The sequence below is a fragment of the Rhinopithecus roxellana genome, chromosome 15, assembly GCF_007565055.1.
Source record: "Rhinopithecus roxellana isolate Shanxi Qingling chromosome 15, ASM756505v1, whole genome shotgun sequence".
Classification (NCBI taxonomy): Eukaryota; Metazoa; Chordata; class Mammalia; order Primates; family Cercopithecidae; genus Rhinopithecus; species Rhinopithecus roxellana.
Window position 1 is genome coordinate 90,240,345 of NC_044563.1, and position 115,425 is coordinate 90,355,769.

Here is a 115,425-nt window from a genome sequence, read left to right on the forward strand (position 1 = left end):
TTTACCACAGATTTAAACTTAAGAGCTAAAACTATAATACTCTTAGAAGAAATGGCCTTGGATTATGCAATGATTTCTTACATGTGATACCAAAAGCACAAGCAACAAAAGAAAAAATAGACTTCATCAAAATTAAAGGACACCATTTGAAACACCATAGTGTTTCAAAGAACACTATAAAGAAAGTGAAAAGACAACTCAGAACATGAGAAAATATTTGCAAGTCATGTATATCTGATAAACATCTAGTATCCAGAACATATAAAGAACTATATAACTCAATAATAAAAAGAAATAACCTAATTTTTAAAGGCACAAAGGATTTGGCAGATGTTTTTTCCAAATAAGATATACAAATAGACAAGAACCACATGAAAAGATGCTCAAAATCATTAGTCATTAGCGAAATGCAAATTAAACCTAAAATGAGATACCACTTCCTGCTCACTAGCATGACTGTAATTAAATAGAGACAATGACAAGCGCTGGTGAGGATGTGGAGAAACTGGAACCCTTATACACTGCTGGTGGGAAGTCATATGGTGTTGTCAGTTTGGAAAACAGTTTGAAAGTTCCTCAAAATGTTAAACACAGAATTTCTATATGACCCATCAATTCCACTCTTAGGTATCTAACGAAGAGCAATAAAACACACACATCCCCATAAAAATCTGTATATAATTTTTCATGGCACAATTATTTATAATAGCTCAAAAGTAGAAACAATCCACGTGTCCATCCACAGATGAACAGATAAAAAAATAATATATCTATACAATGGAATATGATTCATTCATATAAAGAAATAAAGTACTAATCCTCATTATAACATGGCTGAACCTTGAAAACATTAACTGAAAGAAATTGGACACAAAAGGCTGTGTATTATATTATCTCATTTATCTGAAATGTCTAGGATGTGCAAATCCATATCCAGATCTACAGATAGTAGATTAATGGTTTCTAGGAGACAGGAGAAGTGGTAAACAGAGAGTGACTGTTAATGGTTCCAAGGTTTCTTTTGGGGCTGGTGATAATATTCTGAAATTAGATAGTGGTGATGGTTGCACAACTTTGTGAATATAGTAAATACCACTGAGTTGTACACTTCAAAAACAGTGAATATCATGGTATGTGAATTATGTGTAAATTTTTAAAAATTAAAAAAAGAGTTGCCTGTTTTGCCAGTAGAAATTAACTAAAATAGAGAAAATCCAGAATATTGAGGCCTGTAGAATTGAAAAAGTTAACTGTTTCTAGTTTCCGGATAGTAAGAGATGGAAATTTAAAAGGCTTTGCATAATAAGGCCCAAGAAAATGCCTCAGTTGATTAAAATCCCAGCTCATGCCTATAATCCCAGAACTTTGGGAGGCTGAAGTGGGAGGATTGTTTGAGTCCAGGAGTTCAAGACCAGCCTGGGCAATATAGTGAAACCCCGTCTCTACAAAAAAATTAAAAAACTAGCTGGGCAAGGTGGTGCACACCTGTAGTCTCAGCTACTTGGGAGGTGTAGGTGGGAGGATTGTTTGAGCCCGGGAAGTTGAAGTTGCAGTGAGCCATGATCATGCCACTGCACTCCACCCTGGATGACAGAGCGAGATCCTGTCTCAGAAAGAAAAGGAAAAATAAAAAAGAAAATATCTGATTAAAGGTGCATTCCTTTGTTCTAGGCTAGCTTCTAGACTCTATCACATTGAAAGAGAGAGTGAGCAGGGGGACAAGAAGGTGAAAGATAAAGCAAGTTGGAAAACTGTATCTTACAAAAGCAACCTTGAATGTGGATATTGGCAAATAGATCAGATACTTACCAAATTTTTGAGGAAACAGTATTGTCAAAGAAACCACAAGGCTGTATAAAAAGCACCAGTCCGTTAGCTAAGCCTTAAAGCAACCTCTGGTAGGAAGTTGCACATCCCCTAAAGAGAGTATTCTCCCTAACTCCCTCTTTACATGTGGTCAAGCAGAATCAGGGTCCAGGAGGAAGCCCCTTAGAGTGTGGTGCCAAGGATCACAAAGAATAGTGGAGGAGCGAGTTCCTGCTCTAGGGTAAGCAGTCTTTATAACATCTGCCCGTTGGTATTTCAGCACTGTCACAGGCAGTGACTACTGTGGGTCTCACAGTCTTCCCCTTTCTGAATGGGAGTTATCCTGTTCCTGTTATTGTAGTTATCCTATTCTTGTTCTATTATCGCATATTTGTATGCTGGCATGGTGTGTTAGTCTGTTCTCATGCTGCTAATAAAGACATACCAGAGACTGGGTAATTTATAAGAAAAGAGGCTTAATGGACTCACAGTTCCACATGGCTGGGGAGGCCTTACAATCATGGTGGAAGACAGAGGAAGAGCAAAGGGACATCTTACATGTCAGCAGGCAAGAGAGCTTGTGCAGGGGAATTCCTCTTTATAAAACCATCAGATCTTGTGAGATGTATTCACTATTATGAGAACAGCCTGAGAAAAGACCCAACCCCATGATTCAATTAGCTCTCACCAAGCCCCTCCCATGACATGTGGGAATTATGGGAGCTATAATTCAAGGTGAGATTTGGGTGGAGACACAGCCAAACCATGTCACATGGATATGAGGCAGACATCTTTCCTTTTCAGTTCACAGATGTAAGAGAAGCCATGTCTTTTCCTGATAGAGAGGACTAAGAAATGCAATGCTATAATAGATTGGACTTTGGATTGTCTTCCGTGAGGAGTGGTGGAAGATGCTCTACCTTCAGGAAGAAGGGAACAAAGGGATATTTCATGGCCAGAAGAGTGAACCGCAGTGGAGACTGTTGTTGCTCACCAAGTTGACTCACCATGTGCTTCTCTAAATTTCCCAGCCTAAGATGTTGTCCAGTAATTTTCCTTTCTTGTAATATCTTTCTGAGCTTTTGGTATCAGTGTTTTGTGGGCCTTATAAAATGAGTTTGAATGTTTCCCTTTTTCTATTTTCTGGACACACCTCTGCATGCCAGTATTAATTATCCCCTAAATTTTTGTGAAGCCATCTGGGCATATAGTTTATTTTTTGGAAACAGTGTTAATTTCAGATTTGATTTCTTTGGTAGATATACGGCTATTGGTATTTTAAAATTTCTTCTTGTGGCAATTTTGGCAAATTGTATTTTAAGAAACATATGTTTCACTTAGATTTTCTAATTTACTGGCATAAATATTGGTATATAGAATGCCTAGATCTATTGGCATAAAGTTTTTTCTAACATCCTCTCATTATCTTTTTAACGTCTGTAAGGCTGGTAGTGATACTTTCTTTTTCAAGTCTGGTTTTTGTATTTATGTTTTTTTCTTTCTCTTGCTCTCTGTTTTCTTGAATGGTCTTGCTAGGAGTTTATGAAGTGTACTAATCTATTCAAAGAATAAACTTTTGACTTTGTTGATTTTCTCTATTAAATGTCTGTTTTCTATTTCATTGATCCTGCTCTGTATTCCTCTCTTCTACTTTTTGAGGGGGTTAATTTTTTTTTTTAAGCACTTTTCCTATTATTTTAAAATATATATTTAGGAAAGATTTTTCTTACATAGAGACAGGGTCTCATTATGTTGCCCAGACTTGTCTCAAACTCCTGGGCTTAAGCAATCCTCCAGCTTTGGCTTCCCAAAGTGCTGGGATTGCAAGTGTGAGCCACCATGCCTGGCAACTTTTCTAGCTTTTTGAGTTGAGAACTTAGATGATTGGTTGTTTTTTGTTTGTTTGCTTGGTTGTTTGTTTTGAGATGGAGTTTTGCTCTGTTGCCCAGGCTGGAGTGCAGTGGCACGATCTCGGCTCACTGCAGCCTCCACTTCCTGGGTTCAAGCAGTTCTCCTGCCTCAGCCTCTCGAGTACCTGTGATTACAGGCACCCACTACCATGCCCGGCTACTTTTTGTAGTTTTGGTAGAGATGGGATTTCAACATTTTGGCCAGGCTGGTCTCAAACTCCCTACTGCAGATGATCTGCCGGCCTCGGCCTCCCAAAGTGCTGGGATTACAGGTGTGAGCCACCACGCCCGGCCTGATCATTGGTTTTTAACCTTTCTTATTTTTTAATATATGGACTTAGTGGTATATATTTCCTTCTAGACACTGCTTTAGTAGTGTTACTGACCACATTACTTCTCTTTTCCACTCATATCCAGTAGTGAAAGACTCCTGGATATGATGGAAATGCAGAATGAATCTGCATGAATCTCTGAGTCACTGTCTGGAGGAGAGCCGTGCAGGAGAGTTGCCTCACATGCACTGGCTTGTAATATGTGCAAGAAACATAACTTTGATGTGTTGAACTGCTTTGTTTCTTTCTTAAGAGGCTTGCTAGGATAGGATAGGCCAAGAGGGCTTGTTTTACATCAGCTCTTTTATCTGTCCGTATTGCAGTTTGCCAAGACTGCCCATTGATTCCCCAAACATCAATATTAGGAGATTGCTGTTGTAAGTGTTTTTCCTGAAGATGTGGGGTTAACAGAGGGGTATTACAGCATTGCATACGAGACAAAACAATTTTAATTTAATATACATTCCCCTCCTTCTCCCAGGGAATTTTTCATTGCCTGTCTTTCAGGTTTGGCCCTGATCTATTGTCAAGTTTTAAGGTCCCCTTCTCTATTTAAATTCTTTCCTCACATTCCATATTCTCGCTTCTTCCCATCTGTCCTATTCCAAAGCAACCTGAAGCTCTCCATCTTTGCTGTTATAGCTTTTCTTTACCTTGGATCAAATCAGATTCTTACTCAAGGTCTCTTTTCTGCTGACCAATGCATACTCAGATGTCTGTGAGGCAGAAATGGAGCAGTGGGAAGACTGTTGGAGAAACAGGGCAGGCCCTCCTGAGCCGAGAGGGTTTTCCCCCAGAATCTAGAGTGGTGTTTTTCTTTATTGTACTGCTACTTACTTCTATGCTCAGGTTTTTAATGATTTTATTTCATTTGCTTTATTTTTTACATAGTTGAAATCATGTTCTTGTGGCCTGCTTTTCTAACTTAATGTTCTATCATAAGCATTTACCATATTACTGGCTAATATTGGGAAACATCTGTTTTATATTCACATTTTTTCCTATTTAAAAATACAATTTTCAGTCCTAAAGGATATGAGAAGAACATGCAACTCCCCAAAATCCTACCCCCGGGCAGAAAACACTTAACAAATTGGGCTGCATGATTTCAGCTGCTGACAGCTAGACAGAAAGAATATTTCTAAATATGTCTGTGGAGAGACTGCTTGGACAGAGCTGTCCCTTGCAAGACTATACCAGAGGCATGGTCTTAGTGGGACAGCCTAGTGTTCTGAGCACCAGGGCTGTCGGATTCACGTGCGTTTGGATGGTCCTGAGCAATTGTGGTGGCGGAAATCTGTTTGCAGAAGGATCTGGAAACCTCTTGGTAAAGAGTCTAGCTTGCGAATGTTGTTCACTCTGGCCCAGCCTCAGAGGGAGGGGCCGTAGTAGAAAATGAATAAAAACAGGGCAGTTCACTGAAATTGCTGTGAGAGTACAGGGTCACCGTGTTTTGTGTTCTCAGTAATAGTGATTCACAGGGGACAGGGAGGTGATAGTGGGAGGGATCTCTCCCCTTCATGGTGAAAATCCTGGGACACAACTGCTGAACCTTAAGGCCATAAGCCATACGGCCTGACTGAGTGCAAGTCACCAGCTACAAAAAAGGCAAGGAAGGTCAGGGGGCAAAGGTGGTGACCCTTAGCACTGTTTACAGATCCTCACTGAGGAGGAAAGAAAAGCTAGAGGGACAGGTGGGCTTGGCCAGGTCCTTGTAGCCATCAGGTTCACAGGAGGCCTTGAGGTCAGGTCAGAGGCAGGAAGATCTTGTGCTGAAGAGTAAAACTTGGAGAGGGGCCTTGTGAGATCTTGCAAGGGATCTGAAGATACAGGATAGGGTAGTGATTAAAAAGGCCTATCAGGACCACAGGAGTTACCCAGGGAACACGATGCAAATAAATAACTTGGAATCTGGCTTCATTGGAAGCTTGCTGCATAATCACTATAGCTGCTCTCTCACCTTGGCCCTTTAGGCCCAGAAACTCTCATTGTTTCCCTACACACTTGCCACACCTTTGAAAATAGTCCTTCTATGAAATGACCTGTTAAATCAATTAGCTTAATATGAATGCACCATCTGCCTGCTGCTGGGACTCTACTGATGCAGAAGCCATTCTGTTGATGGCTCCAGAGGGACCCTCTGGAACTCTGGCTCTCAGTAACCAGCTCTGGAGATAAAAGACGGGGACTGGAGTTTAAATGGTGGACCCCTTATATCACATAAAACTAAGGATATAGATTGTGACTTCATTGACATAATTCAGAGATCCCTGGTAGAAATTTGGTAATACATGGCAGCCTAACTCATCAGGATGAGTAGATATTAAAGAGATCTGATTTGAGGCAGGAATGGGGTGGTGGCATTACGGGACAGGAAAGCTACAGTCAGACCTCAGCCCAGGGCCATGATCATCACTCTTGCTCTATGGAGAGGAGCTGAACAGAAGGCCAGACCCTGGAAGAGAGGAATTAAAGTTGAAGTGTCCCCTGAAGAAGGGGTAGGGTGGAATGAGTGGGACCTGGCACTAGAGTGTCTGCACAGGGAGTGGCATGAGTGGGCACCTCTGCAACTTTGATGGAAGGAAGCAAGGTGCTTACAGAGTAGCTGTGGGGAGATGGACTTTCTTCCCCTCTGATGTTCAGAATATACTCACGTGGAAGGAATGCATTAGACACACAGCTGGAAATGTTGAGAAAACACAAGGGCTTTGGCCTGAGGAATCTTAAAATAGGTTTGTTATATATTTAATAAATGCTGGAAAAGTGACAGGATTTGGAAAAGTTAACAGAAAAACAGCACCACCCTGGAGCACTGAATCTGGTTTTATTTACCCAGGCCATCTGGTACTTCCCTTTGGTAAAGTAAGGAATTTATACACATTGAAAACCAAGCTTTAATGTGTAAACTTAACAGAATGTCCAATCACAAGCATGTGATAGAAGTAAAGTAGGGGAATAAATGACTCAGGTATTACTCCCCTCAATTCTCCCAGGGCCTTTGTACATGCCATTCCCAATGTCTCCTTCCTCATATCCTGAAGAAGTTGGAGTTTTCTTGTTATGCTCTGGTACGGTTCTTGTATTTTTTCTTCACAGTTCTATCATAGTTGGAAGTCATTTGATTAATGTCCCATGTGACCCATTAGCTGATGACCTCCATGAAGACAAGAATGGTGCTCTGCTCACCATTGTTGCTCTAGGACCCAGTGGCTGACACCTAGATGCCCAATAGATCTTTCATAAATGACTGCATGAAGGACTTTTAAAGCATGTCAAGTTGAGACTAGCCTCCCAAATTAGAGAAGGTGACACATAATATATTAATATAATCCTGGTAACCTCAGGCCTATGTTGCCTCCATTTCTCTGGGTAAAGACCTTTTTCTGACACATTACCAGGAGTGAGTCCTGCTGATGTCAGGAATTCATGAGGAAGGGGGGTGAAATTTTAATCAGATAAAATCTTACCTTTACAGCAGGAGAGGCGTACTTCTCTTTGATCTCCCTGAAACTGCCAAAAGGTGTTTGCTGAACTCATAGGTCTTTGGACCTTTCAGTGGCTGCTACAACTATGCAAATATCGTGGTGCACCAAGACCAAGCTGGAGATTCTGAGGTTATGAGGATATCTACACTGTGCTGTGTTGATATTTTTATCTGCTCTCTTTGATGCAAGCTTCTAGGCCTGGTATACTCAAGTTAACCACAAAAACCAATGGCGGTTATATTTGGAAAGGAAGACTATGCCCTGGTGAAATTATATGTGAGACACAAAAAATACTGATGTCACTGGTCAGTGATGTTAGAGAGCAGCTTAGTAAGGCCAGTGGGAGGTGTGATATGATGGCTTAATTAAAAGGCCTCTGGCCTGTGCCCTCTGCCTGTTATTCTTCATCACTTCCTCCTTTCTGTTCCATGAAACATGGGTGTAATGGCTGAAGCTCTAGCCTCCGCCTCTTCATAACAAAGGAAGAGCTAATTCCCCACCCCCCGGCCCCCCATCACAAAGCATGAGGGTCACACTCGAGGGATGGTAGAGTGATGGCTGGAAGAAGTGTGGGGATTTTGTGGAACAGCCTGTAATGTCCAACTATGGACTATTAAGGGAAAGGAAATGAGAAAGAAACTTTCCTCTTGTTTATTGTGGGTCTCTGTGACTATCAGCTGAACTTAATTCCCGTGAATATATTTGTGAATACTAAATTCCTGGTGCATCATAAGCTTTCACCATGTTCATTTAGATAGGGATCTGAACTTTGCCATAGGTGACTGGTAGTGATCTGTCTTCAGTGGGGATTGTCTGGAATGTGATCGAGGCATGAAATGTGCAGATGGGCCAGTGACGGGGGCTTACCTTTTGGGAGCAGTTGACAGGTGATAGATATTGATGATTTCTAGCTGATTTATTCCTCTTTCTTAAAGATTCATCCTTTGGATGAATTGTGAGCTATGGAAGCGATTGCTCACCCTGAGCTGTTTGGGGCTTGTGTTCTTCTTAAGATTTCTGAGGACCTGGCTGGAGCTTCTGTGTTGGAGTCCTCATTCTGACTATGGAGCCTCAGTCCTTGTTTGGTGTTTATATTCTTTCTCTGGCTGCTGCCCTCCTTTCCTCTTCTGAGCCTTGCGAGTGTGGAACATGACTCTTTCTTCTGTGTTCCCCTAGAACACAGCTAAACCGCTTTGCCTGAAGGCTTGGGAATACTGGATGGTGGATAGAGACCCACATGCCTTGCCCTGTTCATACTTAATGTTCCAAAGAAATAGTAGAGTTCTGAAATAATGTTGTTTCTAAAAAAAATTCAATTTTTAATTTTGTTGTTCTTTTGATAATTTTTTATTGTAGTCAAAATATATATAAATATAAAAGTTACCATTTTAACCATTTTCAATTCAGCAGCATTAATTGCATTCAAAATGTCATACAATCATCACAATTTTTTGATTTCTCAAATTAAATTCTTTAAAAAATGTTTAAACATTTTTTAAAAATTTGTGTTATTTTAGTTTATTTTAGATTCAGGGGGTACATGTGCAGGTGTGTTACATCGGCACATTGTGTAATGCTGAGGTTTAGGCTTCTACCAAATTAAATTCTTAAGTAGAGTCCTCTTTCCTGACCCAGAGATGTAATAGCCCCAGTGAGGTCATAGTTAGGCTCCTTTTTAAATAACAGGAATTCAGGAACGTGAAAAATCCCCATGCTTTTCTCTGGTATAATTTAAGCCACCCCTTCCTCCAGATGTCCGTGGTAGAATGCACAGAGTTGTGGATGTATTGAGTGTTGATGGTACTGTGGAAGGCTGATGGTGGCCAGCCCTTGGAGTCTGACATTCAACTGGGAAGAAAACACCGTGGGACAGGAAGTCTACAGACCCTCACTTCAGATTCAGCTTTTGACCCTATTGCCCATTGAATTGTTGGGTGAGCAGTTCTGAACAGGGCACCGGGAGGAAGGTAGCTTGAGACTAGGAAAACTAGAAGCTACAGTCAGGGAACACTCTTGGGAAAGAGTATGGCCTAAGGGGAAAGTGTGTGTGGTGGGCAGGTGGGCGGCAATGGGGAAGACTGCATCTCTGGGAGACAGACGTCATAGCCTCACCTGAGTTCCACTCTACTCACCTCCCTCTCCCTGCTTCCAAAAATTTTAGACAGCTATGGTCAGGCTAGAATTTGAAGTCTGAATTTCAGATGATAAGGCAAAAGAGTTGAAGCAGATTGAGGGCAGAGAATTTGGGAATTTCTGTTTGAAGCTGTGACTCTCACCTATGGATGTTCAGCTGCAGAGTCTCACCAGAATAATGTAATGTTGAGGCTGCTGGTGGCATTTTGGAGACTTTGAAAGATACACAAACATGGAAACAAGATAGTGGTGACCTATTTCTATCCTAGTGTCAGGCCATATGCCATGATTTCTGTCCACTCAATTAGCAGAAGGCCCCAGGGCACTTTGGTTTGAAAACTGGCTATATCTGATGAGGTTTTGCTAAAGCACTCTCAGAAGCAGAGTCCTTCTCTTGTTGCCTCTTGAGGGGAGATTTGGACCTCTGTAGCAGAGAACACTGTAAAGGTGATAGAGAAACTGGGTTTTCGGAGGCTGCCATGCCCATCTTGTATATATGTGTGCATTGTGCAACCATTATTCAGAAGGGAGCATAAGTCAGGGCATGGGAACAGAGACCCCAAACGGATACTGGCTTCCAAAAATGCATCCCCCAGTGTATTAGAAGTCAGAGTATTGTTGGAGGTAACCTGAAGCTCTGGTCCAAGTGCTTTCCTAGGTGTTCAAAGGTCTGAATAAGTGGAGCATCAAGCCAATTGGAGGAGAGGAGCCGATGGCACAGAATGTCTGTTCCTGGTGTGAAGCTGGAGGAGAGACTGGTGGTACTCCTTGGGGTGGGATGAGGATGACAGTGGGAGTGAGAGCTGGAGGGGGTGAGGGGTCGGGGAGGTGGTTGCATTGGCAGACTGGTTAGGTCGTATTCATGTTGAACTGAGGCAATGGAAGGGTTACAGTAAATCAGTGGTCTTCACAGGAGGTGTAAAATGATCCATTAAAATTTAAAAGAAAAATTAAAACTTTTATTTTTACTCATTTTTTAGTCTAAAAATAAAAAATTAACCTTCACCAATGTTTACTACTATATATTTTACCCTCACTCAACTCATGCATCGGGTGTCCATGTCATGCATCATATCAGAGGCAAGTCAGGGAAGAGAGGAGGTTCTACAACATGGGGGATGGAGAAGGGGACCATGGCACCCTCCCCGGCCCAGCTGCCCTCAAAATGTATTGCTAGTTCTTAAGAACTATTTGTGTCCTGGGCAGTGGATAGACATATTATCTGGTTTTCACTAAACTCTTCTCACAAAAGAAACAAGTGGTTTGAAGACATTCCTCAAAGGAACCCATAGACTGAAAATAATATGAATAATGCAAGCAAAAGCAAACTCAGAAAATGGCAAAGCTGACAATTTCGTACTACTAATGTGATATCCATTGTGATGATTAGTCAGCTCAGTAGTAGTCAGCTCTGACAACTAAGAAGTTCACCTTTATAAAAAAGACTACTTGAAATATGGATTTACACCACCATATATTGGCCCTTGAGGTATTAGCTAATAATAATAATATAAACATGACATCATGATCAGCAAGACATGTAAATGCTCTAAACGCAGGGCAAGAAGACAAACCTCTACAATTTTTTTTCAGGGATATTCCAAGTCATGCAATACTTAGTTGTGTACTTTTTAAAAATTATTTTTTGGCAAGGTGTGGTGGCTCATGCCTATAATCCCAGCACTTTGGGAGGCCGAGGTGGGCAGATCACGTGAGGTCAGGAGTTGGAGACCAGCCTGGCCAACATGGTGAAACTCTGTCCCTACTAAAAATACAAAAAAATTAGCCGGGCATAGTGGCACATGCCTGTAATCTCAGCTACTTGGGAGGCTGAGGCAGGAGAATCACTCGAACCCAGGAAGCGGAGATTGCAGTGAGCTGAGATCACGCCACTGCACTCCAGCCTGGGTGACAGAGCGAGACTCTGTCTCAAAAAAAATTATTTTAAATATGTCATTTGCCCAGGCTGGACTTGAACTCCTAGGTTCTGCCTCAGCCTCCCAAATAGCTGGGAGTGCAGTCACACTTCACTGCGCCTGGATACTTAGTTGCATGCTCTTGTGAACTATTACTGAGTGCATAAAAATGCTCAGAAATCTCTTTTGAGGCTCCTTACTTAATAGTAAAAGACAAAATATCAGTCAATATCACTGGAAAAAACAGCTGTTGCATTTGCTATGGTTAAAGTGACTGAGTTAATACAGAGAGAAGATGGCAATACATAAAAATGTATTCTGTTGGAAGACACACAGACTTTAAATTTGAAGAATAGGTTTTAGAACACATGGTGTGTTGTGGAGGTTGGCTATATGATTGGATGCAAGTTGCTAACATGTTTCACCTTGAGTCTTTGCTATGCTTTTTGATAATGACATGCATAAAGAAATATTTTTTGTGACCTACTAAAGGAAAGATAGATATGTTCACAATAGTGAACAACTTAGTAAAACATGCCATGGTTTTATGGGTAAAAGTAAACCACTGAGGGAGTGGCTGCCCTCTCTGGAATACAAAGTGAGGGGTGGTTCATGTTTTGTATGACCAGCAAGACATATAAATGCTATAAACTCAGCAAGACATGTAAATGTTTTGTACTACCACTTGTCTCTTTTGTGAGAAGAGTTTAGTGAAAACCAGATAACATAATCTGTCTATCTACTGCCCAGGATACAAATAGTTCATAAGGCCTAGTAATACACTTTGAAGGCAAGGGTGTCATGGTACCATTCTCTGTCCCCCATGTTGCACAATCTCCTCTCGTCCCTGACTATGCCTCTGATATGACACATGGCATGGTCACCTGATGCATGAGTTGAGTAAGAGTTCCATGTAGTTAACATTGGTGAATGTTAATTGTTTTTTTTCTATTTTTAGACTAAAAATAAGTAGAAATAAAAGTTTTAATTTTTCTTTTACATTTCAGTGGATCATTCTACACATTCTGCTTTGAAGACTACTGATTTAATGTAACCCTTCCATTGCCTCAGTTCAACATGAACTAGTCTTCTGCCAGTACAACCACCTCCCCTACCCCTCACCCCCTCCACCTCTCACTGCCGCTGTCACCCTCATCCAAAAAAAAAGCACCACCAATCTCTCCTCCAAAACTGGGGGGTGGTTCGTGTTCTGGTCCATGGGGACTACATGTGAAATCCAGCAATTACATTATTCATTTACAAAGTACAACAAGAAGTTGAAGCAAGAAGAGCACAAAATACTATAGGATGTCAATAATATGGTTAATTAAAAGTTAAAATATAGCAGAATCTTTATAGCACCTTGTATTGAGATGTGGAATGAGACTAAAAATCTTTCTTATGATTCAAAGGTTTACTGATTATCTCAAGGCAAACAACTTGAATGTTGTGAACTTAAAGATGAGTTTCTTTAACAAAGAACAAGTGCTCCAAATTTGCTGACCTCCGATGTGCTGGCCTGCGATTGTCACAAGTGTGATATATAGCAGAAAGAAACACACACACACATATATACACACACATACACACAGTGCCCTTTTGGGTAAACGTGATATTTCAGCAATGAACTGACATAACAAATGTGCTTTAGAAGAATTGTGTTACAGGGAAGGCACTTTGAAAATTGACATTTGGAACTGTTTCTGTTATCATGTGATTTTAATGCCAAAATGAAACGTGCCCCAGTGTCACCTATACTCTCACAGTCACAATCTGCAAAATGTAGTATACTTCTAAATCCATTTTACAATATTCCAAATGCAGAATTTCAAGTGTTTTAAAAGTCCCATTTGTTAAAACGATTTGCAATAACAGCTGAGGAAAACACATTGAGAATGTTGTTTTCATGGACAAAGAAGAGTTTTCACATTTGCAAAATTGATAGATCAAATTTAAACAGTAAGACTTTTGATTTAATAAGTGCAAAGATACAGTTCTCCTATTCAGGCCTATTTAATCTTATTTAATCTTTGTGAGATACCTTTTTTTTTTTTTAATTTAAAGAATAGGCCGGGCGCGTTGGCTCATGCCTGTAATCCCAGCACTTTGGGAGGCCGAGACGGGCGGATCACGAGGTCAGGAGATCGAGACCGTCCTGGCTAACCCGGTGAAACCCCGTCTCTACTAAAAAAAATACAAAAAACTAGCCGGGCGAGGTGGCGGGCACCTGTAGTCCCAGCTACTCGGGAGGCTGAGGCAGGAGAATGGCGTAAACCCGGGAGGCGGAGCTTGCAGTGAGCTGAGATCCGGCCACTGCACTCCAGCCCGGGCAACAGAGCAAGACTGTCTCAAAAAAAAAAAAAAAAAAAAAAAAAAAAAAAAAAAAAAAAAAAAAAGAATAACCATTAGGACCAAGTACTACCATTAACTGAACTTACAAGTACACTTTCTGGTCTCATAAAGTATTAAACTAAGATTTATTTAAATCATTTTTAATCATGTTACTCTCACTAAACAGATTATTGCTAATAACTTCAAAGTGAAAGGAAAAAGGTATATTGTACCATTCATACAAATGAAGTAATTTAAAATTGTTTCATCTTTGCCACATCCTTTAATTTTTTTAAAGTTCTTTATAATATGTAACTCATTAATGCAGTCTTATGCGCAAAACGTTTATGAATACATGAATTGTGAATACCAGACTAATCAGACTATGGGGTAGAAAGAATAAAATTTGGTGCTTACATGAGACAACTCTGTGAAAGTGGTTGACACAGTGAGGACCCACAGTGGGGGCTCACTAATGAAGTTTCCTCTCCGAGCTTGGTGACTTACTTCCTGAGAGAGGAAAGGGAGACTGAGTCAAGAATGGCTCCCAACTGTGGCCCCATGGTGGTGCCGACTGGAAACACAGAAGTCGATTGGACTAAGACTGGAAACACAGAAGCAGGCTCTGGCGTTTTCCTGGGAAGCAATTAGGAGTTTGGGTCTGGACAGCTTCCTTGGGGCTAGGAAGCTCTAGAGATGTTCCCTAGACAGTTAGATTCAACATCTTCAGCAGCTCGGGGGCATTCTGGACTAGAGATGAAGTTCAAGAGTCATCATCAGGCAGGAGGTTGTTAAAACCATGGGAGTGGCTGAGATGCCCAGAGTGGGCCTCGGAGTGGGAGAGGGGGCTGGCACAGTGGGACCCTGGGGTGGGACCACAAAGAAAAGCCAGGCCGCGGAGGTGGAGAAGCTGTAGGTACCCAGGTATGTGAAAAATTCGGAGGTGGGGGCCGCGAGTGCCAACTTTGGAAACTGCACTCCAAGAGTTTCAGGAAGGAAGACGTGGTCAGCAGGCTCAGATGCCAGGAAGAGGTGAGCGAGGGAGGCTGCACGGCACCCAGTGGCTTTGGCAACTAGGGGGTCATTCAGACTTTGAAGGGCGGGTGAAGGCAGAGCGCGGAGGGTTGGAGAGGGAGCATGTGCATGTGTGTGCATGCGTGTGTGTGTGTGTGTGTGTGTGTGTGTATCTAAGTGACCAGAAGAACGCCTGGAAGAAACCGATGCTTGCGGGTTTCTGCAGCTACAGGGAGTAAGTCACCTGTGTGGGGCCAAGACCCCCAGAGTCTCGCCCCGGGAAAAGTTGTGTGGGGAGGGGAGGACGTCGGGCAAGCCCGGGCGGCACGGGGAGCTGTGTGGGAGCCCAGCGCAGTTGAGGTCTGGGAGCCGGCTGGCGTCTGCCCCGGGCTGCGGCGCGGGCCGGCGGAGCCCAGGAGACGGCGGGTGCTTCCGGCCAAGGGCCCTGGAGGCCGCCGCGCTCCTGCTGCTCTCAAGTTTCCCGTTGGCCGCGCGGCCCGGGCGCTTCAGGTAGCCCCTCGGCTCTCTCTGCTCCGCTCCGCGCCCAGGTAGGGCACTGACGGGGGCTACACGCGGCTGGCTGGCTTCCTCCCTGCGGAGGCGGCCTTCCCTGCTCTCGCGGGGCCCGCCCGGCCGGTGATCCGCAGGGCTGCACCCTCTGAACGCCCGGCCCCCGCGCCTGCTGTGGGGCGCGGCCTGGTCCGGCCCCGGCCCCAGCTGGCCTCAGTGCCCGGCAGCCCCGCTCCGCCCTGCCCAGCGCATCCCCTTTGCTCCAGCCCTGCGGCCGTCCCCTTCGGCCGCAGCATGGCCCTGTCCTCAGAACCGGGTGAGTGCGCGCGAGGCTGCGCTGCTGACCTTGGGCCAGCCCCGCGGACCCTGCGGCCCAGGCGGGAATCGGCAGCGCCCTGGGGTCTGAACCGCGGCTTCCGCCTTCCCTGCTCGCAGAGGCGGTGGCACCGACCCGGTCTCGTCCCTTGCCCTGTCCCCTATTCCTGTCCCTGTCCCTGCCTCTGCCTCTGCGGTGGCCCGACCCCAGCAGCCTCAGGTGAGCCGGCAGCATCCCGATTCCCTGGCGGCCTAGAATGGAATCGCAAGGTTTAGAGAAATTAAGGGACTGGGACTTGCCTGCCCTTAAGCGCCTGGACATGTTTCTAGGTGCTTGAGGGATGGCTGGATGTGGACAGCTGAGGTGGACTTCTACCTGGAGGCGGGGGATAGACTGGATGATAGGGTGATGAGGTCATTTGAGGCCTTCATCCTTACCTTTGGCTATCTCCCAGCAAGGGAGGTGTACAGCCTTGGGCTCTGGCAGTCTGCTTTCTGCCCTTGATCTTCTGGTAGCTGCTTTGCCAGCAGAGCTGCTAATGGCTGGTCTAGGCTGGCAGAGGTCGTTGGGGAGAGTTTTGAGAGGCCTTGGAGTAGGAGAGGCTTGCTAACTAGAGTATCATTTCCCCAAACTGTATGTGGCTGAAAGCTTGATGTCGACACATCAAAAAAGGAGCGGGGCAGAACAAGGAGGGATTTTAGCATGGTCTTGAGCCCTTGCTGGCTTTCCTCTGGATGTGGTGACCAACATTTGGCCATCGTCGTGGAAAAGCTACCTGCAGCCGGAACCTGCAGAGGAGAAATTCTTTCCTTGGCTGTGCAGCATTAAGGCCGAGTGTTAGTGGAGCCATTGAGCCAGGCAGATGGAGCCTCTGTCACTTCGCACCTCTGGGACTGTTGACAGCAGGTCTGCGGGTAGTTGACCTGGCTTGGCTGCAGCTCCATGGGGCCTGGCTTGCTCTGAAGATGATGGTATGGGACTGCCCTCTCTAGGAATGATGACTCTTGCATAGGTGGTGGCTGGGAGACTCTTTGACCTCTCAGCCCCATCCTTAGCTCAGCCTCAGTCTTCTAAGGTTCTCCTAGCTCTCAGCTAGGTCAAGAAGCCCTTTGAGAGATAAGGCTTTTTTTTTTTTATCTTTTATTTTTTATTTTTTTGCCTCTACACTGACTGGATCACTGTTCAAATGACCTCAAAATCTGTCTCAGGTGTTGAAAATGTCATGGGCAGATAATATGTAGCCTTCAGGTTAACAGGGAGATACCCTTTCTCCCCTAAAGCTGCCCATTGGCCTCCATGATTCTTCCACCAGGTACAATAATCTCTTAGTTCTTCTGTATGCTGGTTGCATATCTAGGACAGCAGACAATTGCTTTGGGCTTTTGATTTGTAAGGAACTGACTGGGGCATGGGAAGATGAGCTCGTGCTGGAGTCCTGGCTGTGTACAGTCACTGAGAAGTACCATTCATAGGGAAGAAGGATGTTCCTTCTGCTGATCTGGCTTCACATTTAAATATGTTTTCCTTCTTCCTGCACCCAGGTAATAGAAATGGAGAGTGCCAGGCACATGGTGGTGCTCAATAAATAAGGTTGAATAAAAGGATTCAGTGTCTAGATAAAATTTCATGTTCATTTTCCTAGTTATACGCTCTCGTATCTGATATAATGATAATGACAATGATGTTGGCAGATAATGCTTATAAAACACATACTGTATGCCAGGTACCAGTCTAAACACTTTACGTATGCTTATTGTCATGGCAACCTATGAGATTGGCTTGTTATTATCCCCACTTTATAGGGAATAAAACTGAGCCACAGAAAAGTTATTTAACTTGCCCAAGGTCATGCAACTAAGTGGTGGAACAGGATTGAAATGCAGGGAGTCTGGCTGGAGTTTATTTTTTTGTTTATTTGTTTGAGATGGAGTCTCACTCTGTCACCCAGGCTGGAGTGCAGTGGCACAATCTCAGCTCACTGCAACTCCCACCGCCTGGGTTCAAGCGATTCTCCTGCCTCAACTTCCCAAGTAGCTGGGATTATAGGCGCTCACTGCCACGCCGGGCTAATTTTTGTGTTTTTAGTAGAGATGGGGTTTCCCCTTGTTGGCCAGGATGGTCTCAATCTCTTGACCTCGTGATCCCCTTGCCTCGGCCTCCCAAAGTGCTGGGATTACAGTCATGAGCCACCATGCCCAGCCGTTATCTTTCTTGATGAGGCACATTTTGATTCCATCCTCTTCTGTCTTTTAGAGTTTGTAAGGGGTGCTTAAGTGATAAAAGGGGATGCAATCTAGTCTCTCGGGCAGGAGAAGCAGGCCCTGTGTCTGGTTATCATAAATTGTCTTGATGTTTGTTCGAAATGGAAATAAGGCTTCAGCTTGGGATCAGTGGTCTTCAGTCCACAGAGACATCTTGGCTGGAGGAGCAGCAACAAGTTAGGCTCAAGGTGGAATTGCGAGGTCCTGAGAAGAGCTTGCTCTTCTGGGACAGAACTGTATTTTTCTTCTAAACTGCTCATGTTCTGGAGAGTCTTCCCTCCTTTTGGCTTCAGCAGGACCCTTGGCCATTGTTACAACCTGTGTCATCTTAGTGGAGCTGCTGCTGGTTTCTGTCTGAACCTGATGCAATGGGTCTCATACCTGTAAACTGGGCTCCAGGAAGGTAGCTTTCTCTAAGTTGGAAAATGAAGACTCAAGGTGGAGAGTGTTTCCCAAAGCCCATGCCACAAGATATTAATAGGTGTTTTTTTCCTATGATAGCAGTTCTAGGATGGTCAAATAAGTGGGTCGAGTTAAACAAAGTTAAGCAGCTTTCTTTACTGCAGGAATTCTCAAGTGTTGAATCTGCTAGTAGAAATTGTGCATGAAAACCCATAAGGGACTATGGGATGCAGTATTTTCCAAGTCTTCTGACCTTTCAAGTTCTGCAGACTGCACTTTGAAAAATGCTTGTTTAGACTAAGGCTAGTTGGGATCTGGTTAAAGGTGCAGAATAAAATTCCCTGAATGTGTTGGACTTAAATCCTTGGGCTGGAATCCTTCCATTGCAGTCCCCACTCTACCTCCCCCTTCCCCAAAACACTAGCAGAAAAAAATCATCGGCCCCTCCTCCTTCTGGCAGAATAGTACTAAGGGCTTGAATTTTTTTCTCATACTGTAAGTTCATTTAATTGTTTAATGAATAAATATTACCTTCCCTCTAGGTTGCTTATAGCCTGCTGATTGCACTGTTTATGAAACAGCTGTGAGGACAGGTGGGTCATAATCTCTGGGTAGCTAAAGCCTAGCAGCAGCCCGAGGATCATGTGTCAACCCTGTAATACTGCTCTGTGCACCAAGGAATTATGATGTGAGCTCTGTAAGACACAACCTCACGATTGGACATGCAGAGGTGACTCAGGCCTAAGTCAGGGTTACAGCTAGCCTCCCGGTAAACAACTGACCCATTCTTCCTGGACTCTTCTCCCCAGGATTTCAACAGCACCACAGAAATAGCCATTTTGCTCATGGTTATTTCCCAGACCCACGCGATTTGCCTAAGTCACTGGGAGGCTGTGTGTCTGTTCTGAGCCTTCTCACTCTTCTAAAGGGCAGATGAAGATCAGAGCTTTGCACCCTGTGATGCCATTTTAATTAACCCTGCTTGGTTTTAGAGGACTACTCCTGTGGGTCACTTGAGGCAGGCTCCACCTTCTCTAGGAGTGGCAGAGTCCAGCCAGCACTCCAAGCTGGAGGCCCATGTGGGAGCCGTGAGCAGCTGTAAGCAGGGGAGGGTTTGGGGTGGGCTCCGGTGGGTCAGTTGGGGTGTACTCCTTTTCTGTGTGTGTGGATGGGGGTGGGGGTTCTGGTAAAGCTTGTCAGGCTTCGCAGTCACCTGTGATGTAGGCTTCTTTCTGGGAAGAAACGAAGGAGTGGGATGGGGCTGTCAGCTTTTCATCCTAGCCTGCCCCTGTCCGCTGTCTGCCTCTCTGCTGAGGCAGTTCCCGCTCTCTGAGTCTCCCTGCAGTGCTTTCCTGGGAAAGGTGGAAGCAGTTCATGGTCTTTCCCTTCCAGAGGAGGAGGAGGGGATGGAGAAAATTGTATTAGCAACTGGGATTGAAAGCTCCCCCTGCCAGTTCTGGGGTGCCCTCGGGAGGGTTGCTTTTGGGGGGGTTTCTGAGAAGAGGCAAGGCGGGCTGTACCTGAGACAAATCCCCTTGATAAAATGGACCCAGTTGTCTGGCCAGGCCTGAAGCACGTTCAGAACGGAAGCAGCAAAGGTGATTATATCGCTCGTTGCTACTCAGCTTTCAGGAGGAGGCCGGGCCTTAGAGGGAGGCTGTGGCTTATCTCCTGCAGCTGGGCAGGATGGCTGAGTTTACTGTTGTAATGAGGAAGCCGCGGCTTTAGTTTCTTCTTATGAGGGCTGTGAAGAGGGCCAGAACACTACATTCGGGATACCACAGCCATTTTGCCTTAGATCACTGGCATTACCTGGGGACTTCAGGGATCTTGGAAATTTTCCACTTGTATTTCATTTTCACGAAAGAATTTCCAGCCCAGGCTTTTCCTGCTCTGGCTCACTGCTGCTCACAGATATGCAAAACAGAGACCTCCCACTCCAGCCGGCAGACAGGACCTAGCCAGCTGCACGCAGGCACGCACTGACTCAGCTGAGCCTCCTGGGCGGCAGGCAGCACCTGGCCCGAGTGCATCGCTTGAGTGGCATCTTCAGGACCAGTCATGGAGCCAGGCTCAGGTCTGTGTCGGGGCTTCTGCGAGGGGAGTCTGGCAAGAGTAGCAACCAGCTTCCTTTGTATAAGGAGGGAATTTCAGTGGCACTGGGTTTCCTTTCTGGAGGGATTGTGGCACCATGAAAAGTTACTGTTTGTTGAAACTGGCAGTGTTTTAGAACTTTCTAACTTTGTGACTCTTCTTCAAGTTCATCGGAACGTGTTGCATGTAACAGTGAGATAAGCTGTATCACTGGCTGACTGATGCTGGTGAATTCACAGCTGAGCCTCCCAAGCCTGCTAGCTTCAGCTGACAAATGGTTGGAAGCCAGGCGCGAACAGGCAGCTGGAGCTGAAGCTCAGCTTGGCATCTGCAGAGTGGGCTTTCCTTGTCATGCCTGGCCTGGCAGGTGTCTGAAGGGTCTGAGAGGAGAGACACTCTGGAGGGACAGGTTGGCAGGTGGGACCTGTCTGCCAAGGACATCCAGAAGGCAGCAGATATGCAAGCAGCTGCTAAGGCCTGCAGCACCCCAAGGGGATTACTTGGTCCATGCTAAGATATGGAATTAATTCTTCTGTTGTTGTTGCTGTTGTTTCTTGCTTTGTTTTGCTTTTTTGAGAAAAGGTCTTGCTCTGTCACCCAGGCTGGAGTACAGCAGTGCCATCATTGGCTCACTGCAGCCTCCACCTCCAGGGCTCGAGCAATCCTCCCAACTCAGCCTTCCAAATAGCTGAGACTACAGGTGCGTACCACCACACCTGGCTATTTTTTTTTTCTACTTTTTGTAGAGACGAGGTTCCAACATGTTGCCCAGGCTGATCTCGAACTCCTGGCCTCAAGCGATCCTCTTTGGCCTCCCAAATTGCTTGGATTATAGGCATGAGCCACTGCGCCCGGCCTTGGAATGAATTATCTACCAACTATTTAAGACACTGGTAGTAGTTCTGCAGAAGATTTTTACGGGTTCTGTGAAACAAAAAGGGCTCCGTAAAACAAAAAGCGTTCTGTATGGTAACACTACTCTCTGATCCTTGATTTTTAATGAGCCTTGTGAATGTGAGTTGAGGGGCTGTGGAATGCAGCATCTCCCAATAACTGACCACAGGACCTGTTTTACCAGCAACAGGTATCAATTTCTTATGGCATCCAGTTTGGGAAAGGTTGATTTAAGCTAAAGAGAAAGGAAGATCTTTTATAGAAAGCTGTGTCCTGAAAAGTATGTTTAGTTGATTGGAGCAAGCTAGAAATGCTTTGTGCGCCGATGTGATGGCTCACACCTATAATCCTAGACCTTTGGGAGGCCAAGGCGGGTGGATCACTTGAGACCAGAAGTTCAAGACCAGTCTGGCCAACATGGTAAAACCCCATCTCTACTAAAAATACAAAAATTAGCCGGGCAGGGTGGTGTGTGCCTGTGGTCCCAGCTACTCAGGAGGCTGAGGTAGGAGAATCACCTGAGCCCTGTCGAGGCTGCAGTAAGCTGTGATTGTGCCACTGAACTCCAGCCTGGGCAACAGAGACCCTGTCTCTAAATAAATAAATAATAGATAAATGCTTCGTGAACAAACATGGCAAGATCTGGCAGAAGAGCCCTCAGACATCAAGGACTTCCTTCCCCCCGCAAATACTCATTGCCAAGGGAGCCTGATTGGGGGTGTCTGAGTCAGGCCTATGTGCATCTGAGGGCATGGAGGAGGTAGGAAGCTGCTGGTGGTGGTGGACGGCTTCTGTCCAGGGTAGGAGCTAATGCAGAGATAGGTCTCAATGGTGAAACTCCCTTTGGCCTGGTCTCTCAATAGTGTGGGTTAGGCTGATCTCGAACTCCTGGCCTCAGGTGATCCTTCCTCCTTGGCCTCCCAAATTGCCTGGACAACATGACAAAACCTCATCTCTAAAAAAAAAGAAAAAATTAGCCAGGTATGGTGATGCTCCCTCCCTCCCTTTGGCAATTAAGGAGGGAGCCCTAATTGCCAAAACCTGCCAGAAAAAGCAGTTTGATTTGCTTTCTTATTTTTCTCTCATTTCATAGAGTCTTAAGTCTACTCGTTTTCTTTCTATTCTCTTTGTGTGTTTGTTAAAAATGGCATTATAATAGCATTCATCGTGAAAATAAAATATCCTCTCACACACAGGCAGCCCTGCCACCTGGTCATTTTGAGTGCGTGAATCTCTTGCAGGTCTTGCCCATAAAGGGATGCATTTTCTTATCACTATAAATAAAGCATGGGTACAGTTCTATGTATTAATTTTTTCATTTACTGTATTTTTATTTTTTTATGTGATTGCACCATCCTCATAATTATAATTCTCATTACTTAACATCTTTTTCAAGTGAGTATGCTCTAATTTGGGCATTTTAAAGCTATTTATGTAAAGAATGCAGGTAAATATCCTTGTGCTTTTCATTCCTAGGATTCTTTTTTTAAAAGAAATTTCTAGAAGTGGAGTTGCTTAGTCAAATGGTGTGGTGCTGTATGGCATTTGCAGCCTTTTGCCTGGGCCTGTTGGATGTCTTCTTCTGAGATGCAATGTGAGGTTTTGGGACAATGCTCTTGACTTGTGGCCTTGGAATAAGAGGGGGAGGTGAGGATCCAGCTTCGTTTCAGCCTGATGGAGCCTCCTGGGTCTGGTTCTTTGTGCTGTTCCGGACTTTCTCTCCCCTGTCACCTCCTTTGATGGCCTCCAGCTTCCCCACTCTCTGCTATCAAGATATGAAAATCTCCACAGTCAGCTCTGTTCCTCTTCCTCTTTGCAGAGGCCAGGCCTCACTGTCTTGGTGTCTGCTCCCTAGACAGTTGTGTGCTGAGAGGTTCTTCCCCACCGGCTCCCTCCCACTCCCCTCATCAGGGAGTGGCAGGTCCTTGGGCCTCAGAGTTAAGGGAGCCACAGACCTCGCTCTGATTGCCTGTTACTAGCCTGCTTTCCTCCTTCCTGTCTGTGTCATAACTTAGTCCCATAAGCCACTCAGACTCAGAGCAGCAAGCCCTCCTCAGGCACCGGAAATCACTCTGGTACCTAGAATTATGCCACTTAGAGCTGAGAGGGCCTTAGAGACCACTTAGCTCAATCCCTTTATCTCACAGATGAGAACATTGTGAGGCCAGAGAATGTCCCAAGATGGCCTAGTATGTTCATCTCCCCTGTAGTTGCACTTCTCCTTGCCAGACGGCAGCGGAGATCTGTCTCACCTTCATCCTTGTCTGTCTGGTCCACAAAACCACTTCTCTCTTTAAATCAACCTTAAAGAAACTGTCGTCATAGGTAGATGGGAAACTCCTCTTCCAGAGCTGCTTCCAGCGAGGGTGGCTTGTCGAAAAGTGTGCAGTATTAATCCATTCCAGGAGTGTTATGCTGGGGACTGTGAGGAGCCCCTGCCCAGACACGTACATGGACAAAGAGAAGCAGCACAGCATGGTAGGTGAGGGCACAGAGGTGGGAACCAGGTGCCTGGGTTCAGATCCCTGAGCTGAGGATCAGAGAGGAAACAGATGAGGAAGAAAGGCTGAGAACAGCACAAATCTCTGCTAACTTATTAAAAGTGTGACTCTGGGTATGTTAGCTCTCTATGCCTTCATTTTCTCATCTGTCAAGTGGGAATAATAAGATTAACTGAGTTATTAAGTATGAAGTTCTTTGCAGAGTATACACACACACACACACATATATATATATATATATATATATATTATTTTTAAAATTGAGATGAAGTCTCACCCTGTCTCCCAGGCTGGAGTGCAGTAGTACGATCATAACTCACTGCAGCCTCAACCTCCCTGGCTCAAGAGATCCTCCTGCCTCAACCTCCCTAGCAGCTGGGATTACAGGCATCACCATACTTGGCTAATTTTTAAAATCTTTTTTAGAGATGAGGTTTTGCCATGTTTTCCAGGCTGGTCTCAAACTTCTAGGCTCAAGAAGTCCTCTCGCCTTGACCTCCCAAAGTGCTGGGATTACAGGCGTGAGCCACCACACCCGGCCCCAGAGTGTACTTTTTTTTTGTCTTTTTGAGACAGAGACCCACTCTGTTACCCAGGCTAGAGTGAAGTGGCTCAATCTTGGCTCATTGCAACCACCACCTCCCAGGTTCAAGCGATTCTCTTGCCTCAACCTCCCAAACAGCTGGGATTACAGGTGCCCACCATCACGCCCAGCAAATTTTTTTGTATTTTTAGTAGAGACAGGGTTTTGCCATATTGGCCAGGATGGTCTCAAACTCCTGACCTCAGGTAATCCGCCTGCCTCGGTCTCCCAAAATGCTGGGATTACAGGCGTGAGCCACTGCGCCTGGCCAGAGGGTACATATTAAGTGCTATATAAGTAATTGCAAAAAAGGAAAGAAATAAGGAAATGAAGAAAGCAAGCAAGCAAGAATGAAACCCAACCAACCAAGCAGGTGCTTGAGGCCAGTGACTGTTAGTAAGGAATCAGTATGTGAGGAGGTAGATAGAGAAAGCTTCTTTGAGAGAGTGAGTTTTCAGCTGGGTAAAGAGTGTTCCTGTCCTAAAACCTTTATTTTATTTGCTGTGTCTCGTTAGGGGGTTCCAGGGGGTTTGGAACTGCAACAGCAGATTCTTTCTCTTCAGCAAAAGGCCTTGTTTTATGTAATGAAGAATGCAGCTTTGGATTTCCCAGGGCTCTGCTGTAATCTTGTAGGACCTTAGCTATTAAAGCCTTTGGACTTCCCCTCTGTGAAGCTGGGGAGGGAGGTTTGATTATTGTTGCAGCTATAACAGTATCCTCATAGTCTGGAGGAGGGAGAGCTGAACACTCTCTTGTCCCTTCTCAAACATGGGAACAAAGTCAGGAGGGCAGGGCTGCCAGGCGCTGCAGGTTCCCTGAGTTTGGGAAAATGGAAGCCCACCTAGTTGAACAGTTCATTCTTTGAATTTTGAACACTTGCTGTCTCCTGACACGTAAGTGGCCCTACATGCTTCACATCCAGTTACTTGTTGAGCTAATTTTGAAACTGGCATGCTGGGTTTGGTCTGCGGAATTCCTAAGTAGACAGCTGACCCCAAGTACCAGGTGGGCCTGGCCCTAACTTCAGTGACTTCTCCTCCCCGGTGCTGTTGACTCAGGGCATCCCGCTATTCATTAAGTTAATGCTTGTTCTTTCTTTGCTAGCCGAGATGCCGCGGCAGTTTCCCAAGCTGAACATCTCTGAAGTGGATGAGCAAGTCCGGCTCCTGGCGGAGAAGGTGTTTGCTAAAGTGCTCCGAGAAGAGGACAGCAAAGATGCACTGTCCCTGTTCACTGTCCCAGAGGACTGCCCCATCGGGCAAAAGGAAGCCAAGGAGAGGGAGCTGCAGAAGGAGCTGGCGGAGCAGAAGTCTGTGGAGACCGCAAAAAGGTTTGCTCCCAAGGCTTGGTTTTCGTGTACATAGAGTCATGCAGACCCAGGCAGGCTGTGGGTGTGTGTCCTGATATGAGGCACCTCATGGAGACTGGTATGTCCCCGAAGCTGTGTTGGTTTCTTAACCAAGACCACTTAACTCACCTCTTATTTATTGAGGAATGTCTCGGTGCCTCTCTTACACTGAAAATATCAAAACCCACTTTGCTGCTGATGTGTAAAAGTACACACCATTTCCAAATGGCGTTTCTCTTTCCTTTTTGGAAATTTGAGGATTTCTTAGGAGACAGCAATTGTACTTCTTCTCATCACTTGAAAAGCATTTTGCATTACTAATGAACGCAGCTTACTATTTGCCGGGTGCTGTGCTGGGACTGGAAATGTTATAATGAACAAGATAGATTAAGTCCCTGGGTCTAGACAATAATTAAGTAACTGGACAAATTAACTTAAAAATTACAAGTTATGATAAGTGCTGTTATCAGTCAGGGTCCAATCAGAAGATCAGAAACCAATGAAGTATTAGAATTTTAATGCAGGGAATTGGTTACACAGGTGATAGAGAGCTGAGAAACCAAATAGGGGAGAGAGAGGCAGTTCAGAGATTAGACACAGTAAGGAGCAGCTACTACCCAGGACAGGAGTGACAAGGAAAGCAGTAGTGTTGCTGGAGGCAAGGTGGGATCACACTGGGGAAGGTAGAACTGTGGTGGCCTTTCCAGTGGAAACTGGAGCCAAGGGGAAGAGGTGGCAGCTGCAGAGATGCCTCTCAAGGCAGAGATGGAGGCAGGCAATACCTAGCCTGACCCTTCCTGCACATTCGAGGTTCTCCCAGTGGCTACCATGGGCCAAACCTAGCCAGAATCCTGCTGGTACCCTTGGGAAACACAGGAGAGGATAAGGAATGGATCTGAGGGCATACAGGCCCAGGAGCAGTGCAAGTGCTATGAAAGGGATGAATAAGGAGGAAAAGGGGTTGGGGGAGAGAGAGGTGGGGAAAGAGAGAGAGAAAATCCTTTTTTAGACTGGAAAGTCAGGGGAGGTCTCTCCAAGGAGGTGACATCTTAGCAGATGCTTCAGGGTATAAAGGAGCTAGCTATGTGGCCTTCCAGGTAGAAGAGTCAGCTAGGGCAAAGGCCCCCCAGTTTCTTCGAGGAGGCTCATGTGGTTAGAGGTCTGTTAAAGGAAGAAGTGCTGTGGCCAGGGCTGGAGGACTTGTGGGGCCCAGATCAGACTGGCCTTGTGCTCCCTGATAAGAAGTTTGGATTGGAGTCTAAGTGTAATGAGAAGACGTCATCCTTTCACAGTTTATCTCACCCCAGGCTGTATCTAAGTTTCCGCCTGGTCTTCCACCCTGCAAACATCAATAGTTGACATGGTAGACCTTTGAACCTTCTCGGACCTAGTCCGTGATCACAGTAGATACTGCCTCAGTTTTAAAGGCAAGTCTTTTCCTGTCTTGGTTATGTAGAAGCTCAGCATTTCCTTAACTCATTTGGAAAGAAGTAAAAAGCTGACTACTGGTGTAAAGGCAAGAACAGAGCTTCACCACTCATAAGACCAGTGCTTTCCTTCCTTGAAAGGACGGTGAGCCCATAAAGGCAGGAGTCATTGGTGCCACTGGTCAACCTCTGAGTGCCAGCCTTGTGTTGGATAGGGTGGGGTGGCCCTAGCCCCAGCAGTGTGCTCATCCTTGGAGGGTCAAGAAGAGTATGACTGTGGAGACTCTCATTCACACTCCATGGGTGGAACAGAAGGGCTGACTTCATCAACCGAATGGTCTGCAGGGCCCTCTGTGTGTTACAAATTGAGCATTTCAGACCCTTAACAATGAGAGGAAAAGGAATCCTGGCATTTTTTATTTCCAGGAACAACAAGTTTCTAGGACCAGTTTCCACTACAGAGTGACACTGGGCCTGACATCTGCTGAAGAGACTGTGCTCTTTTCAATGCCCAGACTCAGGGTGAAATGAAAGCTTTCTTACTCTAAGTCTGAATGGTGCTCTGTGGTTTCCAGAAATTCCCCTGCAAACTTCTCTCCAAAAACTTTGTTCTGTCCTTGCCTAGGCTATGCTGTCTTAGTTTGTATCTGTCTGCCCTATTTGACTAGAAGCTCCTTGAGGACTGGATCCAGTGTGGAACTTAGCTGTTGGTGGGCAGTGGATATCTGGCAGAGGAAGACATCCTGCCTCCTCATTGCCACCACAGACACTACATCAGAGTGGCTGCAATTTCTTGGACCTCTGTGTTCTGCCACTCACTGGCATGCCCTGTGATCTTGGGCAAATTTGGAAACCTCTCTGGGCCTCAGCCTCATCCTCATCTATAAAGTGGAGATGCTAACAGCTCTCCACTTTATGGGGTGTTGTGAGGAATGAGGGAATCCACAGGTAAAAGGCTTAGGACAGTGTGTGGTTACAGTCCATCCCAAGTAAATGTAAGCGATTTCTCTGAGTTCCTGTTGCTAAGACAGGGAGCAATAGCAACTCCTGCCATTGAATACTTAACTGTGGACTAAGTACTGGCCTGTGTAGGTTGGATTCATTCCTTAATTCTCACATCAAGCTTATCAAGTGGATATTCTTAGTATTCTGATTTTGCAGATTAGGAAATGAAGGCTCAGAGAAGTTGAATGTACTTTCACAAAGACACATAGTGAGTAAATGACAGAGCAAGAACTAGAGCCCACATCTTTTGAATCTAGACCCCACACTTCAACCACAAGGCTATCCCCTCTTCAGGCAGGGGTGGAGTCTTTGGTTCCCTGGTCTGTAGACCCTGGAATGACACTAGGTGCTGCTCCCTAGAATGTAGTTGTTGCTTCTAAATGAAATGAAGGGAAACTGGCCAAAGCTCATGCTCTGTCCATTAGCTTCTTTCCTGAAAGAAAGCCTGGTGCCTGGACTGTCAGACACCCCAGCATCCTCTTCTGGGGTCCATGCACACCCAATTTTGTCTTTTAGTTTCTCTTCTCACTAGAGGTGCCTTTATATGTAAACGTTCAAAAGTTAACATTTTCATGGAGGACACCCTCTCCCCAGCTCCCTCTCCGTCCGTGGCACCTCCCATCCCATCTCCTATTTATTCTTACTTTACACAGAGTTCTATAATCTGGCTATCTTGTTTCTTATCCTGTGACAGATTTAAAGAAGCAAATTAGAAGTAGGGAGAGAGACTCCTATAGGCAGGGTCACAGAGATGATGTGTGGTGATCATAAGCCTGGGCTTTGGGGTCAGACCTATTGGGTTCAAGTGGCAGCCCTGTCACTTACTACGAATGGCCTTGGTCAAAGCTCTTGACTGCCTGAGCTGGTTTCCTAAACTACAAAATTGGAATAATAAAAGGACGTACCTTGCGAGAATTAAATGAGCTAATACACAAAAAATCCTTAGCACAGTGCTTGGAGCACCATTAATGTTCCTGTTTTGTTATTGTTGTTACTTGACAGTCAACAGTGAGAGAGGAAACAATTACAAAAAGCAGACACAAGAATTTGAAGCACAGTAGTTTAGGGATAACACACCTCTGAGATCATAACTGGATAATACAGTGATGATCCTGAGTCATTGAGAAAACTTTAAATTATGTTCAGCATGCTTTGAGGACGAATGCAGGAATTATGTATTTTTTTAAGAAGCCAGACCAAAATTGATTTTTAAAAAATTAGGATATAGTTAAGGCTGGCAAGATGGCCAGAAAGGAACAGCTCTGGTCTGCAGCTCCCAGTGATATCAATGCAGAAGGTGATGATTTCTGCATTTCCAACTGAGGTACTGGTTCATCTCACTGGGACTAGTTGGACAGTGGGTGCAGCCCACGGAGGGTGAGTCAAAGCAAGGTGAGGCATTGCCTCACCTGGGAAGCACAAGGGATGGGGGAATTTTATTCCTTACCCGAGGGAAGTCATGAGGGACTGAGCCTGAGGAACTGTGCACTCTGGCCCAGATACTGTGCTTTTCCCACGATCCTCGCAACCTGCAGACCAGGAGATTCCCTCCGGTGCCTACACCACCAGGGCCCTGGGTTTCAAGCACACAACAGGGTGGCTGTTTGGGCAGACACCGAACTAGCTGCAGGAGTTGTTTTTTTTTTTTTTTTTTCTGTACCCCAGTGGCACCTGGAACATTAGTGAGATAGAATCATTCACTCCCCTGGAAAGGGGGCTGAAGCCAGGGAGCCAAGTGGTCTGGCTCAGCAGGTCCCACCCCCATGGAGCCCAGCAAACTAAGATCCACTGGTGGCCAGATGTGGTGGCTCATGCCTGTAATCCCAGCACTTAGGGAGGCCGAGGCAAGTGGATCACCTGATGTCAAGAGTTTGAGATCAGCCTGGCCAACATGGTGAAACCCTGTCTCTACTAAAAATACAAAAATTAGCTGGGTGTGGTGACAGGTGCCTGTAATCCCAGTTACTCCGGAGGCTGAGGCAGGAGAATCGCTTGAACCCAGGAGAAGGAGGTTGCAGTGAGCTGAGATTGCACCATTGCACTGAGCCTGGGTAACAAGAGCAAAACAAGTCTCAAAAAAAAGATCCACTGGCTTGAAATTCTCACTGCCAGCACAGCAGCAGTCTGAGATCAACCTGGGACACTCGAGCTTGGTGTGGGGAGGGGCGTTGGCCATTGCTGAGGCTTGAGTAGGAGGTTTTACCTTCACAGTGTAAACAAAGCCACCCGGAAGTTCGAACTGGGTGGAGCTCACCGCAGCTCAGCAAGGCCGCTGTGGCCAGACTGCCTCTCTAGATTTCTTCTCTCTGGGCAGGGCATCGCTGAAAAAAAGGCAGCAGCCCCAATCAGGGACTTATAGATTAAACCCCCATCTCCCTGGGACAGAGCACCCGGGGGAAGGGGCAGCTGTGGGCACAGTTTCAGCAGACTTAAACATCCCTGCCTGACGGTTCTGAAGAGACCAGCAGTCCTCCCAGCACAGCGTTCAAGCTCTGCTAAGTGTCAGACTGCTTCCTCAAGTGGGTCCCTAACCCCCGTGTATTCCTGACTGAGAGACACCTCCCAGTAGGGGCTGACAGGCACCTCATACAGGAGAGCTCTGGCTGTCATCAGGCAAGTGCCCCTCTGGGATGAAGCTTCCAGAGGAAAGAACAGGCGGCAGTCTTTGCTGTTCTGCAGCCTCTGCTAGTGATACCCAGCCAAACAGGGTCTGGAGTGGACCTCCAGCAAACGCTGGCATAGGGGCCTGACTGTTAGAAGGAAATCTCACAAGCAGAAAGGAATAGCAGTCCAATCAGAGACCACATCTGAAGGTCACCAGCATCAGAGACCAAAGATAGATAAATCCACGAAGATGGGGAGGTAAACCAGTGCAAAAAGGCTGAAAATTCCAAAAACCAGAATGCCTCTTCTCCTCCGAATGATATAACTCCTTGCAAGCAAGGAAACAAAACTGGACAGAGAATGAGTTTGACCAATTGACAGAAGTAGACTTCAGAAGGTATGCAATAACAAACTCCTCTGAGCTAAAGAAACATGTTCTAGCCCAATGCAAGGAAGATAAGAACCTTGAAAAAAGGATAGATGAATTGCTAACTAGAAAAACCAGTTTAGAGAAGAACATAAATGACTTGATGGAGCTGAAAAACACAGCATGAGAACTTTGTGAAGCATACACAAGTATGAATAGCTGAATCGATCAAATGGAAGAAAGGATATCAGAGATTGAAGATCAACTTAATGAAGTAAAACGAGAAGACAAGATTAGAGGAAAAAGAATGAAAAGGAATGAACAAAGCCTCCAAGAAATATGGGACTATGTGCAAAGACCAAACCTACGTTTGATTGGTGTACCTGAAAGTGACAGGGAGAATGGAACCAAGCTGGAAAACACTCTTCAGGATATTATCCAGGAAAACTTCTCCAACCTAGCAAGATAAGCCAACATTCAAATTCAGGAAATACAGAGAACACCACAAAGATATTCCTTGAGAAGAGCAACCCCAAGACACATAATCGTCAGATTTACCAAGGTTGAAATGATGGAAAAAATGTTAAGGGCAGCCAGAGAGAAAGGTCGGGTTACCCACAAAGAGAAGCCCATCAGACTAACAGTGGATCTCTCTGCAGAAACCCTACAAGCCAGAAGAGAGAGGGGGCAATATTCAGCATTCTTAAAGAAAATAATTTTCAACCCAGAATTTCATATCCAGCCAAACTAAAATTCATAAGTGAAGGAGAAATAAAATTCTTTACAGACAAGCAAATGCTGAGAGATTTTGTCACCACCAGGCCTGCCTTACAAGAGCTCCTGAAGGAAGCCCTAAACATGGAAAGGAACAACTGGTACCAGCCACTGCAAAAACATACCAAATTGTAAAGACTATCAACACTATGAGAAACTGCATCAATAAGTAGGAAACTGCATTTTGCATAATGGGCAAAATAACCAGCTAGCATCATAATGACAGGATCAGATTCACACATAACCATATTAGCCTTAAATGTAAATGGGCTAAATGCCCCAATTAAAGCACACAGGCTGGCAAATTGGATGAAGAGTCAAGATCCATCAGTGTGCTGTATTCAGGAGACTCATCTCACGTGCAAAGACACACATAGGCTCAAAATAAAGGGATGGAGGAATATCCACCAAGCAAATGGAAAGAAAAAAAAAAGCAGAAGTTACAATTTTAACCTCTGATAAAACAGACTTTAAACCAACAAAGATCAAAAGAGACCAGGAAGGACATTACATAATGGTAAAGGGATCAATGCAACAATAAGAGCTAACTGTCCTAAATATACATATGCACCCAATACAGGAGCACCCAGTTTAATAAAGCAAGTCTTAGAGACCTACAAAGAGACTTAGGCTCCCACACAATAATAGTGGGAGACTTTAACACCCCATTGTCAATATTAGACAGATCAACGAGACAGAAAATTAACAAGGATATTCAGGACTTGAACTCAGCTCTGGACCAAGCTCCAACCCAAATCAACAGAATATACATTCTTCTCAGCACCTCATTGCACTTACTCTAAAATTAACCACATAATTGGAAGTAAAACACTCCTCAGCAAATGCAAAAGAATGGAAATCATAACAAACAGTCTCTCAGACCACAGTGCAATCAAATTAGAACTCAGGATTAAGAAACTCCCTCAAAACCACACATCTACCTGGAAACTGAACACTCTGCTCCTGAATGACTAATGGGTAAATAATGAAATGAAGGCGGAAATAAAGATGTTCTTTGAAACCAGTAAGAACAAAGACACAAAATACCATAATCTCTGGGACACATTTAAAGCAGTGTGTAGAGGGAAATTTATAGCACTAAATGCCCACAAGAGAAAGCAGGAAAGATCTAAAATTGACACCCTAACATCACAATTAAAAGAGCTAGAGAAGCAGAATCAAACAAATTCAAAAGCTAGCAGAAGACAGGGAATAACTAAGATCAGAGCAGAACTGAAGGAGATAGATACACGAAAAACTCTTCAAAAAAATCAGTGAATCCAGGAGCTGGGTTTTTTTTTTTTTTTGAAAAGATCAACAAAATAAATAGACTGCTAGCAAGACTAATAAAGAGAGACAAAGAGAGGAGAATCAAATAAACACAATCAAAAATAATAAACGGGGTATCACCGCTGATCCCACAGAAATACAGACTACCATCAGAGAATACTATAAACACCTCTATGCAAATAAACTAGAAAATCTAGAAGAAATGGATAAATTCCTGGACACATGCACTCTCCCGAGTCTAAACCAGGAAGAAGTTGAATCCCTGAATAGACCAATAACAAGTTCTGAAATTGAGGAAGTAACGAATAGCCTACTAACCAAAAAAAGTCAAGGACCAGAAGGATTCACAGCCGAATTCTACCAGAGGTACAAAGAAGAGCTGGTACCATTCCTTCTAAAATTATTCCAAACAATAGAAGAAGAGGGACTCCTCCCTAACTCATTTTATGAGGCCAGCATCATCCTGATACCAAAACATGGCAGAGACACAACAGAAAAAGAAAATTTCAGACCAATATCCCTGATGAACATTGATGTAAAAATCCTCGGTAAAATACTGGCAAACCAAATCCAGCAGCACATCAAAAAGCTTATCCACTACGATCAAGTCAGCTTCATACCTGAGATGCAAGGCTGGTTCAACATATGCAAATCAATCAACATGATCTATCACAGAACCAATGACAAAAACCACATGATTATCTCAATAGATGCAGAGAAGGCCTTCGATAAAATTCAACACCCCATCATGCTAAAAACTCTCAATAAACTAGGTATTGATGGAAAGTATCTCAAAATAAAAAGAGCTATTTATGACAAACCCACAGGTAATATCATACTGAATGGGCAAAAACTGGAAGCATTCCCCTTGAAAACCAGCACAAGACAAGGATGCCCTCTCTCACCACTCCTATTCAACATAGTGTTGGAAGTTCAGGCTAGGGCAATCAGGCAAGATAAAGAAATAAAGTCTATTCAAACAGGAAAAGAGGAAGGCAAATTGTCCCTGTTTGCAGATGACATGATTGTATATTTAGAAAACCCCACCATCTCAGCCCCAAATCTCCTTATGCTAATAAGCAACTTCAGCAGAGTCTCAGGAGACAAAATCAATGTGCAAAAATCACAAGCATTCCTGTATACCAATAACAGACAAACAGAGAGCCAAATCATGAGTGAACTCCCATTCACAACTGCTACTAAGAGAATAAAATAGCTAGGAATCCAACTTACAAGGGATGTGAAGGACCTTTTCAAGGAGAACTACAAACCACTGCTCAAGGAAATAAGAGAGGACAAAAGCAAATGGAAAAACATTCCATGCTCATGGATAGTAAGAATCAATATCATGAAAACAGCTATACAGCCCAAAGTAATTTATAGGTTCAATGCTATCCCCATCAAGCTACCATTGACTTTCCTCACAGAATTCGAAAAAAAACTACTTTAAATTTCATATGGAAGCAAAAAAGAGCTCGTATAGCCAAGACAATTCTAAGCAAAAAGAACAAAGCTGGAGGCATCAAGCTACCTGACTTCAAAGTATACTACAAGGCTACAGTAACCAAAAAAGCATGGTACTGGTATCAAAACAGATATATAGACCAATGGAACAGAACAGAGGCCTCAGAAATAACACCACACATCTACGATCATCTGATCTTTGACAAACCTGGCACAAACAAGCAATGGGGAAAGGATTCCCTATTTAATAAATGGTGTTGGGAAAACTGGCTAGCCATATGCAAAAAACTGAAACTGGACTCCTTCCTTACAGCTTATACAAAAATTAACTCAAGATGGATTAAAGACTTAAACATAAGACCTAAAACCATAAAAACCCTAGAAGAAAACCTAGGACATTCAGGACATAGGCATGGGCAAAGAACTTCATGTATAAAACATCAAAAGCCATGGCAACAAAAGCCAAAATTGAGAAATGGGATCTAATTAAACTAAAGAGCTTCTACACAGCAAAATAAACTGTCATCAGAGTGAATAGGCAACCAACAGAATGGGAGAAAATTTTTGCAATCTATCCATCTGACAAAGGGCTAATGTCCAGAATCTACAAAGAATTTAAACAAATTTACAAGAAAAAACAACCCCATCAAAAAAAAGGATATGAACAGACACTTCTTGAAAGAAAACATTTATGCAGCCAACAAACATGTGAAAAAAAGCTCATCATCACTGGTCATTAGAGAAATGCAAATCAAAACCACAATGAGATACCATCTCACGCCAGTTAGAATGGCAATTATTAAAAAGTCAGGAAACAACAGATGCTGGAGAGGATGTGGAGAAATAGGAACGCTTTTACACTGTTGGTGGGAGTGTAAATTAGTTCAACCATTGTGGAAGACAGTGTGGCGATTCCTCAAGGATCTAGAACTAGAAATACCATTTGACCCAGCAATCCCATTACTGGGTATATACCCAAAGGATTATAAATCATTCTATAAAGACACATGCACACGTGTGTTTATTGCAGCACTATCCGCAATAGCAAAGACTTGGAACCCACCCGAATGTCCATCAATGATAGACTGGATAAAGAAAATGTGGCACATACACACCATGGAATACTATGCAGCCATAAAAAAGGATGTGTTCATGTCCTTTGCAGGGACATGGATGAAGCTGGAAACCATCATTCTCAGCAAACTAACACAAGAAGAGAAAACCAAACACTGCATGTTCTCACTCATAAGTGGGAGTTGAACAATGAGAACACATAGACACAGGGAGGGGAACATCACACACTGGGGCCTGTTTGGGGGTGGAGGGCTAGGGGAGGAATAGCATTAGGAGAAATACCTATGTAGGTGATGGGTTGATGGGAGGCAGCACCATGGCATGTGTAACAAACCTGCACGTTCTTTACGTGTACCCCAGAACTTAAAGTATAATTTTAAAAAAAGAAAAAAATTAGGATATAGAGGGAACAAACATCATTGAAAAATTTGGCTATCTAGGACAGCCACTTCCCTAGAATGTTTTGAGTGAAATTGAGAAACATATGTGCATTATGAACTGAGCATAGCACAGCTAAAGCTTTGCTAAGTCACTTCATTTTATGAAACTTGTGAAAATAAGAATGGGGAACTTTTTAAAAATTCAGGGTCATTGACAAAGGAGCTTCAGTTGAAATAGTCAGTTTATCCCCTTTTAAAGTTAGGGAGAGATTGGGCTAGGCGCAGTGGCTCACGCCTATAATCCCAGCACCTTGGGAGGCCGAGGCGGGTGGATCACCTGACGTCAGGAGTTGGAGACCAGCCTGGCTAACATGGAGAAACCCTGTCTCTACTAAAAATACAAAAGTTAGCTGGGTGTGGTGGCACACGTCTGTAATTCCAGTAACTCGGGAGGCTGAGGCAGGAGAATCGCTTGAACCTGAGAGGCAAAGGTTTCAGTGAGCCAAGATCACCCCACTGCACTCCAGCCTGGCTGAGGGAGGGAGACTCTGTCTCAAAAAAACAAAAACAACAAAAACAAAAAAACAGTTAGGGAGATTGGGAAGCCAAGGTGGGTGGATCACTTGAGGCCAGGAGTTTGAGACCAGCCTGGCCAACATGGCAAAACCGCCTGTACAAAAAATACAAAAATTAGCTGGGCGTGGTGATGTGCGCCTATGGTCCAGCTTTTTGGTAGGCTGAGGCACAAGAATTGCTTGAACCCAGGAGATGGAGGTTGCAGTGAGCTGAGATCATACCACTGCATTCCAGGTTGGGTGACAGAGCAAGACCCTGTTTCAAAAAAAAAGTAAAAATAAAAATAAAGTTGGGGAGAGAGATTGTAACACTTAAGTTAACAGATAGCACAGATTGTACTTCATTTTGATCTCCATGTCTTTAGGGAAGAAGGGCAGCTGGGAAGGAATGAGGAAGGGAGAAGCAAAGGTGAGTGGCAGAAGATGAGTGGAGATTACAGTAGGCCAGGAGGGGTTGGGGGGAAGGGAGGATGGAGAAGGACGGGGTAGGTTTCCAGAGGGGAGCTCAGGGAGAGAGACAGGGTGGGGCTGTGAGTTTCCACACCTGACTGGCTGCAAAGTGTTAAAATCAAAGTTACATCCATCTGGCCAGGATGCTGGTCATCTGGCTGCACATGCAGAGTGAGGGGTCTCTGTGGACCCCTCTTATAGTACCCGTCGTGCAGCATATTCTCCAGATAGGCTGGGACCTCTGGTCTCAAGTACAGAGGAGGTGCTACCTCCTCTTAGTTCCCTCCTTAGATGGGGGTCCCAATTCCAAGTGAGCCCATGCAGGGACAGCAGTAGCAGTGTGAGCCTGTGGAAGTGGAGGATGCCTGTCCCACCTAATGGCATTCAGATTCCCAGTGTTCGCAAAACCCTGTGCTGGTTTGTGACTCCTGATTCCAACCTTTAGCGTAACAATTCTCATGTGGAGGGGCTGCCAGAATGAGCTGAGTGTGTGTGTGGGAGGAGTTCAAACCAGCCTCCATGTTCTGAAATGTCCCCCCTCTGACCCTGTTGCTCCACTGCTCCCACCCCCAGTCTGGATTAAGTGCCTCCTCTGGGGTGCCAAAATATCCAGGCCATCTCATTACCTCAACCACATTGTATGATAATCTGTGGAACTCTGGGTTCATCTCGGCCATCAGTCAGCCCCTGGAGGCAGGAGTTATATTTTATCTACTCCTCTACCCCCAGGGCCTGGCACACAGTAGTTTATTGAATGAAGTGGGGTCCATGTGTGGCCCCCGGCTCATAGTGCACATATGAGAACCTGGTGAAAGGTTGGCTTCAGTGCCCCTCCCTACCTGTTAGTCGTCTGGACAGACCACACAGGGCAATGGTCTTCAGATGGCCCCTGGGAAGATGCTGGATATTCTCTAGGAGAGCAAGGAGGGCCAGAAGGGCTCCTCACTTTAGCATATGAGTGCTATATAGGGAAGACCCTGGGAGCCTGATTACCCAGTGTAGAGGAGGGCTGGGGAGTGCTGCAGAGTAAGGGAGGGGCCTAAGTGACTGTCAGGGGCAACCAAGGGCCATAGAGCAGGTGGAGCACCAGACAGGTGCTGGGAGGTGAGATGCTGTAACAACAGCCCAGGTGACCTGATCAACTCTTTGTCTTGTGGGCCTGGTTAGCAAGAATGTGCTTGTGCGTCAGGAGGACCATCTATTTCAGGGATGACAAAACTGCTTCTGGCCCTTTGAGCCCTCAGGCTTGGCCTGGAGCTGGTGTCCTCACAGCCCCACACTCTGCTGGCTCCTTGGCAGGAGTGTGCTTCTGCCAGGTGCAAGTGTGGGTGGGGGAAGGAGGGGGTGTGCCAGCTGTGGCCTAGCAAATGCTGGTGCCCCAGGGGCTAGTGTAAGGTGCAGCAGGTGAGACAGTGGACAGACAGACCTTGGCCCATCAGAAGGAAGTGCTTTCTAACAGGGGCACCAGATCAGTTTTGTTCACACACACACTCATAGACACACTCATTCACTGTATTAGTTTGCACTTCTATAAAAATACCTGAGACTGGTAATTTATAAAGAAATGAGGTATAATTGGCTCATAGTTCTGCAGGCCGTACAGGAAGCATGGCAGCATCTGCTTCTGAGAAAGCCTCAGGGAACTTTGACTCATGGTGAAGGCAAAGTAGAAGCAGCCGTCTTACATGGTGGGAGCAGGAGGAAGAGGCAGCGAGGGTGGGTAGGGGAAGGTGCTGCACACTTTTAAATGCCCAGATCTCATGAAAACTCTATCACTAGAACAGCACCAAGGAGATGGTGCTAAACCATTCATGAAGGATCTACCCCCATGATCCAATCACCTCCCACCAGGCCCCACCTCCAACACTGGGGATTACAATTGCACATGAGATTTGGGCAGAGACATGGATGAAAACCATGTCACGCACCCTCTGACACTTACACCCACACACCCAGTCACTCAGCTCCAACCCTCTGCCTTTACTGGCTGGGCCTTGGTTGTATAGAATGGATGCTAGATTTAGGCCTAGGGGAGGTAGAATTTCTAAAACGGCCCTCGCAGATGTCCCTCCTTAATCTCCAGATGCGGTGAATAAGATGAGTGAATATTATCACTCCTGTGATGATGTTATGGAATATGGCACAACTGACCTTAAGATGGGGGTTTATTGGTAGGTCTGATTTAATCCCATGAGCCCTTAAAAATAGAGAGCTTTCGGCCAGGCGCGGTGGCTCACTTCTGAGAGTAGGAGGAGAGGGCAGAGAGAGTCAAAGCAACAGCACAATGACCACTCTTGGCTTTGGAGATGAAGGGGGCTATGTGCAGGGATTGGCGTGAGGTCAGTAGGAGTTGAGAGTGACCCCTGGTCAAAGCCAGCAAGCAGCCTGGGACTTCAGCCTTTTGGCCACTAGACCTGAATTCTGCCAACAACTGGAATGAACTTGGAAGTGAATTCTTTCCCAGAACCTCCAGACAAGAGCACAGTGTGGCTAACATCTTGATTTTGGCCTTTTGATACCCTGAGCATAGAGCCCAGCCAAGCCCACCCAGACTTCTCACCTATAGAACTGTGAGCTAATAAATGGCTGTTGTTTTAAGCCATCAAGTTTGTGGCAATTTGTTCTGCAGCAATAGAAAACAAATCCAGGGTCATCCTTGGGCTCCACACAGCTTTTCCAATTTCCTGAGATACAAGCTGTGGTTAACTTCCAGTTCTTCCAAGTCCAAGGGGAGTGAGCCCTGAGGAGTTAGCCCGTCTGTGGCTAAACCTATCCCTCGTGCCTGCAAAGTCTGAGCTCCCGGCCTGCAGATTCTCATATGTGACAATCTGGAGCTCATCTGAAGACCAAGGTTGTCACCATAATGGATATCCCCAGGAAGGAGAATTCTTTGGGCACCAGTTTGTGGGGACTAACTTCCTCACTGGGGCAGAAGAACATTCCCAGGATAAGCCTGGTAGGCCGTTGGCTTAGGCAGCCTCCCAGCATTTGGGTTGTAGTGTTTGTGTGTGTGTGTTTTAACCTTTCTTAGCTGTTGCTCACCTTAGATGTCACCTGTTGCTTCTTGTTGGTAGGGCCAGACCTCAGGCAGCCTTGGCTGAGGCAATTGGGGGTGAGGTTGCATGGAAATAAAAACAGTGACCTGGCAGGCATTTGAGTGACACAGAAATCAGAATCTCATGCGTCTCAGCTGAGGTCAGAATGTGTTGGGGAGCCCGAAGTAATGGCTCTTCCTCTGGGTGTGAACATCCAAAAGATGCCAAAGGGAGAACCTCATCCTCAAGGTGAATCTGCCTGTGAGGAGTGACTGACAAGGTGGCATCCCTGGGGCAGGATGCTTGACTGAGCTCCATTTGATGGAGGACAGACCAGGGAAAGCTGAGGCTGGGGGCTCCCAGGGCTCAGGTTGAGTTTCCCAAAGCAGCCCAGTGTGTCTCTTAGCAAGACCAGAGGCAAGGGGAAGGGGAATTCCTGAAAAGGAGCCACCTCTGTCTTTCAGGTTAAAATAACCTTGTCCCAAAGATGTGATAACACGATGTAGGCAGGTGAGAACCAGAGGACCATGGCAAGCACTGGGTGTGTAAACACAGGAGGAAAACTGTGGTTCTTGAAAACTCGGCAGTGAGGAGACCTGGCCACAGGCCAAGAGGAGGAGAGCTGCTTCCAGGTGAGCCCTGAAACCTATTTGGGGATCAACCGATTTCTCCAGGCCTGTAGGTATCACACTAGTACCTGGAGAGAAAAAGGGCTCTGGTGGGTCACAGTTGTTACTGAGTCCTTGCTGGTGGCTGTGGTTGTGGTAGAATAAGCACTTAGGAAGCTACTGGGCCTGTGGCACAAGGTAGGGCAGGTAGTCAACTGGTTTCTGGCATTGGGCACTGTGGGCTGGCACTGTGGGGAGGCCGGGTTCCACTGGAGGCAGGAAGAAACATGAGGTGGGAGAAGAGTACTGATGGCCTCATCTTAATGCTGGGTAATTCTCTTCCTGCAGAAGAGACTTGCAGTGACATCATCTGATGTCTATTTCATGAATGAGGAAGGTGGAGTCATCACAAATCAGCCTTGCAAATAAGCATGGGCTTGTGGCAATTTAAACCAACCTTGGGCCCAAGAGCCAGTGTACTCATCTTTTGGTGCCAAGGCAACAGGTCCAGAGGGACCTGCATTTGGTACTGATCAATCCCTCTCCCCAAACAGAGGTACATATCTGTGCTTGCTCCAGCAGCGGCAGCCAGGATGGCACACGGCAGGCTAGAGGAAGGAGCAGCAGGGGTGGAGGCTGGATGGAGCAGCCACTGTGCCGTGTGACTTTGTGCCAGCCCTTTCCCATCTCTGGGAAAGTGTCTGTGAGAAGCAGGCTGATCTTATAGATGTCCTTGGCACCCAGTAGGTCTGCTGCCAGCCATGGGGCCTATGATGCCTGTAAGCTTGGATGGCGGTCGCTAGTCCACAGGGGTCCTGAGCACTCTCTCTACTCCTTCTTTGTAAAACAAGGAGATTGGACTGATTAAGCATCCTGTCTCTTCTGGCTCCAATGCCCCAAATGTCTGTGTGAAATGCAGTGTGCTTGTCTCTCTGTGACCCTATTCCTGGTCCTTTCTGAGACTGTTCATATGTTGGGACTGAGAGTTTGTGTTATCTGAAGCTAGCATGCTGTCCACACTGTGGGGAAAGCCCACATGATTTGCTATTGTCCTCCCCTCTAGTGCCTGTGGTTTTAGAGCCCATGCAGTGTGGTCTGCCATTTGTCTGTCTGTCTCCTGGGACATTTGCCTGCTTTAATCTTCTGTGGGCTGTGCAAACAGCCCTGAGTGGTGCATGGTGACCACAGGTAGGGGTGTCTGGAGGGCTGTGTTCCATCTCATGCAGACATGTGTAAGAGGAAGGCATGAATAATTAGAAACTTCTTAATGGTAGGGCCAGCACCAGTGATTAATCATAGCAAAATTCTCCTGCCACACACACAGCAGAGTCTTTATCACTCGCCCCAATTAGCTGCTGATGTCTCCCACTTTTCCTTGTCCTTGGCTCTTAGAAAGAAAAGTTTCAAGATGATTCGGTCCCAGTCCCTGTCTCTGCAAATGCCGACACAGCAAGATTGGAAGGGCCCCCCGGCAGCCAGTCCGGCCATGTCTCCCACAACCCCTGTGGTCACTGGAGCCACTTCCCAGCCCACGCCAGCACCCTATGCCATGCCTGAGTTCCAGCGGGTCACCATCAGCGGAGATTACTGTGCCGGGGTAAGGCGTCGGTGGGAGTGTTGAATGTGCCTTGCATACAGAGGCCGGGGCCCCATGGGCCACAGGGTCGTGCCCACCTCTGGAGCCTGGTCCTGTCCACGGGTGTCTGGGAGAAGGCAAAGAGGAGGCACAGGAGGCAAGGAGGGTACTAGCAGAGGTTGTGGGGTGTGGGTGTGGTGTCTCAGTGGCTGCCTGTTCCCTGTGAGGAGGGCCTTGGGGTGCAGGCTGGCACACTGTGTCTGTGGCTTGTAACTTCCACATGTTCTCTAAGTCTAGAAAGCTGGAATTGGTCCCTGTAGCCCGATGAGAAAGGTGCCAGCTTGGGCCTTTCAGTGTTGCCAAATGTTTAGTAGATTCAAAGTAATGATACTGAACGGTTTGTGTGAAATTAGTTGTTGCTAAATCATCTCTTCTTACATATAGGTTCAGTACCCTTAAATATAGGCTAGATCCCCCCAGCTGGGAAGAGAGAATCTTGTTTAGAAATTGAGCAAATTGGTTTACACTAAGTGAGTTAATGCAGTCACTGAAAATGTGCTAATTTTACCTGATTGGATGATGCATTTTTTATGCATGCCTACTTCTGGGAGAGAAATATCACTGAGTTAGTGCCCTGGCCCCAACTCACTACTTAACGCCTCAGTTGGCTTCGTTAGTCTCTCTTTTTAACAGTAGCTGAGAAAATATGGTGAATCCGAGACAGCAATGCAACTTATTGCTCTTCCTATAAAATATACCCTAGCTTTCAAAAATTTTTTGGTTATATGTAATGGAGAACACTTGCATATGGTACAAAATTTAAAAGATACAAAAATGGTATCAATTCAGCCACCCATTCTCCTCCTCAGAGGCAACCATTGGTTTTGGTTTCTTATGTATTCTCACATATATGATCTATGTACCTACAATTATTTATGCATACATAGTTTATTTACTTATTTTTATAAAAATCGTAGTTTACAATCTACATTATACTGCATCTTGCATTTTCCACTTAACAATACATCTTAAAGATAATGCCATATCAATATATACATAACTTCTTTGTCCTTTTAAAAAATATGTACATAGTATTCCTTTGTGAGGGTGTGTCATAGTTTATTTTAATTAAGTTCCCATGGTTGGGAGTTTAGATTGGATTGAGAAAAATGCAGGCCTTGTCTGGAGATTAGCATCTTGACCATGAGTCTTTGGTGTTCACCCAGCCTCAGGCAGGTGGGCAGAGCATTGGAAAGCAAGAGTCGAGGTGGGCCGACCACCAGCTGAACAGGAGGACATCAGCCCGTAGCATGTACTAACATGTACTAGCTTCTTTCTCCTAGTCTCCTGGCTGGCACAGAGTAGTACATGGAGCACCTGAACTGGGCAATTGGTCCTCAGAAAGCTAAGTGTCCATGAGAGGCAGGCTGATCTTGCAGATCTCCTTGGCACGCAGTAGGTCTGCTGCCAGCCATGGGTCCTGTGATGCCTATAAATTTGGCTAGTGGCTACTAGTCCACAGGGGTCCTGAGCATCCTCTCTGATGTCCTTAGCCATGGCCTGAGCCCCTGTCATGCTGAGTCCATTGGTTGCCCAGGGAAAGTGTTTGGCTTTGTTGTTGGCAGGGACGTATTTTTGTCTAAGATGTCTGTGTCTGCTCACCTATTCCTGCTGCTCTCAGAAGCCATCCACTGGAAGGTATAAAAGGAATTCACATACCCTATGGGGACATTTGGAGGCAGGAAAGGAGAATCTACCACTGTAACAAAAAGCAAGAAGTAGTATTGAGTAAAAGTATAAAAACATGCATAGGAAAAATATATTCAGACTTCTTCCCTCTGAGGATGGGGTAGGGAGGAGGGTAGAGTTTTAGCTGTATCTGTGATGATTTATTTCTTTAAACTTGTGAGAAATTTGAAAGAATTATGCTAAATATTAATATTGTCAGCTCTAGAAGGTAGATTATATTATCTTTGGTGCCTGTGTGTATGTTTAAAATATTGCAAAATTAAAAATGATGATTTTATTAAAGCAGAGGGGAACACTTTCAGGCCCCAGCCCTCCCTCCTCTGGGCTATACCAGCATGTGGTGCTTCCCTCTGCTGCACCCCTTACCCCGCATTGTGTCTGTTTGGCCACTTGTCTCCCCAAGCATTTTTCTGTGATTCTCATCCTTCCCAAACAGACTAAGATTAATGAGCCTGTTGGAAGGTGGGAATTTATCTCATTCATCTTTGAATATGAGGCTGCTCTGGTAAAGCAGAACATCCTTAGACTTTGGGGCTCAATCAGGTTAGAGTCTGAAATTTGACTTTGTAGCTTCCTGGCAAGTGATTTATCCTCCCTGGGCCTCAGTTTTCCCATTTGCAAAATGGGTTGCAGTAAGGAGCAAAATGAAATCTATGGAAAGGTCTGGCACATAACACATGACAATGGGTCTTGTTGCCTGGATGAGTTGGGTGATTAACAGATTTAATCAGAAGTGTGGGGTTGGCAAAGAAGCAGGCTGAGCATGCAGAATTTGCTTTTGCTTTTTGATTTGTTTCAACATATGAAGGACACATGAATTTTATCAACTGAAAATGATGGCGCTCATCACCTTCAGGGGTAGGACTCAGGCTTTGTCCCTTCATGGGCCTGGTGCAAAAACAGACTTTTGGCTTAATTAGCTGAATGTGAAACCAGCTTCTGGGTGTGCTGGCTGGAGCGCTCATCTCTCTTCCAACGCCCCTCACTCCTCCTGTGTCTCCTGTGTTGGGGTTCTCCAAGACCATTCCCAGGTTGGATGATTCACCAGGAGGACTCATAGGACTCTGCATATAGCTGTACTTACAGCTTTCATTTATTACAGTGAAAGGATACAGAGCAAATCAGCAAAGGGAGAGATACATGGAAGATACGAGGTGCAAGCTTCCAAGGTCCTCTCCCAGCGGAGTCATCAGAACTTACCGAATACCTTCAGCATCACATTGTGACAGCACACGTGGGAAGTGTTGTTTACCAGGGAAGCGCATGAGAGATTCCGTGCCCAGGGTTTTCACTGAGGCTGGTCACACATCTGCATAGCAGATCTCAAATTCCAGGCTCCCAGAAGGAAAGCAGGTGTCCAACATGAACCATATTGTTTGCACAAGTAGTTTAGGTGCAATGAACCACTCTTACTAGTCAGGGAGTGGTGAGAACCCTCCTGAAATCCAGGTTCCCAGATACCAGGCAAGGGCCAGTCTTACAAGCACATCTTTCCAAGGATGGCAGTCTCAGGCCTGCTGTGTGAACCCTTTCCTGCCTGCCTCCCTTCTGCAGATCACTTTGGAGGACTACGAGCAGGCAGCCAAGAGCCTGGCCAAGGCCCTAATGATCCGGGAGAAATATGCAAGGCTCGCCTACCACCGCTTCCCGCGGATCACATCCCAGTACCTGGGTCATCCGCAGGCAGATACTACACCTCCGAAAGAGGGCCTTCCAGGTACGGCGCTCTGGCTGGAGGTTGGGTCCCAACTGGGGGGGACCGAGAGCTACTCGGGCTTTTTGCTGGCTTGATCTATTTCCCCTGATGGTATTTTAAGAGGACAGTGTTCTTGCATTGACTTCTCCCACACTGATGTTTGATGGTTCCCCCAAGGATTGATTGTATGTGTACTGTATGCCTCACCTGTGAAGAGCTGAACTGTTGAAGTTAAGAGAGAGAAGTGAAAGACAGTCCTTGTTCTTAGGAGTCCATCAGGGAGACAGGCAGTCTCATGTGGGATTTTTTTTTTTTTTTTTTTTGAGATAGGGTCTTGCTCTGTTGCTCAGGCTGGCATGCAGTGGTGCAATCACTGCTCACTGCAGCCTTAATTTCCTGGGATCAAGCAATCCTACCACCTCAGCTTCTCGAGTAGCTGGTATCCAAAGGCACACACCACCACACCCAGCTAATTAAAAAAATATTATTATGTTTTGTAGAGATAGGGGTCTTACCATGTTGCCCAGGCTGGTCTCAAACTCCTGGACTCAAGTGATCCTCCTGCCCTGGCCTCCCAAAGTGCTGGGATTATAGACGTGAGCCACTGCGCCTGGCCTCATGTGGCATATTTAAAAGAATACAGACAGTAAATACCAAATTGGTGGTAGGGTGGATTGGGGAGGGAGCAGGAACAGAGGGCATGTTCCCTGGGAAGATGATGTAGGCTCTGGTGTCAAACACAGCTGCATTTGTATCTGGCCTCCATCAATTTCTTGGGATTTGGGGAAAGATATTTCTCTAAGCCTCACTTTGTAAAATGTAATCTATAAAATGGAAATGCAAATAATATCTATCTCCAAGAGCTGTCGTGAGGATTAAACAGGAGAATACATTTCAAGTACTCAGTTCAGTTCTGGCATCTAGTGAGTATTCAGTAAGTGGTAGCTGCATTTATGCTGCCGAGTTCAGGGAAGGGGAGATCCGAGAGGTCTGGGTGGTTTCCTCATGAAGCCTCACCGTGAAGGACCTAACAGCAGCAGGGGCGGTAATGAGGACAATAGGAAACCCCACTCCTGAAAGTTGGTGGTAGGGGGACACATAAGGGCCCTGGTGGTCTCCATCAGTGCCTGGGACCCTGGCTGCCTCTGGGGGTAGCTGGTGGTGCCAAGTTGCCCCAGTCTCTGGCTCCCTTGAATTTCAAGTCCTGTACTTTGAACATCTGGGGCCCTAGGTAAATTTCAGCCCTTTGAGTCCATTTCCCTATCTGAGGGAAGTGGATCCTACCATCTCAGTTTTGGCAAAGACAGACAGAAATGACTGTCAAATGTGTACTTTACGTGGACAGAGGACCCCCGTGTTCTGGGCATGAATATGGGGAAGAGGAGCAACTTCCGAGTGTGCAGGCTGTAGCTTTACCTGGAGCTTGAACTGCCTGCATCTCACAGACTGCTGCATGCATTAGGGCCTCCTGAGCTGGCCTGTGACCATACCTGATGGGGCACGTCCCTCTCCACCTCTGCCTGCATCAGCCCCTTTGTGGCTCCTTACATGTACTCTAGGGATGGTCTGTTCCTTCCAAGCACGGATGGAGGAGGCCCAGGCAGGTCACTCTGCCTTGGCAACTTCCTTTGATGCAGATCTTGAGGTTTGCTCCTGCCTATGCCGGCAGCTGAGCAGCTGATCCTGGATGGTGCCGACTGAGCTGCATGGAGTTGAAGCCTCCAGCTCTACTAATATTTAGCATCAATACATTCCTTAGGGACAGAGTTTATCAAGAGTCAGGAAAACTAATTATGAGAATAATAAGAATAATATCCTATAATTCATTATTTGTAGTGCATTACTCTTTATGAAGAATTTTCCTATACACACTATTGCAACCCTCACAGCAGCCAGTTAAGGCAGGGGGTGTTATCTTCAGATGAGGAGATAGGCTCAGAGAGGTAAAGGAGTTTGCTGAAAGTCTCACAGCAGGGAAATTGCATAGAGGAGTTTTCTGCCTCCTGTTGGCTAATTCTAACCTTAACCTATAGTGGTGGGGAGCAGATGGCTTTATCACTGGCATTCCCCGCTCTGAGAGAGACAAGTTCCCTATCCTTTGCTCCTTTGGGGAGGGAGTAGCTTCTTTAGCCCCTCAGCTGGCCTGGCCCAGGACACTTATTCCCACTGGGCAGTCCAGGTGCAATCTGTTCTCTTCCTGGGAGAAGATACCGCTGCCCTTCTTAATATTCCTGGGATCTCTGAAGTGCTGAGGAAAATGAAGCCCATTTCAGTTAAATTTTAAAAAATTGTTGAAGTGCTAGCCATGTGCCAGGGACTGTTCTAGACACGTAGCAGTAAACAGCACAAATTAAAGTCTCTGCCTGCATGGAGTTTCTATTGGAGTGGAGAAGACGTCATATCTGAAATAAAGAAGTGACATGGTTTGACATGGTGGTAAGTGCTGGGAAGGAAGCAGGGAAGAGCACATCAGATGCAGGGCCGGTGTGGGGTTGGATTTTGGGCAGGAAGACCAGGGCAGGCCTCCATGTCTTTTGAGCCCATAGAGGGGCACTTTGCCATCCCTCAATCCTGTTTTGCAGACTTCCACCCTCCTCCACTGCCCCAGGAAGACCCCTACTGCCTGGACGATGCACCCCCCAACCTGGATTACTTGGTCCACATGCAGGGGGGCATTCTCTTCGTGTATGATAACAAGAAGATGCTGGAGCGCCAGGAACCGCACAGCCTGCCCTACCCTGACCTGGAGACGTACACGGTGGACATGAGCCACATTCTGGCTCTCATCACTGATGGCCCCACGTAAGCCAGCTTCTCCGCAGCTGCCTCTCTTTGCACAGGTGCTGTTCTGTAGGAAGGAGATAAGAAAGGCCTTACCCCTCTGCCCTGGGGTCCTCTGTACTTAAAGCATCCCAGAAAGAGTGTGGTTTCTCCTTTCCTCAGTGCTTTGTGGGTTTCTGCAACAGTTTTCCTTCATAGACTGGCATAGCCTTAGACTTGGTAGTCCCTGTCCCCACCTCCTTTTCTTTTTGAGACAGCATCTTGCTCTGTTGCCCAGGCTGGGGTGCAGTGGTATGATCTTGGCTCACTGCAGCCTCTGCCTCCTGGGTTGAAATGATTCTCTTGCCTCAGCCTCCCAAGTAGCTGGGACTACAGGCAAGTGTCACCATGGCTAATTTTTATATTTTTAGTAGAGACAGGAGTTTCACCATGTTGCCTAGGCTGGTCTCAAACTCCAGAGCTCAGGTAATACACCCAACTCAGCCTTCCAAAGTGCTGGGATTATGGGTGTAAGCCACCATGCCCGGCCTCCTTGTCCCTTCTGCATGCATAGTGTGGAGCCTCTGCTTGCTGGTGGCCACCCAGGTGCCTCTGAATGTCTGTCATCCGTCTCCCCAGGCAGGACAGCAGCCTTGCAGAGAGTTACCAGCCCAGAGCATATCTGTGAGGAGTGATGAAGACATTGCTTCAGGCCTTGGATTTTCTGGGTTTCTGGAGAGGAGCATGCAGCGAGCCTGGGGAACTTTGCTCATGGGCATGATGCCCCATGATGCTTGTGGGCTTGGCTCCAGCTAACCTGGTGGGCAGCCATCTTTCTGAATTTGGCCCCCTCACTTCTTGGTGGGCACTTAGGCTGATCAGTAATGCCCGGACCCAGTAAGCCTCAGAGTGGCTGTGCTGGGAGTGGGAGTCTGGGTGAGGGGAGGTGCTGGTCACTCCTGAGGACCTTCTCTCTGGTTTTCTGGGAATCCTGTGATGCCAGTCTCCAAAGTGGCATAGTGAGCCCAAGGTTGATGGGCAGCATGACTCTTAGTCCTCCCTGATCTGAGGGCAGGACTAAGGCATGGGAAGGGCAGGGCGGTTCCTCGGAGGCTGTCCTCAGCCAGGTGTGCAGGCAGTGGCTGTCCCATCTAGGGGGTTGTGAGGATGCTGCCTGGGGAGAGAGATTGAGTGAGGCGGCGTTTAAACTCCCTTCTGACTCTGAGGCTGTCCTGTGCTCCATCCACTCTGGGGCTTGTCTGGGCAGATGGCTGACTGTGCCGTTGCAGCACTGACAGATGCTCTTATGGAAGTCTACGTGATTAGATGCCAAGGAAGCTGCTGTTTGTTCTGGGGGCACAAGGAAGCAGGGTAGCATGAATTGTGGTTGAAGGTTCTGTGTGGCTGTGGATGCAGGTGTGTGGCTAGGCACCTGGGCTGGGTGTGGGCTGGTGGTTGGCCACAGCAGTGAGCATCCCCATCCCCAGTGGCCTTTACTGGCTGAGAAATCATAAAAACCCCTTCTCTGAGTTGGTGGGAATCTGGGGGCATCAGTCCTTACAGAGATTTCTGTCTTGGTAACAAATATCCCTACAGTCCCAACCCGCCCATGATGCAAAACATCCTCTTGTCGTGAAGCCTCAGAGTTGAGAGGTCCTTGGGCCATGGCCATTAGGTCAGGGGGCTGGTTCCTCTGCAACCCAAGGCGGGCAGGTCATGCCTTGGAGTTTGACTGTGTTATCAGTCCTCCGGGCAACAAATTCCTTCTTCAAGGAATGACAAGTGGCTGAGGATAGAAAAGAGGAAGGAAAGGAGGGGATGAAGGAGGGAGACCTCCACTGAGCATCCACTGTGCTTGGAGCCAGGCCCTTTCTCAGGCGTAAACCAGTTTAACCCTTACTTCAGCCTTGGGTGTTACCACCTGATATTTACTCATGGGAAATGGAGGCTTGCGGTTAATTCCCTAAACACATAAACTAGAAGTCAAAACACCTGTATGAGGTCCCAGAGCTGGCCTGCTATTGCCCCATCTCCTGACTCTCCACTGACTTTATAGAGTCTGTGGTGTGACTCAGCAGTTCAGCAGGGTCTGCAGAAAACCGGAACCTCCTCATTCCACCCTGCTTCATCCTGACCCTTCCAGCCAGGGTTGGCCCCTGCAGATGCTGGGGGCCTCCAAACTGGAGAGCTCGATGTGACTTCTGCTCAACTGTGGTCTCTCCCCATCTCCAACTTTCAGGAAAACCTATTGTCACCGACGACTGAACTTTCTGGAATCCAAGTTCAGCCTTCATGAGATGTTAAACGAAATGTCTGAGTTCAAAGAGCTGAAGAGTAACCCCCACCGGGACTTCTATAACGTGAGAAAGGTGCGTTAGGGGCCAGTGTTCACAGCTGCCCTTCCCGGTCCCCCTCCCAGACCATGGGATGCCCTGAGCCAGTCTGAGGTTTGTCCCCTGTGAGAACGTCAGGGCTCCTGGCTAAGGGCGGCCTTCGTGGCCAGAGGGGTATGAAGTATACATGCAGAAGGAAGATGGGTGAGTTACGTTTGTGTCAGGCTGGGTCTCAGACAGCACTTGAATCACTCTAGGTGGAAACCATTGTACTCATTGTATATCTGTTGGGATGTGCCCTCTTCCTTGGAAAATAGGGCACAGCCTATTAATTGGTCATAAAAGTTGAGCACAGCCTACTTTTAAGGTAGGGTATGTATTAGAGTCATCAAGGAAAGACACAGCTGTAAAGATCTCTTTGGTCCCCTCCTTGTGTCCACGTGTTCTCATTGTTCAGCTCCCTTATGAGTGAGAACATGCAGTGTTTGGTTTCTCTGTTCCTGTGTTAGTTTGCTGAGGATGATGGCTTCCAGCTGGGCTTAATACCTAGGTGATAGGTTGATAGGTGCAGCAAACTACCATGGCACACATTTACCTATGTAACAAACCGGCACGTTCTGCACATGTATCCTGGAACTTAAAGTAAAATAAATAAGCTAATAAAATAAAATTTAAATTCCCTGAAAAAAAAAAATCTCTCTGGAGTTGGGAGTTTGTGGTTTTGCATCCTTCAGGATCATGTGGATTTAAAGAAAAGTCTCTGATATGCTCAGATCTCTGCCTCTCTTCTCCCACCGAGGGGATGGCAGCCTTGCCTGGGGCTCCTGGCAGTCTTCGCCTGCAGGGGCTGCAGCTGTGGTAGGAGTGAAGGTTAAATGATCGTGGCCCCAGCCTTTCTATTCTCTTCTGCTGAAGCGCTGTGCAATGAGGCACAGGGTCAGTGCTAGGCAGGGGGCGTTTGATGGTGAGCAAGAGTCACTTCCTGTCAACCAGGTGGTTTGAGGGAGAGGCCAGAACTGAGCTGACTTAGAGTGAGTAGGAGCTTGCCAGGCAGAGGGTGTGGTAGGGGAATAGAAGTGGTGGCATTCCAGGTAGAGGCACGTGATGTGCAAATGTCAGGAGGGAGGGATGATCTGAGAGAGTCAGAACAGTGCGTTGACGTAACTGCAAGCAGTGCAGTGTGGCTGGAGCTCAGTCATCGGGAGCAGGGAGCAGTGGGTTGTGGGGAGAGTAAGGCTGCAGATATGTGGGGAGGTCCTGGATCATGCAGGGGCTATAGGTTTCCCACAGAAGGCAGGGAGGTGGGCTGGGGTGTGGTGGTGAGCTGGGAGAGAAGCTCCTTGGGGAAGAGTGGGCATCAGGCTTTTCTTGGAGGAGGGATGGCCGAAGCTGAATGGAGTCACAGTGGGGTTGTCATCTCCACAGGAGCTCTGTCTCAGCTGGGACCTCCTGGGGACTTCCTCTTTTTGGGGTCAGCTTTGATAAGGGAGGATAGGCCAGGGGAGGATGTGGCTCCTCTGGGAAAGCCCAGCTCTAGGCTCCCTGACCTCCTGACTGGGAGCACTCAGCAATGCAGATGGAAGACCATATCTGGAGGCCCTAAGCCCACTTCTGTTACCCGTCAGGGGGTCCAACACAGACTCCCACTTGGATGGGATCAAGAGCTTTAAGAAGGGTTTGGCTTCAGCTCATGCACCCTGAGAGGCTTACGGAAGTGTCTTGGCGATTTCCAGGCAGAAGTGAAAGGTGTTTTAGACACCACTTACGTGGGCACCCTGGCATTTTTACCTTCGAGCACCATTTGTTCCTTCTCTGTGAGCCTTAGGTGTTCAGACAGGTGGATGTCTCTATCACTATGTGAACGCCTCTCAGCCCTGCCCAAAGAACTTCACATGCCTAGCACATGCCCAGGCCCATGTCCAAAGAAACGCCTCTCCCAGCCCGTTGCAGTCCTGTCCCGCGCATACGTGAATGCCCTGGGCTTACCTGCTTCCTGCCGCCTGGGGCCAAGGTGTTCTTACTGACTGTGCTGGCACTGACACTGTTTGCTTCTAAGGTGGGGCCCCCGTGGGTGTTCCTGGGTCTACCAACCACTCTGTGGTCACAACATGAGAAAGAGTCCTGGTGTGGGGCTAGGGTAACAAATCAGAGCCTATCCCCAGGGTTCTCCTGCAGTCTTAGGGTTAATGTTTTCTCTGGACAGAGACGACCTTGATACCTATGACACAGTGGCCTGTTCTTAGGCACCATAGTCAGTCCATAAACATGGGTGCAGGTCTGCTATGAGCCAGGCCTGTGCCTGCCCCTGGGTGCTGCCTACTTGATAGCACTCTCTTTTTTTGTTTTTTGTTTTTTTGAGATGAAGTTTTGCTCTTGTCGCTGGAGTGCAGTGGTGCAATCTCGGCTCACTGCAACCTCCACCTCCTGGGTTCAAGCGATTCTCCTGCTTCAGCCTCCCTAGTAGCTGGGATTATAGGTGACTGGCACCACACCTGGCTAATTTTTGTATTTTTAGTAGAAATGGGGTTTTGCCATATTGCCCAGGCTGGTCCTGAACTCCTAGCCTCAGGTGATCTGCCTGCCTTGGCCTCCCAAAGTGCTGAGATTACAGGCATGAGCCACCACACTTGGCCTTGACAGCACTCTCATAGCCTGTACTACGGGGAGGAGAGCTGCTTTCTAAAATCCAGAACGGGCTGGATGGTGGCCTCCATCTGTCTAAAGCGGCTGTTGGTGTCCCGGGGCAGACCAGGGCTGTGGTCTGAGGCAGGAGCTGTGACGTGGCCGTGGATCTGTGTGGCTGGTGTCTGTGAAGGCACCCGTCACATTGCAGCAGGTGAAGGGCTGAGATACCCTGAGGCCCAGCCAGCAGGACTATGTGACCGAGACACTTGTTTTCTATGCAGAAGCAAGGTAGAAGGGCTGAGTGTGTTTGCTGCTTGGGAATTGGGTAGAAATAGGTGATGTCTACTGTGGTTTAAGTGTCATATTAAGAATAGCAAATAGGTTTTATCTTCTATACTAAACCTGACCAATTAGGGGTAGTTACCAGAGGCCACTCCTAAAGCTTAGTGAAAAGAGTGCTGTCCTCGATGATCGATGCCTGCCATGGTTATGGAAATGGTCAGTGTTGGCTTAGGTCCCAAGTTTGGAAACTCTGCTCTTTGTTTACATCTGAATCTTAGGTGAACATGGGGAATGCACTTAGATCCTCTGGTGAATTGAAAACACTGACCTCCAATGACCTTCAATTATTTTGTTCCTAAAATAATCACCCTTGAGATTCTGAAGTTTGGATGGGGTGCTTCCTGGATTGTCCAGTTGTTTTCCTCATTTATCTTGTGACTCACGGGGGTAAGGATAGGCTGACCCCCCTGTGGTGTGTCATTGGTAAGCTAGAGAACAGGACCAGAAAGCCCAGAATCCGCTGAGTCATGCCGAGTTCGTTGCACCAAGCTGTGTCCAGCTGAGCTGAGCTAGGCTGACCTTCTCTTGTGCATCCCACGTGAGCCCAGCCTCATCTCTGAGGAGCCTGGATTTTGGGGATGTTTCAGTTTTCTGCTTTGTTTTGTTTCCCCAATGTCCAGTGGTCTGTCTTTCTGGTAAAAATGGCAAGATTAATGGCAGGAAGGACCCTGATGAGTGAGGGCTGTGGCTAATGACATGGACTGGCTGGCATATTGCTCACAGAGGTCCAGTGGATCAAATATCTGGTTTGGCATGACTTGGAGATGCTCAGCCAGCCGTGGACAGCATTCCCTGCCCTGAGGTCAGCCACCTCCTCACCCCAGCCCAGGCTGAGCGCCCAGTCGGCCGCAACAGTAGCTCCAGAGTGTGGTCTAATGGCTGTCAGCAGCCTGGCCTGTGAGGCTGCTGTCGTCCTCCCCGGGAGCTCCCGTAGGTCCCTTGGGCTCAGGGAGGGGGAGCCAGTTTGCCCACAGTGACTTCAGGCCATCCCTCAGCTTAGCTGGGGCTTCATTTCTTAGGGCTTATGGCTGTCCTGTGAGTGAAGCACAGTGAAAAGGGTGAGTGGGGATGAGGGATGGGGACATGGGTAGGATCCAGGTAATATTAGCAGAGCCCTCATCCTAAGATTAATGAAGAGGGTTCAGTAACAGAATCAAATTACATTTTAAAAATCCCTTCTAGCTTCTGTGTATGGAGAATGAATTGAACCAGAGCACAAGAAAAAGGAACAAGACCAGTTAGGAGGTCACTGTGAATTCAGGCCTGAGAATATGCAGGCTTGAACTCCCGTGGTGGCAGTGGGGTTGGAGAATATTGTATGGATTTGACATCCATTGGAAGGCAGAATTGATGAGACTCACTGAGGGAAGGGAGTAGTAGGAAGGCCAAGGATGACTCCCAGTTTTTCAACGTGACCAACTGGATTCAGGACACTCCATTTCCTGGGATTCCAGAATCTGGGAGACAATCATCAGGCTTGAGCTGGGGTCAGAGATGAAGAGTCCACTTTTGGATATATTAAGTTTGAACTGCCTTTGGGTTATCCAGATAGAGATGTCAAGCAGGCAGTAGTATATACAGTTCTGGAGCTTTTGGCTGGTGACATAAATTTGGGAATTGGTATAAGTAAAATAATTAAATACACAGAAATGGAACAGATCACCTTTGGAGAGAGTTTATAGTGAGAGGACAAGAGAGCCCAGGACCAGGCATCAAGAAATTCCATTATTAAGAGGTCTGGTAGTGAGGATGAGCTGACTAAGGAGGCTGAAAAGGAGAGGACAGAGATGCAAGGGGTCAGTCTGGTATCACAGGACTTAGCACGATATAGAGGATGTATTTCGAGATCTTGCTGGGCTCCTTCTGCAAAGGCGCCTTCTGCAAAAAACTGCCTTTCCCTGCAATGTGGGGAGAAGTCTAAGCTGACTGTTCATTTCCACTTTTTAGGATTTGCTCTAAGATCTTTGGCCTTGGGCCCCACGGCTTGAGTCCATATGTTGGCTTAGGGTCACTAGAGTGGCTTCCAGTAGAGTGGCTTCTTCTTGGGAGTTGGACACCCTGGAGTTTGGGTGAGGTGTAACTAGTCAAGGAAGGGTATGTTTGGGGGTTGGCCTCTAGTGTCTGTTCTCATTCATTCCCACTTGGAGGTTTGCTTTGGGAATGCTCTGAGGGTTCTGAGAGGGATCAATGGGAAGAGTGGGATTTGATGGGCCCTCAGAGTTATCACTGAAACCATGAGAACCTGTCGCACCTCTTAATTTGTTCATTCATTCATCCATTGGTTCGATTTTGTACTAGGCTCTGGGGTAGGTGCTGAAGACTTAGAGGCATCAAACATGGCCTTTGTCCTTGAGGAGCTCCCAGTCTAGTGAAAGAGTAGACACACAGACATTAGAGTGATCAGGAGGGTCTGCACAGCAATGGGATGCCTGTGCCAGGTTTTGAGGTTGGGCGAGTGAAAGAATATTCAGTTGTGCTTGGAGGAACAAGGTTGGCTCCCAAATGGAGGAGGTTGTGGGAAATTTCTAGGTGGATGAGATGGTGGAGAGAAAGTAGGGCATTCCAGACTGAAGAAACACATAGGCAAAGTGATACAGTGTACTGTACCTCGGTGTCTTGTGTACCCGTAAGTGGTTTGTCATGGCTGTAGCACAGAATGGGGCAGTGGCAAGGCGAGAGTTAAGGCTTGAAATAAGCCTTGAATCCCAGGCCAAGGCACTTGGGCTATATCTTGAGGCTGATGGGCCCACAGGTCATTTGTTGACTGGGGAATGGCCTGATCCAATCTGCATTTTAAAAAGATTTCCTGGTGCCGTAAGGAGGTGGAATGGGCAGCAAGGCTGAAAGGGAGGGATGCCGGTTTCGAAGTCTGAGGAGAAACGCGGAGTGGGATCCAGGCATTGGTGGGGCCGCCCCGATGGCCCACGAGGTGCTGGGGTTCTGTGCACATTAAGGGTTGGATGTCTTAACTCTTGTTGCTAGGGGAGGTGGCCTGACTCGGCCTGGTGGGTGCTGTGTTCCAGGTGGACACGCACATCCATGCGGCTGCCTGCATGAACCAAAAGCATCTGCTGCGCTTCATCAAGCACACGTACCAGACGGAGCCTGACAGGACTGTGGCGGAGAAGCGGGGCCAGAAGATCACCCTGCGGCAGGTGTTTGACAGCCTGCACATGGACCCCTATGACCTCACTGTGGACTCGCTGGATGTCCACGCGGTGAGTGAGCTTCCGCTCCAGTGCTGCCAGCAGACAGCAGCCCTGGCTGGGGACTCAGCCCCCTGGAAAGCCACCGTGATTGTGCTTGCGGGGAGGCGCTATGGAAGCAACTCTTTCTCTTCTGACTAAGAGATCATGTGGCCTCAGAGAATAACAGGTCTGGGGCAGCCATAGGACAGGGAAAGAGGGTGTGTGGCTTGGGGCCCGACAGGTCTAAGCACTAATCCCACTCCTGCCACTTAGGAGTTTTGTGCCCTTAGGCAACTCATAGAAGCTTTTATTTCCTTGCCTATAAAATGGTGACAGCCATGTGCCTTCTTAACTTTAAAAAAAATATTGAAACACTAAATGATGATGTAACTGCTATGGAAAACAGTATGGTAGTTCCTAAGAAAGTTAAGTATAGAATTACCTATGCCTCAGCAATTCTCTTCTAGGTATATACCCAAAAGAACTGAAAGCAGGAACTTGAACAGATACTCACATACCAATGTTCATAGCAGTATTATTCATAGCAGCCAACAGATAGAAACAGCCCGTGTTCATCAACAGATGAATGGGTAAACAAAATGTGGTATATCCATACCATGGAATATCATTCAGCCATAAGAAGGAGTAAAGTACTGATACATGCAACAACCATCAATGAACTTTTCAAAAGATTACACTAAATCGAAGCCAGACTCCAAAGGACAAATATCATGTGATTCCACTGATATAAGGTACCTAGAATAGGCAAATTCATAGAAATAGAAAGGAGAATAGAAGTTACGAGGGGCAGGCGAGAGGAAGGCATGGGGAGTTAGTTTAGTGGGTACAGACTTTGTTTGGGATGATAAAAAAGTTCTGGAAATGGTTAGTGGTGATGGTTGCACACCAGTGTCAATGTACTTAAAGCCACTGGAACTGTACAGTTAAAAATGGTTGAAATGGTAAATGTTGTGTTGTGCATGCTTTATTAGAACAAAAAAAACCTTTGTTAAACAGAACATTGAATGATATAATATGGAGAAAGTGCTTTACAAAATGTGAGCAGTGATAGGGAATGCTCTGTTATTCAATGGTCCAGCCTCTCTGCTCACTAAGCCAGCTGTGTCCCGAGCTGAGCTGTGGTGACTTGCAGATGGGGCCCCTGCTGTTCCTTCACAGGGGGCCTTACCAAAGGATCCCAGGCTGACCAAGTGAGGATACATGGTCCTGGTTCCCAGGAGTTTCTAAGGTTTCATGCAAGAATTGACATAGAAGATGTCTTTCGGTGTGGCCATACAGAAGGCCATCTCGTAAAGTTCTAGAGAGGGGAATGTGCGTGGTGGCTGCAGAATGATGCATCGATTGGTGTGGTCTCCTCCCGCAGGGCCGGCAGACATTCCACCGCTTTGACAAGTTCAACTCCAAATACAACCCTGTGGGGGCCAGTGAGCTGCGTGACCTGTATTTGAAAACTGAAAACTATCTGGGAGGAGAGTACTTTGCTCGGATGGTCAAGGTGAGTGAACCCTCAGTCTCTCTAAGGCCTCTCAGGTGCCTGCCAACATCTGCCTTCAGAGAGTGGGGGCCCTGTGTGCCCCTGGCTCCTTTCCCTCCCTTTGTCCACCATCAACTCAGGGAAGGGTGAGGTGCCCAGGTGCCCAGTGCTGTGGCCTTCAGACGGTGGGGGCCTTGTGTGTCCCTGGCCCCTTCCCCTCCCTCTGTCCACCATCAACTCAGGCAAGGGTGAGGTGCCCAGGTGCCCAGTGCTGTGGCCTGGCTGCCTGTTCCAGGCAGTGCTGCATGTGCCAACTGCAGGGAAGAGGAGGGAAGGGTATCCACCTTGGATGAGCTCACAGTACCTGGCCTGTCTTTCCTGTCTCTGCAGCATGAACCTGGCTGGGTGCAGATGAGCTCCATGTGGAGATGCTTCTGCTGTGGCCTGGTTCTGCAGACCCAAGGCCTTCCTCCCCAGAGGGAGCCTCTGCTAAAGTGGAACAAGAGTTTACAGGAGCAGGCAGCCCTGGGGATTTAGATCAGTGCTTCCAGACTGGGAACAAGGTGGCTGGGGGAGCCACAGGACCCTGCTGGTGACGGAGAGTGAGGGTCTCCTATGTAGCTGGATGCACTGGGGCTGACCCAAGCTCTTCTTGTGCCAGGAGGTTGCCCGGGAGCTGGAGGAGAGCAAGTACCAGTACTCAGAGCCACGGCTCTCCATCTACGGCCGCAGTCCCGAGGAGTGGCCCAACCTGGCCCGCTGGTTCATCCAGCACAAGGTCTACTCTCCCAACATGCGCTGGATCATCCAGGTGCCCCGGATCTAGTAAGTCAGGTGGCCCCGCTGTCTGCCCTGTGCCCTACGGAGGTGACAGTCTGTCCCTCGTGGGCTGCTGAATCTGCACTCCTGAGGGGTAGGGCCTGTTCTGGTGCCAGCTTAGGCTTGTCCTTTCCAGGGATTTTTCCATAGAAGGAGTGATGAGCAAAGATGTCTGCATGATACTATAACTCTTTTCTTTTTTTTTGAAACAGAGTCTTACTCTGTCACCCAGGCTCTGAGTGTAGTGGTGTGATCTCGGCTCACTGCAACCTCCACCTCCTTGGTTCAAGCAATTTTTTGCCTCAGCCTGCCCGAGTAGCGGGGATTACAGACACCCACCACCGCGTCTGGCTAATTTTTGTATTTTTAGTAGAGATGGGGTTTCACCATCTTGGCCAGGCTGGTCTTGAACTCCTGATCTCGTGATCCACCTGCCTCAGCCTCCCAAAATGCTGGGATTACAGGTGTGAGCCACTGCATCCGGCCGACACTAGAACTCTTGATCTTTGAAAAATATAGAAGTGCAAAAGCCCTGGGGGAACTACCACCCTCGCCTTCTTCTCATTGTGGGTTGAGGATGGATTGTCCTTTTGGTGAGACCCGGAGTATGGGGAGAGCTGGTAGTGGTCTACATTGCTGGCCCTCTCCCTGGATATCACTCAGATGACTGCTGTCCTCTCCAGGTGGCTGGGCAGGGTGGAGCCCATGGCTCCAGGATGGACTGGGGTATGTGGTTTAGGGAAACAGAGCTGAGTAACAGAATGTTTGGGTCACTGGGAGTTTGAGGACTCATATCTCAGCCTCTTGGTCAGCCAGAATGCCACCATCCCACTCCCAGTGGCTTCTGACTTGAGAAAGTGCTCTGATGGGCGTGGGTAGGTGTGGAGCTTGCAAACCAAGGCAGGGTATTGCAGACATTGCTGGGAGAGGAGGAGAGAGGAGGGATCTGTGTTCAGGCCACATCTGACTTGACTCTGGGTGTTTGATGGGGACACAGGGTGCCTGAGGAAGTGACTGGGGCTGGTCTCTGACAGGGCAGCGGGCTGTTGGATCCACCTGATAAGCGAGTCTTTGCTGTCCCCTAGTGACATATTTAGGTCAAAGAAGCTGCTGCCAAACTTTGGGAAGATGCTGGAGAACATCTTCCTGCCCCTTTTCGAGGCTACAATCAACCCCCAAGATCATCGAGAGCTTCACCTCTTCCTTAAATACGTAAGTGTGGGTGGTACCCCAGGCAGGGCTCGTAGTGGCAGAGGCAGGAATGGATTCGCTGTGAGCTGGGTCAGGTTTGCTCCCGCCCTTCACCGAGGTATCTCAGGTCCTGCCACCTGTGATCCAGGCATGGGGTCACCAGCCCCAAGAAGCTGGATTTCTAAAAAGTCCCCTTCCCCTCAGGGGCAGCTCTGGGAGTCGTGGGTGGCGGGGTGGGGGGGTCTCAGGGCAGGCCTTTCCAGAGAGGAAGGCAACAGTGGACGAAGACTGGGAACTCAGTTCCTGCCAGGTAGGGCTGGAAAGGCTGGATCTAGCCCCCGACAGCACCAAGCAGCAGCCTCAGGGTTTTTTTTTTTTTTTTTTTTTTTTTTTTTAGAAATGCAAACACTTTAATTCACCTGCTTTACCAGCAACAAAGGTCCTCACACCATGTGTGATTAAGTACAAACCCCCAAAACGTATTTCCTTTCCAGATTCAGTTAGTTGTAGGAGAAGGAGAGGAGCAGTCTGGGAGAGACTTAACCAGGGAGAGAGGGAGAGGGGGCGGGAGCCAGTCCCTCCCTCTGATGCCTGGCATCCAGGGGTTATCAGATGGTGATACAGGCCAGTGCCCGGTGATGGATGACTTACTTTCTACAGGGAGAGGCGCAGTGGGGAGCCCGAGGGCTGGGGCACGGGGGAAGGATTGAGTCTGTGTGCCCAGAAAGTGATTGGACAAGCTGAGGGACATCATCGAATTTATGTTTTAGACAAACATATTCTGGCTGTTGTGTGGAGATGGCCCAGAAGAGAAGGTAGCTGGAGGTGGGGGCAAGGGTGAGAGTCAGGGGCCTGCCTGGGGACAGGAGGGGAGCTTGACCCAGTGGAAACAGCTCACACTCGTGTGTGCTTCTGCCTGGCCTGGTCAGACGCCACGATGTGATCTCACCTAAGCCTCACAATTACCCCATTACTATCACCATTTTGTTGTTAACAATAAGCAGAATTATTATGTGCTTGGTGTGTGTTGGACACGGTGTTAAGTGCTCTCCCTGGATTATCTCATTTAATCCTCGCCAAAGCCCTGTGAAGCTGCTAGCTCCAATTGACACACAAGGAAATTAAAACAGATCATAAAGCTAAAAGTGGCAGAGCTGGAATGCGTGTCCAGGCAGGCTGACTCCAGTGATGGGCCCTGAACCCCTATTCTATGTTGCCTCCCAAGTGAGAACAGTGAGGTGCACAGCAGCTACCAGCTTGTGTCTCTGAGGTGTGGCAGTGCAGGGACTCTGCACAGAGTGTGGGGTTTGGTGAGAAGGGGTGGGTGTAGACCTGGCAGGACCTGGACAGAGACTGAAGGAGGCATTGGGGGGAGTCTAGGATGCCTCCCAGGTGCCTGGCTTTGCAGGAACATGGATGGCGCACTGTTTGAAGGTTGCTGCCAGCAGTGGAAGAAGAGCAGGTGTGGGGAGGAGGAGGAGCAGGTGGAGGAGACAACGTATTTTGCGCCCGAGGCTGTGGGAGATGCAGTGGTGAGGCCCTGCTTCAGCTGGATAGAGCTCAGAAGAGAGGCTAAAGTTATCCCCATGCCAGGCCCCAGAAAGTTTGGGTGAAGTATGGGGCTAGTAAGCACAAAGCAGAGCTCACGGTCCTCCCTGGCCCCCCAAACCCGTCTAGGGCGTGCTTAGGGTCATAGCAGGGACCCTGTCATTTCCTTTGACACACAGGGCTCTGTGACATGGAAGATTCTGGCCATGACCCTCATGCTGCCTTGCTCCTCTGGGCCCTTGCTGCCCCCAGTAGGAACAGGAGAAGCCGGCAGACCTGGCTGGGGCCTGGGGCCTGGGCTGGGAGCCCCCCAGTTTGGGCCAGTTGTGGATTAAGGGGGACAGTCTCTTTCTCCCATCTGCTATTCAGAGGCCCCTTTCCAAAGCACTGCCGTGGCCTGGTAGCAAGCCTCCCCTCTGCGCTGAGAGCCCGCACCCTCCATGCATGTGGTCTTGGTTGGGGATGACCTCTGGGATCAGCCAGAAGGCTCCAGTGACTCGGGAGGGGCCCTCAGGGGTCTCAGCCAAGGTAGAACTGCAGTGGAAGGGTGCGGGTTTCCTGAGGCTACTCAGACCCATCTCAGAGGGCAGCTCCCAGTGGAGATCGGAGAGCAGAGCTGCCTCCCAGGAGCCACGGCTTAGCCCAGCAAGGACCCTCTTGTCTGTCTGTGAGGCAGCTGGGTGGTTTCTCCTGGGTTCACCTGGACATGCCCTAGGGTATCCTCCAACTACAGCCCCAAAGAGTGCAGACCCAAAGCCCAGAACCATTTTTTTTTTTTTTTTTCAGACGGAGTCTTGCTCCCAGTCTGGATTGCACCCAGTCTGGAATGCAGTGGTGCAATCTCGGCTCACTGCAACCTCCACCTCTTGGGTTCAAGCAATTCTTCTGCCTCAGCCTCTTAGTAGCTGGGATTACAGATGTGTGCCACCATGCCTGGCTAATTTTTGTGGGTTTTTTTTTTAGTAGAGACTTGGTTTCACCATGTTGGGCAGGCTGGCCTTGAACTCCTGACCTCGTGATCTGCCCGCCTCGGCCTCCCAAAGTGCTGGGATTACAGGTGTGAGCCACCGTGCCTGGCCGAACCTGGTTTCTTGAGCGATTTTCTTAGTTCCCTTGGCCCTGGTTTACTCAACTGTAAAATGGGGCTGGCAGCCAAGCCCTCCCTCCTGGGTTGCTCTGAGTATGAATGAACTGATGCGAGTGAAGTGCTTCGAGCAGGGCCTGATGCGTGATGTGTACTAGGACCCTTACCCCTCACAGCTTGTCGCTGCTGCTGATGGCAGTTACTGCTGCTCCCTGCAGGCTGACCTTGGCACGGCAGAGGGGCAGGTGGTGGGCATGGCTGTCTCACCCTTCACCTGGCTTGGCAGTTTCCCCCACTGTCACCACCACCACACAGGGGCTTGGCACTCTCCTGTCTCACCTCCAGAGTACCTATGGATGCTCCGAAGGGGCAGAACTTGGTGTTGCACCCACTTTTCATCCCTGGGAGGAATGTGGCCTCAGCTAGGCTAAGGGTCCCCAGCTGAGGTGTGAACCTGAGGGGTCCAGACCCCCAGGCCTCTGGCAGCTATGAGCCCCGGGAGGCTGAGCCGAGACTGAGTCCTGGTCCTGCCTTGGCCTGGTGCTCAGGACCTCTCCTCCTGCCCAGGTGACCGGGTTCGACAGCGTGGATGATGAGTCCAAGCACAGCGACCACATGTTTTCTGACAAGAGTCCGAGCCCAGACGTCTGGACCAGTGAGCAGAACCCACCCTACAGCTACTACCTGTACTACATGTATGCCAACATCATGGTGCTCAACAACCTCCGCAGGTGCGTGAGGCCTGCCCTTGCACACGCTTGGGTTCATGTGTTAGCATGTGCACACATGCACACACTCATGCATGTGATCCTTATGTCCGTGTGCACCTGAACCAACATGCATGTCCATGTGCCCACATACCTCAAAACACACAGCACTTTCCAGCCTGCTATATGAGGCATGTCTCTACATGATCACACACATGCAAACATGCCTGCCATAACACACATACCAGTACAGACATATGTCATGTACAGTATGCAATGCAGCCACAGTCCACACGTGTCTACATGTTTATATGTACACACACCAGTGCATACTCCGTGTGTACCTGTACATCCCTGAGATAACAGAAGCATAGGACATGCTATCACACATGCACGTTCACTTACTGCCACACCAACAATGTCCACATGTGCATATTTTCGTTCAGCAAATCACTGGCATGCGATAGGCACTACCCTGGGCACTGGACAAATAACAGGGAAAAAAACAGACTAAATCCATGCATGCCCTTACAGGCAGAGGTCTAACAGGCAGAGGCTCCCACCAATATGCACACAGATGAGGCACATGTGGCCAGGAGTTAGCTACCCAGGGCAGCAGGACACCGAGCCATTCCCTTCCCTACAAGTCTTGCATCCCTCTTTCCCCTGCTGGGCCCTGGGTCCTCTCTAGCTCAGCCTAAACTGGTGCTAGTTGGTGGGTGTGGAGGTTTTGAATGGGGTCCTGAGTGAAAGAAATGGCCTGGCAGGGTGGAGGCAGTCCTGGGCTGAGCTTTTGGAGATGGGGGCTCTGGTTCTGGCTTTCCCACTGACCTGTTCAGTGGCATGGAGCATAGACTTCACTCTCCGGGCCTTGGTTTGCTCATTTCCCTAACACAGAGGTCAGACTCCATGGTTTCTCATGGCCTTCCCTGCCCTGGAGTTCTACGAATGCAGGACACAAGGCCAGAAGAGGAAGACAGGAGAGTGGCTGGAGGGCACAGCAGGGTCTCTTTCTACCGTGAGGCCCACTCTCTGCCCGTAGAGGTGATGCTTCTTGGTTCTAAGGGGTCCCGGGGCCTGGGCCTCTGCATTTTAGGAGAGGTAGTTTCCAGGGTGCACTGGGTCAGCACAGCTGACCATAGGTGGTCATTCCTCCTGGAGCTGACCCTGAGCTGAGGCTGTAGGCCACAGGCAGTGCCAACTGGGGGGGCCTTCCTGATTCGGGGCCCCTTCTCTTACAGGGAGCGCGGCCTGAGCACGTTCCTGTTCCGGCCGCACTGTGGGGAGGCCGGCTCCATCACCCACCTGGTGTCTGCCTTCCTCACTGCTGACAACATTTCCCATGGGCTGCTCCTTAAGAAGGTAAACAGGCCACTCGGGAGCCTGCCCTGAGTGACTGCCCTGCCTTGGGCTCCTGGGAGGCTCGGCCAGTGAGGCCAGAAGGCTGGGCCCTCTTCTGGGCTGGGATATCTGTCCTTATCTTGGTTTTATTTTTAATTATGAAAGTAATGTAATCAAACTCATCACAATTTCGATTTTCCAAAAACTGGAGAAATGAAAAAAAGCCAGCCCTTATTGCTATTACTTTAATAGAAATAGCCATTATTAGCTTTTTAGTATATCTAATTTCCATCTTTTATCCACAGCATATTTGTAATGTGTTTATTATCATAATGAACACAGAATTTGGTTCCTGCCTTGTCCTTCACTGTTGTATGACAAGCATTTTTTGATGCTGCAACATAATGTCTATGCTTTTCCTTCCAAAGGCTGTTGTTGGATGAAGGGTCTGCCACTTTGTCTGTAACTGACTCAACTAGTCCACACTAGTTGGACATAGAGTCCATCCACCTTTTCACTGGTGTACCCTTGAGCTCTGTGCATGCAGTCTTCTCCATATTTTGGATCACTTTCCACTGGCACGATGTTTGATCAAAATGCTCCCTTTCCCTGATCCCGGTGAGGTGTAACCATGGGTCACATTTTTGGGTAGGGTGGGTGCTACAGTAGAAAACCACTCTATCCTGGGCAGGTCCGCCCTTCCCATCCCTCCAGGGATCATCTCCCGGGAGCTGGAGTGTTTATAGTCTCAACCTGGCTGTTTGCAGTCAAAGCAACGAAACAACTAAAGTAGGGCATCTTCTAGACTGGGTCCATGCCTAGGGGCAAGGAGCTGAAGGTATAGGCTGGAGTGGGCTGCCCTTCCTGCCCTGAGCTTTGCCTCCAGTTTGGAGCAAGAGTGAGCACTTCCAAAAGTAGGTAGAGGCACCAGGGAGGGCTGGCATGCAATGTAGGAACGAGATGAACAGTGGGGAAGGGGGAGAGTGGGTCTGGGTGTCCTTGCTTCCAGGAACTCGGGTTGAGGACTTGGGCAGACACTGTTCAGACCCCTGGTTTCCACTGGAGAATGCTTTTTCCCTCCCTTCTCCCTTCCCTTTTCCCTTCTCCCCTCTGGCACTTGTCACATGAGTTTGGTGGTTCTTTTGCAGAGTCCGGTATTGCAGTATCTCTACTACCTTGCTCAGATCCCCATTGCTATGTCTCCTCTTAGCAATAACAGTTTGTTCCTCGAATATTCCAAGAACCCTCTGAGGGAATTCCTGCACAAGGGGCTGCACGTTTCTCTTTCCACCGATGACCCTATGCAGTTCCACTACACAAAGGTGAGGACTTTGGGGTGAGGACAGTAGTGCCTCAGTAGGCACCAGTCCTAGCCTGTCTTCCCATTTTAGGGACCTGAGCCCTTGGCTCAGTTCTGCTTTTGGGGTGGGATTGGTGGCCCAGTGAAGGCAAAAAGGAAGCCACTGTTGGGGGAAAATTGTGCCTTCCAGGAGCCCTCTCTTTGGGGTTCTTGAACCCTCAAAGGCACAATTAGTATCTTTGCCTTCCTCTATTTTTCCTTTCTTTGACATTTGTGAGCTCTGTGACCTTGGTAAAGTTATTAGACCTCTGGATCAAGTTTCTCTTCATCTGTAAAATGGAGATAAAATTGTCTCTATCCCTACCCTGTGAGGATTCATGAAGATAATGAATCAAAGGATTTAATATAGTGTTTGCATATATTCAAAATAGTTGCTACCTTTTAAATCAATGCTATTATAATTTCTACACTTTGGGTCTCTGGGAAAAGAAAAGAGGAAGGTAAAAGTGGTGTCATGCATGGGGACCAGCCGCAAGTGCACCCAGCATATTTTGATGGTGTTGACAAGACCAGCCATTGCTTAACAAAAACAGAAGCACCAGAGTCTTTTAGGACAGAGGTTCTCCAACCTCTTGGTCTCTAGACCCCTTTATATTCTTAAGAATTGAAGCTTTCAAAGACCTGTTTATGTGGGTTATATCTACTGATATTTACCATGTTAGAAATGAATAAGAAATTTAAAAATATTTATTATCTCATTTAAAAACCACATCAATAAACCAATGAAATGTTACATAATAACAATTTTTTTTTCCTGAAAAGTAAGTTTCTCCTGCCTTTGTTTTGCATTTTTAAGCCTCTTTAATGTGTTAATGGAAGTCAGCAGGACTCTTCTAGCCACTTCTGCATTCAATTTGTTTTTAATCAAAATATGTAAAAATAGAAATCTTGCCTCATGAAAATACATAATTGGAAAAGAGAAGACCTTTCAAAAAGTCTTAGGACCCTCAGGGATCCTTGACCTGTACTTTGAGAACCATTGCTGTAGGCTAGAGTGGCAGTGGGGTGGGGAAGAGGTCACCGAGGGTTTGTGATGAATAGACACTTCACATCCCAGAAGGGAAGCAAAACCACAGCTCACACCCAGATCCTTCTGGGATTACACCATTTTACCGCTTATCCTATGATAACTTCTCTCTTTTTTTTTTTTTTGATGTTCCATCTCTGCTTTTAGTACTTTACTCATCTATCTATCTATCTATCTATCTATCTATCTATCTATCTATCTATCTATCTATCTATCTATCTATCGCAAACTTAAGAAAATAGTGTATTAGAAAGAAAAGCTAGAGGGCAAGTGCTAAAAGTGGTATGACTAGAGGCTTGTCACAGGACAGCAGAGACTGCCATCCCTGATGACTGGCACAGGGCTTCAACATGAGCTCTCAGTGCTGGTCAATGAACAAATGTGGAGGCATGAGTTCAGATTTCTCTTTGATAACCCGTGATTTCACAGAAGAAAAGATCTTAGGTGTTGAAGGTGTGATGTTTGATGATCCAGGTGTCATTCAGTGAGGAAAAGTTAAACCTGCAGTGTCTGATGTTGTTAGCTTTGGACATGTGTGAACGACTGACATGGATATCCTCCTGTCTAATCCACATGCTTTGTTGGGGGGTCTAGGAAGCACTTATGGAAGAATATGCCATTGCAGCTCAAGTGTGGAAGCTGAGCACCTGCGACCTGTGTGAGATTGCCAGGAACAGCGTGCTGCAGAGCGGCCTCTCGCATCAGGTATGGAGTGTGACGGTGCTGCCTGTGTCCCTCCTGGGAAGGCTGCCTGCTATGTGCCAGGAGCCTTCCAGGCACTGGGGATCTGTGATGAACACAGCAGGTAAGGCCTCTGAGACACTCAGGCACGGGGAGAGAAAACGCGGCAGCCTCCTGCGTTTTTATAGTTGCTTCCTCACCCTTCTTAGACCTCTACGCCTCCTTGGAGAGGCCTTCCCTGATTGCCCGTTCTAAAGTAGTCACACACTTACTATTATTCTCTATCCCCTTTATCTGTTTTTCTCCATACCATTTATTCCTGCAGATATTTGGTTATGTGTTTTTCTGTCTTTCCCTCTAGAATGTAAGCTCTGTGAGGGCAGAGACTTGTTCAGAATTATATCCCTGAGCCCTAGATAGTCCCTGGCACATAGCAGGCATTCAATATTTCTTGAATAGATGAACAGTATCTAGACTGAATAAAAATCTAGACTATGGGACCTAGACATCGTCATTTTTAAAAAAGCCCCGTAAGTAATTCTGATGTGGAGCTAGCACTGAGACCCATGTTCTGATGTATCTTAGGTCCCCCGACACCTCCCTGGGTGATGTCACTGGTGAGGGAGAGGTTGCGTTAGGGCCTGTGCTTGTCAGATGATGATGCAGCAGAGTTAAAGGCTTAAGATTCTTTTCATGTGCAGTGTAGTGCCTTGGATTGGCCCTCCCCAGAAACATCGTCTGTCCTTGTCAGCTCTCAGGAGGAACTTCTTTTTTTTTTTTGACACGGAGTCTCGCTCTGTTGCCCAGGCTGGAGTGCAGTGGTGCGATCTCAGCTCACTGCAACCCCCGCCTCCCGGGTTCACGCCATTCTTCGGCCTCAGCCTCCTGAGTAGCTGGGACTACAGGCACCTGCTACCATGCCCGGCTAATTTTTTGTATTTTTAGTAGAGATGGGGTTTCACCACATTAGCCAGGATGGTCTCGATCTCCTGACCTCGTGATCTGCCCGCCTCAGCCTCCCAAAGTGTTGGGATTACAGGCGTGAGCCACCACGCCCGGCCAGGAGGGACTTCTTAATTAGTCTTACCTCCTTCCCCTTGCCTTTCCCATCCCCAGCAGCTGCTGCAGACCTTGTATTTCCTCTCTGATCAACGAAAGCATAGCCAGGAACGAAGGGTTGTGTGAGGATGACTGAGGTTGTCAGGGTGACATCCTTGAGGACACAGAGGCCAGGAGGAATTTTATGAGTTCTGTGGGGATAAGATGTCCTGACTAAAGATCTGCTTCAGGGGGACTAGTCTGATTTGCTGTGACTGATGTCAAAGCTGACTACATGGCTATAGAAAGTGAATCAAAAGTACATCGTTTCATTTGTATTTCTATTGGTCCACAGGAAAAGCAAAAGTTTCTGGGACAAAATTATTATAAAGAAGGACCTGAAGGAAATGATATTCGAAAGACAAATGTGGCTCAGATCCGGATGGCATTCCGATACGAGACCTTATGCAATGAGCTCAGCTTCCTGTCTGATGCTATGAAATCAGAAGAGATCACTGCCTTGACCAAATAGGTCCAGCATTTGACATGCATTTGAACTTTTTGGTTCAATTTCAAGTCTGCTGTGGCTAATAGTGGTCAAGATTCTAAACTAGAACTTTCCTCTGTTAAGAGGATGCCTCTGAAGAAATTTTAAACTGGTGATTTTGGTTGCACTGCTCACTTTAAGATTTAACATGATCACTTGTATTTCTGAGTAACAAGATGGTGACTTCTCCTTGGGGATCTGGGAGCTGAGCACTTGTCTATACTTGTTCCTAATTTTCCAATTATTTCTCTTGAAACTGCCAGTGCCTGAACTGTTGGGGCCAGGATTTTCCATGGTCAGATGCCAAGTAACATGAGGTCTGTGTGGTTTTCTGCCATACTTTTCTCCATTGGCCCAAGTAGGCTTATTGGTAGTTGTTCATTTCAGCCTCTGGCTGGCTGGCTGCCTTAAACACAATCAATTTCAAAGCTCCATTTCATAAAGGGGCTACTTTGAGGGAGTTAAGATGGAAGACTTCCTTCTTGATAATTTGTGTTTTTAGTGAATTTCTTAAACCGTTTTATTTAGCCCTCTTCCCCCATTTCTAGTTGGAAGCCAAATGTACTCATGAAAACAGCCACTCCTATTCTTTTTTTTTTTTTTTTTTTCTTTTCTTTTGAGTCGAAGTCTCGCTCTGTTGCCCAGGCTGGAGTGCAGTGGTGTGGTCTTGGCTCACTGCAGGCTCCGCCCCCCCAGGTTCATGCCATTCTCCTGCGTCAGCCTTCCAAGTAGCTGGGACTGCAGGCGCCCGCCACCATGCCCGGCTAGTTTTTTGTATTTTTAGTAGAGATGGGGTTTCACCGTGTTAGCCAAGATGGTCTCGATTTCCTGACCTCGTGATCCGCCCGCCTCGGCCTCCCAAAGTAGCCACTCCTATTCTGAGTCTTGCTTTCTTCACCTAGAAAGTGAGGGTTTGGACTAGACAAGTGGCTTTCAGGGTGTTCTGTGAATCCCCTCATGAATACTTTAGGGTGGGGGACGGAAGGGAGTCAGTGATGCTCAGGGGCTGTCAAACTGACTCTGGTTCATCAGTTTCACACTGGGGCTGCTACATAATACTTTCATTTGAATGAAGAACTTCAAAAAGCACAGGACTGGATGATCTCTGTTCCTTTTGGCTCTAATATGCTACAACTGTAGGCCAGTTATCACTTTACCAGTTAAGAGTTAGGCCAGATAAGTGAAATTTAACTGAAGGTCACACAGCTATTAAGTAATAGGCCTACAACTGGATTTTCTTATTCCAAATCCTGTCTTTTCCCCACTATTCCATTAGACCCCACAAATGTTAGTTGTGTGTGTGTGCGTGTTTTTTTTTTAAATCACTGTAACCAGGTGCATTTTTTTAAGGCAAAATTTCTCCCTTACCTATGATGACTTCAGAAGATACAATGGTCCCAGGTGCCAGGTAGAAAGCATTTTAAAGACCAATCTGAATTAAGCTTTATCAATGTGCTCTTCATCTGTGTTACTAGTGCCTGGTATGTAGTAGGTGCTCAATAAATGCATACTAGCTGAATTTCTTTTGGCAAGTTTTTAAGGACATGTGCTCTTAGTACTCAAGAGGCTGCTCGAGGACCTTCCTATCTATTTCTGTGGTCAAATTCAGACTACAGGAGGTCTTTTTGAATCATTATAGTTAGAAGAACCCGATTTCTGCCTGTGAACTTATCTGACTTTAGACTGTCTCATCTTGTGACTTTACAATGCCTGGTCAATTCAGCATATGGAACTATAAATGCAGTCTTTTTACTAGGCAGATATATATGCTATCTTGCAGCTAATTATGAAATTGAGTGAAAATTCATTGTTATCTTAGGGATTAGTTGTGAAAAGCCCCCATTTGTATACATTTGCCCTAACATAGGAAGTATTGTGTAGTTTCTCATTGTCATTTTATCTGTATCAAGTATCTTTTTTTTAATTGTTAAATAAAGTCTGCTAGGACTGTGGCTCAATAATTTAAAACTATGTAAAGATAATCATATTTAAAGCAAATGTTAGTTTTTTACTCTTAAGATTGGGCACCATGAAAAGCTACCAATAATAATAGCTAATTTATCTGTTACTAAGACTCAGACATGAATGACATTCACTAGGAAAACTCAAAATTTTCAAACTGAAGCTCACTAGACCCGGAAGATAAATCTTTTGTTATCTTCTCTAACTTCTACCCTGTTATAGTTCATGAGCAAAGGTACACACGTTCATTTCCGTTTCCCGGGATATTATTTTAGTCTGTCCAGCTAACACCATGTTGGATTTTACCTGTCCTGCAAGCTTTTTCTATAGCACTTTGTGCTTTTATTACATTGTTATACTTAACTGGCCTTTTGGGGGACAAATCCCTACTTTCCTTTGTGTTTGCAATTGGAATAAAAGGCAATTAATAGCATACTGACTCAGGTTTCGAAAGGAACAGTTTTTGAGGCAGTTTTCCCTTCCTTATCCTTAAGGGCTCAAGTTCACTTTATGTGTTACTTCAAATTGTACCGTTGAAACGATCGCCATCATTGCTCTTTTGCCTCATGGAAACAAATCACAGTTCCTGGGTTATTTCTCATGGCCTCTTGGATTAAAAAAGAGCTGAAAGCACATTTCTCCTGCTTTCTCTTTACTTCTAAGTGTTGGTGAAACAATATTCTTCATTTCCTGGGTTTGAGACATGACTGAAGGTGATATACCCAAATACTCTCTGCCTAAACTATGATCGTTATAAAGAACAAGTGTAACTAATTCCAATAAAAGGAATACTAACCAGATAAACATAGTTCCTTGGAAATTTTTGCAATTAGTAAGGTAGAAGATGACAGAGCTGCAAGAGTGTCAAAACCTATCTCTGCAAAGGCTTTTATGTCTTTTGACAGTAAAATGTGCATTTCTCCCCAGTATGATGATACAGTCAATTTAACTACCAACTGCCACTCATTCTTATGTCTTTGTACTTTTCAGCACTGAGATTCTAAGATGTTTCTCTAATTATATTCTTATATTTTGTAAACAATTTTACATGGTAAACAAACTACAATAGGGTTGAGCATTTTATTTTTACTGTCTGTTGGGGTAGGGGTCCACAACCCCTGGGCTGTGGACAGTAGTGGTCTGCTGCCTGTTAGGAACCAGGCTGCACAGCAGGAGTTGAGCTGCAGGCGAGTGAGCATTACCACCTGAGCTCCATCTGCCAGATCAGCAGCAGTATTAGATTCTCAAGGAGCGTAAACTCTATTGTGAACTGCACATACAAGGGATCTAGGTTGCATGCGCTTTATGAGACTCTAACTAATGCCTGATGATCTGAGGTGGAACAGTTTCATCCCGAAACTATTCCCACCCCACCCCTGGTGTGTGGAAAAATGGTCTTCCATGAACGCAGTCCCTGGGGCCAAAAAGGTTGAAGACCGCGGGGCGGAGCAAGATGGCCGAATAGGAACAACTCCAGTCTCCAACTCCCAGCACGAGCGACACAGAAGACCGGTGATTTCTGCATTTTCAACTGAGGTACTGGGGTCATCTCACTAGGGAGTGCCGGACAATCGGTGCTGGTCAGCTGCTGCAGCCTGACCAGCGAGAGCTGAAGCAGGGCGAGGCATTGCCTCACCTGGAAGCGCAAGGGGGAAGGGGATCCGTTTTCCTAGCCAGGGGAACTGAGACACACAACACCTGGAAAATCGGGTAACTCCCACCCCAATACTGCGCTGTAAGCATACAGGCACACCAGGAGAATATATCCCAATCCTGGCCGGGAGGGTCCCACGCCCACGAAGCCTCCCTCACTGCTAACACAGCAGTCTGCCGCGATCTATCCGCAAGGCAGCAGCGAGGCTGGGGGAGGGGCGCCCGCCATTGCTGAGGCTTAAGTAGGTAAACAAAGCCGCTGGGAAGCTCGAACTGGGTGGAGCTCACAGCAGCTCAAGGAAGCCTGCCTGTCTCTGTAGTCTCCACCTCTGGGGACAGCGCACAGCTGAAGACCAACAGGGGAAGTAGCAGGAGCCGGTGCAGACGCGAACGACTCTGTCTGACAGCTTTGGGGAGAGCCGTGGATCTCCCAACGCGGAGGTTGAGATCTGAGAACGGACAGACTGCCTGCTCAGGTGTGTCTCTGACCCCTGAGTAGCCTAGCTGGGAGAAATCCCCCACTAGGGGCAGTCTGACACCCCACACCTCACAGGGTGGAGTACACCCCTGAGAGGAAACTTCCAAAGGAAGAATCAGACAGGTACACTCGCTGTTCAGCAATATTCTATCTTCGGCAACCTCTGCTGCTGATACCCAGGCAAACAGGGTCTGGAGTGGACCTCAAGCAATCTCCAACAGACCAACAGACAGTCCTTCTGACTGTCAGAAGGAAAACTATCAAACAGGAAGGACACCTATACCAAAACCCCATCAGTACGTCACCACCATCAAAGACCAGAGACAGATAAAACCACAAAGATGGGGAAGAAGCAGGGCAGAAAAGCTGGAAATTCAAAAAATAAGAGCGCATCTCCCCCTGCGAAGGAGCGCAGCCCATCGCCAGCAACGGATCAAAGCTGGTCAGAGAATGACTTGGACGAGAGGAGAGAAGAAGGCTTCAGTCCATCAAACTTATCAGAGCTAAAGGAGGAATTACGTACCCAGCGCAAAGAAACTAAAAATCTTGAAAAAAGAGTGGAAGAATTGACAGCTAGACTAATTAATGCAGAGAAGATCATAAACGAAATGACAGAGATGAAAACCATGACACGAGAAATACGTGACAAATGCACAAGCTTCAGTAACCGACTCGATCAACTGGAAGAAAGAGTATCAGCGATTGAAGATCAAATGAATGAAATGAAGCGAGAAGAGAAACCAAAAGAAAAAAGAAGAAAAAGAAATGAGCAAAGCCTGCAAGAAGTATGGGATTATGTAAAAAGACCAAATCTACGTCTGATTGGGGTGCCTGAAAGTGAGGGGGAAAATGGAACCAAGTTGGAAAACACTCTTCAGGATATCATCCAGGAGAACTTCCCCAACCTAGTAGGGCTGGACAACATTCAAATTCAGGAAATACAGAGAACGCCACAAAGATACTCCTCCAGAAGAGCAACTCCAAGACACATCATTGCCAGATTCACCAAAGTTGAAATGAAGGAAAAAATCTTAAGGGCAGCCAGAGAGAAAGGTCGGGTAACCCACGAAGGGAAGCCCATCAGACTAACAGCAGATCTCTCGGCAGAAACTCTACAAGCCAGAAGAGAGTGGGGGCCAATATTTAACGTTCTTAAAGAAAAGAATTTTAAACCCAGAATTTCATATCCAGCCAAACTAAGTTTCATAAGTGAAGGAGAAATAAAATCCTTTACAGATAAGCAAATGCTTAGAGATTTTGTCACCACCAGGCCTGCCTTACAAGAGACCCTGAAGGAAGCCCTAAACATGGAAAGGAACAACCGGTACCAGCCATCACAAAAACATGCCAAAATGTAAAGACCATCGAGGCTAGGAAGAAACTGCATCGACTAACGAGCAAAATAACCAGTTAATATCATAATGGCAGGATCAAGTTCACACATAACAATATTAACCTTAAATGTTAATGGACTAAATGCTCCAATTAAAAGACACAGACTGGCAAACTGGATAAAGAGTCAAGACCCATCAGTCTGCTGTATTCAGGAGACCCATCTCACATGCAGAGACATACATAGGCTCAAAATAAAGGGATGGAGGAAGATCTACCAAGCAAATGGAGAACAAAAAAAAGCAGGGGTTGCAATCCTTGTCTCTGATAAAACAGACTTTAAACCATCAAAGATCAAAAGAGACAAAGAAGGCCATTACATAATGGTAAAGGGATCAATTCAACAGGAAGAGCTAACTCTCCTAAATATATATGCACCCAATACAGGAGCACCCAGATTCATAAAGCAAGTCCTTAGAGACTTACAAAGAGACTTAGACTCCCATACAATAATAATGGGAGACTTCAACACTCCGCTGTCAACATTAGACAGATCAACGAGACAGAAAGTTAACAAGGATATCCAGGAATTGAACTCATCTCTGCACCAAGCGGACCTAATAGACATCTATAGAACTCTCCACCCCAAATCAACAGAATATACATTCTTCTCAGCACCACATCGCACTTATTCCAAAATTGACCACATAATTGGAAGTAAAGCACTCCTCAGCAAATGTAAAAGAACAGAAATTATAACAAACTGTCTCTCAGACCACAGTGCAATCAAACTAGAACTCAGGACTAAGAAACTCAATCAAAACCGCTCAACTACATGGAAACTGAACAACCTGCTCCTGAATGACTACTGGGTACATAACGAAATGAAAGCGGAAATAAAGATGTTCTTTGAAACCAATGAGAACAAAGATACAACATACCAGAATCTCTGGGACACATTTAAAGCAGTGTGTAGAGGGAAATTTATAGCACTAAATGCCCACAAGAGAAAGCAGGAAAGATCTAAAATTGACACTCTAACATCACAATTAAAAGAACTAGAGAGGCAAGAGCAAACACATTCAAAAGCTAGCAGAAGGCAAGAAATAACTAAGATCAGAGCCGAACTGAAGGAGATAGAGACACAAAAAACCCTCCAAAAAATCAATGAATCCAGGAGTTGGTTTTTTGAAAAGATCAACAAAATTGACAGACCGCTAGCAAGGCTAATAAAGAAGAAAAGAGAGAGGAATCAAATAGATGCAATAAAAAATGATAAAGGGGATATCACCACTGACCCCACAGAAATACAAACTACCATCAGAGAATACTATAAACGCCTCTACGCAAATCAACTAGAAAATCTAGAAGAAATGGATAAATTCCTGGACACTTACACTCTCCCAAGGCTAAACCAGGAAGAAGTTGAATCCCTGAATAGACCAATAGCAGGCTCTGAAATTGAGGCAACAATTAATAGCCTACCCACCAAAAAAAGTCCAGGACCAGATGGATTCACAGCTGAATTCTACCAGAGGTACAAGGAGGAGCTGGTACCATTCCTTCTGAAACTATTCCAATCAATAGAAAAAGAGGGAATCCTCCCTAACTCATTTTATGAGGCCAACATCATCCTGATACCAAAGCCTGGCAGAGACACATCAAAAAAAGAGAATTTTAGACCAATATCCCTGATGAACATTGATGCAAAAATTCTCAATAAAATACTGGCAAACCGGATTCAGCAGCACATCAAAAAGCTTATCCACCATGATCAAGTGGGCTTCATCCCTGGGATGCAAGGCTGGTTCAACATTCGCAAATCAATAAACGTAATCCAGCATATAAACAGAACCAAAGACAAGAACCACATGATTGTCTCAATAGATGCAGAAAAGGCTTTTGACAAAATTCAACAGCCCTTCATGCTAAAAACGCTCAATAAATTCGGTATTGATGGAACGTACCTCAAAATAATAAGAGCTATTTATGACAAACCCACAGCTAATATCATACTGAATGGGCAAAAACTGGAAAAATTCCCTTTGAAAACTGGCACAAGACAGGGATGCCCTCTCTCACCACTCCTATTCAACATAGTGCTGGAAGTTCTGGCTAGGGCAGTCAGGCAAGAGAAAGAAATCAAGGGTATTCAGTTAGGAAAGGAAGAAGTCAAATTGTCCCTGTTTGCAGATGACATGATTGTATATTTAGAAAACCCCATCGTCTCAGCCCAAAATCTCCTTAAGCTGATAAGCAACTTCAGCAAAGTCTCAGGATACAAAATTAATGTGCAAAAATCACAAGCATTCTTATACACCAGTAACAGACAAGCAGAGAGCCAAATCAGGAATGAACTTCCATTCACAATTGCTTCAAAGAGAATAAAATACCTAGGAATCCAGCTTACAAGGGATGTAAAGGACCTCTTCAAGGAGAACTACAAACCACTGCTCAGTGAAATAAAAGAGGACACAAACAAATGGAAGAACATACCATGCTCATGGATAGGAAGAATCAATATCGTGAAAATGGCCATACTCCCCAAGGTTATTTATAGATTCAATGCCATCCCCATCAAGCTACCAATGAGTTTCTTCACAGAATTGGAAAAAAACTGCTTTAAAGTTCATATGGAACCAAAAAAGGGCCCGCATTGCCAAGACAATCCTAAGTCAAAAGGACAAAGCTGGAGGCGTCACGCTACCTGACTTCAAACTATACTACAAGGCTACAGTCACCAAAACAGCATGGTACTGGTACCAAAACAGAGATATAGATCAATGGAACAGAACAGAGTCCTCAGAAATAATACCACACATCTACAGCCATCTGATCTTTGACAAACCTGAGAGAAACAAGAAATGGGGAAAGGATTCCCTATTTAATAAATGGTGCTGGGAAAATTGGCTAGCCATAAGTAGAAAGCTGAAACTGGATCCTTTCCTTACCCCTTATACGAAGATTAATTCAAGATGGATTAGAGACTTAAATGTTAGACCTAATACCATAAAAACCCTAGAAGAAAATCTAGGTAGTACCATTCAGGACATAGGCATGGGCAAGGACTTCATGTCTAAAACACCAAAAGCAACGGCAGCAAAAGCAAAAATTGACAAATGGGATCTCATTAAACTAAAGAGCTTTTGCACAGCAAAAGAAACTACCATCAGAGTGAACAGGCAACCTACAGAATGGGAGAAAATTTTTGCAACCTACTCATCTGACAAAGGGCTAATATCCAGAATCTACAAAGAACTCAAACAAATATACGAGAAAAAAACAAACAACCCCATCAAAAAGTGGGGAAAGGATATGAACAGACATTTCTCAAAAGAAGATATTCATACAGCCAACAGACACATGAAAAAATGCTCATCATCACTCGCCATCAGAGAAATGCAAATCAAAACCACAATGAGATACCATCTCACACCAGTTAGAATGGCAATCATTAAGAAGTCAGGAAACAACAGGTGTTGGAGAGGATGTGGAGAAATAGGAACACTTTTACACTGTTGGTGGGATTGTAAACTAGTTCAACCATTATGGAAAACAGTATGGCAATTCCTCAAGGATCTAGAACTAGATGTACCTTATGACCCAGCCATCCCACTACTGGGTATATACCCAAAGGATTATAAATTATTCTACTACAAAGACACATGTACACGTATGTTTATTGCGGCACTATTCACAATAGCAAAGACTTGGAATCAACCCAAATGTCCATCTGTGACAGACTGGATTAAGAAAATGAGGCACATATACACCATGGAATACTATGCAGCCATAAAAAAGGATGAGTTTGCGTCCTTTGTAGGGACATGGATGCAGCTGGAAACCATCATTCTTAGCAAACTATCACAAGAACAGAAAACCAAACACCGCATGTTCTCACTCATAGGTGGGAACTGAACAATGAGATCACTTGGACTCGGGAAGGGGAACATCACGCACTGGGGCCTATCATGGGGAGGGGGGAGGGGGGAGGAGGGAGGGCATGCATTGGGGAGTTATACAAGATATAAATGATGAATTGATGGGTGCTGACGAGTTGATGGGTGCAGCACACCAACATGGCATAAGTATACATATGTAACAAACCTGCACGTTATGCACATGTACCCTAGAACTTAAAGTATAATAAAAAAAAAAAAAAAAAAAAAAGGTTGAAGACCGCTACGGGAGGGTGAAAAGACATAAGATTGAGTCTGTTGTCAGCTGCTTATGTTTATATTATATTGTCATTGCGTGGCCCAGCATAAATGTGAGTGACCTGTTGACTTCCCTAATCTCCAAGTAGTTTTCTTATTCCTGGACTTGACTTCAGACAATAACAGTTAAAATGGAAATTCTTTAGACTATCTTTTAATAAACTCAACTTTCCAATGTTAAAAATCACCAAATCAAAAGATATTTTCAAGCAGCCTTTTCCCCCAGATATACATTAGATATAAGGAAATCAAGTCCAATTTGAAATGAATTTTAAAACAGCACACAAACATTATAAGCCCCCAGCACACAATATAAAATAGTTCTCTACGGAATATAAACATTTAGTATATTAGAATGTGAAATTACGTAAGAAAAGAATCTCTTCAATTAGCTAAAATTACTTGTGAAAGATTATTTATTGCACAATTTATCAGTGGGTACTAAGAATAACACAGATACTATTATTCTCAACCTCTAAATTCAGTACATAGTAAAATTCATTTTCTCAAACTAAGGTTCTATACATAATCGGAGTAAACCCTGTTATTGAGTTAGGATAGGGAAAACAAAGTCCTTGAGTTCATGAAACCACTTCACAAATCCTAGAAGGCACACATTATATTTCCTATCATGGTAAGTACATTTAAGTACTTCATATTTAAAAAAGACAAAGCTGTACAGAATACAAAAAGTGTACATTTCATCCATTAAACAAATTTACAACTTTTACGATTAGTTATTACAGTAGAACTGACCTAACATTCACATCTAAATAATTATCACCCAGTTTAATAGAGCGAACAAAGAGCTGTGCTCATTTATTTGCTAAGGCTATAATAACATTTTATATTCACAGTAGATGAGTAAGTGTCTTGGAGCTCACATTGTAAAATAAAAAGGTTTGGGCCCTCTTGAGTCACTGGGCTCAATGTTAAATAATTCTTTGAAAGGTGAAGGATTCTGGGGGATAAAATCATTGGCTATCCCTGGAAAGATCCAAAACTCTGTAAGGTAACTTTGTTCACTTTTCAGAAACATTTTAAAATTAGGCAAACTGAATTAAACTCAGCAAGTCTAATCTAAAAGGACAATTTAAAATCTTAGAGCTGGAAAAGGTTTCAGTGGATCATCTATCCCAAGGTTTTCAAAATACGTTCCATGGAATACTAAGAATCTATGGAGGAGATACAGGGTTCTGCACATTTGACTTGAATTTAATTAAAATTTTTTTTTAAAAAATGACTCTCACTGTATGTGTTACTCACCAAATTCAAACATGCTGGATATCACCAATGCATTATTATGTTTTTATTCATTGACTTAATCACATTTATAGTATATAAAGTTTATACAATAAATAAGGAAATTTATATTAATTTGACTTTTATATAGTGGGGTGTAGGGTATGTGTGTATGCACGTGTGTTTAAGGGTTCTGTTAAGATTTTCCTTGAAAAAGTTTTTGCTGCTGAAATAGTGTGAAAACCACAAATAAAGTCTCAGTTTCTAAAGTAGGAACCTACAAACAAGAGTAAGAGACTTTCTCAAGGTCACACAACCACCAAGTGCATTGCCAGGTTGATATGATGGAGCCCCTGGTACTCTGCTTGCATAAACCTCCACAGGGAATAATTAGCTATTTGGTACTTAGCTGTCCCATTATGAATGTCAATGGATTAGTCTTCAGTATTTTGGGGGGCAAAATCAAGCTACCTCTGGCCAGATGTTTTTCCTTGAAATTGATTATTTTTATTTGCTTGCCTGTTAAAATCCTATTATCCAGAAATTCTGTCATCAATAAGTGGCAACTTAAATTGTGTACCCTGGTTTAGGAAAATAGTAATATTTGCAACTTATGAATAAGTCAAAAAGTTATATGGAATGTTAAATTTTAAAGGAGACAGGCCCTTGTTTTATTACATGCTGAAATATTAATTTTAGAAATTTTAGTTCATAAGCAAAAAAAATGGTTGAGGTGCAACTGAAGATCACAATTCCATTATTACTATTTCTTTCAGAATATTTTAATGGAAAGAGTATTTCAATGGAAGTACAGTGAAAGAGTAAGAATGCCAAATTATCTTCTAATTTTCATAAGTATTTTATGTATATATGGTAAAAAAGCCTCACTCTATTTTCTTGTCTTTCTTTCTTTTTTTTTTTTGAGAGGGAGTCTTGTTCTGTCTCCCAGGCTGGAGTGCAGTGGTGTGATCTCAGCTCACTGCAACCTCCACCTTCTGGGTTCAAGCGATTCTCCTGCCTCAGCCTCCCGAGTAGCTGAGATTACAGGCGCCTGCCGCCACGATTTTTGTATTTTAGTAGAGCTAAATTTTTGTTATTTTAGTAGAGACAGGGTTTCGCCATGTTGGCCAGGTTGGTCTCAAACTCCTAACCTCAAATGATCCCCCCACCGCGGCTTCCCAAAGTGCTGGGATTACAGGTGTGAACCACTGCACCTCTTGTCTCTTAATCTAAGAAATTTGAGGACTCTGAAATCTCAGAAAGATGTTTTCAAGTTAAGGAAATAAAAGCACCATAAACCAATATTAAATGACTTATAATAATTTAGAAATATAAAATTTAGTATTTGTGATGCAGAAGAATTTCCTTTTGAAATTCCAAGATGTGTAAGCATTATCAAAGCCATTTAGAACAGTTACCCAGCTGTGGGAAAGCACTTCCAGAACAGCCAAGAAAATTTCCCAGGAGAAATCCATTTGCAAAGGAAAGTCATACCCAACTTTGTAGACCTCACCCAAATTACACAGTATGGCAAAAACAAACAAACAAACCTTTAAGCACAGTAGTTCCAAAACACACTGTTAAAGTTATGAAATAATTGTGGATCAAGTAAAAATTATTAAAGGAGCAATAATTAACCACAAGGGGGCATATATACTCCTTAGATTCCAGCAGAAAGACTAGTTTTAAGTAGTAACATGCACTTTGAAGTATTCTACATTTTCAGTCACTTAAAATTTCCTCTCTCCAATGGCTACAACTTTTTAATATTTGAGGTTTATTTTATATCTAAGTAAAAAGATTCCAGAATACTCCTGCCCTGCAAAACAGTAGTGTTTCAGAAGCCTCTGGAAGTGCTGCTGTTACCTTTAGCAAAGAATTCAAGAGCTGTTAGTTGTAATAATACAAATTTGAACAGATGAATAACAGGAAAATATGGTCTAAAACAGTAGCAAATTTTAGTACCACAAATGGAAGACATGGGAAGTTTATTTTTAAAAGGAGCACAAATGATCAGAATAGCAAAAATAAAAGAGTGGGGAAAACGGATTTTTCTGTGTCTGTGCCACAACCCTGCATTCTTCCCCCATGACTAAATACTTGTAGTGCACAATAGCAACAGAAGACTTTCACTCCAAGGTCATGGCCTGTGGGGCTGGCCTGCCTCATCAGCCATGTTAAGAATATAGTTAGCCATATCATCTTCAGTGGGTGCATCTGATACCACCCAAGATTCATTTGCTCCAGTCATTTGTAGGCGACAAATAGGGCAATTCCTGTGTCGATCACTCCTATTAGAGAAGTCAAAACAAGAACAGTTTGCTTTTTCTTCTTTTTTAAAAACAGGATTTTATTTAAAGTAATACATGCACATGGCTTTAAAAAAGGAAATAGCATAGAAGTATACAGTGAAAAATAAATCTCTCCCTCCTATCTCAATCTTCAATTCTCTTTCCCAGGGGCAACCAGTTACCAGTTTTTTATATATTCCTCTAGAGATAGACTAAGCTTGATTAAGCTTTATGTGTACACACAGACATGCACGTGCACAGACATCACTGCTCCACTTGTCAATATATCTTATAAACTATTATGTATCAGCACCTGTTAGAGCTGTTTATTCTTTTTAACATACACTGTATCGCTATGCCATAATTTGTTTAGTCCCCCACAGAAGGACATTTAGTTTTTTTTTTTCCGTCTTTTGTTGCTACCAACAATGCAGCAATTCACATCCCCATACCTAAACAGGTAAAGTTTTCCTTTATAATAAAAATTCCTTGTGAGTCCGAAGAGGAAATTCCCTCCTACCAATGGAAGATTTGGTCAAAGTGTGAAGTATAAATGTTTATTTGTGATTATTTAAATGGAAGCCATCACTCTAGGAATAACTTCTTGGCAGTGGCAGGAGAATATGACAAGAGGAAAGAATATTATTAATTATTTTTCTAAATAACATCTAATGACTTTCAACAATATGTGTACCTGTTGCTTGCTTAAAGGTCTGAAAAAATTCCTGTGGCTCATAAGCAACAGGAAGACTTATATAAAAATGGAGCATACAAAGTTAAAATAAAAGACAAACTTTATATGCACAATAATTTTTCTGACAGGGAAAGAACTCATATATGATCATTTTAAGATTATGTTTTCGAAAAGGATTTTTTTCTTGTCAAACATTATTTTGGTAATTTAAAAAATACCATATTTGAGCCAGAGACATATCATGCAGGGAAAAATGTTTTTCTATTCATCTCTCAGTGAAATCTGGGACCAAAGTAATTATTTATATCAACTGCTCTTTGGCTTTTACACAAAAATTTCGAACTCTGTTCCAAAAACTAAATGTGAAAGCTAGAGCTGGCATATATTATTTAGGTTGATTTCTGGTTCCTCAGAGATATTTTACAAGATAATTATATGTGTGCTCTTCTGTGCACAAAACATCACAATTTAAAAATAGTCAACTTCTGCTTCCAACCAAGAGGCTAGATTTATCTTCCCATCTAAAATTACTAAAACAATGGTTTCATATAATCTTTCAAATAAAGCACTGGCCATCAGACAACAAAGGACAGTGATCCCTGGGACATGGGGGTCAAAGAAGGTGAGACCTATACTTGCCCCAGCTTACAGCCTCGAGAGTTTCTAGCCCCTGATCAAGAAGGGGGAACCTTGATGGAACATGACAAACTTCCTGAGCTGAACACACAGAACTGAGAATCTTGGGAGGCCAAACAGCTAGGGTTTACAGGGCAGGGTAATGGAAAGCTGCACAGAGGGAAAATTCCAGAGGTCCACGCAAGTGTCCCCGCCAGAATACTCAGCAGAGTGCTGATCAGTGTGTGCATGTGAGGATACTACCTGAGGCTGAACGATCAATCAAAGGGCTTTGAGGAGATAGTCCCTTAAAGCTCACTGGGCCTGGGAAACTGCCTGTTTCACCAGCCAGACTGGAAAGCCTCATAACTCTTGGGGCATTAGTAGAGTTTTCTAAAGGGTCTTGCTATTAGTGGGACATAATTAGTTCTACACTAAATACTGCTCTGGTCCTGCCTAACAAATCACAAAAGCAAGATCCAAAAGAATCAAACTGTTTCCAAGTCACTTAACTATATTCCAGAAATAAGATCAAGAATATTCATAGGAATACAAAAATATCCAATACCCAAAAAGGTAAAATTCACAAAGTCTGGCATCCAGTTGAGAATTACCAGACATACAAAAAAGCAGCAGAAAAATATAACCCATAATAAAGAGAAAAATCAATCACAACCACCCAGAACTAACACAGATACTAGAATTAGCAGACAAAATGGAAAGTGATTATAGCTATATTCTACATAGTTAAAAAACTAGAGGAAAGCTCAAAGATATTGAAAGACATGAAAGATAATAAAAACTCAAACTTCTAGAAATGAAAATTATCTGAGGTTAAAAAAATACACTGGATAGAATTAATGGCAAGTTAGACACTAAAGAAAAAAAAAGACTGGTGAATATGAAAGGAGATAGCAATAGTAACTATCCAAGATGAAACCCAGAGAGAGACTCAAAAAAGAAAGAAAAAAAGTAGCATCAGTGAGCTGTGGGACTACTTCAAGTGGGCTAATATATGGTAATTGGAATCACAGGAGAGGGGAGAGAAGATAGAAAAATATCTGAAAAAATAATGGCCGAAAAATTTCCAAATTTGATGACACTATAAATCTACAAATCCAAGAAGCTCAATAAACCCCAAGCACAAGAAACATGAAAAAACTACTCTAAGGCACATCATAATCAAAGTGCTCAAAACCAATGAAAAGAAAATAACCTTAAAAAGAGAGGGAAAAAATGGCACATTACCTACAGAGGAAAAAAGGATGACAGAGTTCTCATTAGAAGCAAAATATGTGTGAAGCAACGTTATTAACATACTGAAAGAAAAAATACTCTCAAGTCTAGAATTCTGAATCAGAAAAAAAATCTTTGAAAAATGATATTCGGACATTCAAGAAGAGCCTATGGAATCTACAAAAATACTACCAGAACTGATACATGATTTTAATAAGGGTGCAGGATACAAGGTTGATATACAAACATCTATTATATTTCCATACACTAGTATCAATCATAAACTGAAATTTTAAATACTGTTTAAAATAGCATAAAAATATGAAATACTTGGGGATAGATGTCAAAGATATGCAACATTGAAAACTACAGAAATTGGTGAGAGAAATTAAGGCCTAAATAAATGGAGAAACATACGGTGTATGTGGCTGGGAAGACTATTAGTAACAAATTCACTCTCCCTAAATTGATATATTTATTCAATGCAATCTCATATGCTGCTAGTGGGGGTGTAAAATGGCACAAGACTGCTTTGGAAAATAGCTTGCAGCTTTTTAAAAAGTTAAACACACACCTACCATATGATCTAGCCATTCCACATCTAGGTATTCACCCAAGAAAAAAACCAAAATACATCCATAAAATGACTTGTCCATGAATGTATCTAGTACCTTGATTTTGTAATAGCTAAAAATGGAAAACAATCTAATTTCCCTCAATAGGTGAATGGATAAACAAGCTATGGTATCCACATATCAGACATTACTCAGCAATAAAAAGGCATGAACTATTGATACATGCTACAACATGGATAAATACCAAGACAATCAGATTGAATGAAAGAAGCCAGACAAAAAAGCACATATGATTCCATTTATAAAAATTCATAATTTTTATGGGTGTGTATATATGTTGAAACATAGTAAATTGTATATTAAACACATGTAGTTTATTGTATGTATTTTATAAATTCTCCTAAACGCTCAAGTCTTATTTTGTAAAATAATGAACTTCACTAGTTGATCTCTAAAGTTCCCTCAGGTCCAGTATTCAAGAATTTTTCCTTCTAAACATATACACAGAATAAATGTAGAAATGAGGAGAAAAAAGGAGGAAAAAGGGAAATGTTTAATTTTAGACTTAAGTCAGGCACAAATTTTCATACAGCAAAAGAAAAGTGTCAAAACTAAGGTACACCCCCACATTTAATAAATGTTAGGTGTAAAAATAAAAATAGTTTTAACCAGCAGAAGACATGCCATAAAATTCAAAATACTAAAGAATAAAATCTCTCTCATACTTAACCACAGTATTTTTGCACTTTTCAAAGTTTATTCATGTACAGTATCCCACTGACCTTGGCCTAGCCCATGGATGCAGTAGGTAACTTACCATTTATCAATACACTTCTGACAAAAGCTGTGAGCACAAGGCAGGATGAGGTCAGCCCGCCCGTCCATGCAGATACAACACTCCTCCTCATCGGTCAGCTGCTTCACCCTGCAATGTGAAAACTGAGCTGAAACAATTATATTCTCTGTCATTATGCTTTATACTTTGTTTTTGCTGCTTTAAAAAGCATTATTAAACATCTATATGCCCACAGTATAAAGCACAATATGACTCATGTGCAAAATCAGACTAAAGTTAATATTATCTTTTAGGGATAGCAAATATATTAGGGAAAAAGTATTAAGAGGGGTACATTTCATAAAGAAAGACTAGATGAAGGATACATTTTGTGATAAAACAGGCAAAAGTGTAAATAGTCAAATCTTTCTGGAAATAACTTAGCCCATTTTAATCATATTGGACTTATATAAACAAATTTAACCAATATAGTTATTGCATTACTGAAAGACAGGGATATGGTCTGAGAAACTCATTGTTAGGTGATTTCACTGCTGTGTAAATATCATAGTGTACTTATACAAACCTAGATGCTTTAGCCTACTACATACCTAGGCTATATGGCATAGCCTGTTGCTCCTAGGCTAGAGACCTGTACAGCATGTTACTGTATGGAACACTGTAGGCAACTGTAACACAATGGTAGGTACCTGTGTGTCTAAATATATCTGAACACAGAGAAGGTACTGTGTAAATATGGTATACAAGATTAAAAATGGTACACCTGTATAGGGCACTTACCATAAATGGAGCATGCAGGCCTGGAAGTTGCTCTAGGTGAGTCAGTGAGTGAGTAGTGGTGCGTGGATGTGAAGGCCTAGGACAGGAGTGTCCAATCTTTTGGCTTCCCTGGGCCACATTGGAAGAATTGTCTTTCTTGGGCCACATATAACATACACTAACACTAACAATATCTGATGAGCTAAAAAAAAAATGCAAAAAAAAAAAATCTCATGTTTTAAGAAGGTTTATGATTTTGTGTTGGGCCACATTAAAGCAATCCTGGACTGCATGCAGCCCGTGGGCCATGAGTTGAACAAGCTTGGCCTAGGACATTACTATATAGCACTTGCACAGTACTGTACAGAGTTTATGAACACTGCACATTTAGGCTACACTAAATTCATAAAAATATATTTCTTTCTTCAATGATACATTAATCTTAACTTACTATAGATTTTTTAACTTTACAAACTTTTTACTTTTTTAACTTTTGACTCTTTTTGTAATAACACTTACCTTAAAACACACATTGTACAGCTGTACTGAAATATTTTATAAGCTTTTTTCTATTTTTAAGTTTTATTTACTTTTTTACTTTCTAAACTTTTTTCTTAAAAACTAAAACATAAACACACACATTAGCCTAGGCCTAAACAGGGTCAGGATCATCACCATCACTGCCTTCCACCTCCACCTCTTGTCCTACTGGAAGGTCTTCGGGGGCAGTAACATGCATGGAGCTGTCATCTCCTTTGATAACAATGCCTTCTTCTGGAATACCTGCTGAAGGGCCTGCCCGAGGCTGTTTTACAGCTACCTTTTTTTTAATAAGTAGAAGGAGTATACTCTAAAATAATGATTTAAAAGTATAGTATAATAAATGCATAAACCAGTAACATAATTATCGAATATTACTGTACATAATTGTAAGTGCTACACTTTTATACTATGAGCAGCACAGTAGGTTTGTTTACACCAGCATCACCACGAACATTTGAGTAATGCATTGCATTTCAACATTAGGATGGCTATGATGTCCATAGGCAACAGGAATTTTTTTAGCTCCATTATAATCTTAGGGGACCACCATCGTCTGTCATTAACCAAAACACTGTTAGGTGATGCATGACCATATAATTTATTCACTATGTGTAACACAAAGCTCCCTAAAATACGGATCCTGCCATCAGGGCCTTACAATGCTGACATTGATAATGGGCATATAAGTGAAAGAATAGTTTGGTCTTAAGTATCAGGTGCTATGAGAGACATAAAGGGAATAAAAAGCAGTTTCTGTCCTCCAGGAGGAGCTCTTTTATCTTCTTGGGAAGAAAAAAGATTTCAAACCTTTTGCTCCAGTCACAATTCAGAGAGCCCCTGAATGAGCCATATGCCTTTGCATATGGTATTTTCCTTTCCTGAAACTGCCCTTGTGAGTTTAGTAAGCTCCAACCTTGGTAACTCAGCTCAAAACATCATCATCTCTCAAAATCAACACTTGCCTCAATGAAAGGACTTAAATACTGCATATCGATTGGCTGGCCTTTCCATAAACTGTAAACTCTTTGAATACAGGATGTTTGTCTTAGATTCTCAATAAATACTTCTTGAAGTGATTTTAATTTCTTTTAACCTTTGTGCTTTTTTGTAATTTTTAAGGTTTTCTTCATCAGACATGTATTACTTTTGTAATCATACAAAAACAGAATGTTCCAAAGTACAGCCACTAGGCTATAAACTTCTTAAGGATAGGAGCTATCACTACTACGTTTTCCATTCCCTGCTGTGCTTTTAGCACTGTATATAAGATACTGAGATGGTACTTAAAATTTTGATTTGAACATAAAAATAAATGTCAAATGTATATTAAATATAGTAAGTGCTAAGTAAAGAAGGAAGAGATGAATATATCTCAAACTTGTTGAAAAGATTAGAAAGAAAAATAATAGGATTTTAATAGAGGACATTCTAGATGCATAAACAAAGTTGTAGAGGTAAAAAACAAAATCATGTGTGTTTATGTCTGTGTATATGCAACCAGGAAGCTGGCATGATGCTTCAGTATGGAAAACCAAGGGAAAAAATTGATGAAAGTGGAGATAATCTCATGCTTAAATGTCAAAATATTAAGTTTGAATGTGTTCTGACAAGCAACCTACAATCAGGTATAATCAAGGGGAAGTGAACTCCCACTGATATGGTACTTTAGGAAGATTAATTGGGAGTGCAGTATGAGGGACAGTCTAGAGAGAGGAAAACTGGTTAGGACCTTATTTCAGTAATTCATCTGAGAGATAATTAGGTCTAAGAAGCATTATAAAAGACAAATGTTTTATGTGGTAATAGATTAAGTGTTATGCTTTAGTAACAGGGAAAAGAGGGAAGCCACTGAATTGGAATGGGAAAACTGAACAGAAACCTAGATGGATATGGGTCTAATGTACCTGAGTTTCTCAGTAGCAAAGAATATAACTGAATCCGTACAGAGTGACAGAATATTCTGAAGGCTGGAGTTTAAAAGTGAGAAGCAGTGGACTACAAAGAAGAGCATTGTGGAGAGAGATAAAAGAATGGGAGACACAGAAACAGCCAGTGGAACCAGTACAAAGTTCTCTTAATTTTTTGCTACCTTCTTAGCAGCACAGTGACCAGAAGGAAGGAGAGTCTTGTGCTGTTTGTTCCTGTTAGATCACTTGTAGATTGGAGTATTTGGTTCTATGCCTCATACTCTGAAAGGCACACATACTGACAGAGAAAAGATCATCTGGGAAAGTCTCCAGTATGTAGACGAGACCCACATAAACAAAGGCCAAAGGAACTGGGGGTGTTTATCCTTGAGAATAGAAGGCTCAGTGAGAATTTGATGACTGTTTTCAAATATTTGAAAGGCTAGAAGAGAGAACAGATTTGTTTGGAGGAATTCCAGAGGGCACAGTCATTGAAAACAATAAATATAATATAGTAACAATAATAATGACAGTTAACTCTTATAGACAAATTACTATATGTCAAGCACTGTTCTAAGTATCTCATGTCTTTTAATTCTCTCAAAAATCCTATAAAGCATACACTATAGTTATCAACCTCTGTTAGAAGATGAGGAAACTGAGGACACAGTTTGATTTGTCAAAAAAATCACACAGTAGAGCCAGGATTTAAACACAGGCAATTTGCTGCGAGAGTCTGTGCTGTGCTGCCTTAAGAAAGATTTTGGATACTCTGAGGAAAATGAAGCAATAGGAAAAACTTCATAGTGATTACAGCCATGTGAGTATGAAAAGGCTTGGTTTTTTTGAGGCAGTGATCTCACATAACTGCAAGTGTTACTTGTACTTGCAAGTCGGACTTGGCAAAATGTGGGTAAGCAGAGTCTTGCTATTCAAAGTGTTATCTGAGGATCAGCAGCATTGGCCCCACTTGGGAGCTTAACAGACTCTCAGGCTCCTCCTCAAAACCACTGAGTATTAAAGTTTGAGAAGCTCTGTGAGCAAGATCTTTATGCACCATAAAGTAATAATGCAGAGGTTAGCACAGCTGTATTGCCAGACAGGTCTGAATGTGAGTCTTGGCTAGGACAATTTCTAATCATGACACTTACTTAGCTAAATCTCAAATTCTTCAGCTGAAATGGGCCAATAATTGTACTCCCATATGGAGTTGTGAGAATTTAATGAGTTTATACTTGTTGAACACTCATCACAATTCTATACCCTGTAAGTAATCAATAAATGTAAACCATCAATGGAATTATGCATCAGATGTAAAGTTCAACTACATAAATATCCCTTAAGACCTCCTTCAATTTAGAAAGTCTCTTTCTATGAACTAGTGTATAAGGGTATTATTATAAACTGAAAAACACACAAAAACAAGAAGCACCACTAACAAACTAACCAGGAACTGAATTTCCAATTTTGAGGGCACATGAAAATGGATAATACCTTTACCTTCTTCATTAAGAAGACTGCAACAAGAAAAAACAATACTTTCTTTTCATGTGCTACCATATAGCTTGAATACACTGGCAAACACCATCTTCAGCTTTTAAAACAATTAAACAAAACAACAACCACCATTCTGAAGAGGGAGAAGAAAAGCAGAAAATCAGATCCATCTTTGAAAGATTACAGAATACAGGAAAGACAAGCCTAAACACTGCCTACCATGTTCTAAAAGTCACTTGGCGTATCAGTAACACTTGTATAGACCAAACCTAGAAAACCAAGTAATTCTATTAAAGTAATCAGGAAATAAAAAATGGAAAATACAGTTTAACTGTAACACAGTACTTGAAAACCAGTTGGTTAAGAATGAACCAGAAATTGCAACTATAAATAGAGCAGTAAAAAAAAAAGAAATCACTGGCTGGGCATGGTGGCTCATGCCTGTAATCTCAGCACTTTGGGAGGCCCAGGAGGGCAGGATCATGAGGTTGGGAGATTGAAACCATCCTGGCTAACACGGTGAAACCCCGTCTCTACTAAAAATACAAAAAATCAGCTGGGCATGGTAGCAGGCGCCTGTAGTCCCAGCTACTGGGGAGGCTGAGGCAGGAGAATGGCATGAACCCGGGAGGCGGAGTTAGCAGTGAGCCAAGATCGCACCACTGCACTCCAGCCTGGGTGACAGAGCAAGACTCTGTCTCAACCAAAAAAAAAAAAAAAAGAAATCACTGTTACCAATACATTCTTAACTTTAAGGTAAAGGACATGGTGAACATAGATTTCTGCTGTCTACCCAGTATGACGGTAAGACAGGAGGTCAACATGTTTGGACCCACGTAAATCTTTTTCCAATGAGACATTTACAAATTTAAATTATGATCATGATTGTCAAATGTCAACACGTAGGAGCTTTCATGTGCCAAAAGCATAACAGAGAAGGAAAAGAAAGTTTAGATAGAACAATAATGTATTAGGCCTGGGTAAACAAGCATCATCAGAGAAAACTCTGGCTGACTTCATTTCCTTCTGGTAACTCAGTATATGCATTTAGTTCGTTCCTGAATGGACTGCCAAGTCCCGAAGCCAATATTTAAAATTTTAATGCTTCAATTAGACATTTTTAAGAAAAACTCGGATAATTTTGCCAAATTCTTGGACTTAATTCCCTAAAAAGCTTTGACTGTTTAAGAACCTAAATATCTATTATAAGGAAGGTGTTAACTATCTCCTTTGTCAACAAATGCATGCATATAGAGTGGATTCCTGGAGACCCGTGTGACAGAAACAGTAACATTAAAGTGGCCCTGCCGAGCCACTTTAATTTAGCACTGTAACAACATCCGAAGCACAAAATAACCCCAAAACTGATCTCAGATACAATACCAACTGAGAAAAAAAAAAGATGCTACAATGAACACCAGCAAAAATATTAATAAGATTTTAGTTGTTTTCATATTAGAAAATAAGTGAAATACAGTACTTATGCATTATATACCTTCCCATCCAAAGACTAGCCTGACAAGATGTTACAGAGGATGAGTTTTCATCAGGTTCTTCAGAGGTGGCGCTCTGTGCCAACACTCCTGCTGCTTGACTTGTGATATCTTTATAAAGTTGAATAAACTGGTATAAGTTCATGATCCGTGATGCCTCCACAATGCCACTGCTTTTGTTAATCTAAAAATACAAAGAACATGAAAAAGAGAAAAGTTGATAATTTCTCTGACCAATTTTTCCCAAAAAGCGGGAACAAATATTTAGTCAAACACCCTAGGAAATAGGAGTTTTCAGGATTTGCAAATTACATAAGAAAGCAAGAGTCTGAATAAATAATACCATGTCCCCTACATCTGTGGGGTTCAAAGTTCTTATACAAATTTATCTAATACTCAAAATAACCCTATAAGATTAATTAGGCATTATCCTGTTGATGGGTAAAGTGACCTTTTCAGAGTTAAGAAATAAATTTTAGAGATCAGTATTAACAATTCTTTCACTTTAATTTCTTTTCTTTTTTTTTTTTTTTTTTGAGGCAGAGTCTCGCTCTGTCGCCCAGGCTGGAGTGCAGTGGCCGGATCTCAGCTCACTGCAAACTCCACCTCCCGGGTTCCTGCCATTCTCCCGCCTCAGCCTCCCGAGTAGCTGGGACTACAGGCGCCCGCCACCTTGTCTGGCTAGTTTTTTGTATTTTTTAGTAGAGACGGGTTTCACTGTGTTAGCCAGGATGGTTTCGATCTCCTGACCTCGTGATCCGCCCGTCTCGGCCTCCCAAAGTGCTGGGATTACAGGCTTGAGCCACCGCGCCCGGCCACTTTAATTTCTTAAAGAATTTCTTAACCAAAGGATTCATTTGAATCCAACAACCACATGAGATTCTACAACTCAAACAAGTACTTTCTTAAATATCTTTAAGTTCTATTTTGTACCAAAACTTCTAAACTAAAGCAAGAAAATTACTTTAAAATAAATCCTAACAAAAGATGGTTGGATTTTTCCCAGAAGGCCATTTTGAGCCTTATCAAAAAATTCGTTTAATATGAAGTGAAACCAGTGGCTCAAAGGTTGTACCTTTACAGGTTGTACCTCTCCCCATCCAGTTTACAATCTAATGTAGAAGATACTTGGGGCAAGTAGAGGGGACTGCTTTCATAAGCTTTGGGGAGCCATGGTGTGAGGCATAATGAAATGACCGAGGCCAGTAAGGTGAAGGTATAATGTTCTTGGATGAAGAACTTGTAATCAGAGAAAGATTAGAGATGTGAAAGACTTCCTTTCAGCACAAGACATAGGATGGAAGACTGGGCAAGAAGAAGTAAGCCATGAAATCTATTAAGTGCATATCAGAGTAAGCGGAACAAGCAAAATCAGAAAATATTTAGAAAGAAATGAAGAATATAGGAGACAGACAAAGATACAGGGCCATAAAATTGTGACTTAAGTTAGATTCTGGAATGCATTGATGGAACTAGGGATATCAGAAAGTGAGGTAGATTACATATTGAAAAATATTATTATACATTTGAATATTTTGATTGAAAATAATAGTTGTAACACATTTATTAATTGCTTACTATTCGAAAAGGCAGTGAAAAAAATACTGAGACACAAGAATGAGTCATGGGGCCAGGCACGGTGGCTTACGCTTGTAATCCCAGCACTTTGGGAGGCCGAGGTGGGCAGATCATGGGGTCAGGTGATCAAGCCATCCTGGCTAACACGGTGAAACCCCGTCTCTACTAAAAGTACAAAAAATTAGCTGGGCATGATGGCACATGCCTGCAGTCCCAGCTACTTGGGAGGCTGAGGCAGGAGAATCACTTGAACCAGGAAGTGGAGGTTGCAGTGAGTTGAGATTGCGCCACTGCACTCCAGCCTGGGTGACAGAGCAAGACTGGGTCTCAAAAAAAAAAAAAAAAAAAAAAAAAAGAATGAGTCATATACCATATTAAGAAATTTTAGAACCATCTCTAATAATCAGAAAGTTGATTAAATTTTGGGAAGGTAAAATCTATCTGGAGATGCAAATATAAAAGGTTCTTTGAAATAAGAGACTGTACATGAGGTACAGAACAAACAGAATTAAAAAGTAACAGGAATTTAAGAGGCTTACAAAATAGATCTTCAGAGCTGAGGAAATTGGGGTAGTCCTCTGGAACTGCATAGTACAGAAGAAATTATGGAATAATCCATATAAGGTTAGTACAAAAATAGCAAAGTGTATCACACTGTAACTATTCTCATCATAGGATTCCTGACACAAGTATTTATTGAGTACCATTATGTGGATGTTATTGGTACTATGTGCACTACTCTAGGCACTAGCCACAGTGTGTATAAAACAAAATCCCTGCCCTCAAGCAAATTACATGATAGGTAGGAGAGACAGGCAAATAAAATACAGATACAGATTAGGTTAGATGAAAATAAGTGTAATGGAGAAGATGAAACAGGGGAGAAGGAATGCTGAGGGGTTAGAGGGAAGGTGTTACAGAGAAGCTGACATTTAAAAACTGAAAGGTGCAGAAATGAGTCATATAGATGTCTACAGGGAAGATCATTCCAGGCTGAGACAACAGGAAATACAAAGGCTGTTTAACAGACGTGTACCTGGCAAGGAGCACAAAGAGTCTCACAAGAAGCCCAGAATGTTTGGAACAGAGTGACAGAGGGACAGAGGAAGAAGTGGTAGATAGAGGGTGAGGTGGGAGCAGAATATATAGGACTCTGCTGATCTCAGTAATAACTGTAGCTTTGATTCCAAGTGCATGAGAAGTCACTAGGGGGTTTTGAGCCAAGAAGTAATATGATCTAATTTACATTTCAAATTGTGATGTGGAATAGGCTGGTTGTTGTGCTTGGAATAGACCGCTTGTTGTGCTGAGAACAGACAGAAGCAGGGCAAGAGAAGCAGGGAGATTAGTTAGGAGGCTACTGGAATAATCCTGGTGAGACAGGATGCTCACTAGGAATAGGGTGGTAGTAGCGTAGATGGTGAGAACTAGCCAGATTCTGAATATATTTTGATGTGACAGGACTCACTTATGGATTGATTGTTAGTATGAGAGACAAAGAAAAGCCCAGAATGACTCTAAGAAGTTGGTCTAAGAAAAAAGAAGGATGAAATAATATAATTCATGCAGTTCTTAACAGTCACCTTAGTACCTAATTTTTAATTAATCTCTTATTTTTCTAATATTATTTCCATAAAATATTCCACTTAAACATATTAGATCATTTTTATAGTGGATTAAATATTATTTAAGGATAATCATAGCAGATGGCAGACAGTCAAGATAAAGACTGAATGTAAATACACAGGGTTAAAAGTACAATTTTTTTAAAGTTGTTTAACATTAAGAAATGTGAAACTCTCAGTCTCCTATCAGTTTTTCATGGTAGACTTGACCTCTTTCTAATATAAACACTGACCTCTCAGATTCTTTCAGAAAGAACCTAAGGAATGCAAATAAAAAAATTTCTTTAGACTAGCTCTAAAATCAAGAAAAATCACACACAAAAAAATCTAATTGCCTCTGCCTTTAGTACTTTTGTTTGTCTACTTAGAATCTTATTTTAAGGAAGATGTTTAATCACATACAGATGTTAGAGATATTGAGGTGAAAAGGAATTTTAATAAAATTAAACCTTAAGTCTGTATTTGTCAAAGAAGAGCAACAAAAAACTAAGGAATGAAAAGCTTGACATATTCGTATTCCCTTAGCTTTCTACAATTTGTATTGGCCTCTTCAATGTGAGCTGAGTACTTTATGAAATACAAACACACAGTAAGTATAATTTAGATAATATACTGCATCAATAAACAAGCTTCAACCTATCCCAGTCATTTAAAAAGAGAGTATTATTTCAACAGATTTTTTTTTGTTCACTTAATATATACTGAGTTCCTACTATGTGCAAAGCACTGTATTACAGGCTATAAGAGATACAATAATAAATCTAGACATAGCTCCTGCCCTCAGGAGCTTACTCTCTAAAGGGGAGCTAAGAACCTAAAAAACTTTTTTCGTATTGTAGAATTATAAAGTATAAATAATGTGCTGTTGGAATCTGGAAGAGACAAGAGAACTCCTATTCAGGAAGACTTAATGGATGAGACGGTATTTGAGGTGGGCCTTTAAAGAGACATTAGGTTTAGATATGCAGAAATAAAAGGTATGGCAGAAACTGTTGGCTGATTATCCAAATACTGTTCCTTCTTTTCATTGCCAGCAGAACCTGATTTTGTTTTTGTGTCCACCATTCCCTGAAATTACTCAGGAGTCAATCCTGGTTAGTCTAATCTAAACCAATCAGGCTAATCATATTCCCTCTGTCAGTGTAGGTGTATGAAGGGGATATGACCCAATACTGACCAGTAAGTTCAGAAGCGACATCTGCTGGGTCTTTGATTTAACCAATCCTGCAGTTAGTCAATGGAGCTAGGATTTCTCCATAAGTGAGAAAATAAGTATTGTTTTTGTTTAAACTGGTTTAACAGGAATTTTCCGTGACTTCCTAATGGAAGGAATGGACATCCTAGTTGAGAAAACACAATAAGCAGAAGCAATGAACTGGAAAAGAAAAGTAACAATGATACAGTCTTAAGTTAGTTAAGCCTGATAAGAATCCAGAGCAAAAGAAGGTAATTGTGACTAATGCAGAAAAGATAGTTTGGAATCATATCGTAGGAGTTGGGACTATTTGGTGGGTGAGAAGGAATTACTGAGGAATTTTAAGCAAGGCAGTAATCTGATGAAAGTTGTGCTTTAGAAAGGTTAATCTCACAGCAGCATAAATTAGAATTTGGAGAAGAGTCTGGAAGTATAGAGATTCATACAAAATCTGTGGTAATCTGGATCAGAAGAGAGAGATCAGTCTGCTTGAGAGCATGAAATCTGTCTTATTTATCATATATTCCTAGTGCCTCTCACACCTGTGCTCAAATGTTTATTTGAATAAACTGAAAGCAAAACATAGCATGGGTAAAACTGACAATCTACTGAGGAAATAAGGCATATTATTTGGGTAACCTCCAGGGTCCGTGACTCAAAGGAAAAATCTCCTAACCCAAGGAGTCTTTATGGGTTGGTCAGGAATGAACTTCAGAACACTCATGAATGCCCAATTTATGGTTTATATGCATATGGATGATTTTGTTCTTTGTTTTTGAGCCAGGATGGGGACAGGAGGTGGCCTAATAAAATTCATGCCTTCATTTAATCAAAAGGTTTGTGGCCTCAAAAAGGTTAAGAACTTTCTATCTGAATCCACTCAGTGGTGGTTGAGGCTTTCTAATATTCAATGACAGCTGGCAAAAAATCTATCCCATAATTAAAAATTACTAAAAAACAAAAATCCCTTTCAATGGATCTTTTTTCTTTTTAATGAATGAATGTATTCTCAAAAGAAAAGATCTTGAGGTAACATTAATTTTTAAGGTATCATCCTAGAGCTAAATAGGATGTCACCTTAGCACTCCATAGCCAGCTAAAAATCCAAAAACAGAGACAGAAGATTAGTATGATGTAATGGTTAGAGATATTGAGGCAAAAAAGAATTTGATTATAAAAACCCCTGCTGTATAGCAATTAGACAACTCTAAGATTCAAACAGCTAGCTAGAAGGCAATAACAGTATCAAAACTATGTTTTACAAAACCACTGAGTTATTAAAATTTATATGCATTATATTATCTTACATTATTAAATATGGTTCTAGCCACCAAAATAGCTTAAGCTCAGAGGCAGAAGTCTCCATCAGTCTTACCTTGGTACAGACCACCCGTACAACCACTTTCCAAAAAGCAGAGGAATCAGACCCAGGTTGTACCTCAAAGAGAAGATGTTTTTCCTGGCCAGAAGCCACTTTAGCAGTTCTAAAAAGACACAAGAACATGTTAATTTTATGAAAAATCATATATTAATAAAATAATACAGCCATGAAACTAGATTCAAGAAACACTTTGAGAGAAGGAAATACAAAGAAACACAAAAAGACAAATAATAATGATTATAATAACTGGATTCTTAAAACAGGGATAGAGAATATTTTGAACATAAACATGCAACTTAATTTCTAAGGTTTTTAAAGTCAACAGCTTGGTGAGATGATATTTATAAATCTCTCTTTGTCACATCTATATCTCAATGGTCTTTAAATTTCTAACAAAGACATTTAGGAAAAACAAGTCTGAGAAATCAGGGAATTAAAAAAAAAGGTTGGCAAGGGCAGTGGCTCAAATCTATAATCCCAGCACTTTGGGAGGCCAAGGCAGATGGATCACAAGGTCAGGAGTTCGAGTCCAGCCTGACCAACATGGTGAAACCCCATCTCTACTAAAAATACAAAAAGTAGCCTGGTGCACACCTGTAACCCCAGCTACTCAGGAGGCTGAGGCAGGAGAATTGCTTGAACCCAGGAGGCAGAGGTTGTAGTGAGCCAAGAACACGCCATTGCACTCCAGCCTGGGCGACAGAGTGAGACTCTGTCTCAAAAGAAAAAAAAAGGTTAGCTTGTGTCATTTATCAAAATTTTTTGACTGTTGCCTTGGGTGTATATAAAGAATGAAAAATATCTTACTCTTGGATCAATCCTTGTTTAAACAATGATATTAACAAACCTCTTGAAAATTTTTGGTCAGATAATTTGGGACTGGATCAAGCAAAACAAATGATTTGAGACACTTTTTATATAGCTCTACCATCCTCCCCTAATTTAGAGAGCCACAGGATTTTAACATAAAAATATATCACTTTGAGAAGATAATTCAATATCATGCTATCAACATTAATTTAAATTAGTTCAAAGACATGCTTAAGTATTGCAGTTTCCTTTTATCATTACTAACAACTACTCTCTGAGCACCACTGGGGATAACACACTCAACTAACAGCTAAATAAAATGAGGCCACTGAAAGTTAAGCAACTAGGCTTAGGAAACAAAGTCTTCAGTGAAAATAATTCAGCCATGCCAGTTTCCAGCTCTGTTTTCTAGCTGCCAAGCTTCATCATGTATAGGTTTAATTCTACAGTTTTCGGAGATCATTGCATGTCTGAAATGCCAACTCTGACCCATGGGAATTGGTTTTAAGAATCAAATCCAGTCAGAAATGTCCTGTGCTAAATAATTAAAAGGAAGACATCTGTATCACACAGTAAGCTTAGTTTGTGGATGGTTTTATAGGGTACATTTTATCTAATACCTGTATCTTCAGGTGAAAGGGCAAAATTTTATATAATAGACTGGGTTTATGAATATAAATTTCAAGACTCTAAAGGAATGGTAAATGTCATTGATTACTGCTCATAAGAGTTGAAAACATAAACATAAAAAAGCATTCCACTCTTATATTACTAAATTTAGAAACCTATTTTTAAAATTCTTTAAGAATATGGTCCCAGAAGTAATGCTTCGCACACTACCCTTTGGATAATTTTAAAAAATAAGTAAAATGCTAGAGTTTTTAAGACCAACTATATTTTTATTATAAAAAATAACACATAATACACACAGTAAAATGTAAAATCTCCCTCTCTGCCCTCTTTTCCCACCATCTCCCAACCAAGAGACAAGCACTGGGAATAGTTTAGTTCATTTTCTACACACACACACACACACACACCCCACATCTATATACAGGTTTTTGTTTTGTTTAGTTTTGTTTTAATGAATGAAATCCAGTCTTCTTGAAAGAAACCATCTTCTAAGATAACTTTTAAGACAGTCTTTATTCTTCCCAATAAAGACAGTAGGTCTTCACATAAAGACAGTATATCAAGCTTATCTAACGTGTTCCAGATTGCCAGGTATGTCTCTTATCACCTAACACCATGGTTATAATGCCTAGGGAGTGGGTTCATATATCTTACCTTAAACTATTATTAGTGACTACAGTATTGTAAGTTTATATATTAAGTGGTCCTGAACTGCTAGTTGATTTCATTCAGTCTTTTTAGGGTTTAAGAAGAGGTAATGTGGGATAACAGGAAAACTGAGATTCAGAGAGGTGGACATGCCATTAATACCTGGGTAATCGACTTAGCCCTCAGTTCAAGGGTTCAATGCTTAGTAGAGTGTCTGCACATACTATGTGCTCAGTGAATGTTAGCTAAGTTGAAGAGACTAAACAGAGAACCTTTAAGATCTCATTTAAGAGGTGACTCCATAGGTTCTAATTATACTCCCAGGGGTTAGAAGAGATATATAAATAAAGGTAGATGTGGATGTTGCCAGAGGCAGATTTAAAAGAAAGACATGACATCTGCCCAATTGTCACCAAGGGAGAAAACAAACAGCAAAAAAGTCATATTTTAAAAGCACAGTGGTCTGGGGACATTCAGAGACAAGAGCCCTATATATTTTCATAGCTCCTACACAGATCAATACCAAAATTGATAAATAAATTAACAAATAAAAGACTAAGTTGTATTAGGTATGCTCTTTAAGAAGGCAGAGAATTTTATATTTCATTTTATAAATTTAGTCAGTGTTAAGTAGAAATTTAAAGATGTTAGCTAATTAGAAAATATTAATAAATGAAATATATTATTTCTCAGTGATGAAAATAAGCTATTACTACATATGTATTCCTCTGGCAAAATAATGACTCAGTAAAACAAACAGTATATATGTATGTATGTGTGTATATACACACACACCCACGCATGAATTGCTTCATGTACAGAAACCTTCTCAGTGTTACCTTTGACTATCCTAGGAGTCTTTCTCTCGAGTGGCTAATTCTTATACTCCATTTTGTTATGCACCCTTTTAGTGCTTTCAAACAAGTGTCTATTGGTATAAAATTGAGATGCTGGGTTGTACTACTGTATCCTAGACTTGCTTCAATATGCCTGTGCTGTGTTCCAGGTTCCATTTTAAGTTCTTTCCATCTCTTCTGTCCCCATTATATACTTTTAAAAAGCTACATAGAAAGTCAACTTATAATAAATACTCAATAATATTTGTTAATGCTAACTGAAAACATTAAGGCTTACCAATCAATACCTCTGGTTATATCTTACACAGCCATGACATATGGGGCATACATACAACAAGGGGAAAAACAAAAAGAGCAAGGCTTACACATCATTAAGCTCAGCTACTCTCCCAAGAAATTCTTCATAAGTTAAGGAGCCACTTTCTCGAACCAATGTAACATGTTTTGCTACTTTTTCTGGTAACTTGTTAATAACCAACTGTGTCTGATCCGAAATTTGCTGTCCCATGATGAAATGATGTCTTTCAAAATCCAGAAAGAGTGTTGCTTCACATAGTTTCTGTCAAATATACAGAAAAGCTACTTTTACATATAATACAAAAATGGCAACATACTCATTTTTCAAAAAAATAAAGAAAAACTAGGAATACCTTTAAGTGAGAGTTGAGTAGACCTACATGAGTCGAAGGTAGAATTTAAATGACTCTGTTTTCAGATTCACATAGCCAAATGAGAAAACAGGATTCACTTATATATTATTGGGAGGGTGATGAACCTCTAATTCTTATAATTTTATCACATCAAAAACCACTAAAGCACGTGTGCACGTGCACACACGCACACACACACACACATTCAAGTAATTGTACTTAAGAGGAAGTTTGTCTATCTTCTATAATTTTCCTAAGAACATTTCCTGACTGCTTACCACATGTCAGGCTCCAAACTGTTTTCTGTATATTGTGTCAATTACTTCTCACGACAATCCTAAGAGGTAGACAATATTATACCCCTACCTATTTCCCATAGACAGGGAAACTGAGCTAGGTGACTTATCTAAAGTTACACAGCTGTAAGTGGTGAAAGTGAACTTTGAATTTGTCTTTCAGATTCTAGTACTTACATTCTTATCCACTATGACATACAAACTTAGAGTATACTTACATCAGCTAAATAATTCTGTTGTTGAATTACTTTATTTATAGACATGTACCTTAGTTTTAATTTTTAAAAATATATAAACAGACTTGTGGCTTGAAAAACCTAAGAAAATTAAAATGTTAGATATTTTAACCACCTCACATTTTCTGCTTGGAAAAAGATAGCTCTTTTGTTCATTAAGTCTTTTAGGTACCCCCAAAATATATATCTAGTTATCAATTTTTTAAATGCCCCCAAAATCAGATGCCCCCCCAAGAAATTCTATTTTATTTATCCATCAAAGACTATCATTGTATTTCATCCAAATTAACACTCATATCACATAAAGCAGGTAAAACAGTAATACTCTTATGGAAAAAGTTTTGTAGGAAGATTGCTTTATCATTAATCAAAAAATAAAGTTATAAATTTAAACTATAAAATATATAACTTTATGAAGTTATTAACCCAAAAATATGTAAAATTTTCTTTAAGTATTAAAATGTAATGTACTATATTTGAAGTTTATTCCTTTAGTTACCTAAAATAGGAAAAGGGCAATTGTAATTAAAAAAAAAACAACAATTACAATTTTGAATCTGAGCCTACCTGGTAATAGTAAATATCACATTATAGAGATAAATGAAAGGAAGTTGTTGAGGAAGATCTAGGCCAAAAAAAACCCAAAAAAATCCCTGAAGTTAAATTATATGTAAATATTGCCAAGTGGATTTACAGCAACTGTATCCAAGAAGAAACAATTAAAGATCTTAGCTTAGAAGAGGTCTCTTGGGCACTCAACATCAGTGATTGCTGAATTTCAAAGACTAGTAAAATCTCAAAGCACCATGGTGTTGGATACTTGTTTTAATTCTAAGCAAGCACAGTTTCCAAAAATAAACAAAAATTCCCCAAAACTTAACAAAAATCTCAAAAAGAACTTATAACCTGAAAAGTAGGATATAGATATAATATTAGAAAAAAAGTCTTTCCCAAGAAGGGCAGTAACTTCACAATGAGGTATGCCACGTATTTACCAGGTATACTATACATTGTCCTTATTTTTCTTGACTGAATCCAAACTTGTGAAAAATCATCAGGAGTCAAGGGTTGCAGACTGGTATTAGGGAGGGAGCCACTGTGTTACAGGACTTTTTAAAAATTAAACTCAACAAGTAGCACATGCCTAGTGCTTATGTTCTGGAGCTACAACAGTGAACAAAAGAAACATGGTTCTTGCCTCTTTGGAGCATCCAATACAGTGGAGAAGAGACAGTAACCACACAAATAAATGTGTAATTACAAAATGAGAAGTGCTAGGTGAACAAGTACAGGTGCTATGAAAGCCCATAAAAGAGGGACTTGACCTAGTTTTGTATCAGGGAAGAAGTGCCTGGGCAAACAACATTTTACTTGAGGTCAGAATGGTCAGAGTCAGGGATTAAAAAAGAGGTTAGGGACATGGCAAAAGGAGGACACTCCAGGCAGAGGTTATGAAAAGTGCCTGAGATAGGAAGCAGCATGGTGACTTTGAGGTAATTTTTAAAAAGGCCACAATGACTAAAGCAGAGAGGCAAAGGGAGAGGGAAACTGGCACCAAGAGTTGGGCTGTTTAACATTTTTGTTGATGACCTGAAGACTGTATGCCTGCCCAATCTGCGGATGACCAAAACTGGAATAAATGAATAATATCCAGTGAATAATAGGATCAAGACTAAAACAGATACTTACATGCTTAAATGAATTATATTTAATATGACTAAAAGTTAAATCCTGAAAAGCCAACTGCACAAAAACATGTATGTAAGATGTGCTCAAAAGCAGTTAAAATATAAAAGGTCTGGGTTTTTGTTTTTGTGTTTTTTAAAGAGATGGAGTCTATGTTGTCCAGTCTGGTAACAAACTCCTGGGCTCAAGCAATCCTCCCGCCTCGGCCTCCCAGAGCACTGGGATTACAGGCATGAGCTGCCGCACCCGGCCAGGTCTGGGGTTTTTAATCAAAATAAGTCAACAGTATAACAGGGGCAACAAGTATGCTAAAATAATGCTAAACTCTTGCTAGAAATAGATGTGTTGAGCAAGCAGCCTACTAGTCTATTATGCTCTGCAATGGTCAGGCCACACTGAAAAGTCTGTATTCAGCTCTAAGCAGTTGGCTTTAAAGGATACTAATAAATTAGAACATATTCATGGGCCTAGAAAAAAAAAAAGAGGTTTATTCTAGACAGTCACAGTTTGGTAACAATGAAGCAACATAAGTTTGTTTAAATATTTGAGGAGCTGTCATGTGGAAAAACAAGATTCATTTACAGAGAACAGGATGGCCAATAAGTATAAATTAGTAAGTATAAATTAGAAAGGCAGGTTTTGGTTGATTATAAGCATGTCCCAGCATCCAGAAGTGGAAATGGCTGCTACATGTGAGCCCCTATCACTGGAAGTATGGAAGTGTTTAGGTAAAGATTAGAAGTACATCTAATAAGTGTTATAGGGATTTTCACCTGGGTGGGAAGTGGAGTAGGTGACCTCTAACCTAACATTTTATTCCCAAAATGAAACTTAACCTTCCTCTAACATTCCTGTATCAATTCAATGAAAATGTAATTAAGATTCTAACCAAAAAACTAGCCGGGCGTGGTGGCGGGCGCCTGTAGTCCCAGCTACTCAGGAGGCTGAGGCAGGAGAATGGCGTGAACCCGGGAGGCGGAGCTTGCAGTGAGCCGAGATTGCGCCACTGCACTCCAGCCTGGGCGACAAAGCGAGACTCTGTCTCACAAAAAAAAAAAAAAAAAAAAAAAACAGATTCTAATCAACCAGGCTGAAACTTTAAATAATATCTACATTACTTAACAAAGAAAAAACTGAACTTTTGAAATATATAGTCTCAATATTTAATATAAATACCTATGATAATTTAACCAGCGTGGTATAGGGGAATAGAATTTCTCTCCCTCTGTTCTCTTAAGGTCTCCAGCTGGGCCCAAGAATTAAACTAACCTAAGATAGATTAGCAGGAGAAAAACATACAAATTTTATTTAGTAATTTTTATACATACATAGGAGCCCTCAAGAAAAATAAGGACTAAAAAAACTAATTAAGGCCAAAAGCTTACATAGTAGATTGGACGAAGGAGAAGTAAACTGTGAAAACATGACAAGACATAAGGGTTTGGGCTGGGGCACTTAATCGTAGAAAAGTGACTAGGAAGATAAGGGTTACTTTAAGAAGGCTTGTTTGAACAGATTTCTCTCAGCTTTGATTGCCCACCTCTGGTAATGATAATGTCTTCCTCCTGGCATAGGGAGGACATCTTTCGTATGGCTGTTTTATCTCCAGCCTTCAGGAAGTATAAGGAGGGTCAGAGGGCCCTTCTTACATCTGTTGCTTTTCAATGTGCCTTTAACTCAAAATAATCCTTATGCCAAAGTGGCGTATTTTGCTACCCTACATTACCCACCAAAACCATATTTGAAAAGAAGAGTTTAGTTGCTTATTTATTGAGTTATTAATAGAAAATGATCCTCTTTGTTTCAGCATTGTTTTCATCTGCTGCCCTAACTTTGAGTAAAGTTTATAATTTGAGGCAGCATATTAACTTGTTATCTTGTAACCGTACTTGGTATCTGGGAAACTTCATCACTAACTCCTTGGATTAAAATGCAACACTGAGAGAGCCTGCAAAAGTGGTTCTCAACATGGTTCAAGAAAGAGGGCCTGAAATTTCGTTTATCTTGAAAACCATAAAATATTGATAAATATTAACATCTATCACTATACGGGTGTGAAAATAAGATATGACTCTGTGATCTACATACAATATAAAACCACAACACAGAGTGCATGTTCACAAAAACAATCTGTTGAGGCCATCCTCTAGTCAGTCACCCACCACAGCTTTTCACTGTCCCTCTTTGGTGACTGCACATATTTCTATCATACTACGACATTCATTAAGTCCTCGGCCATTTCCCTCTAGTGAGCTTCTTGAGGAGAGCGGCCATGGTCTCTCTTCTGGCAGATACATAAGCACTCAATAGATGTTTACTGAATAAATGCAGTAAATACCATTGGCAGTTTTTTTTTTTTTTAATTATCCACTTAGTATTCTTTTGACTTTTGTTAATTTGGTCAGCCATCTATTAGTACTAGGTTGGACAGAAGCAGAAGTTAAAAATACATATGAAAGAAAATGTAAAACTGTGAAAATTTATCATTAAATTGATGCTTATGTAAACTGAGAAATATTCACTATTTGATATTAACAAAATACCTCCCCCTAGGTCATGCAACAGTGGTATTGCATAGGAACATAATTTGCAGACCACTGGCATAGAATTCAACAAAAGACAAATTTCTGGTTAAGGTTTCTCAAAGAACTAGCAGCTCTCATATTATTGTGCCACCTATAACACAGTCATTTTTTGCAAGATGAAAACATGCTTTCAAAAGGCATTTGAAGGATTTTCTAAATAAAGAACTGTTATTTTGAAATGCACAAGATCAAGGATTCCAAAAATGCCACATTCTCTAGTGGGTGGTACATACAGTGAATCACTTATTTTTCTAACAAATGAATTGTGGTAGTTCAAATATTCCTTACAAAAATATAAAAATTACATCATGGGTAATTGGCCAAGCAAAAACGAAAAAACTGCTCAAAAACTCCTAAAAATTTAAATAATAATTCATTCATAAAATAACTAAAGCAAAATGGAAAAGGCTGAAAATGAACCAAAATGACTAAATGACAAGTACTGTACTGTAGTATTTTAAAAACCTCTCTGAAACCAGTTCTCCATCAAATTTTGTATCAACCTCATTTAAAAAGATTTAATTGAAATAAACATCAATGATTTTCATTGTCAAGTCAACTTTAACATCAGTAATAAATACCAAGTACTACTGACTGGGTCCCTAAGGATACTATTTACTTTATTACTCATTGTTTACTCGAACTGCAGATCTGTAAACAGATATCAACTTTTTTTTCAAGACAAGTTAACATAGATACATAATGAAATAATTAGACCAGAGTCACTATAGAGTCTGGTATGCCTGTTCCAGGATCAAAGATCTTGATCCGAAAAAGATATATATATATATATATATATATATATATATATATATATATATATACACATTAGAGAGAGAGGGAGAAACTACAAAAGGATAGAGTGCTGTACTAGGAGATTAAGAATATGGATTTCTAACAGTACCAGTGTGTTTACTAAATGCATTTCATATTGGAAAAAGCACGCTAGACTTGTAAGAATTCTCTCTGGACCTTCCTTGCCAGTTTGGGAAGGGAAGGGGAAGGAAAGTGTGTTTGTATTTAGACGGGAACCAAGAAGGATGAGGCTAGAAGGATGAGGCTACACACATCAAATATGAAGTTCATTTACACCAAATGACAAATATTAATTTTTGAAACATACAGTCGTATTCTTGAGAAAAAGTTTTAGAAACTGAAGTCAGGCAATGTGAAAGAAAAGGAGAAAAAATCCATACTACTGTTGAGCTCTGAATTCAGAAAGCATCACTTCTCAGATGGGTGACTTTGACATAGAGGTGACTAATTTAGGATCGTCGGCCGGTGGCAGCTCATGTCCCCAGACAAAATTCTGAATGGATAGAGGTTATTTTATATCAAAAAGAGCGGGTGGAAGGGAGTGAAAACGAATAAATTCGTGCTGAAGATGTAAGAATTATAAACAACTGGAAGTGTTCCAGCAGCTTTACATATATGCCAGAGGCAAGAACTGAATTATCTGGCACCGCTAAATAGGACAGTGTCAGAATACAGAAGGGTACATTACCTTTAATAAGGGGCATAGGGATCGATTTCAATAACAATCGTAAATCCACATTTTGTAACACGAGACAAATAACTGAAGGAATAATTTCAAAAGCGAACACAGAAGCCTTCTGCTCCTGCTGTATAATCACTACCTTATTATTAGCAAGAAAACGTTCTTTTCTTAGCCGGGTCTCAAGGTAGCAGCAAGTTTGACGAGGAAAGACCTCTGGGAGGGGTAGCAGCCTAAGTCAGTTCAGAAGTGTGGGGCTGGCTAAGTAGATCGACGTGGCTATTTCTGAGCTATCGTCCCAGGCAAAAGGTTTCTTATTTGGAGTATCCAGCCCGGCGGGGACCGAGCCTGCGGGCCACCCTAGCGCTCGCTCTTGCTACGCCGCCTCAGCCCCTCCTCAAGCGCACCTGGACATTTAACCAACAGCTAAGTCCGGTGGCCGAATGACTGAGCCGGCGGCAATATTCAAACAACCGTTCTGGGATAGAGGAGAAAAAACTCTCTTCGGGTCCCTCAGAACCACCCCCAGGCGGGACAAGCCACCGCCACCCCGGGCAACTGGAACCCAAAGGGCAGAAGACGGGCGCCACAGAAGGGCCTCCCCAGCCTGCCCCACGCCCCAATGCGAGGCCCGGGTAGGGCGGCGGGGCCGGGCCTATCTCCCCGGGGAAGTCTGGCTCGGCAGCGGAGGGCCAGCTGGGGTTTCTCTTCCCAGCCCCAGGGTCCTGGAGCAGCTAGCAAGGGAAACACGAAAGGACAGCGCCGCGGAGCTCACCCCAGGTTCAAGACATCGCGCACCCGGCGGCAGCTGCGGCGCCGCCTCGGCCCACAGCTCAGACCTGCGGGTGGCGGCGACTCAGCCGGGGACTCGGTCGCACGTCTGTGACGCAAAGCCCCGCTCCCGGCGTGTTGCCTGGAGACGGCGCCCAACCTTCCTCTCCAGCGCCCTTAGCGACACGCGCTCCGCAGCTCCTGAGGGATTCCGAGCCCAGATGGCCATCTGAGAGGAGAGGTGGCGGCGAAGGAGAGTCTCGCCTGTCAGGCTCCCGGAGCAGGAGCTTCACGAGGTGGCCTTGGAAACGGCCTGGCCGGCTCCCATCTCTCCTGGTGCCATCTCCGGAGCGGAAAGTCGAGCGCCCCGCTGGCGACCAAGGCCGCACTGAGAGCCCTGGTTTGGGCTCCAAAATACCACTTCCCAGACCTCCAGCCTCTCCACTGATCACACAAAGATCATCTTGTTTCTTTATGAGGAAACGGATTGTGTTCACCTAGCCGAGTTGTTAAGCGTAAGAGAATGTATGAAAAGTAATTACAAAGTTCAAAATCCTGAGCTTTGATAAATGATAGATACGATGATGAACACATATTAGTAATATTACTGCTCTTCGGGACGTCTGAATCAATAATTACTGTCTGTTAAGCATCTGTTGTGTACCCAATACTGCACTAGGCACTTTACAGGCATTGCTCTTGTTTAAGTCGTTTGCTCAAAGTTGCCTAGACAATAAACAACAGAGCAAGGATTTTAACCCAGGTATAGCTGACACTGCTGCCTCTATGCTTAGTAGTTGAACGGCTTCTTATGCTTCTTAATATTTGGACACCCCTCCTTCACCAGTCACTTGTAGATTTACCCTGTGAAGAGCTAATTCTTCCCTCTAATAATAATATTTGTTGACCATTTACTATATGTCAAACCCTATTTTAAGGACTTTAAAGGTGTTAATTCGTTTAATCCTCACAGCAATCCTGTGCGTAGATGTTATTAATACCTTCACTAAGACACAGGCTTAGAAAAGTCGATTAACTTTTCCAAGGTCAAACAACCATTAAGGAGCAGAGCCAGATTCAAATCCAAGCAGACAGAACCCTGAACCTGTGTTTTTAATTCCTCTTTTAAACTGCCTCCATAGTATGGTAAGACTTCATTAGGGCTAGGTCCATGCCTATTTGTGCATCATTATTTTCCTGACAGCCAGCATGGTGGTGGTTCAATATTTCAACATTTAATGAATATTTGAACAGTGGGAAAGGGAAAAGCTTAAAAATGAAGTATAAATAATGATTTACTAAATTCCAAAAGATATCAAATACAACAAGATTCCATAGTGCAGCCTAATCCGGGCCTGGGAGTTAGAAATATCACTCTATAAAAATTGCCTTCAATTAAACATTGTATTGGAGGTTCTGGTCAATGAAATAAAGCAAGACAAATACATAAAAGGCATCCAAGTTGGAAATGAAGTTGTAGCACTGCATTTAACTGCATAAGAAAATTGTGGAATGCTACAAAAAAAGCTATTAGAACTAAAAAGTGAGTTTACAAAAGTTGCAAGATACAAAATCAAATATACAAAAATCAGTTGTATTTCTATATACTAGCCATGAACAACTAGAAATGGAAAATTTTAAAATATCTCATCAACAACAACAACAACAAAAGTAGCAAATTTAGGGACAAATTTGACCAAAGATGTGAAGGACATATATACTGAAAACTATAAAATATTATGGAATAGCACAGAAATGGAATCAACCCAAGTGCTTATCAATAGTGGATTGGATAAAGAAAATGTGGTACATATACACCATGGAATACTATACAACCACAAAAAGGACTAGATCATATCTTTTGCAGCAACATGAATACAGCTGGAGGCCATTGTCCTAAGCAAAATAATGCAGAAACGGGAAACCAAATACCGTATGTTCTCACTTATAAGTAGGAGCAAAACATTGAGTACACAGACACAAATATGGGAACAATAAACACTGGGGATTCTAAAATGGCTGAAAAAACTACTATTGGGTACTACGTTCACCACTTGGGTGACCTGTATCATTAGAAGCCTAAACCGCAGCATCATTCAATATACCCATGTAACAAACCTACACGTGTACCCCCTGAATCTAAAATAAAATAAAATAAAATAAAATAAAATAAAATAAAATAAAATAAAATAAAAAACATTGTTAAAAGAAGTTAAAGAAGACCTAAATAAATAGAGATATATTATGTTAATGCATCAGAAGACCAAGAATTTCTAAGATATCATTTCTGCCTAAATTGACCTGCAGATTTAAGGAAATTCCAATAAAAATTCTAGCAGATTTCTTTTTAATGGAAATGACCAAACTAATTCTAAAATTTTTATGGAAATGCAGAGGACCTAGACTTTGCATTTTATGGAAATGCAAAGGACCAAGACTTTCATCTCATCAAGAAAAACAAAGTTTTGGAACTTACACTACCTGATCTGAAGACATTATAATAAGAGCTAATCAACACAGTATAGTATAGGTATGAAAATAGATAGAGTAATGGAACAGTATAGAGAACCCAGAGATGTATCTATATACATGTTGTCAGTTGATTTTCGACAAATACGCTGAAGCAATTCAATAAGGGAAAAGATAATGTTTTCAACAAATAAACCTGAAAAAATTGAAGAGCATTTGCCAAAAAACTCTTAATCTCTTGCTCCTTTCCTCATATAGTCACAGGATCCATGGAGTGTTGCTTTTCCAGCCAGAAACCTCTGTGGCCAGTGGCTCCTTTGCCTGAGTTTTGCTCAGGCCCACTGGGCTTGTTCTGCCCATTTGGCCTTGCAGGCTGCACTCGGCTCACGCTACTGGCCCAGATCCCATGCCTGCCAAGGACGAGCCAGGCAGAGTGGTGAGGGGTACGTGAGCAAGTGAACATGAGATCTGGCCACTGTGCACAGCCAGGCACACTAGCTGTGGTAGGGCGGGCGGCTACAGGTGCCGGCATGGGTGCCGGTTCCTGCAGAGCTGTGGCTGGACCAGAAGTACCACAAGTGACTTCCACTGCTGGCACCAGGGAATGTGGTGGCACCTGGAAGCTTTGAGATGCCAGGAAACGCAGAGCCCCAAAGAGGGTGTTACAGTCCTGGCTCAGGGAGCTCTTGGGTCTGGGCTCCCGGAAGTGTGACAGCTCTTTTGTCCTTCTCTCTTTTCTGCTTCTCATCACTTGCAACACGGGGAGTGAGGGGGTATTTCAGCCCTGTTTGTGTTACAACTCTTTCGGTCCTGCCATTTGACAGGTCCCGAGTTCTTGTCCCACATCCAGGAATAATGAGGTATGCAGACAACTGGAGGGTGAGTGGGGTGAAGAGGTGCTTTATTGAGTGACAGTGCAGCTCTCAGGAAACTCTAAGTGGGTAGCTCCTTTCTGCAGGCAGGTTGTCTGGATGTCTGACCAGCTCTCAGCTGAGAGGAGACCCACAGTGGGTGGCTCCTTTCTGCAGGCAGGTCGTCAGGATGTCTGCTCAGCCCTCAGCGGAGAGGAGACCTGGAGTGGGCAGCTCCTACCTGCAGGCAGATTGTCCCGATGTTTCTTGAGTCTGGCTGGCTGAGCCTAGGGTATTTATGGGCTCAAAAGGGAGGAAGTGCATGCTGATTGGTCTATGGGCAGCAGAAAAAGCGCCATAAGTTCTCACTCCAGTCTGAGGACCTGGCAGCCCAGCCCCCAGGCTTCAGACTGTCAGTTGTGTAAAGGTAGGGTTTCACTGAGGACCCACCCCTTTTTGCCCAGGAGTCTGTCTACCTCATGTCACTGTCCATGGCACCCAGGCTGTTTGGGCCAAGGGGAGCCTGCAGGCCCACACTGAGCTGCCCTCAGTGCCCCCTCAGTTTCCCCTCCCATGTTCATCAGCATCCAAAGTCCAGAGGGGGCTGAGGTGGCAGGGGGCTAGCATGTCAATGTTGCCCCAAGCATGCATGCACCTGCCAGATTGTGACAGCATCTGGGCTTGGCCACAATTTTGCTCTGCCCCAGAAGCAGGGAGAGGCCAGACAGCAGGAGCAGACACTTGCAAGCCTGTGGGGGCAAGGGGCTTCCTGGGCCCCTGAGAGCACAAGGATGCCCAGGTCCACAGCTGTGGTTGGGCAGCTGCAGCTGTGCCAGGAGGGCAGGGCTCCCACCCCACCAACTCGGAAGTGGGTGGGGCTCCTGCCTGTTCCTGTTTTTGTGATTCTGTTTAGTGTGCAGCCCTGGCCAGGCCTCCCTCACTGCAGCTTGCATCTTTGCAGCAGCTGCTTCAGAGGGGCTACCACTGCCATCAATACTATATATAAAAATTAACTAAAAATGGATCATACATCTAAATGTAAAAGAGCTAAAATCACGAAACTTCTAGAAGATATCTTAGTGACCTTGGATTTCTCAAAGACTTCTTAAGATGGCACAAAAAGCACAAACTGTAAATGAAAAAAAGGATAAATTGTACTTCATCAAAATTAAATGCTTCTGCTTTTTAGAAGACTGTTAAGAAAATGAAAAGGTAAGTCACAGACTTGGAGAAAGTATTTGCAAAACATATATTTGGCAAAGGACTTCTAACTAGAATACATAAATATCTGTTACAACCCAATAAGAAGACAACCCAACTTTTTTAAGTGGGCAAAATATTTAAATAGACATTTCACCAAAGATTTATAGATGACAAAATAAGTGCATGAATTAATACCATTAATCATTATGGAAATGCAAATTAGAAAAATAAGATTTCACTGTGCACTGTAGCTACTAGAATGGCTAAAATTTGAAAGACAGATCATATCGCATGTTGACAAGCATGTGGAACAACTGAAATTCTTGTATACTGCATGTTGGAAATATAAAATAATACAACAATTTTGGAAAATAGTTTGGCTATTTCTTAAAAAGCTAAATATACACCTACCACATGATCTAACCATTCTACTCCTAGGTATTTACCCAAGAGAATTGAAAGCATATGTCTACACAGAGGCTTATACATGAATATACATAGCATTAATTGTAATAGGCCCAAACTGCAAACAACCCAAATGTCCATCAATAGGTGAATGGAAAATAAATTGTGGTATATTCACAAAATGGAATATTACTAAGCAATAAGAAGGAGTGGTTAGTATACCTCAACAACATGGATGAGTCTCAAAATAACTATTTTGAGTGAAAGAAGCCAGATCCTCCCCTGCAATAAAAGAGTACCTGTGGTGTGATGCCATTCATATACAATTCTAGACAATCCAAACTAATCTGTAGTGACAAAATGCAGATCAGTGGTTGCCTGGGAATGCAGGGGCAATGTTGTGGAGATGGGTGGAGGGGTAGTACCACCAAGGGGTGAGAGGAAACTTTTTGGGGTGATGGATATGTTCATCTTCTTGATTATAAATGATGGTTTCACAGATGCATATGTTGAAACTTGTCAACTCATACACTTTAATCATGCACAGTTTATTGTATGACAGTTATACTTCAATAAACTTGTTAAAAAAAGACATAGCTAGTTGAATTTTAAAGGGCTTTGTATTGTGGCCTAAACAGTCATGAAAAGTGCTCTGCACAAATTGCCTTCAACTTTGTAAAACAGAGCCATTACTCCTTCCTATATCTCATGGGGAGTGTAGTGAGGATTGACAAGGAAAAGACTAAAAGACTAAAATATTTAAAA

At 43.7% G+C, this 115,425-nt stretch overlaps 2 protein-coding genes across 11 annotated transcripts; one reads left to right on the top strand and one right to left on the bottom strand.

The window, feature by feature from the left end:
* Positions 1–2,028: 2,028 nt before the first annotated feature.
* Positions 2,029–70,482, top strand: AMPD3 (adenosine monophosphate deaminase 3). Of its 10 annotated transcripts, XM_010384812.2 has the most exons (16): positions 18,970–19,514; positions 20,284–20,493; positions 25,593–25,818; positions 42,282–42,486; positions 45,769–45,931; positions 48,493–48,712; positions 50,910–51,039; positions 56,994–57,188; positions 58,543–58,674; positions 59,315–59,478; positions 60,558–60,684; positions 63,863–64,026; positions 65,244–65,364; positions 66,492–66,665; positions 68,325–68,435; positions 69,805–70,482. In XM_010384812.2, exons 2-16 carry the CDS (start codon positions 20,478–20,480, stop codon positions 69,979–69,981), a joined length of 2,325 nt encoding a protein of 774 aa, XP_010383114.1. In that variant the 5' UTR covers positions 18,970–19,514; positions 20,284–20,477; the 3' UTR covers positions 69,982–70,482. The 10 variants fall into 10 exon arrangements, with proteins under 10 accessions (XP_030774190.1, XP_010383118.1, XP_030774186.1 ...); XM_030918330.1 differs by lacking the exons at positions 18,970–19,514; positions 20,284–20,493 and adding an exon at positions 2,029–2,047; XM_010384816.2 differs by lacking the exons at positions 18,970–19,514; positions 20,284–20,493 and adding an exon at positions 15,020–15,162.
* Positions 70,483–80,031: 9,549 nt separating this feature from the next.
* RNF141 (ring finger protein 141) lies at positions 80,032–109,859 on the bottom strand. Its single transcript, XM_010384811.2, has 6 exons — positions 109,737–109,859; positions 102,379–102,572; positions 99,060–99,168; positions 93,289–93,470; positions 87,109–87,216; positions 80,032–83,171 (listed from the first exon to the last, which is right to left on the bottom strand). Exons 2-6 carry the CDS (start codon positions 102,519–102,521, stop codon positions 83,021–83,023), a joined length of 693 nt encoding a protein of 230 aa, XP_010383113.1. The 5' UTR covers positions 102,522–102,572; positions 109,737–109,859; the 3' UTR covers positions 80,032–83,020.
* Between the last annotated feature and the right edge of the window lie 5,566 nt (positions 109,860–115,425).

What these genes read in the sequence shown, in the direction of transcription:
- AMPD3 (XM_030918326.1), top strand. Translation starts at nt 15,732, where the DNA reads ATGGCCCTGTCCTCAGAACCGG. An exon ending in TCCGAAAGAGGGCCTTCCAG is followed by an intron (nt 45,932 to 48,492) that starts GTACGGCGCTCT and finishes CCTGTTTTGCAG; the next exon opens with ACTTCCACCCTCCTCCACTG. An exon ending in ACTTCTATAACGTGAGAAAG is followed by an intron (nt 51,040 to 56,993) that starts GTGCGTTAGGGG and finishes GCTGTGTTCCAG; the next exon opens with GTGGACACGCACATCCATGC.
- RNF141 (XM_010384811.2), bottom strand. Translation starts at nt 102,521, where the DNA reads ATGGGACAGCAAATTTCGGATCAGACACAGTTGGTTATTAACAAGTTA. An exon ending in TACGGGTGGTCTGTACCAAG is followed by an intron (nt 93,471 to 99,059) that starts GTAAGACTGATG and finishes TTGTATTTTTAG; the next exon opens with ATTAACAAAAGCAGTGGCAT. An exon ending in CAGAAGTGTATTGATAAATG is followed by an intron (nt 83,172 to 87,108) that starts GTAAGTTACCTA and finishes CTTCTCTAATAG; the next exon opens with GAGTGATCGACACAGGAATT.